General features: G+C 43.2%; 1 protein-coding gene across 2 annotated transcripts; it reads right to left on the reverse strand.

Annotated features, from left to right (window-relative positions):
• Positions 1–8,863: 8,863 nt before the first annotated feature.
• On the reverse strand, positions 8,864–73,980 carry GOLGA3 (golgin A3). Of its 2 annotated transcripts, none has more exons than XM_044275593.1 (24): positions 73,328–73,980; positions 59,265–59,563; positions 45,860–46,132; positions 39,816–39,928; positions 37,994–38,673; positions 33,753–33,864; positions 32,257–32,563; positions 31,696–31,898; positions 31,290–31,427; positions 30,949–31,110; positions 30,494–30,862; positions 30,263–30,340; positions 24,117–24,380; positions 22,430–22,524; positions 21,999–22,215; positions 20,421–20,564; positions 18,322–18,519; positions 17,689–17,805; positions 17,276–17,415; positions 16,951–17,083; positions 12,964–13,086; positions 11,967–12,131; positions 11,210–11,370; positions 8,864–9,150 (listed from the first exon to the last, which is right to left on the reverse strand). In XM_044275593.1, the coding sequence occupies exons 2-24, from the start codon at positions 59,383–59,385 to the stop codon at positions 8,955–8,957; spliced, it is 4,509 nt and encodes a 1,502-aa protein (XP_044131528.1). In that variant the 5' UTR covers positions 59,386–59,563; positions 73,328–73,980; the 3' UTR covers positions 8,864–8,954. The 2 variants fall into 2 exon arrangements, with proteins under 2 accessions (XP_044131528.1, XP_044131529.1); XM_044275594.1 differs by having other exon boundaries at positions 45,974–46,132; positions 73,328–73,979.
• Between the last annotated feature and the right edge of the window lie 70,199 nt (positions 73,981–144,179).

Consider the following 144,179-nt stretch of genomic DNA (forward strand, 5'->3'; position numbering starts at 1 on the left):
CAGGGGTTAGACTCCTAGGACGCTCATGCGAGTGCTGCCTTCCCTTTACCGCTTATCTGCTCGCCATATGAATGGGACAGAGCAGTTGTAAACTCGGTCCCATTCAAATGAATAGTATTTAGTCTGTTTGCCACTACAATGTCAACGATGTGCAGGTAAAGTGAAGAGAATGCAGCACTCGCACAAGAGCTTTGTTCTCTTCCATTAGATGATTGTCCGAGGTCCAATCTCTTAGCGACCATCTGTGAAAAACGCATTGCATCCTCACTTGCTTGTGGATGCTATTTTCACGCAGTCCCATTCACTTCTATAGGGCCAGCGTTGCATGGAAAACACAGACTATAGAACATTCTGCGATTTTCACGCAATGCACAAGTAATGCGTGATAAACAACGACCATGTACACAGACCCATTGAAATGAATGGGTCCGGATTCACGCATTGCACCTGCACGGAATACTTGCTTGTCTGCAAGGGTCCTTAGAGGGAGATTTATCTAGACCAGCGCTTTCTGCTATACCCTGTGCTGCACCTAATTTATGAATAATTATGAAAAGGTAAATTCTCCAGCAGTCTGTGAGCCTCAACAGAAATCTATGGCAACTCTGAGCTGCAGTAGATTTCTGGCTTCATTTAGGCCAGAAAACTGGGGTAAATGAAGATAAATTTGTCGCTGCGGCTGGTTACACCAATTCCCCCTTTTCTGGCGCAGGGAAATGATAAATCTCTCCCTTAGTGTGTCTACACACGTGGCAGAATACATTTGTGAAAAAATCTGCATCATAAATAGCTTAAAACCCAGAAATATAGTGGCAAATCTGGGGGAGCTGCTCAACCCCTAACACTGTAACGTGTTTTTCATTGGGGAGCAGCCCCACCGCATGTGGACCGCAGCAAAAAAATGCATACGGTGGAGGATGTCGGCACGGTCCACATGCACCACAAAGGCATCCTACACAAAACGGAGCATTGTGCGGATGAAAATATAATCATATAAATCACAGAAGAAATGCACCAAACGGATATGCCACTGACTATACTGGCTAGTCATAAATGCAGATATTAAAAGCTGAGACTTTTGCCAATATATTCCTGTCAGGAAAATATTGGAGCCCATCATGCACCACGTCACAGTCACTCAGCATGGCAAGGGGTCCTACCACTAAGCTACCTATGGTGTGAACAAGGTCTGAAGGTGATGTAATCCAGCTCACAGCCAAGCTTCCACACAACCGCCTAGCAGGACAACTAATGCAATGTGAACAAAGCAAGACTGTGAGCCACACCCATATCAGGTCTGATATGGGTGTGGCTTACAGTCTTGCTTTGTTCACATTGCCTAAAAATCAGCACATGCGGATTTCGGTGCATATTTTTTATCCACGTGTGAAGGCACCTTTAGACACAAGTTACATCTAGACTTTGCTGGAGCAATTTAAATCACTAGAGATAAATTACTACATTGGCAAGAAATTCGAGTAGTGATTTGCATGTTATTTTATGGAGGAAAATGTACCTACTTTTTTTTTTTTTAACTAGGGCTATAACTATTAATTGTACTTTGCTGGAGAGATTAATGACTGTGGTATTGCTGTCCATAGGAATGTATTAGGCTACATTCACACGAACAATAGTAGTCTATGGGGTTATATGGCTGTTTTTTATTTTTTTTGATGGGCTGTGAATAATGGCTGTCAAAAAATAGGACATGCCCTATTTAGACCATTTTCTCAGACCGACAGCCCCCATACGATTGAACGGAAAAATTTTTTTTTTGTGTGTGAATGTAGCCTTTCAAGTTTCTTAAAAATTGCTGCAGTGAAGTGATTAGCCACTGTTGTTTACCACTATAAGCTGGTATTTATAAGCGATTTCACTTGACTGCAGTGATTGTGAAGAGATTTGAAAGCTACTTTATGCATTCCTGTGGACAGAAATATTACAGTAGTTTCTCTCTCCAAAGTCTGGTTATAACTAGCGATGAGTGAATCGACTTTGGATGAAAAACGTTTCGGTTCCAAATGGTACATTGGAACCGAACCAGAGTTCGGTAAAAGGTTTTTAACAGTAGAAATACATTTTTGAAGTTATTACCCAAAGTCTTGCTAGACTTTGCAAAGTAATGACTTTGGCTCATCAGAGCCAATACACATTCCGATACTTACGAAGCGCTCGCTCCGTACAGTATTCCAACGAAGTTTCATGCTGGCCATGTGCATCCTGCATTTTGCCATTCCGAAGGTCCTGCACTATGTAACAAATGCCTATTCTTGTCCGCAAAACAGCTGCGGAATGGACATATGGGGCAGCACCGTGGCTCAGTGGTGAGCATTCGTACCTTGCAGCGCTGGGGTCCTAGGTTCGAATCTGGACAAGAACAACATCTGCATCGAGTGTCAATGGGTTTCCTCCGGTTACACCAGTATCCTCCCACACTCCAAAGACATACCGATAGGGAACTTAGCATCAAGCTGTCCCTAATGGAGCTCACAATCTAATGTCTGTAAAGCACTGCAGAATATGTTAGCACTGTATAAGCGAGTATAGTAAATAAATGCAGACAGCACACAATATGCTATTTGCATCTTTTATGGCCCCATTGAAATGAATGAGTCCGCATCCCATCCGCAAAAAATGCGTATCGGACGAGGAACAAAAATACGGTCATGTAAATGCCCCCCTTTTCACCTTTAGCCAAGAACACTAGAGCTGCTGATTTTGGTGGTAAAACTGAATATTTTTCCCATGTGCTAGTCTGAATACAAGTTTAGAAACCAGGAGTAAAAATATGGTAATATATGGGTTATATACAGACAATACTAAAGCATTTTAACAAAAATAGTTTATTGCACAAAAAAAAAAAAACTTCGAAAGGAATCTTATGCACATAATGTATCCACATGCTTTACACAGCATTGTATTATGTACAGTTTTAACAGTTTAAAAGTTGTAACTTTATATTATATAGATATTTCACCTTTTATAATAAATCTGCTTAAGATACTGTTTCTTTCTATAAATAAAAGCACAAAAAACATTACAATAGGTATTAATGGATCCACTCAATAGTACTCAATATATACCACATACTTCCATAACATCACAAACCATTCAGGTTCAACTACAAAAAGCCATTCTGTGTCATTACACACGTCTGATGGATATAGTGCATCCTTCGACTTGCAGTAGATGTTTCCAAAGTTTTCTTCCCTTGTGGTAGGGTTACAGAAATCACCTTTGGAAATTACTGTCTAGTTTCACAAGTGCAAATGCTTAAAGGGCATCTGTCAGCAGATTTGTACCTATAAAACTGGCTGGCCTCTTGTTATGTTGCATGTATACTTGGCAGCTGAAGGCATCTGTGTTGGTCCCATGTTCATATGTACCTGTATTGCTGAGAAAAATATATGCAAATTAGCCTCTAGAACCAATGGGGGCATTACTCCTAGAGGCTTCATTATCTCTGCAACATTTGCGCCCTTTGCACTTTGATTGAGAGCTCCAGGCACTGTAAACGTGATCATGTCTGGCCCTATCTTCACCTAAAGTCTCACAATGCTTCAGTATTCGGCGATCTTGCACTACAAAATTCTTTCCTGTACTGCACCTATGCTGGATACTGAAGCGCACGGTACAGCGCAACACTTTAGGAGAAGTCAGAGCCAGGCGTGATCATGTTTATACTGCTTGTCCCTGTCAAAGTGGAGAGGGTGTGGTAGTTGCAGAGAGAGCAGAGTCTCTAGGTGTAACGGCAAAGCCCCCGTTGCTCGAACAGGCTTATTTGCATATCATCTTTCTCTGCAATGTGGGTACATGTGAACATGGGACTAACACAGATGCCTTCAGAAGGACAAGCGCACATGCCACAGGTCAGCGAGTTTCATAGGTACAAATCTGCTGACAGATGCCTTTTGACTAACAAAACCAATCTTCTGTTGAAAGTATTCCTCAGCAACCGCAGTACCCTTTTTCTCAGGAAATAATGCTATGTTATCGAAGGGATGGTCCAGGAAGATAAGATTGTTATGTTGAATTAGAGAAAAAGCTTGGTATAACAGATCACCCACATTCAGCCCCTTTTCACATATCCTGGACAAACCCTTTAAATGGACCATACCATGATCCTGAAAATCTGGGTGGAATAATACGCGTAATAAGTATAACTGTGACCCACAAACAGTTTAGACAGCCATTTATTTCCTTAGAATGCTGTCAGATGTGCATTTTACCACATATTCCTAAGGGCTCTTTTACATGAGCCAATGATTGGGAACGGAGAACACCCATACCCAATCACTGGTCCATAAGACTTGCTGCTGATCTGCCGACAAACGCTTGTTTGTTTGTCTAGTGATCTTTTATGTGGCACAGAAATAATTATTGAACTGTCCTGTGTAAATAGGGGCATGCTGCTGACAAACGAAAACTATGTGGGGAGGAACGATTCTATTAGCAATCATTCATCCCCATACTCAAGATGATTGCCACATGTAAATCACCTCTAAGAAGACCATGTAAAAGGATCCCAAGGCATCCACTCCAGAAAAGAGCTGCCTCCTCTGCACATGGGCGACAGCTACACTATAACCCTATTTTACTTTGATTGCTGGACCTATAGAGGAAATACATTATTATTAACCCTTGTAACTTTACAACTGTGAACGTACATGTCATGTACAGGTTAAACATACAGAAGACGATGACGTCGGTTTACAGCAAACACAGATGTCCTGCAAAGCACGTCTGTAGGGGTTTGTACTGTTGTTTTGCCCCTTCCAAACATAATCAGAGAAATAGTCAGTACATTTCTCGACAATTTTAGCCGACATGAATAAAACATTAACCATTTGTTGTGAAAATAATAGTTATGTAAAGCCAAGGTGATCCAAGATGCTTCATAAAATTAAAATGTCTTTCATGCTTGTCACTTTGACTGGCTTACCTTGGTGTAAAGAATATACAACCACTAATAACTTACACCACACCAAAGATACAACCATAGGAGCACAGGATAGACAAACTCCTATATTGGGGAACAGCATACACAGCAATACACTAATGCACTTCTATTGTAATAAGGGGCAACGACTGGAATATCATGCTGTCCTCAACCATTACTGGGCCAATCTCGCTTCAGAGAGTATGTCATGGTAACAGGTATAAGAAATAATTGCTGTATGCAATGACCTAATATACAAGTATAAGTCACTATAGGTGAACATATGCAGACATGCAAGAAGAGCTATTGGGTCCCTGATAAAGTATACTGAATATACATGTAAGAATATATTGGAGAATTGTGCAATTTAGTTCCCCCGAGTCTACCAAATTCTGAAATCTGAAGTCCAGAGTTAAAGGGTTATTCTGGTTGGCAAAAGTTATCCCTCATCCATAGAATAGGGGATAACTATTAGATCTGTGGGGGTCCTGCCGCTGGGACCCCCACTGATCATGAGAATGGAGGCCCCATAACCCATGTACCCACTCTGTTATTTTCAGGGGGGCTGCAGGGGGTAGGGGGCCCCCGTTCTGGTGATCGGTGGTGGTCCCAGCTAATAACATAAACCAGCCTCCAGTAAACAGAGCCCCAGCTAGGGTATATGGGTGCAGCTACTTTGTGAGTATGGGGATGAACTCTGCAGACTTTCTGCACAGACTTTCGGACCCACGGACATAGCTAAGCAGGCTGTGCAACACTTTCTGCATATCTCCTATTCACTTCTCAGAGCCCACTTGGGTGCAGCTACTTTGTGAGTATGGGGATGAACTCTGCAGACTTTCTGCACCATAATTGTGTACGAAAAAGTGACAAAATTGATGATATTTAAAGGGGTTTTCTAGGCTCCTGATTTTGAGAAACTTATCCTTAGGATAGGTCATTCATATTCAATCAGTGAGTGTCAATCAGTTACCTATAAAAAGGTCCACATCTGTAAGGAAGAGGGACAGCACAATTTCATTAGGTTGTAGCTCCAAATACAGCTTTCTTAAAGGGGTATTTCCAGCTCAAACCTTTATTGCATGCTTACAAGATATGTCCTACATGCCTGATGGATAAGAGTACCACCTCAGGGACCTGCATCCATCTCTTGAAACAGGTCCCCCCAATTTCGTTCCCCCTGTATATAAGAGCCAAGGGGGGTCGGACCCATGGACATAGCTAAGCAGGCTGTGCAACACTTTCTGCATATCTCCTATTCACTTCTCAGAGCCCACTTGGGTGCAGCTACTTTGTGAGTATGGGGATGAACTCTGCAGACTTTCTGCACCATAATTGTGTACGAAAAAGTGACAAAATTGATGATATTTAAAGGGGTTTTCTAGGCTCCTGATTTTGAGAAACTTATCCTTAGGATAGGTCATTCATATTCAATCAGTGAGTGTCTGATACCCCACACTCCTACTGATCAGCTGTTCCCTGCAGCTTCAGGCACAGGAACCAACACTTTGAATGGAGAAAGAAGCACAGCTCTCTACTAAATACTATGGGGGTCATTTATTAAGACAGACATTTTAGACGCCGGTCTTAGAAACCCCTATAGCTGGCAGCGGATACATCGAATTTATGAAGAGGAGCAGGCCTCTAAATAACCTCGGTGGATCCAGCGCCAGTCTAAATGTAAGCCAGCTTCCTTGCTGGCTTACATTTAGACCATTTTCTATGCCTAAAACAGACATAGAAAATTATGCAGACGTACCAGCTGGCCCATACCCTTTCCCCGCCATGCCCATTTTCTTTAGGTCTGGCGTGAGCGAGGAAAAGTCACAGAAATAAGCCTAATATAGGCAGATTTCTGGATAGTAAATGACCCCCAATGTACTCAGTCTGTATTTCTAATGCCTATTTTATTATACTTTGTTTCTATGTGCTGCCTATCATAGATAGTTTGTATATGGAGATAAGGAGTATAATAAAATTAATTTAATCACATCAGACTTAAAATCCTAGGACTCAACAGTCTGCAAATGAATAATCTAGAAATCATAATCATAGAAAATGAACCAGTTACCTATAAAAAGGTCCACATCTGTAAGGAAGAGGGACAGCACAATTTCATTAGGTTGTAGCTCCAAATACAGCTTTCTTAAAGGGGTATTTCCAGCTCAAACCTTTATTGCATGCTTACAAGATATGTCCTACGTGCCTGATGGATAAGAGTACCACCTCAGGGACCTGCATCCATCTCTTGAAACAGGTCCCCCCAATTTCGTTCCCCCTGTATACAAGAGCCAAGGGGGGTCGGACCCACGGACATAGCTAAGCAGGCTGTGCAACACTTTCTGCATGTCTCCTATTCACTTCTCAGAGCCCGCTTGGCTGTTTCTGTATTCCCATCTACCTCCGACCACCACATCCAAGCATTTTAAGTAGTAACTCTGGTGCAGTGTCTAGAGCCAGACTAAAGAAATTCTGCTGCATTTGGAGAACAGAAGACATACTGTACAAGACAGAACAACTGTAAATGAACAGTGAATAGAAGAACTCTTCTATTATTGCACACCTTGGGAGCGGGGGTAGTGGTGTTATAATTTCTAACCTGAGAGGTAAAAGGTATAAGTAAAACTCAGAACAAAATACTTTGACCACTAAACTGTGAGCCATTTCCATGGATCATCCTGGTGGAAAGTAGAAGACAAATCATTTCCGGGGAAGCTAACACAGAGAACAATAAAATAAACCATGCAGAATCAAGAAAGAGCAACAACATAAAAGAAGGAAAACAAAAGACATGGTGTGAAAGTAAACCATGTACATATATGTAATATTAATTGAGCGGTTCTCTCAAATACTTACAGTCTATGACACCTTCTCCCCAAGGATTAGTATGAAAAGGCATATCAGTTAAAAGGACAACTACATTCTCTATGCCCTGTTACAGGCATTCTCAAACTGCGGCCCTCCAGCTGTTGTAAAACTACAACTCCCACAATGCCCTGCTGTAGGCCGATACCTGTAGGATGTTCGGGCATGCTGGGAGTTGTAGTTTTGCAACAGCTGGGGGGCTGCAGTTTGAGGATGCCTGCCCTATTAGGTCTGGATGTCATAGAGGTGGACCCCTCGTTCAGGACCATCCTCTATCATTCCAGAGTGGAGATATGCTGCTTTGTAGTGGCCGCAGTTGGAGAAATGTACAGTCTCCCCCAACTTCATCCACGGCTTATCATTGGATTTTCAGCTACTAAACCATCAGCAGGTCCTCGGCTACAACAGGGGTTGTCCAGACCAGTCAACCTCATTTAATCAAGGAGCATTTTAAAAGACAAATGTTACCAATGGCTATCACATATACTACCACTTGTCAGCTACATGAACATCTTAACAAATGACACATTTACACAATTCTTATTCACAATGCGTAAGTACTTCCCAAACATCTTACCAAGACAGCTCAGATTTGTTTCTTCTACAAAGAACCAGCAACATGTCCTTCAGTCATGTGTATAGCCCCAATTAGCAGATAAAACATTTACTGAAATGTGAACGTATTACGCCACCACTCCTTCATAGGGAACTTAGCCTTGTGCTATACAGTTTTTCTACATATAGTAGAGATGATTAGAATGATGATGGGAGGGGGCTAGAGGATGTAAGGTACCTGTGGCAGACCATAAATAAGAACACTTTAGATGGTGAAATGTACAACTAGAGTAGGTAGATCCTGCTCATCGCTATTCTTACACATGTTCCTTAGCATGTTTTTATAATGCCTATGCATCTTATAATATTTCATTTTTTTCTGTGTTTTTTCAACCTTGGAAATAAGACTGCAATCCATTCTTTCAATCTTGTTATAAAAGGCACATAACCTATGTGTGACACAATATACATCCCTATATGTCAAATGATGGTTCTTGTTGTTAGACATTGCATTAGGAAAAAAAAAAAAAAAAGTGCTGTTGCTGCCAGTCTGTAATACAGATAGAAAGGGTTCCTTCCAGAAATAAAAAGCAGACTATAAAGCCTGCACTTTTCCTTCGGTGTCATTAGTGTGGAGGTTCGGATCCTGTAGTGGAAGCCTTGCGCTGCTCACAACAGGTGTGTCAGGTAATGTGAAGTCCTGTAGCGGTTCCTCAGTCCATGAAGTCATAGATTCATGCACAGTGATAGTGTGCTCTTCCATCTGCTTTTGGAGACTGTCCATTTCCTGCCTGGAAAGCAAACATTACAATATTAACCCAATGAAAACATTTAATGGATATTTTCAGATCCTTATATATACATTTTACACTATTCATTGCTATATAATAGATTTGCAAATTAAAACATAACTGAAATCCATACCCATTTCATCCCCATCACCTCCAGAATCATCTTGTTGGCTGAAGCAGTGATTTACATGTTTACACCAGACACCACTGCAGCCAATCACTTACCTCAGGGGTATACAACCCAAGACCAATGAGGCCAATGATTGGCTGCAGCCAAACAAAGTCCAGTGGTAGAGATCGGAGCAGGAACGCTGGAAGAACTGAAGGATGAAATAGCTGCCCGAGTGCCGAGACCTAATTGCTAGATGGAGAGAAATGCTCACACACCGCTCTCTCGTCTCACTACGGGAGACAGAATTAAGATGGACCCACAGACTTTCTATTGAGCCCATCTCCTGCAGTGAGGAGAGAGAAAATGTGATAGGTGATCGCTTCTCTCCCTGATCTAGTGATTAGGTCTCAGCACTCAGACCCCATCTATCAAAACTGTTAATACGTCGCAATGACATATCAAATATTTTTGAAGGCTCAGTGGCACTAAGACCAATTTGCTTTCCTCTACAGATAAGTGCAACCAGGGATTCTCCCCCCCCCCCCCTCTCTAACAGTGAATGCCAATGCTAAAACAAAGCTAACCTCAAGTTTCAGACCTCACCACTAATTTAACGTTTGCCTTTAATTATTACCATATTTTTCACTTTATAAGACGCACCTAGGTTTTAAAGAAGGAAAATCAGAAAACGTGTTTTTTTTTCATCAGACCTCCAATCTTAAATCGTACTAACTAATTTTCTTCAGACCCGCAAACTTTATCAGACCTCAGATCAGACCCCAAATCTGCATCCGACCCCCAAACCTTATCAGACTTCATATTAGCTCCCCAATATTTATTAGACTTCAGATCAGATCACCCAGACAGTAAAATGAATAAAACAACTTACATCTCCAGCTCTGGATGGCACACTCTTTTTGCACTCTCTGCTCCCTGGTTTTCTTCTCGGCCCCACACTGCACCAAAACCTGACAACACACAGCGTCAGGTCATAATGCACACCCACGTGCATTACGTCCTATACACTGTCAGGACACAGTGCAGTGCGTGGCCTGGAAGAAGACATGAGAGTGGGGAGTACAGCCAGTGCTGGAAGCGCTGCACCTCCTGCATAACTAAAGCGCTCATTAGTATTTGCTTTATAAAAGTCGCACTGCCATTTGGGGGAAAAAAGTGTGTCTTATAAAGCAAAAAAATAAATAAACGGCAGAGAATTCCTTCCTGAGAAGCCAGGTAAGGTCTGTTTCACATTGTATTCATTTTGTAGCATCCATCTGCTACACACCTTTTTTGTTGTATGGAATAGCACATGCTGCTGCACTATTCCATACAAAAAAAATTATCTACGTGATACAACGGTATCTATCATGTATTTCAACAGGTAAATTACGCTGTCCCCCCCCATATTAATTGTTATAATTGAACCTTTATTATTTATCATTAATATCAATATTAATGATAAATAATAAAGGTTAAATTTGAACAATTATTGTGGTGGGGGGGGGGGGGGGAACAGCGTAATTTAGCTGTTGAAATACAGCCTAAGCTACAATTGTTATCTCAAACGCTGCTCCTCCACAATAGGGTTCTTGTGAATATATGGTATCTATCATGGGTATAGGTCTAGAAATCTTACCAAAGTACACTGCTGATGTACAATGCAAAACACAGTGTTGAAAGCACACCAACACTCTCATATGTCTGACAAGTGTATTTCTTATACTGAAGTGTAAAAGGTACTCATGTTTGATCGATACTAGTGAAAGTGCTAATTTTTTATTTATTTTTTTACCAGAAATCCTTGCACCACCAAGAAAACAACAAGCAGGAGAACACAAATAGGCAACTGACACTATGGGCTGACATAGCTGAAAGGAACCTTTCCCTGACAATTCCATGACCTTAGTTATCATAATGAGAATGCCATTACAAATACAGTGGTATTACTTTAGTTGGCGAAGACAGCTGTTCAGGTTTTTCAGAGGCTCTCTGCTGATCGTTGTAGGCTTCAGGAGCTCTTCTAGTAAGGAAGCTGGTACAGGACAGTCAGGTATCTTAACTGGAGTCGCAGGATTGGACGACGTAATGTCTCCTTTAAACTCTTTCCTCTGTAGACAAAAGCAAGAAAAAAAGGGTAAATAAATCAAAAAGCAGTAAGGTGTCCTGGTTAGGAAACTTATTTCTAACATTGAGAACCCAAAGTTACAGTATTTTATTAATAATGTGAGGTTTGAGCTACATATACACAGCTTAGTAACAGTGCTTAAAGTATTTAAAAGTATACATACAGAACCATGTATTGTGGATTTCCAATCTAAAACAGATTTGAAAGGACTAATTTTAATATGTTAATTATTTTCCACAACTAGTATTTCACTTATTACTCAGGAATACTACAGCTAATCAGACATGGTGTCATGCATGGTCCATTAATTGGACCAGGTAGTCAGCTATCAAGCCCATCTGAACGTTTACAACATTTTGGAAGACAATCTTGTGACAAAGAGGGTCATTCTTATAAAAGATATGTTTATAAGATGTGAAACTCAAATTATATTACGATTCAACTATGACCGAGATATACCGGAGGAATAATAAGGCCTATATAGGAGAAATACATGTATTGTTAGCAATGTATCCCTAAGCAAACCCCGAGTCCTGTGAACATGTGGCTGCCAGTAACTTTTATTTTTTCACTTCCAACCTTCTTAGTCCGGCTTTGACGAAGATCCAGTTTTAACTGCTGGTTCTGTTGTAGCAAGGTCTTCATGCTGCTTTTCAGTTCAGTCACTTTTTTCTGCAGCATCAACTTGTCACTCTGAGTCATAGTTAGATCTTCTCGTACAACCTCAAGTTCAGCTTTGAGATTCTGTGGTGTAACAAAAGGACAGTGTAACAAATCAGCAAACAAAAATGTATTATATACAAAGGACATCAGCTCATACACATAAAAACTAACTTGCATAAACAATTTAAAAAAATTTATCCCCATCTGACAGCCAGGACTCAGAAGGGAAACATTCCTTCCTGACAATTGGCTGCTCGTCAGTGAAGGAGATCCCTCCATTTAAATGCAAGTGATCTCCTCCACAGTATGGGAAGGAGTGATTGCTAATGCAATCATTCGTCCCCATACAGAATCATTGTTTGCCAGCAACAAAGTGCTGTTTAGACGGTACAATTTGCTGCCACAAAGGATGATTTAGGTGTCCGCATAAAAAGATCCATTTACCAGATGAACTACTATTTCGCTCTTGCATCGGCAATCGGCAGCACCTTTACATTATTGTAAATTATTGCTAGCAAGCGTTCTTACAAACACTTGTTAGTGATGATACCCGATGTTCAGGAAGTGTAAAGGCCCCTTTAGTGTTTCCCACTGTTGAATGGGTCCAAGTTGTAATATTCTGCATAAAGGGTATCAAAGGAGTGAAGTCAAAGAGATCTAAGTCTCCTCATTCTTGGGATTGACGCAGGTCCCAGAGGTCAGACATCCATTGCCAAGAATGTTATGGCATATTTATGTGATATATAATAATTTTCTAAGATGGGAAAATCGGTTTGTTGGGATACTGTGACCTAGCAGGCAGCCATAACTTAATCCTATTTAAATCAAAATTCACTCGAATTAGGGATGATACTTGTATTGTGTTAAAGATTCAATAAAAATAAATGACTGCTTACAAACAAAATGTACATACCTGAAGCAAGGTTTGAACATTTTCCAGTTCTCTTTGGTTGCGCTGCTCGGTCATGTCCAGCTGTTGCTTCAGGGACTGAATCTCACGCTCCTTCTGTTCCACCTCCCACTTTAGATCTTCTACCTGGAGAAAAGACACACAAGACATACTGAATGTACTAAATGCTTTTTGCAGAAAACAAAGCCCTAAAAACAAAAAGACATACATTTTTATATTTTTTTATTTGCTAAACAACCGATACTAGTTACTTGTGCTATTGATAGACTCTCCCTGCTGCTTCCCAGAATATTTCATTTTTTGGCAAACTTATCGTGAACTAAAAAGAAGCAGACCTGCTTAAAAAAGATTAAGCAAGCAAAATCATTTAATTAAAGGGGTTCTTTGCTTCCTTGACAACCAGTGATCACAAAGTTTCCACTTGCTGGGAACCCCAGTAATCAGTTGTTATCTGTGGGAAAAGATGGCAATAATGCAGACTATACACATTAGATGTATATGGCTAAACCCACAGATTTTGGTGGCATCAGTTGACCATTTAATGTATATAGGTGGCTCTTGACTCTTCCCTGATGTCATATGTTGGAAGACAGAAAGGTCAGGCGTATTGGATCTCAACATGCCCAATCCTTTTGTTTTCAGGGAGATAACCAGTTTGCCAGAGGTTTCTGGAAGCAGACACATGCATGCACGGGCAAAACATAGCTGTCAGCCAAACAAGCATTTGGCCAACGTTTATCTCATATGTACGGCCAGCTTAAGTGTTCAGTTTTCCTGAAGCACCAGAGGAGGAATTAAACATTACACAGGGCCAATTCAAATCAACAGGCCCTTCTTTGTAATGCAAAACAGGACATGCCCCCCAGAGACACTTACCACTAGCCAATCACTGACAAAGAGATTAGGATCCTGCCCAGGAGACCTCTGGCCTCAACTATTAGCTCAGAATTCCGTAACACGGTATATGAAAAAGGGTATTCTAAATGGAACAAGCCCTTAAAGAGGAAGACAAATGGCTCAAATAGCCTTGTGGAGATAAATCCCATCCATATATGTCCTACTAGGGGATATGGAGGTCTTAAAACAAGGACCCCTCTCTAGGTGCAAGAATCCCCCCAGCAAATCTGCCACATAAATGTATCAAATAAATGCAAGGAACAGCAGTGGGGTTTTGTACGCAACTTAAATAATTGGTGCAAATCCACTTCAATATTGTCTGAAAGAGAAAGACTATAAAGAAGATATACAAAATATCTTCTTTAACTTCTATAGTCTCTCTTTCAGAATGCTCATTATGAACTAGTATCTTCTGCATCCACAAAAAAACTGCAACCTTATAATTACAGAGACATTGGCCCCGATTTATCTTGCCTCAACTTTTTGAATTCTGGCTACAAAAAGTAGCAAAATAGGGCTTTTGTGACTTTTTGGATGTACTTTCGCCAAAATGTTACGACTTTTTGAATTTTTACATCACTAACTCTAGTTTTGAAATATAGGTGGGAAAGTGGGTGATGTTAGCTAGGTTAATGAGTTTTACGCCAGATTTATCACTGACACTTTTTAAAAGTCGCAATCTCACTCCAGTAGGAGAGGATAGGTAGGAAAACTGGAGTAGCTTTTGTAGACAAAAGTGTTTGGTTTAAGGATAAGACAAATTTATCAAACAACATTAGACATTTAAAGGAGTTGTCCAGGTTCAGAGCTGAACCCGGACGACACACCTTCTTCCCTCATTCAGCATGAATGAGTGGAGCATTAGAGCATTTCATGCTCCGATGCTCCGCCTTGCCCTATGCTGTATCATGCAAGGCAAGGGTTTTTTCTTTAGATCGGGTGACATACCGGGTCTCTGTATGGGAATGCTAGGCGGAGACTTCCACCTAGCAGTGAGCCCGGTGATGTCACAGCACTAAAGGGTGGTCTTTAGCTCTGTAAAACGGCCTAGGTCAGCGCTATAGACCACCAGTTAGTGCTGGTGACTACAATAGAATCAGCCCTTGAAATAATCCGAGCTGAATGGGTGAAGAATAGTGTTGAGCAAACTTCTGCTTTCAAGATCGGTGTACAAGGTTCGGGATATCTAAGAATTCCGTTATGGATTCCGCTACCACAGACCATAACTTATGATAAATTGTCTCCATTGGCGCTGATTTATCATGCCTTCACTCCAGAATTTTGGCTTCAAAAAGTCATAACATTTTTGCTCAAGTTAGAATTCTGGAGTGAAGGTATGATTAAGGCTATTGTCTTAAAGGGGTTGTCCGGGTTCAGAGCTGAACCCGGACATACCTCCATTTTTACCCTGGCAGCCCCCCTGACGCGCAGGGCAAAGGCATTTTTGCTGGCATGGGGCTCTCAATGGGGCTGCCAAGAAGCCCAGTGAAGTCACCGGCACTGATGGGCGAGATTTAGCGCTGCCCTAGCCAGTAAAACGGCTAGGGCAGTGCTAAAGCCCGCCCATCAGAGCTGGTGACATCTCCGAACACACAGCCGGGCGGAGGCTTCCGCCTGGCAGTGTGTTATGATAAACAAAAAGAGCCCTTGCCCTGTGCGATTTAGCGCAGGGCAAGGGAGTGCTGAAAATGAGGGTATGTCCGGGTTCAGCTCTGAACCCGGACAACCCCTTTAATTCCACCCTGGCACGCAGATAGTTCAGTCAATGTATCAACCTATGTTACCTGCACTTATGAAGAATGTGGGTTTAGATGAACGTACACATGCAGATTTCCACAAATTTGTAGACCTAACTCATTCACAGATCTCAGCCTTCATTGGTGTACAACAATCTGAACAGACTAAAGGGGTTGTCTCACTTCAGCAAATGGCATTTATCATGGAGACAAGGCACTTACTAATATATTGTGATTGTCCATATTGCCTCCTTTGCTGGCTTAATTCATTATTCCATTGCATTATCCACTGCTCTTTCCAGGGGTTATAGCCACTACTACAGTGCAGATACGAGGTGGCTGGTACAGGAGCTGTTGCTCATGCGTGCCTACACGCGCTCCTACAGTCCCTGACACTAGAGTCCAGCGTGTTTTCCTATAGTGTGCAAGCACGGCCACTGCTGCTCGATTGCAGGGGGTTGTAACCCCTGGAAAAAAGCCGTGTACAATGCAAAGGAAAAACAACTCAAGCCAGCAAAGGAGGCAATAAGGACAATCACAATACATTACTAAGTGCCTTGTATTAACTTTGTCTACATGATAAATGCCATTTGCTTAAAGGGAGTCTTTCACCTAATCTGAGCGTTTTAGAACGCTCAGATCAGGTTATAGACTCTTTAACCCTCATTACGATCATACCTTTCTCTTATGTGTCCCTCGCCCAGATAATGAAAATAACACTTTTTAAACTTATGCAAATTACCTTCTGAAGGTGCCCAGGGGCGGCGTTACTGGGCGATGTGCCCAGAAAAACACACCTCCAGCCGGCGGACGTCACGAGCGGCACCAGAGGACGGCGGGCTGGGAACTGGCCCGCACCTGCGCACTGCTCTGCCCATTATGGGCAGAGGAACATCCTTTCATATTGCGCATGCGCCGGCCGGCTGTCTTTAGTTGGCCGGCGCATGCGCAATATGAAAAGCTGTTCATCTGCCCATAATGGGCAGAGCAGTGCGCAGGTGCGGGCCAGTTCCCAGCCCGCCGTCCTCTGGTGCCGCTCGTGACGTCCGCCGGCTGGAGGTGTGTTTTTCTGGGCACATCGCCCAGTAACGCCGCCCATGGGCACCTTCAGAAGGTAATTTGCATAAGTTTAAAAAGTGTTATTTTCATTATCTGGGCGAGGGACACATAAGAGAAAGGTATGATCGTAATGAGGGTTAAAGAGTCTATAACCTGATCTGAGCGGTCTAAAACGCTCAGATTAGGTGAAAGACTCCCTTTAAGTGAAAGATCCCCTTTAAGGCTGCAGGAACTTCAGTCCTCTCTGGAATTTCCATTTAAGACCAAAACGCTTTGACATTTTCCAACTTCTTATTACCTCTTGATTAATGTGTGGCTTCTTAGCAAGTTGATCATCTAGTTCCTTCTGAAGAAGTACCAACTGGGACCGTGCTTCAGCCAATTCCTGCTGAAACTGTGACAGCTCCTGAGAATGCTTCTCATCCTGAGACCTGCAAGATGAAACAGACAATATCATAATGAAGTTCAGGATGTAAAGATTTCCAATAGCCAGTTGTAGAACAAGGAGTACTACACACAGCCCAGGTACTCTACCCTGCCTTAGACTTCACAGCAGAAAGCCTTTTTTTTGCATTTGGAAAAGGGATAATCTTCAAGGTGTAATTTTCCTTCTCAGTACTTACTGCAGTTTTTCAGCTTCGGATTGAAGTGCTTGAATCAACTGTTCTTTTGACTGAAGTTCTTTCTTAATCTCACTTAATTCCAGTGCTGCAGCCCTATAGTGCCGTCTGTTGTGCGCTGCTTCGGCCTTAGCGGCAGCAACCTGTTAGTGGATCATAGTGAGAAGCTCTAGAACTCTCTGCTATCACAATCAATTCCTGCATTTAGCTACATAAGAATCAAATATTTTATAAATGTATCAATTAAATAAATACCAATGTTCACAGGTACTTAACAAGGAAACAATGGGATGTCTCCATCCTAACAAGACATTTTGTACACCTTACTTGAACCGTCAAATATGAAGACAGCTCCCCAACTAATATGTTCATGTAAATACTTGCTTTGCCTTTGTCACTAAGGGCATACTCTTTACCTGCTCTGCCAGATTGGTGACCTTTGCCTTCTCTTTTTCCAAAGCGTATTGCAGATTCTGTACTAGCTCTCTCATTTGCCCATCTTCTTCTTCTTTACGTTTAAGGACTGCTTGAACCTGTTCCAACATATTTGAACAATCAAACATCAAGAGCAAAGCTAGATCAGCAATTATCATATGATATTGACACATACGGACCCTGCACAAATTTCAGTACCAGCACCTTGAGGCAAAAGCTCCATCATGGCACTGTTTACTATATAATTAAATATATAGTCATTTTTTAATACCCCTTTCGCTGGGACATGATGCACCTAAGTTATGTAGAGGCGCCGGCTTCTACATATCCATCCCCAGCCTAAATCTACGCCAGCTCCTTTGCTAACGTAGATTTAGATAATTTTCTACAACTAAAACAGGTGTAGAAAATGATAAATGAGACAGGTCTTCATTTCAGGTACAGCTGAAACAGCTTGGAGTTGCATTGATTTTGGTTGTTTAACCAGTGGTTTATATTTCACATATATAAACATTTCACCATAATGTTAAAAGCATCTCCAAACTGAAAGTTGACCGTCACATCATATTTGTTGCCCCAAATAAGTAACTTTGGGTCCATTTGAATGTACATACCTGTAAGTTCAATTGTACCAAATCGGCCTCCCTCTTTGCCAGAGCAGCCTCAAGTATACTGTTGTGTTCACGTAGAGCAGCATTGGATTGTCCAAGTCCAGTCAGCTTTCCTCGTTCATGTTCTAATTCTAATGTCAGTTTCTTGTTGAGGTCTTCCAATTTCTTAATTTTTCTTTTAAAGCCCCGCGATTCCTGCAGCTGCAGTGTGGAATAAATATTAACAAGTTGGTCATGGAGATATATGAAATATAATACATATTAAAGGGAATGTGTCATCAGAAAATGACCTAGGGGGTGATTCATCAAACTGGTGTAAAGTAGAACTGACCAGATCAGATTCCACCTTTCATTTCAAGGAACTGTGAAAATGTTTGATAAATTCAGTTTAATAAACCCCCCCCCTAATGTTTAAATCATGTTTTATGTTAGGCTAGTTTCACACTAGCGTTGTGAGATCCGGTAGGAACAACGCAGCTTTTTTTTTTTTTTTTCGTCCGGCCAAATCTTGGCATGTTTGCCAGGTTGCAGCTGGATCTTCCCTGCTCCCAATTATAGTTTAATTGGGCCAGACAGAAACAGTATTTCCCAGCAATTCCACATCCAGAGAGACCCAGCAGCCTGTTCCCTGACGGATCTCCCTTAAACATATTTTATATAATTTTTGGTGGTTTTATTTCTGCATGTCACCATCTGTTTGTTTGTTTTTAAATCCTAAAATCTTGCAATTTTTGCTAACCCTAATAATAAGTATAATTTCCTAGTCTGGACAGATAAAAAAAAAAAAAAAAAGGGCACACAGGATGCCTAGGAAACTACCATAGAAGTCAATGAGTCCCCTCCAGATTATTGTGTCAATGCCCATGGTGGCTGCCGTCAAGCCTCTCTCTAAATGCTGCTAAAACAGCTCAGGCAAGATGTCAGCCCCCATAATTATGTTCAGGAAATAGGGTTATGTGTCATTATATGGTTTTAACTGGCAGGAAAAATTATAGGCGATACTTTCCCTGCAATAGGTACCAGAAACGTTAAAGAGGACCTGTCACCACAAAACGAAATGCAATCTGCAGACAGCATGTTATAGAGCAGGATGAGCTGAGCAGATTGATATATAGTTTTGTGGGAAAAGTTTCAGTGTTGGCATTGGCGATCGCTCCTTCCCATACTGTGGAGTAGATCACTGCATGTAAATATCGTCTGTTCCATCGAGCAGTACTAAGTGGCCTTAAGTACTTGAACACTTGGCACTGGAGCTCCTTATACAGCCTATCTTAGTTATTTTAGGTATTGTAACGGATGGAGCACCAGTATTACTTTTGTAGGAGGGTATACATTTATTGTTGTTTGGGAGGACCAAAGTCTTTTTTGCTGAGAGTTACTAATTCTTTCCTAAAGTAAGACAAGATAAAACTAGACCAGACAGGTAGAAATTGTGGCAAAGTTATCACAGTGGCTCACACTGTATGATATATTTGGTGCTAGACATGCTAGATATTTTTCACTTCTTTACAGCACCTCATGGCTGTCTTATTTTACCCCAATATTTTGGGCCAAAATAATGGTTCAAGGCAATAATAAATCTGGCACATAATCTGACTTAGTCATACTCCTTTTCCGGCTAGTTTTCGAAACTTAAAGGGTTTCCCGAGGCTTTTAATATTGATGACCAGGTCAGAAAAGGTAATCAATATCAGATCGGTGTGCAATTGCCATCTCTCTTCCTGCTGCTATGTCTATGGCAAAGCAGCAGCGAGCAGGAAGAGAGAAGGGAGACGGCACGTACGCACTGTATGCGCCATCTCCTCATACAGCTGATCGGCGGAGGTGCTGGGTGTCAGACCCCCGGCAGAACTGATATTGATGAACTATCCTGAGGATAGGTCATCAATATTAAAATCCCAGAGAAGCCCTTTAAGTAGTGAAGCCTAGTTAATAGGCACATAATAAACTTGCTGCACGTCATCTATGCAATTTCTGCTAGCATCTGTTGAATTTCCACTACAGTTCTTTTAAAGGGTTCCTACAGTAATTATAGTGTTAATTAGGGCAGACCACAATAAATAATTCCCTTACTGTAAAATGTAATATTCAGTTTTGCTCACCTCATCTTCTAGCTCAAGTACTTTCTCTCTATATTCTTCAAGTTCCTGGCTGGTGAGTGATATGACCTCTTGTAGTTCACGTTCCAGCATGGCCTTACTATGGTTTACAGCTTTTAATTCACCTTTCAAAACATTTATTTTTTCCTGTGTACAAACATTAAAAAGCATACTTGTTATAAAAAAAAAAAATATATATATATATATATATATATATATATATATATATAATGAAGAAAATCCGCAGCACTCCTTGAAGTGTAGAAAAAATGTGTAGTTTTATTCACACATGTCAAATAAGACAACGTTTCGGTTCTCTCACAGAACCTTTTTCAAGTCAACACTTGACTTGAAAAAGGTTCTGTGAGAGAACCGAAACGTTGTCTTATTTGACATGTGTGAATAAAACTACACATTTTTTCTACACTTCAAGGAGTGCTGCGGATTTTCTTCATTGTTTTACGTCTCGAATCGAGGGACCACCGCCGGCACCACACAGCTACGGCTGAGTAAAACGACAGGAGTGCTGCCTGAAACTTCTTTTATATATATATATATATATATATATATATATATATATATATATATATATATATATATATCTATATATATATATATATATATATAACAAAATAAAGGATGTATATATGTGTGTATGTATGTTCTGCAATTACTCAAAAACTCAACCATCGATTTCAACGAATCTTGGTATACACATCCCTCGCTACCTGGAAAGAAATCTTGTGGGGTCTCAGCTCTCTAGGACGCACCGTTCCTGAGATATTCCTAAAAAATTACCTGCATTAGCCAATAAAAGCCTCTCTTCATATCCCAACTGCCATACACATGGTCATATGTCCCTTATCAGTCAATAGAAGCTCGCAGACCCTTAGGTCTCCACATACACACAGTTTTACTCCAGGTTTCCATAACAACCCAGCCATTTCTCTTCACTGCTGTAGGTCAGCTGTAGGCTAGGGCTACACGGTGACAATAAGTCGCACGACACATAGGACACAACTACACTGCTACATATGTCGCACGACAATTTTTATACTAATAGTCTATGGTGTTGCACTGCGACATGCTGCGACTGCCGTGTCGCAGTATGTCACATGTCACAGTGCGACACCCTAGCCTATAATTTAAAAAATTGTTGCGACACATGTCGTCGTGTAGCACTAGCATTAAAGAGGCAGGGCACTGTGGAGGTCAGTTAAAGGGGGGGGGGGGGGGGGCTGTGGAGGTCACTATTAAAGAGGCTGTTCACTGTGGATGTGATTGTTAAGGGAGCAGACCGCTGTGGAGGTCACTGTTAAAGGGGCAGACACTGTGGATGGAGGTCACTGTTAACAGGGCAGGGGCAACTGCTGTGGAGGTCACTGTTAAGGCAGAAAGGTACTGTGAGGTCACTGTTAAAGCAGCGGGCCCCTGAGGAGGTCACTGTCAAGGGAGTGGGATGCTGTGAAACTCACTGTTAAAGTGGCGTGCTGCTGTTAAGGTCCCATTTTGAAGTGGCGGGTCTCTGTGGGGGGGGGGGTAACCATTCTTACAACAGTTCCATGATTTTTCTCAAAATACCTGAAAAGCTTGACTATCGCCTCCTTCTGATATTTGTGCCTTGAGCTTATTGAGCTCAGATTCCATTGTTTCTTTTGCAGTCAGTGCTTCCTGAAGACGTCGGCTCAGGATCCCAACTGCATTCTCATATGCTTTGTGTTTGACTTTCATCTCTTTCTGAGCGCTCGTCAAGTCTGAGCCCAGTCTCTTCATTCTATGCTTCTGTTCTGTAATTGCTCTAAAAGTGTAGCAAGAAGAGGCCAGGTTAGAATATCAGCTTCACCCGCCTTCTAGGCTAATAAGCCAATAGTCTTTAAATTAAGTTACATTTTCTAATAATTTGCAATATATTTTCGTGAGGCCAACTTGAACCATGTTTTCCAATGACTTATGTTTAGAATGGATGGTTATAAAATGAAGAATTTCAATCCTAAAAAACTATTTGCACTTACTTCTTAGCCTCATTTTGTAACAGTTCTATTTGTTCTTTCAGTGCAGCATTGTCCTGGGTCAGAGATATTAGCTGCTCTTTATCAAACTGTATGGACTACAAGAAAAATAAACTTGGAATAAATACACAATTTATAATATAAAACATTTGTAATATAATCTGCAAACTAAAGCAATAATGCAATAACAAAAATATAATACCCGGGACATGTACATCAGATAAGATACTTAAATAAGTTACTATTGTCATCTCTATTGCATGCCATATACTGCACCTTATTAAATCTGATAAATTGCATCCAATGAAGCATGCTATATGTTATATTATCGCAGAATTCACCCCAAATAAATGTGCTGTAGCATATAAAATAGGATTCTGTCATACCTTTAGCAGAATCTATTCACACCATACCCAGGATTTAAGCATGTGCTCCAACTATAAGGAAACTGCTGCCCCTCTGTGTGGTCACCACTTTTCTCCTGCTTTGTGTCACTGTGACTATTTCTCACTGAATAGTAGTTTTTTAGTGCATAGGATAAAATCTCTATACCTGTACATTGTTGTGAAAAATTAATTTTCCCCTCAGAAATTTATTCTACTTCTGCAAATGTGTCACATTTAATTGTTTTAGATCATCCATCTAACTTTAATATCCGATAAGGACAACACAAGGAACACAAAATGCACCTTTTCAACGAATTACTCCATTTAATGACAACTACTATTTATTCAAAACCTATATTACCCATGTGCAAAAGTAACTGCTCCCTACACCTAAGAATTGCTTGCAGCTCCCTTCGCAGTGGCAACGGCAATCAAATGCTTGCAACAACTTATGATGAGCCTTTTAGATCACGTGGAGGAATTTTGTCCCACTTTTCCCTGCAGAATTGTTTTAATTGGGCTGTTTTAACTGAACTGCACATTTAAAGGTCTTGCCACAGTATCTCTATGGGTTTCAAGTCAGGACTTTGACACTCCAAAACCTTCATTCTGAATCTCGAGCCATTCTAAGGTGGATTTGCTTGGGTGCTTCGGATAACTGTCCTGATGCATAACTTAACTGTGCTTGAGTTTTAGGTCACAAACTGACGGGGAGACATTCAGCCTTAGGATTATGTGACATAATGCAGAATTCATGGTTCCATCAATTATGACAAGTTGTCCAGGTTCTGCTCCAGACCATCACGCTACCACCACTATCTTTGACTGTTGTGCTAGCTTACACCAGATGAAATGGGGCCAATGTCTTCTAAAAAGCTTCACCTTTTATTCATTAGTCCCCATATTATTATCCCAAAATTCCTGCGGGTCATCTAGTTGCTATTTTTGACCAGTGTCTTTCTTATTGTGGAATCGTGGATGTTGACCTTAACTGAGGCAAGTGAGGCCTGCAGTTTATAGGTTGATTTGTGACCTCCTGGATGCTGCATTTCAACAGGTTATATCCTGCTTCACACAAAGCGATGTCTAGATTCAACAGGTCTGGCAGTAATCGCACATGTATCATAATTGAAATCTTAGCAACACAGGACTAATGGCTGGCATCAATATTTAAACGTAATCACGTTGTTCTCTCTAATGTTACAAATGTTCAGGATCTGCAAACAGCAAGTATCCTGGCTCAAGCATTAATCCATCCCACAGGCACACAAACCTAATCTACAAAAGGGCTCATGCCTCTTTACCTGTAAACGGCTTTCCATTTCATCTCTGTCATTTTGTGCAGCTTGGAGATGGGATTCAAGTTCTTCCATCTGCTGCTGCAACTTAGACATTTCCTTCATAACCCGTGCTTTTTCCACTTCTGCTGACGACTTCTCACCCCGAGTCTTCAGGAGCTCTCTTTTCAGTTCTTTCAACTCTGAATCTAACTTTTTCTTGGTAGCTTTTAGTTCACTGATGAGTTGGTCTTTGGAGCCAGCATCCCTGCGATAGGCTTCTACCATCACCTACCATAGCACACAGAAAAAAAAAGTCGCCAATGTATGATAAATGCATTAATGCATGCTTTTTTTTAATGTGGTTTTTCTTCACCATTTTTATTTTTGCTCTAATTATTCAAAACTTTACCTTAATAAATACAGCTTTTAAAATAATGAAATCTATGTTACGAGAGCATGTCTGCCTAAACCACCTCCACAGAGCATGTTCAGCATCCTTATACACACTTAACGCAAACCACAGAACATCTTCTCTCTTAAGAGTCCTCAGCATTAGGCCTCATTCACACATACGTGAAAACCCGTCCTGCCGAGTACACTGCGTCATTGGTTGCTACGACGCCGTGCGCTTCGTGCCACTGCCGCTGTACAGTAATACACTAGTATGAGCTATACTAGTGTATTACTGTACAGCTGCGGCGGCGGCACGAAGCGCACGGCGCCATAGCAACCAATGACGCCTGTACGCTTGTGCACTCAGCAGGACGGGTTTTCTCACCGTGGTCCGTGAAAATCCATGTATGTGTGAATGAGGCCTTACTCTGAACATACCTTAAGGGTACATGCACATGCGGCAGATTTGTCTCAGAAATTTCTGCAACTGAAAATCAGATCTATTTAACTGAATAAGAAATGTTTTGACAACCACATGGATTTTTGCAAGCCTCATTTAGAATAAACAATCAGAAAATTCCTAAGAAACTTAAAGGGGTTGGCCACCATAAGTATAGAACTAAAGCCAAGAGGAATTTGCATCATGACAGATATACTGTATATATATCATTTTTCTACCGCATTTAGCATAGCAAGCTTCCATTAATGTGAGGCTGTGTGGGCGGAGCTGCTTCAAAGTGAAAGTAAAAATCCCAGCATGCATCACAGCAAAGCGTCTCCAGGGGAGAAGTCACATGACATCTCTGCCTACTTGTGATGCCATAGTGACAACAGCACATTAGGTGTCATTTCATCACTGCTTTAACATACCTCCCAACTTTAGAATAGAAGGAAGAGGGACACTACGTGCCAAAGGCTACTTTCACACTTGTGTTTTTTGCGGATCCGTCATGGATCTGCAAAAACGGTTCTGTTACAATAATATAACCGCATGCATCCATCATAAACGGATCCATTTGTATTAGGTCTTCTATAACCATAACGGATCCATCTTGAACACCACTGCAAGTGAATGGAGGACGGATATGTTTTCTATTGTGCTAGAGAAAACGGATCCGTCCCCATTGACTTACATTGTGTGCCAGGACGGATCCGTTTGGCTCAGTTTCATCAGGCGGATGGCGGCAGAGTTTTGGTGTCCGCCTCCAGAGCGGAATGGAGACTGAACGGAGGCAAACTAATGCATTCTGAGTGGATCCTTTTCCATTCAGAATGCATTAGGGCAAAACTGATCCATTTTCAACATACCTCCCCGTACCGGGACCGCCACTGAATTCCGGGACTGTCGTGCCGGATACTGGAAGGAGGTATGGCTTTAGGCCTCATGCACATGACCATAGCCTGCCTGTGCCTGTATTGTGGTCAGCGAACAGGGGGTCTGCAATATACAGGCACCAGCCGTGTGCGCACCGTATCAAGTAATGGGTCTGAAATCCGAAAGATACGGTGTGGTCTGGAATGGAAGCACAGATCGGAAACCTATGGAGTGCATCCATGGGTTTTCTGTCCATGATTCCGCACTGCGAAAAAGTACTGTCGGATGCAGATTGCAGACCCTATTTAAATGAATGGGTTCATGTCACACAGTATGTATATATATATATATTTGTACACATACTTAGACATAAATACATACACATACATATAGATACATACACACATACGGTCAGTGTCCATGCATTGTGTACATACACATAAAAATATTAAACGCGTGTGTTATATTTTGTATATAAATATGTATGTGTATATATATATATATATATATATATATATATATATATATATATATAGCAAAACAACAGCACTCTCACTAGATGAAAATAGAAAAAAGATTATTCACCCATGTGGACGCGATGATATATATCAGGGGTGTGGAAATCCTATCGCCCGACGCCCGGAACATGCAGTTCCGGGCGCCGGGCAGGTAGTTTGTGCAGGCAGCTTAGCCCTGCGGGCAAGTAGCAGGGCTAGGGTTGCGCTGTGTTTTCCTCTAATACACAGCCCAGTGCAGCAGGTCCGGGCTGCTTACCGCAGTGTTCACAGACAATGCAGACAGAGACGCTCACCTCACGCTGGCAGCAGGGAGCCTGAGGGAGGGACGGGGAGCGTAATACGATCTTAGAGTGGAAGCTGGCTTCTGCCAGCCCCGCCCCTCCCCGCCCACCAACCAATCACCGACCAGAGCTGAGGGGGCAAGGCAAGCACACAGACGACTCGATTCAGAGAGCTGCCAGAGTCACACAAGTAAGTGCAGGGGAGTCTAAGAATAGAAAGGAATCGAATGAGTCACAAGTTAAAAGAATCTAAAGATCCGACTTAGTTTGTGACTCATTCGATTCATTGAGTTAAAAGAGCAGTGAGTCAGAGTGTAGAACAGTTTACACTGAGGCTGTCTGGCTGCTTTTGTTGCAGCAGTGATAAGATTAAGGGACAGGAGCAGAGAGATAAGAGAAGGGACAGATGACAGAGTTTAGATTACAGGTTGAATTAAATTAACCCTTTAGAATCAAATTGGCTTCTCAGGAGATATACATGTTAAAGGCATCTCATTCAGTAGCTATATAACCAAGGGTGGGTTCACATCACCTTTATGGATTCCGTTATGGCTTTCCGTTATAAAAGGGTTATAACAGAAAATAACGTAATCCATAAAATGGAATGCAAAACGGAAACCTTTAAGAGGCATTCCGTTTTGCTTTCCGTCATCGTAAAAGTCTATGAAAATAATAACAGATCCGTCTGGGTCCGGTCGTGTCGACAGGACTTAGTTTTCCGTCTTGCATAACTGGACCCAGACGGATCCATTTTGATTTGCATATACTTCTATTAGGACGGAAAGCAAATGGAATGCCTTTTAAAGCCTTCCATTTTGCTTTACGCCATAAGTCTATTGTCCTCCTGTCCGGCGTCAGCCTCAGCTTCCCTTTACTATAATAAATCACTCTTCCTGACTCACTCAATACTAATCAGAGTTCAGAGAGCTGAAGAGCCGACTGCACTAAGTCAGCAGCAGCAAGTGAATCGAATGTATAGCATCTGCGCATGCGCACCGGCACCTAGAGTCTTCGGTTCACTTGCGAGTCAGCTCAGCAGTCTGACTCACCAAGTGAACCGAAGATCCGATTCATGAATCGGTTCATTTGAATGAGCTGATTCAAATGAACCGATTCACCTAAAAGATCCGAACTTCCCATCACTAGTTATCAGCGCTCCTGTGCAGGCCGGAAGTCTGGCGCCACGGGCCGGAAGTCAGCTCCCAGCGGAGGCACACGTTAGTCAGGCTGCCGCTCTGCTTCTTCTCCCTGGCATTGAAGTGTCAATAGGAGTGCTGCCAGGTTCCAACTTCCAGCCACTCACCCTCCATGAATAGGGGGGGGGGGGGACTTCCCCATACTGGCATGTACATCAAGGGGATTCACTGCCCCAGTATGGCATGTACATCAAGGGGATTCACTGCCCCAGTATGGCATGTACATCAAGGGGATTCACTGCCCCAGTATGGCATGAACATTAAAGGGATTCACTTAAATATGGTTTTGATCTAAAATTACTTTTTGTATCAGGACAAGTAGATTGTCATGAGGGACAAGTAGATTGAGACCCCGCTTTAGTCCTTCGACAAGTAGTTTTTTTTTAAATTTCCACACCCCTGTATATTATATATATATACATATACACACACACACACACACTCTATCTATCTATCAAAATAATCCAAAAAGCAGGCAGCACTCCAAGGTAAAAGGTATATATATATATATATATATATATATATATATATATATATATATATATATATATATATATGTGTATACACACACACACACACACACACAAAATCATAGTTCCTGTCTAGATGTCCTGCTTTCCCTGTTGGTTGCAGGGGGCGTGGCCTAACGGATCCGGTGGGTGTGGCTTAGCAGGTCGGCTGTGTGGTGATAGTGCAGGGGGGATGGGGATTGACTAAGTATCTACTGTAGTAGGGACTCTGAAGGTTTTTATTACAGCCAGCTTCTGACAGGAATCAGCTGTTTGTAGAGAGGGAACAAGCAGCTGATTCCTGTCACAGTTGGAGCGGGCAGCAGGGAGCCGACCACTGACAGGAGCAGACTGCACATGCGCATGGACGAGCTTCCTCTCAAGCTCCTCCATGTCGCGTGCAGCCATGGACGAACTCAGCTGCACGGTAGAGCAGGACTAAGTGGGAGTGGCTTAGAACTGAAAGAGAAGAAGGCAGACGTGTTTAATGAAGTCTATTAGGAACTTCATTTTTTCCCTGCCTGCCACACAGTAGTGGAGAGTATTTAAAGAGTAGCTAACCCCTTTAAAGGGGTTCTCCGATACTTTTATACTGATGACCTATCCTCTGGATAGGACGTCAGTGTCTGATCGGTGAATGGGCTTAGCTGCTATACCAAGCATAGCCGCTGTACAATGTACGGCACTTTGTCTGGTGAGCTGAGAGAAAGCCACAGCACTACTGTGAGTGCCTAAAACAGCTGATAGGCAGAGGTCCCTGGTATTGGACCCTCACCGATCAGATACTGGACAAGTCATCAGTATAAAAGTCTCAGAGAACCCCATTAATGTTTCCATAGGACCATTACCCTATCTACCAGGGTCAAAAAAGCAATAAGAAACAAACAGTGTCCATAGACTCCCACGCACCCATCGCATGCCAAAAAATTCCCTTTTTGGCATACAAATTTTTATCTTACAGTACAGGAACACAAACTCCTGTACTATCTTAAATGGAGGGACACTGTACAATGTAGTCAATTACCAACAAATGCCACTGTATGCCTAAAACAGTAGCATATGTCAGTGGCTTCAGTCAAATATATACATCAGGGAATACTCCAAATGTATACCTCTGATGGAAGTATAAATTAACAGAGACTAAGGGGCACATTTATTAAACCCGGCATTTTAGACGCCGGTCTTAATAAGGCCCTGTGCTGGCGGTAGTTCCGCCGAAGTTATGAAGAGGAGCTGGCCTCTCCATAACTTCGGCGGATCCTCCGCCAGTTCTAAATGTAAGCCAGCTTCAAGCGGTCTTACATTTAGAAAATTTTCTACTCCTAAAACAGGTGTACAAAATGGTAAATGAGATGGGTCAGCCCACGTAACACCCACTTTTTTAGACCTGGTGTGAGCAGGCAGAAGTTGCAGATTACTGCGCAAATAGCTGTCGCACTGCAATCTGCACCTGAAATACGCCTAATGTAGGCGTATTTTAGCTTAATAAGTGACCCCCTAAGAATGCAAAACTTGTCTCATCAATTATTTTGCAATGAAGCTAGCCCAACAACCAACTGATTACTCTGAGATTGGCTTCTGCAACTTCCAGCAAATTATATCATAAGGGAAATTTTGGCCGGCCATAATGGAACCAGTGAAATTGTAGTTTTACACTATGGTCACTCAGAGGAAAGGTGGACCATGTAATAGATGGCTATGCCACATTTGAGAACATTTCTTCACTCTGGCTAGTAGAGGGTGATACAGAACAGATAATCGCTTCTTATTACTTCCACAACCCCTTTAACTCTACAGATATATGACATCATTTTTATTTATGATTTACCGCAAGCCTGCATAGAAAAAACACATCTGTTCAAAGTGTGCTTAAGAATTGGCAGAAATATACACACAAAAACATCAGTACAACCGAGTTATATGCAATAAAGTAGTAAGAAAGGGTGTTTATGACTTACTTTCTGTTGGACAAACTGCTCCTTCACTTTCTGGCTTTGTTTTTTGAGACTGATGTTCTCTTGCTGCAGGGTTTCCACCTACAATGCATACGAAAACTGTAAACCAAGTCTTCTTCTATTCTTCGGTTTAAAACAACTCATACACATTGAATGTATTACTAAACTGAGCACGGCTCAGTTGGTTAACATAAGGCATGGCATCAACAATGAAAATTCATCTTATTCTGTTACCTGTCCAGATTTGACAGCAATATCTTGCCGCAGTTTTTCCAAGATTTCTGCTACAGCTTCAGTTCCCTCTTCTAGTTTTTTAGCTCCCTGATCCAGCTCACTTTGTTCCATCTTAGCGGCCTGTAATGCAACCTCTAGAACAATCTTTTGGTTTTGAAGATACTGTATAGAATCATCTTTTGATGACAGATCATTTTGTAGCTCCTCAAGCCTTGCTTCCAGTTCATCATATCTCATTTGGAGATCATTTAGTGACTGATCTTTGGTGTGAAGTGTTTCTTGGGTTGAAGTAAGCTGTCTCAAGATGTCAAGATGTTCCTGTTGGAGGGCTTCAAGTTGCAGGTCTTTCTGGTTCAAATTCAGCTTCAACTAATGAAAACAATATAAATCTAAATTAGATTTATCAGTTTCCTACATTATTATCCACAAGCAGAACCAATAAATTAGATCCAAACCTGCTCTACTTCTTGTTCCAAAGCAGTAGCAGAATCTGCGAGTTTTTGGAGCTGCTCTCTCTCCATCTCAAACTCATCTAATTTTCTCTGGAGATCTTCTTCCACCATGTGTTTTGCTTCTTGTATCTGATGGAATGCAGTCTCTTGGTCCAACATGTCAGCCTGTGAGGCATAAAAAAGAAAAAAAAAAAAAAAAAAAAAGAAAAAGTTTGAAGGAAAATGTCCTATTACCACCTAATGTAAGGATACTGGGTTTGTTCCAGTAAACCTTTCTTAACCTTCTAAAACAAGTGGACAGCATGCATATAATACAATGTTGGGAAGGTTCAGCTTTAAATTACCTCGATATTTTGCAGTTGTGCAGCAATGCGTTCCTTTTCTTTGATCGTCCTGTGCTGTGTTTCAGTCAGCTGATGTGAAAGGGTCACATTCTCCAATTTAAGATGCTCTAGAACACCAGCTTGGCTCATCTGCCCAGCCTATGAAAAAATGTAATAAGATCAACTATTGGATGTGCCAGATGCTTTACAGCTCATGAATTATAGGCCTGCTCATCTATTGATGCTGTAATTTGGCTCCTCTTATTTCCTATTCCTTCTATACCCTTTACCCTTTTCTCGCTCTCTCTTTTCAAGGCATTGGTTGCCTTGAAATTCCCATTGTGTAACTTTTTATTTGGAAAAAACTCATATTCCAAAAAATATTAACATGAATGCCCATTAGCAAAGACATACTGTAGGAATTTACCTGTATGTTTGCCATCTCACTTTGGAGTCGGACCCGTGCTTCTTGAGCCAGTGTGAGTTGCTGCTGGTACCACTCACGTGTCTGCTGCAGAGAAGTTATTTCCGCCTTTGAAGCTTTAAGTTTGTTTGTTAGTGTAGTGCGGTCCAGTTGCACCTGCTGCAGCTGGTATTGAAGAGATACAGTCTGTTGTCGCAGATCATGAACTATGATGGATACAAAATACCGGTAGATATTTTAATATGATGGCAATACTTTTCCATAGCTCTATGCCAGGATTTTTTTTTTATTAGCTATAGAGTAATTTAATTAATTTAGTAATACTTATATAAAGAACATTTTTAAATATAGTCAAGACTACAATACAATAGAAAAATATGCCTCTTATATTTATTTCCTCCCAGAGGTTGTACCGCACCGATCAGGTACTTATCCCCATGGTGAAATGAGGACAATACCTTTAATCACAGGCAAGTGATTGATCAGAAGTCAATGAACATGGCCAAACAAAAGTATTATTTCAAACTGTTACAAAGTATATAAATGCCATATCAATGATCTCACCAACATTATCTTTCTGAATGATTGCCCTTTGTAACTCTTCTACTTTGCTCATCAGACGTTGATATTGTTCTTCTGCAACCTGCAAGTCATTGCCCAATGAAACCAAGCTGCTACTTTTAGCTTCTAAGCTGTTCTGAAGATCTGCCATTGCTCTCTCCAGATCTGTGCATGATTTTTTCAGGGTGACAACTTCCAAACCTAGAGATTCTTGCTTCTGCTGGCTGGCCAAGCTGTGCTCAACCTCTGCTTGAAATTTGGTGCTTACTGCTGCCAGTTGGGCCTGAAGCTCAGTCTTTTCTTTAAGTGCCTATTAAAAACATTGACAATTAAAATAGTACAAATCCGTATTCTTCCATTACAACTTATCATGGGTGGAAAACTGATGATCATCTAAAAGAGAAGTCTTTATGTGTATAACCATTATTTCCATTTTATTATTTTCGAATTTTAAAATTATGGGATTTCTTTCCAGTAGAAACCAAAGAATAATAGTTCTTTATAGTGAAAGCGGTAATATCAAATGTTATAAACCCAACAGAACAATTACACTTCTTTGTATTTATTGTACATGTGTGCACAGAGGTCAAGAGATAAAGCATACATAATTTTCATTGGACATCTTTCATTTTGATTGAAATTGTTTATTTCTCAGTAAGATCTCATTATTTTGAGATGTGTTTTGGTCTCAATGCTACTGTTTGTCTAGCATAATTTGCTTTGAGCTAATGACACTATGTATGTGAAGATTTTGCTTTAATGTATGCAATGTACATTTTGTGGTATCTCCTGTATGGTCTTCTGTTTTTTTAATAAAAAATATCAATAAAAAGAAAAAGGGACACTACTTAAAGGCTATGTACACATTCAGGGGAATTTTTTTAGGATTGCATTTTACTCAGTTTGAGCTAAAAATATTTTTTTCAGTTGGTGTTTATTTAAAAATATTCAGCTGTTCTTTCACAAAAGGTTATGTTTTTGTCTAGCTGTATGAATCGTACTTTCACTTTATGCCAGTCATCTAATAAACCTTCTCTCTAAATGACTAAAAGGTCATAAACACATATTTAAGCCACATTCTTATCAGTAAGATGATAATTGAGCTATGATGAGTGTTTATAAAAGGTCAGAGATCAAAGATAAGGAACTGTCAGCTGAGCTGCCTGACCGTAAACAGTAAAAATACAGAGCCTGCTACTAGAGAATCTCAAAGCTGTATAGAGAAAGAGGCTCGACATTTTTAATAAAGACCAATCGAAAAAAAATATTATTTTAGCTCAAAATGAGTGCAATGCATAACCTTTAAAGGGGTGTTCTAGCTTAAAAACCTACATGGAGAGGGGCAACTGTGAGCTGGCAGGGACATGCTAAGCAAATACACTACACCATTCTCTCTGGGCATCTCTCCATGTCAGAATGGGCAGCAAATTATGCCCGGACACCAGGCATTTGTAATTGTAACCATATGTGAAGACAATAAGATAAAATACTGTTTTCACCTGACTGGCTTCTGCTGTCAGAGACTCCAGCTGACCTTCTAGTCGCATCCTTTCCTTGAGAACCTGAAGGAGTTCATCATGGGTGCCAGCAATAGAGCTTTCCATAGAAATACTGCACATCAAAAGACAAATAGACAACAAATCACTGTAAAATCATAAGGGCTCAATCGCAATAATAATATTATTAAATTATTAATGAGTGAGCCTGGAAATTGCAAGCAGCATACAATTACCCTGCTCACAGCATGGGGGGGGGGACTGAAAAAAAAAAAAAAAAAAAAAGGAAGATCAAACTTAAAACTATTTAGTCAGTTTATGTGTGCACACAAGTAACACTGTCCTTCCCAGTGGCATGATAACCATATGACCATATTCCAATAACCATGTCAAACAGTCAAATTTCAGAGCTAAAAAACTTATTTTTACAGAAATAAAGGTTCACATTTGAGATTTTTTTTTATTTTTTTTATTTAATATCTCTTTATTTCCATCATCTCCAAATTCATCATCAATAGATTGGATAAAAGTTACATTCTTGAGCCATCGAAAAAACATTCCAATCCTATTCCATACATATACAAATATTTTTTATTCCCCAATTACCCACCCTCCCACCTCCCTTTGGGAGTGGGAGAGGGAGACGTGTAAAAAAAAAAAAAAAAAAAAAAAAAAAAAAAAATTATCTATCCAGCCCTAAAGTAACCAGCTCTTCCATATTTCATCCATAGTTTTTTCTTTTCTACTATGGCCCTCCATCACCCGTTCTTCTTTAATCAACTCGTCCACTGCTTTTCTCCACTGCCAAACTGTTGGAGGGTCAGCACCTACCCATTTCTTAAGTATTAAGAGTCTAGCTTGGAATAAGACCTTACTCAGGACCATACTTATGTCTCTATTTAGACCCAGATGTTCGGTTGCCCCCAGAATACAAGTCATGGGATCTTCTGATATTTGAACCTTCAAAATTCGGTATATAGTATCTGTTATTTCTGTCCAATATCTAAACAATCTGGGGCATCTCCAAAAACAATGCATTAAGTCAGCATTCTCTCCCCCACATTTTACGCAATCATCCGAGGCTCTAACACCCATTTTTTTCAATATCCATGGGGATCTATGTAACCTATGGACTACAAAAAATTGTGAAATCTTATGTGAACCCCTGTTTGAGACTCGAGAATAGTTCTTTAATGCATCGTTCCATTTTTCTTCCGTATAAAATTGAAGTTCGTTCTCCCATTTTTTTCTAGCTAATATTGTGACCCGTTTCTTTTTTCCGTCCGTCAATATCTTATATCTTTTTGCCGTTATTCCTCCTCTTTCCCCCACATTAGTAAATTTGTGCAATAACTCAGATCTTTCCATCTTATATTTATCCTCTTGCATAACTGACCTCAATGCATTCCTAAGCTGAAAATATTTGTATAAGTCCTTATGCGGTATACCAAACTCTCTAACCATTGTATTAAAATCTTTCAATTTACCCTGTTCAAATATCTGGTTTAAATATTTTATCCCATTTTTTTCCCAGTTTATATACATCTTAATCCCCTGCAGTTCTTTAAGGTTAATATTTTTCCATATAGGTGTGTATTGCAGAAACCCTTTAATCTCTAGTATTTTTTTAATCTCCACCCATATGTATTCCGTTAAGTTTAAGACTCTATTTCCAATACTATTTCTCCCCAATGTACCTGATTCCAGCACCTCTAAAAAGTTCCATTCTTCTTTCCATCCCAATCTGTTTACTACCTGCCTACCCACCAAACCATCTAAGCTACTCTTTATTTGACCATATTGTGCGATTATATAATAAAAAAAAACAGTTCGGAACTGCTAGTCCACCTTCTTTCACTGGGAGCTGAAGTATCTCTCTCTTTATTCTGGGAATCTTACCTTTCCAAAGAAAATCTCCCATTAAACTATCAAGTAATCTAAAAGTATCCTGCGACAACCTGACTGGGGCATTTTGAAGGACATATAATATTTTAGGGAGGAAGACCATTTTTATTAAATTTACACGACCCTGTATTGAAATTGGTAATCTACGCCAGACATGTATTTTGGCCCTAAGTTCTTTTATTAGGGGAAGTACATTTAATTTTTCATATTCTCCTATGTTTCCGGAGATTTGTATCCCTAAATATTTAAAGTTTTCTTGTTTTTGCAACACCTGAACCTTCAAAAACCCCTGTGGTTGTGCATCTCCCAACATCAACATATGTGATCCAATTAATATTTAATCCAGAAAAGCAACCAAACTTATCTATTATATCTATAACTCTATTAAACTGGTCTCCAGTATTGTGCATAAATAGCAAAATATCATCCGTGTACATTAACAATTTTTCTTCCCCCCCCCTCATAGTAAAAACCTTTAATTTCCCCATCATTTCTTATTATACATGCCATAGGTTCGATCGCAATAGCGAATAATAGTGGAGAGAGAGGGCATCCCTGCCTAGTGCCCCGGGATAGGGCAAGGGGCAGGGACAAGCTCCCATCCACCATCACTCTAGCCCGCGGATCCTGATATATTAACTGTATCCATCTTATAAATCCTTCCCCTATACCGACCCTTTTTAGTACTGCCCATAAATATTCCCATTCAATACAGTCAAATGCCTTTTGGGCATCCAATGATAGTACAGCTTTCTCTCCCGCTTCTGTTTTATTAGCTTCAATATTTAAATACAGCCTTCTTATATTTGAGTATATCGTTCTACCAGGTATAAAACCTGTTTGATCTAGGTTTATTACACCTTTAACCACCTTTGAGAGCCTATCGGCCAAAACTTTTGCCAAGATTTTAACATCAGTATTTAAAAGTGATATTGGCCTATATGATCCCGGGTCTAGTTGTTCTTTGCCTTTTTTTGGAATAAGTGTTATAATTGCCTCTTTCATAGAGTCTGGTAGGTCCCCAATTATTTTAGCCTCGTCCAATGTTGTTTTTAATTCAGGTACTAACACCTGGAAGAAGGATTTATAGATTTCAAAAGGGAGCCCATCACATCCTGGTGCTTTTTCAGATTTTACCTGCCCCAAGACCTTATTTATTTCTGCAATTGATATTTCTTTTTCTAAAAATATATTTTGGGCCTGGGATATCTCCCTAAGAGGAATCTGATCTAAATACAAATCTAGTTCTTGTTTTGAGTATTGTGCCTTAGACTTATATACCTCCTGGAAATATTTTAGGAACACCTCTTTAACTCCTTCTGATGTATTAATTGTCTTACCCGTTTTATCTTTAATCGCCCCTATCCAGGATTTCTCTCTTGGATTTCTTGCTATATTTGCCAGGATTTTACCAACTTTTTCTCCCTCTGTGGCCAGCCGGATCCCTTGAAAATTTAATTCTTTCCTACCTCTCTCCATATGATATAACTTTAACTTTTCCTGTTCTTCCTCCCATATTTTCTTATTATCGTCAGTGGGATATCTCATACATGTTATTGCCAATTCTTGAACTTTTTTTTCCAAAACAATCCCCTTTTCCCTGGTGTTTTTTTTCCAGTGGTTCACTTTTTTACAAAGCAGTCCTCTTAGATATGCTTTAGCCGTATCCCAAACAATTAACCTACTCGCGGAATAATTATTCTCCCTAAAAAAGTTTTTTAATTCTTCCATTATACTTTCTTTATCTGGGATCATTGGTAACCAATGGGAATTAAACTTGAACGGTAGTGAAGCCTTCTTTTTGTTCAAATCTAATTCCACTACCACAGCATTATGGTCTGATAGAGCCATGGGAAAGTACTTTATTTTAATCCTGTTATAGGACATCAGATTTTTATTTCCCAGGGCCAAATCTATTCTAGACCAGGTTTGATGTGTTTTGGAGTAACAGGAATACATGTTTTCATCCGGGTTCTGGAGGCGCCAAACGTCGATCCAGTTAAATTCCTGGGCTAGTTTATAAAAGTCTACTTTTTGTATTCTTCCCCCTCTGCTAGATGTTCTATCCCTGAGTGGGTCCATTACTGCATTATAGTCTCCAATCGCAATCATTATAGATTCCTGTCTGTCCAGCATGAATCCATACAGTTGGTATAAAATCTCTGACTTATACGGTGGAGGGATATAGATGTTTGCAATTACCATTTTAACCCCCTCTATATTACAATATAGAAAGAGGTTTGAGATTTTAAACAGCAAAGAGAACAAAAGTGTTATTAGACTGCAGGCCACTATCGCTGTACAAGCTTTGTGTGAATGGGAAAATGAACAATTCTCACCTGCTTGATATACTATCTCTCCGGCTTCTAGGTTCCCCATTTCCATCAGGCTCTTGAGCCTGCTGCTCTGCGGCAGCTGCTTGTAGTACATCTCTGAGTGACGGGAACTGTCCTACATCCTCTACAGGTATGCTCTGACCATTTACAATGTATTCTTCATGCCTCCTCGGAGACACAGCACTCAAGTAAAGGCCCTGTCCAGCAGATACACTGCTATGAGTGGAGCTGTCACTCTCATTGCCATCATGTCGTATGCTCAAATCACTGCCATCAAACTCAGAGCTGTTGTCACCAATGTAACTGACACTCTCGGGTCGTTGTACTCCTTCCACACTGATCTCAGACACTACAGATGTAAGACTTCCCCTGTTGGACTTTAGGGAGCCAGGAGAAGAATCTGAATAACCTATACTGGCACTATTTGTTTCTGATTCTTTGCGGTAATCTGCCAATGAACGAATCTTGCTGGAAGACTTTGAAGATTTGGATGACTTCTTCTCTTTGGAAGACGAAGGGAGGCCAAGACTTCCCAGTTTGGGACCTCGTGGCACACTTGTGCGCAAAAAGGAATACTCCTTAGTCATTGCAACAGTGCTAGCCCGCGGAAGATTGTCTGGATTAAACATAAGCTCAGGATCCAAAGTGCTTGAGGGACGATTTTTAGGTGTTGATTGGATAGACTAGAAGGTAAGCAAAATAAAAGGAAGTTAATGATATGGCATTTGCATATCTAATAAGTGGAAAAAGTGGAAAACTGCACTCATTCCTCCAAATGGGAACAGACAAAAGAGAAATAAGACAGGTGGGTATAAGGGCACAGACTACTGTAAGTATTACATTTGCAGTTTTCCTCAAAAAAAATAAATAAATAAATAAATAAATAATACCCCCACCTGTCCAACTATACTCATGTGATACACACATCAGAGAGTAGTTGTTCCCTGAATAGCAAAGTACTAATTTTAACTATGATAAAGGATTGAATGCATTAATATAAAAAAATATGTAATTTTAGTAGAATTTAGTGAGCTTTTCCAATTTTATTTTGTTAACATTTTGCAGCCTTCCAGATAGTTTGCTGCGAGTCTACAGAAAAATATAAAAAATGTATATACACAGTACTATGGTGTGTGGCATTTAAAGAAGACCCGTCACCCCTCCTGACATTTTTGTTTCAGTCAATACATTTATTTACCATGTGATAAATATGAATAATATTTTTATATGATTCTATAATTTGCCATTTCTTTATTATCCTACTTGAAGTTACGAATGAATTGCCAACAGTCTGCAATAGGTTCAACAGGGTGCTCAGTTTGACACAATCCAATCAGTGCTACCAGTATCAGACTTTGCAAGGACGCACCCCCACCTGGTAACCATTCATTAACTTCCAGTAGAAATAAGCGGAACAGCACAGCATCAAGATGATCCCCAATTGTTATTTCACAATGAATGCAAGTATTTAAAGGCCTTCTTTGTGTCGGTGGCATTTTGCAACATGCAAAAGGATTTTCAACAAATTTTCTTGGACTTTTTTTTTTAAATCTCTATTTATATCTGAAAGGGTAAAAAAAAAAAAAAAAAACATAATATATATATGCACATAGCACTATTTTTATAACAATTTATCAAATATGAGTCCAGTTTTCCACAATTAGGGTCATGTTTTTATGTGAATTTAAAAACGGCAAACACAAAAAAAGGATGTAAGGACATTGCCGTTTTCACTGCCTATGTGAACCCTGTTAATTAACATTCCAGTTATCTCATGTCTGTTCAGTATTCAAATTGAAGTTCCAGTTCTGATCTTTGTGCTCACCCTCTCCTGTTGGCGCTTGACTCTGTACTGTTTTAGCTGTTCCTCCAAGCGACGCCTGGCTTGCAAACGTATTTGCTCTTCTCGCTCAAGTGGAAGAGGAGCATCGCTGGAGGCTAACGATAAGACAGAAAATTAGGAGGAGAACTTGGGTAAACATTTTTTATATATAGACATAGTCAAAATGCACAATGAAAAAATATACTTAAATAGGCAATGCAACAAGCAAAGAGCAAGAGTACAAGGATGCAAGCAAACAGGCAAAGAATAAGAAGACTGTTATACTCACATGCTAATAGCCAAATGTGAAATGTTGGTTGTTTAGATCTATTTAGCGGTTTTATATTGTATAACTGGATAAAAGAGACAGCTACAAAGCTGGTAAGCTTAAAGTAATTTATTCAAATCCCATATTGCCACTGGGGCAAGCTGTTACATTAGTATGCAGCAACATGAAATTTAAGATTACACTCACCGGTAATCACTTTTCCATGAGCCCATGACAGCACCCTTGAGAGACCGTCTCATTCAGGACAGGAAACAGGAACTTTCGTGGAAAGCTCGTAAAGGGAACCTGTCACCGGGATTTTGTGTATAGAGCTGAGGACATGGATTGCTAGATGGCCGTTAGCACATCCGCAATACCCAGTCCCCATAGCTCTGTGTGCTTTTATTGTGTATAAAAAAAAACGATTTGATCCATATGCAAATTAACCTGAGATGAGTCCTGTACATGAGATGAGTCCTGTACATGAGATGAGTCAGGGACAGGACTCATCTCAGGTTAATTTGAATATGGATCAAATCATTTTTTTTTTACACAATAAAAAGCACACAGAGCTATGGGGATTGGTTATTGCGGATGTGCTAACGGCACAAAATCCCGGTGACAGGTTCCCTTTAAGGCGGGGCTCTGCCCCTATACCACCAGTTAATTGCAAGAACTTCTAACACATCTAACACAAATATATATATATTTTTTTATTTATATTTATACGCAGGCTGGAATAAATCCAGGCTGCTGTCATGGGGTCATGGAAAAGTGATTACCGGTGAGTTTAATCTTAAATTTCCCTTACGCCCATGACAGCACCCTTGAGACTAGACTAGTCTAGAATAGTAACTAGCTTAAGGAAGGGGGCTACTGCCTGTAGGACTTTTCTGCCGAAAGATAGCCGGTCCTTAGAGTCTAAATCTAATCTATAGTGACGAAAAAAAGTACATGGAGACTTTCAGGTAGCAGCCCTACAATTTTTTTCTAGAGATGCATTAGCCCTCTCTGCCCAAGAGTTAGAAATGGATATGGATGAGTGAGCACCAAATCCCAAAGGGGGAGTTTCCTCTGCTGAGGAATAGGCTAAGTTGATAGCCCCCACTATTCATCTAGATAGAGTTCTAGAAGAAATGTTATAACCTCTGTTTCTTCCTCCAAATTGTACAAAAAGTCCAGATGATTTTCTCCATTGATTAATGACTTGCAAGTATTCAGACAGGCATCTTTTAACGTCTAGACAATGGAGCCTCCTCTCTTCCTCGTTCTTTGAGGACTGACACAAGGATGGAAGAACAATTTTTTGGGTCCTATGAAACACGGAGACCACTTTAGGTAGAAAAGAAGGATCTGGTTTAATGAGCACTCTGTCCTCCAGGATGTTAGTATAAGGAGAGGCAGAAAGGCAGAAATCTCACCCACGCGCCTGGCAGAGGTAATCACCACCAGAAATGCGTTTTTAAAAGACAAAGTTTTAATAGATAAATCCTACAGTAGTTCGAAAGGAGGCTCCATCATTCTAGACAAAACTAGATTAAGATCCCACAGGGGAACTAAAGGTTCTGATCACAGGTTTAATCCTACTAATTGCTTTAAAGAATCACGTAATCTATGGATGATTGGCAATAGGAAATTCAAAAAAAGCACTAAGGGCAAAAACTTGTACCTTAAGAGTGCTACGTCTTAGGTTCTTATCGAGACCTTTTTTGTAAAAAATCTAATATTTCAGACATACAAGGAGAACCCAAGCTATCTACCGGGTTTTTAGAGAAGTTCAAGAATGTCTTCCATATTCTGAGGTAAACGGTAGAGGTTACTTTATTCCACTCATTTCTATGGGGCAGACGGAAATAGCCGAGCACTCGGCTATTTTCGGCTGCTCCATAGATATTTTTGGAAATCTGCATTAAATTGGGATGCGATAATAGGCATCTTTTATGTCTATGGCGGCCATGACACAGTCTTTAAATAGATGTTTTATTGCAGACTGTACAGATTCCATTCAGAATTTTTTGTATTTTAAGAATCGATTTAAGGTTTATATTCGTTCTGAATGATCCGGCTTGGGTACAAGGAAAAGGGACGAATAAAACCCCCTCCCCTTCTCTGAGTCCGGAACAGGAACCAGAACCTTTTTCTTTAGAAGGGAAACAATTTCTTGTCTTGGTGCTAGGTTTCTTGTAGAATTTTGAATAAGATTTGTAATTTTTTATGTTTCCGGTGGGGGCGAGAACCCCTCTTTTATAATACCAATAATCCACAGGGATTTTTTTTCCCAAGCCTGAGAAAAAAATAAAAAAAATATGAGAAAGTCTTCCCCCACGGGACAGAAACAGTCATTGTCGACCAGCATTGGGCCCTGAAGTGGACTGAGAATTAAAGAGGAATCCCTTATACTTCCTATTTGTTTTCTTGTCGAAAATTCAGTCTTTTGTCTCTATTGAAATTTCTGTGAAAAAACTGTTGTCTTTTGGGAGGTCTGGAGACAGGAAACCCCTTTTTGTTATCAGAGGCCTTCTCTAAAAGGTCATCCAAAACCGGTCCATAGAGAATCTCCCTGGCATGGAATAGAGCAAAGTATATTTTTTAAACCCATGTCACCAGGCGATCCCTTAATCCAAATAGCTGTTCTTGCAGAAATAGACAGAGCTGCTGACCTCGCATTTAATTTTAATGCATCCGCAAAAGCATCCGAGATGAGGTCCACTGCTTTAAGGATGGTAGGAAACACTGCTAGTAATTGGTCGCTGGAGGTTTTATTCTGGATATGGGACTCCAGTTCATGTAGCCATAACTTTAATGACCTGGCAGTAGAGGTAGTGGCAATATTCGGTTGAAATGCCTGGGTAGAGGCTTCCCATGCTTGTTAAAGGTAAACTTCTGCTCGTCTATCCACCGAGATCCTCAAATGGCAAAGCAGATTTTTTAGACATCTTGGCAATTGGGGCGTCCAATTTAGGAGGCCTATCCCAGCAGGAGTACTCAGCCTCATTAAAAGGGTATTTATTGAAAGAATTTGGGCAACACAAAATTTCTTATCAGGTTGTTTCCATTCTTTTCGAATTAAAAATGTTATGTTTTCATTTAATGAAAAAACTCTTGATCTTTTGTGCCCCAGATCACCAAACATTATATCTGGGACCGACTTTTGTTCTTTAGATTTATCCATTTTCATAGTGGCTCTAATAGCCTTCATCAGAGATTCCGTATCCTAAGGGGGAAAACAAAAGGTCTACCTGTGGTTTCTTCATCCGAAGAAGAGTTTGAAACTTCTAGGATTTCTCCTTGCTCATTCTCTGAAGAATCTGAATCAGATACCATGCTAGAGTGACCCTGTTTGCCCGAGGCTAAGGAAGGGAGGCACTTCTTATCCATTTTCATTGAATTAGAAACTTCAGATTTGACAATATCCATAATGCTCTGAAGCAGAGTTGGGGATTCCTCCTTTACCACCTTGTTCACACAATGCTGACATAATAACTTAGACCAGGAAGGGGCGAGCACACAGGACAAACTCTAACCCTGCCCCCCACCTCAGTAAGCTGCCCAGACAGGGGGGCAGGCAGAGAAAGACCCCGGACCTCCTGAACACCGCCAGCAGGTGATGCTGGGACTGTCCAGGAACACCGGCCCGATGAAGCATCCAGGACCCAGAGGGAAAAGGCCTCAGAATTTGCAGATGGGTCCTAGTGGAGACTTACGTCACACCAGGTAACCCCTATCATGATGTGTCTCGGGGGCTCCTGCAGCCTAAATCTAGCTCTACACAAAAGTTCCTGTTTCCTGTCCTGGATGGAAGCAGTCTCTCAAGGGTGCGGTCATGCTATTCCCTCCAACTCCAGTAAACACTTTGCCCTAGCCTGAAGTAATCCCAGGTGTAGCTGCTGGGTTCATTACTGTGGGAATAAATACAGGGCTGAAATGCTCATTTAGGGTCAGTGCCTGGAAGCTGCATGATTTGTGGTGGCTGTGCTTAGTCTGATCCCCATACATTGTATTTGGAGTACTTTGGCGAGACAGACCCAGGCGGACAAGGTGAATTATTCTGTTTATGTCATCTACATACATGGGGATACATAAAAGTGACTAATGACCTTGGATGTCCTATGTTGTTTGGAAAAATAACCACCCCAGAAATCTGTCAGTCTGTCATTGCCGACCCTACCACAAGCACCACAGTAATCACCTCTTTAATCCCTCACCGATACACTGCAGATGGTCTGACTGCCCTATCCACTCCCCCACACCACTATTTTTGTTTACAGACTGCCAGTACTGCAGCATCTGCGGTGATCAGTGGGGAGCTGAACAGACTACTGTTTTATTAGAAGACTGCAGCCACTCTTCTGTTTTTAAACTATAGGACAACACCTTTAGGGTCCATTCACACGTCCGTTGTTTCTTTCCTGATCTGTTCTGTTTTTTGCGGAACAGATCTGGACCAGTTCTGTACCCATTTATTTTCAATGGGTCCTGAAAAAAATCGGACAGCTCAATGTCTGATTTTTTTCCAGGACCCATTGAAAATGAATGGGTACAGAACTGGTTCAGATCTGTTCCGCAAAAAACAGAACAGATCAGGAAAGAAACAACGGACGTGTGAATGGACCCTTAAAGTCAATTCACATTTATCTTATCTATATTTACATAATAAGAAATTGGTTTCCCAAAATGGTTAGTGAAATGACTCAATTTAGGGCAAAGTGAGGGCAAAAGAAAAATTAAGCTTGCAGAACTTTGGGAGAGGATTCAAAAAAGTATATCTGCCGTAGACACAGCTTGTGCCTTCTGACTGACATGTAGAAGGGGTGAAGAATCAGAATCCACAGCAGCTTTTCTGTTCTATTAGATTTCTCCCTGTTTTTATGGAATCGCGTTACATATTAATTCAGTTCACATTATTGATTCATTTTTCCATCACATTATACACTGCTCATGTCCAGGGGTTACGACCATCCTGCAATCCAGCAGCAGTGGCCTTGCTCGCACACTATAGAAAAAGTCGCCGACCTCTCTGGTGGCCGAGACCATGGAAGAGCACATAGGCATGCACTTTTTCCTATAGTTTTCAAGTACGGCCACTGCTGATGGATTGCAGGGTGGTCGTAACCCCTGGATATGAGCAGTGTATAATGTGATGGAAAAATGTACCAAGCCAGCAATGGCTAGAAGCAATATGGACAATTACAATACATTAGTAAGTGCCTTATATTAACGTTCTCTACATGATAAATGCCATTTGCTGAAGTGAGGCATTCTGAATGTGAGAAGTTATCACTTATCCACAGGGTAGGAAATAACTATTAGATTGGGGGGGGGGGGGCTCCTACTAAACGGGGACGCTGTATCCCTTGTGGCTGCCCCAAAATGAATGGAACGGCATGTTGAGCATGTGCACTGCCTCTCCATTCATCTCTACAGGGGTTCTGGAAACAGACGAGTACAGCTCTCTGCTACTTCTGGAAATTCTATAGAGATGAATGGCCCAGCACTGTGCGTACCCGACCTGCCATTCCGTTCATGTCGGGGGGCCCTGATTTAATATTTATCCCCTATCCTATGGATAGGGATAACTTCTCACAAACAGAATATGCCTTTAATGCAGGTCTACTTCTTTCTATATGTTTGGGTAATTACATTACATAATAATATGTCAGATAGAGAGAGAGATTATTTTGTAGGTTATTGAGAGCTTTAGAATCATCACATGCAGAATATGCAAGAAATTTAAAGTGCAAGGCGATAGATAGAATTGCTCTCCAGAAAAAGTGCTTACACAGATCAGTTTCCTGCATATGAAGGCTTAGCTTCAGCGACTGCAAAGCTTCCTTTCTAAGAACTAGGCCCTCAGCACTAGACTCCGATATGAGGTCATTGAAACCAGCCACACCTGGGGGTGCTGCTGTATTACAGGAGCCGATGGCAGAGTCTGTGGATGACTGATGATCTGAATACGGAGGCTGAGGACCGTTCTGACATATGTCTTCAGATATGTTTGTCTCCATGCTCCCTCTTAGCTTTGGAAAGGTTTCTGAATGCATCCCTCTCACTAGAAAAAAAAAAAGGTACCGTTACATTAAATATCTCAGTAAAAAATAGCACAATAAACAATAAAAATCTAACCATGGCCTTGAATCCTCCTAGCTTCTAATACAGTATATACCTGTCCAGCAAAGAAAACTGCTTAGTGCGGTCTATGATAAAATTATTGTGTGCCTATATACTACAAAAATCCACAGATACCTTAATAAATAGGGTGTCCATAAATGGTGCAGCCAATCCAAAGGAACCACAGACAGATTACAGCTTAAATGCCGGGCTGGATCCGTAAGCCTGGCCGCACAGTGTATAGGCATCCTGAAGAATATGAACACCTTCCCAGAAATATCCTAACCCCTATGCAGACCTGTCTGTCTTCTGGGTAAGACTACAAACAAACCCTGTGTAGTCATATTGCTATCCATTTGTTCCCCACTTCTCGCTAACCTATCAAATGTTAGAACCAAGAACCAAGTAGAAGACAGGTGGACCACAGTACAGAACGAATATATTTTTTATTAAAGGGAACCTGTCGCCAGGATTTTGGGTATAGAGCTGAGGACATGGGTTGCTAGATGGCCGCTAGCACATCCGCAATACCCAGTCCCCATAGCACTGTGTGCTTTTATTGTGTAAAAAAAAGATTTGATACATATGCAAATTAACCTGAGATGAGTCAGAGCTTGAAAATATGACTCTTCTCTGGTCACACAAGTAAGATATGACTCTTATGTTAATTTGCATATGTATCAAATCGGTTTTTTTTTTACACAATAAAAGCACACAGAGCTATGGGGACTGGATATTGCGGATGTGCTAGCGGCGATCTAGCAACCCATGTCCTCAGCTCTATACCTCAAATCCAGGTGACAGGTTCCCTTTAAGGCTAGTTTTCTTCAGGCTGACTCTTCGGGGTAGTTTTCCCAGCGGATTCTCTGCATATTTGTCTGGTTGGGGCTGGACCTTCACCGGTCTCCATTATAGTTAATGGGGTTGGACAGAGACTTTCAAGCTTCCTGCAATGCCAGAATGCAGAGAGATTCAGGAGGCTGTTCCCTGCCAGAACAGCCAGCCGGATCCCAAGCGCTAGTGAAACTAGTCCAAAAGTATTTGCAATGTTCTTTAATTTTTAGATGTGGTGGTAAAAAAAAAAAAAAAAAAAAAAAAAAGGGTGCAATGGTTGGCATTGCCTTTACAAAGCACAACTAGGAAAATATTACCTTTGACAGGTTTGCGATAGCTCATTTGTGAAATGGTACTGGGAATAAGTTCTAATATTACTCTTCACAGATTACTACACATTACAGAAGCCCCAATGCTATAGTTGGTGACACAGATTTTCATACAGAAGTATGTACATCACCAAGTTCTAACAACGATTTAGCCTCATGGCCACATTCCATGGAGTACATAATAATATTATTATTATTATTAATAATAATAATAATAATAATAATAATAATAATAGGCATACGCTCAACCTGTTAAGCAATATTAGAAGATTTTGTTTTTTGAGGAGGAAAGTTCTGTGCCCATCCTAGTGGACGTTAAGCATATAAATACCCAGCCCTTGTTGTAGAGAGTAATCTCTGAAGGAGTCTTCAGAACTTGAGACCTTCTGTTACCCACCATCTCAGGCATTGGCATGCAGAAAGAGAGCTTGCCAAGAGCTGATCTGAAGCTAAGTGACTGCTTATTTACTCTGTATTCTTGCTATCTTATATACGTGCTGTTTGTTATCTGTAGAAGTTTATTATTTACTGTATATATAATCTATATACACACTATATGGGCGAAAGTATTGGGACAAACCTCAATCATTAAAGGCAGTCTGTCCCCACAGTATGCCATTATACACGGCTTACATAGCACTGTAGCATAGCTATACATGAGTCAAATGGTACCTTTGTCCTTTTGTTTTGATGCTCACCAAAGTGAAAAAAAAAACACAGTTCACAGTTATTCATATGTAAATGAGGGCTAGCAAGTGCCCAGTTGTGGGGTTCGGGCTGTAAGTGCCCAGGCCGCTTTGCCGCCTTCTCACATAACCCCTCCCCAGCCTGTTGCTTGGCCCGCCCTGTAAGCCTCTTGCGTCATTCAGTTTACTGTACGAGATCCCGCATGCGCACTGTGATAACCATTGTGGGCAGTAAACTGGATGACGCAAGAGGCTTACAGGGCGAGCCAAGCAACAGGCTGGGGAGGGGTTATGTGAGAAGGCGGCAAAGTGGCCTGGGCACTTACAGCCCGAACCCTGCCCCTGGGCACTTGCTAGCCCTCATTTACATATGAATAAAACTGCATTTATTTCTTTAGTGAACATGAAAACTAAAGGAGCCAGGTACCATTTGACTCATGTATAGTTATGCTACAGTGCTATGTAAGCAGTGTATGATGTCATACTGTGGGGACAGACTGCCTTTAAATTCAGGTATTTTATTTACTCCCGTTGCACAGGTGTATAAAATCCAGCACCTAACCATCCAGTCTGCCTTTACAAACCTTTGTGACAGAATGGGTCTCTCTAAAGAGCTCAATGAATTCCAGGATGCCACTGTTTTAACACTTCAGTTCATGAAATTGCTTCCCTCCTAGATATTCCGCCATCTAATGTGAGTGGCATTATAAAGTGGAAGCGTTTAGGAACCACAGCAACTCGCCATCAAGTGGAAGACCACATAATGTTAGAGCGGGGTCACCCGGAGCTGAGGTGCATAGTACATAAAAGTCGCCAACAATCTGCTGACTGAGTAAATGCAGACCTCCAAACCTCCTCTGATATTAAAATCAGCAAAAAGAAACTGAGCCAGGAGCTTCATGGCATGAGTTTCCATGGCCAAGCAGCTGTAGTCTTACATCACCAAGCACAATACCAAGTGTCGGACTGATTGGTGTAAAGTGTGCTGCTACTGGACTCTGGAGCAGTCGTTACTGTTGTGTGGAGTGAGGAATCGCTCTTCTCTGTCTGATAGATGAGTCTCGGTTTGGTGAATGAAAAGAGAACATTACCAGCCCAACCGCACTGTGCTGACTGTAAAGTTTGGCTGTGGATGGATAATGCCTAGGGGTTGTTTTCAGGGGATGGTCCAGGCCTCCAACTTTGTGGGAACAGTTTGGGGAAGCCCCTTTTCTATTCCAGTATGATTGTGCCCCAGTGCACAACGCCAGCTCCATAAGGCCATGGTCAAGTGAGTTTGGTGTGGAAGAACTTGACTGACAACAAAGAGTCCTGACCTCTAACCCATCAAACACATTAGGGATGAACTAGTACAGAGACTGCGAGCCAGGCCCTATCGTCTAACATCAGTGTCTGAGCTCACTGTGAATGACCGGTCAAATATTCCCACCGACAAACTCCAAAATCTTTTAGGGTACATTCATACCTGTGGCAGAGGATCTGGCTAATAGAACGTACCCTAATAGATTTTGGAACCTGTGGTAATTTTTGCCCATTCATCCAGAATGGTGTCCAGTGGTGATTCGGCCGCTTTCTTGCATAAATGCAGGTATGGGCCAGACTAAAACTATGCCTTGTAACAGTTTTTGTCCAGTCGATAACCGGCATTTGTGCCGGATCAGGCAGCCGGACATGTGAATGTAGCCATAGAAAGCCTTCTCAGAAGAGTGGAAGCTGTTTTAGCTGCAAAGGGGGGGACCAACTATGGATCTTTATTTTTCATATTATTCAGTAAAGAGATTGATCATGAATTCCCATATCCCGACACTGACTGTAAAATAAGTGATTATGGGAAACGTAGTCCACAGACAGAACCCTCTAATATAGGCTACTCTGTAAACACAACACATACTTATATGTAGCTCATCATAGAAGTCTACTGGTCCTTCTCCAGCCAATGAGGAGAATGTTGGTAAATATTCCCCAGCATCTTTATACTGTAGCACAGTAATGACCAACCTGCGGCTCACCAGCTGTTGCAAAACTACAAATCCCAGCATGCCTGGACAGCCTACAGCTATCAGGGCATGTTAAGAGTCCCTGCTCTAGCACTGATTGCCTGGGTGATGAAATGGAAATATTGGGATAAGTATAATCAGGGCTCATAATAGCCACTTGTATCAATTTAAGACATCTATTAAAGGAATGTCTGAATTCAACTGCAAGTCAGCATGTCAGATATAAACCCTGACTGCTTAAAGGGTTTGTTATAGGAATAGAAAAATCTGACTTTTTCTTCCAAAAATAGCACCACAACTGTCCACCAGTTACTGTATTGCAGCTCAGCCCCATTGACTTGCTGAGCAGGGGTACCAGACACAACCCATTGACCCAAATCCTGTATCACCCTTTTTCAAAAGCACTTTTGTAGAATGCATTCACATTCATCTTTTGTGTCCGCGGGTTCTGTCTTTTATTTTTTATTTCTGTGTCTGAGCTTAACATATCTTTGAATCATCAAAGCAGGCAATTAGTACAAACAGTAAAACACAAAGAACATATAAATCCATAGTAAATCTGTGGGGCACACAGTTCTCCATAAATTAGAAAAGCGACCTTTATACCCAAAATGTAAAGCAGCTACATATACTGCAATCATAGGGCTAGAAAACATAAATTACATTTTCCTTCTACGATTCACCTGACACCATAAATATGAGTTACTTATATAATATTACCTAGTTTTCTTAACGTCTTAGGGTACTTTCACACTAGCGTTTTTCTTTTCCGGCATAGAGTTCCGTCACAGGGGCTCAATACCAGAAAAGAACTGATCAGGTATATCCCCATGCATTCTGAATGGAGAGTAATCCGTTCAGGATGCATCAGGATGTCTTCAATTCAGTCTTTTTGACTGATCAGGCAAAAGATAAAACCATAGCATGCTACGGTTTTATCTCCGGCGAAAAAAACAGATGATGACTTGCCTGAATGCTGGATCCGGCATTTTTTCCCATAGGAATGTATTAGTGCCGGATCCGACATTCAAAATACCGGAATGCCGGATCCGTCCTTCTGGTATGCGCAGACCAAAAAAAAGGTGAACAAAAAAAAGTAAATGCCGGATTTGTTTTGCCGGATGATACCGGAAAGACAGATCCGGCATTCCAATGCATTTTTTTTTGACTGATCAGGAATTAAAGGGAACCTGTCACCGGGATTTTGTGTATAGAGCTGAGGACATAGGTTGCTAGATGGCCGCTAGCACAACCACAATACCCAGTCCCCATAGCTCTGTGTGCTTTTATTGCTTTAAAAAACCGATTTGATACATATGCAAATTAACCTGAGATGAGTCCTGTATGTGAGAGGAGTCAGGGACAGGACTCATCTCAGGTTAATTTGCATATGTATCAAATCGTTTTTTTTCCACAATAAAAGTACACAGAGCTATGGTGACTGGGTATTGTGGATGTGCTAGCGGCCATCTAGCAACCCATGTCCTCAGCTCTATACACAAAATCCCGGTGACAGGTTCCCTTTAAGACTGATCATGATCCTGATCAGTCTTACTAATGCCATCAGTTGGCATACGTTTTGCCGGATCCGGCAGGCAGTTCCAGCAACGGAACTGCTTGTTGGATCACTCTGCCGCAAGTGTGAAAGTAGCCTTAAATGCCATCACGATATTGGATTATTCTCTGCAGTACTACATGAATATATAGGACTGCCGAGCTTGCAGTGATAAGTCCATTCCATTCAATGCGGCAGCTCACCAGTCTAGACTGTGTATTCCAGCATGGCTTTGAGCACCGACAGCAGTCTGGAGTCTTCCTCTGCAGTACTGCTCATGTAGTACGCAGAACTACAAATCCCAGCACAGCAATGAGATGCAATAAAATCCAATTTGTTGTCCAAGATTTATAAAATGCTAGTATGACTAGCAGCAATGTAGTATTGCAGACAATACTTAAAAATCATTGTGAAATATCATGCACACAAATGTATTTTTTGGTCCGCTTCCAATTCGCATTTTTGTGGGTCAGATGTGGACCCATTCACTTTAATGGGGCCGCAAAAGATACGAACAGCATACCCATTGTGCTGTCCGCATCAGTATGTCCATTCCACGGCCCTGCAAAAAAATAGAACATGTCCTATTATTGTCCGCATTACAGGCAAGGATACGACTGTTCTATTAGGGGCCAGCCGTTTCGGAAAATGTGGAATGCACACACCCGATATCCGTGTTTTGCGGATCAGCAATTTGCAGACTGCAAAACTTCTAACGGTCGTATGCATGAGCCCTTAAAAAGGTATAGTATATCAATAGGATGGGTCCCATCTCTAAGACTTGCGTGTATCAAGAATATAGCCCTGGTGTGACTAGACAGAAAGCTGCGCATGTGTGGCTTTTTTTCCCCATTCACTGCTATGGGACTTAGCTGGCTCAGATATTTTCGGAAGTCCCAAAGTGGTGAATGGAGGGATGGCTGCACATGTGTGGTCTCCTTTCCATTTTACTGCTATGGGAAATAGCAAAGCAGGCTTGCTAGGCAAATTTTTGGAAGTCCTATACCAGTGAATGAAGAGGACACTGCACATGCACAGCATGCTTTCCACTGATGACAGGCATCATTCTTAACCCCTTAGAGACCATTCACATTTTTTGCATTCCAAGAGCTATAACTTTAGTTTTTTCATCAATATACCTATATGAGGGCTTATTTTTTTTGCTGGACAAGTTATAGTTTTTAATGCACCATTTTGGGTACATATATTGATTAACACCAGCTTTCTAGATTAAACCCCCTTTGTTTAGGTCAGTAAAAAGGCGTATTGGTTGTCACTAAGAGGTTAAGACCTATCAGACATTTATGGCATTTATTATTGACATGCCATGAATGTCCAGATAAGAATACCCCTTTAATGTTGATACAGCCTCACTGTTTGGCCTCTTACACGTGGTATTTCTTTATAAAAATGTTTTACCATGTCCTTTAGGGAACTTATTTAGTGTCCTGCAAGACAAATGTAATCATACTTTTCAAAATCACAAACTGTACTCTTTATTAACCATCTTAAAGGGGTTCTCCACTTTTTCTATACTGATGACCTATCCTCAGGATATATAATATTAATTATCAAAAACAATAACAAAAAGGGCAACACTTTATTTAAATGTAAGTTTGCTAAAACTAAAAAACTACATATAAAATGAAAAACTAGATTTTTGTAAAATCCGTTTCTCTTCCGCTCATTGGGGGACACAGGCTTGACCATGGGTATAGCTGTTGCCACTAGGAGGCGGACACTAAACACAAAGGTGTGAGCTCCTCCCCTTCAGCTATACCCTTCCTACAGGGACTAAGCTAAATCAGTTAGTGCAAAAGCAGTAGGAGAATCCAGACACAAGAAAATCACACCTATGTACAAACCCAGAACCACACCGTCCCGAAAAGGGCCTTAAACAAAATAATGGGTGGGAGCTTTGTCCCCCAAGGAACAGAAGAGAAACAGATTTTACAGTAAGTACAAAAATGTAGTTCTCTCATCGGTCTCATTGGGGGACACATGCTTGACCATGGGACATTAAAGAGCAGTCCCAAGGGTGGGGGTAACAAGAAACCCTCCTGCCAATCAGAGAACCACCGTCTGCAAAACTCTATGCCCCAGAGAAGCGTCAGAAGACACAAAAGGTGTGTACTCTGTAAAACTTGGCAAAAGCGTGCAAAGACTACCATGTAGCCGCCTTGCATACCTGAAGGACCGAAGCCCCGTGATACACTGCCCAAGAGGCCCCCACTGCCTGAGCAAAAGGAGCAGTAACCCGGAAGGGCGGAGCCCAGTCATTGACACAGTATACTTCCACAATGGCCAAACGAATCCATGGGGAAATTGACATTTTATACGCAGCCAGCCCTCGTCTCTGCCCCTTTGGGATGACGAACAGGGAATCTGTCCGCCGGAAGGATGACGTCTGGGACAGATAGATGCGAACGGCTCGTACCAAATCCAGAGTGTGGAGTGACTGCTCCCGAGGTTGAGACCTGTCAGGACAAAATGAAGGGAGAATAATCTCTTCATTTAGATGGAATGCCGACACAACCGTCGGAAGGAAGGACTGAACAGGGTGAAGGACTACTTTGTCCTGATGGAGGATCAGGAAAGGCGACCAAAATCAAAGAGCCGCAAGCTCCGACACCCTATGGATGCAAAGGCTCAAACTGTGAAAACTGGAGAGCGTTGAACACTAGATTAAGATCCCAAGGATTCAACGGAGGATGGAAAGGGGGCGCAGCATGTGCAACCCCCTGCAGAAAAGTCCGAACAGCAGATAAAGAATGGAGAGGGCTGAAACTTTCCCTTTGAGGGAGCTGAGAGCCAGCACCAAGACCATGCCAGACTGCAGGAAAGACAAGAGTCGCGGCAACGAGAAACGAACGGGAGACAGCTGATTACGCTCGCACCAACTAAAGTAGGACTTCCAGGACCGGTGGCAGATTCGGGAAGACGCAGGCTTTCTGGCACGAATCATGGTCTGGATAACCGCATCCAAGAAACCCCGAGCCCTTAGTACGGCAGCTTAAACAGCCATGCCGTTAAATGTTGCGACTCTAAATTCGGGTGGAAGATCGGTCCCTGTGACAAGAAGTCCTCACGAAGAGGAAGACACCAGGGTTCGTTGGCGAGGAGGGCGACTAGAGATGCTTGCCACACTTGGCGTGGCCAATCGGGGGCCACGAGAATGACTGGCAGACCTTCAGACCTGATCTTCGGGAGGAGACGCGGAATGAGAGGAAGAGGAGGGAACACGTAAGGAAACGTGGACTGACTCCAGTGATACATGGACCGCGCAACGAAGTCCTTGACCTTGTGGTTGAAGCGGGAGGCCATGAGATCCACGTCCAGACGACCCCATCGCTCGCAGATGGCTAGAAAAACCTGCGGGTGAAGAGCCCATTCGCTGGGATCAAGACGCTCCTGGATGAGGAAGTTGGCGATCCAGTTGTCGACACCGGGGATGTGGACTGCCGACAGCGCCAGAACATGGTTCTCCACCCAGCTGAGGATCAGAGCCGTCTCCTCCATGGCTGCCGGGCTCTGGGTGCCGCCCTGGTGATTGAGGTACGCCACAGCCGTGGAGTTGTCAGACTGAACTCAAACCGGACGTCCCTGGTTAATGGTCGGTCCAATGCCGCAGAAAAAAACAAAATCACTCTCAATTCCAGAATGTGGATTGAAAGGGAGAGCTCCTCGCGTGACCACACGCCTTGAACAGATAGATTTCCCAACAACCCCAACCCCGGAGGCTTGCGTCTTGTCAACACCGTCCAACAGAGAGGAAGGAAGCACATCGGGGAAACCATCCACCACCTGAGGGCCCGGCGGATCAGGGCAGAGAGACATATGGGCTGATCCAGGGAGGCTGGGGAACGGTCCCAATTGGTCAGAATGGCTCGCTGAAGAGTCCTGGTATGGAACTGAGCATAGGAAACTGCTTTGAAGGCAGAGACCATGCAGTGACGAACAGGAAGAGTACAGGGTCGCAACAAGAGGAGAATCTGAGAGTGGATAGCTTCTCCAGGGGCAAAAGTACCTTGACCTGAAAGGTGTCAAGTAACATGCCCAGAAAGGTTAGCCGCTGAGATGGATAAAGACAAGACTTCTGCCGGTTCAGGATCCATCCAAAGTGTTCCAGAGTGTCCAAGACTATGCGCAGGCTGTCCGCTGTTGCCTGGAATGACGGACCCTTTATCAGAATATCTCCTAAGTAAGGGATAGCCACTATACCCCTGGCATGGAGCAGGGCCACAACTGCCACCAGAAACTTCATAAAGACTCTAGGAGCTGTGGCCAGGCCGAACAGAAGGGCCACAAACTGGTAGTGAAAGGGACCCAATGCGAACAGGAGAAACTTTTGATGACTGACGCAGATGAGAAATGAAGATAAGAGTCCTTGATGTCTATCGAGGACAGGTACTCCCCCGGTTCCATGGACGCAACAGCCGATCTCAGGGACTCCATCCAGAAGCCGCGGATACAAAAGGAAGCGGTTGAGCACCTTGAGGTCCAGAATGTGACGGAAAGTCCCCTCCTTTTTGGGGACCACAAAGAGATTGGAGTAGAACCCGCGAAAACTGTCTGGCGCAGGAACTGGGACAATCACTCCCTGCCGCAGAAGTGTGTGAATATACTGAAAAAATGAATTTGCAGCAGAGGGAGAGGCCGGAGGAGACGAGCGGGAGAAAAAAAAAAAAACGGGAAGGAGGGGCGGACATGAACTCCAGCTTGTAACTCTCTGTGATGACCTCTCTCACCCAAGCATCCGAGACGTGAGCCAGCCAAACATGTCGAAACAGATTAGGCCGGATGCCTACTCGATCGGAGGGCGCCGGAAGCTGCACGTCATGCAGAGGAAGTCTTGGGGTTATAGGACTTGGAGTCCTGTTGACGGGGACGCCAGAAGGGTCCAGGCTTGAAGGAAGGCTTGCGCTTCTGATTCTGGGCAGACTTGTCGGTTGGCCGCATGGGGCTGTAAAAACTCTGAAAGGGGCGAAAAAGAGGCTTATGCTTTTTTGACTTGTTGAAGCGTACCCTGCTTTGTGGTAAATGAGTGCTCTTACCACCAGTAGCATCAGAAATGATCTCATCCAGGCGCTTACCAAAAAGTCTGCTGCCGATAAAGGGGAGGGCCGTCTGGGTCCGCTTTGAAGCATTATGTACGGCCCAGTAGGAGAGTCATAGGGTACGGCGAATAGCCACCAAAAGGGATGACGAGCGAGCCATAAGCCTGGGCACATCCAGAGAGGCTTCACAAACATACGCACTGGCATGGGAGAGCTGCAAGGCAATATCGGCCAGTTATCCAGAGGGGACCCCCAAGGAGAGACCACTGACCCATAGCTTAGCTCACCCATGTAGCGGTAAACACTGGTTGCAGTGCTGTGCCCACTGCTTCAAAAAGAAGAGATTGCTAAAGCTTCCAATTTTTTATCCCTGATATCAGAGAAAGAAGCCCCATCCGCCATTGTCAAGGTAGTATGTTTAGCCAGGCGGAAAACTGGCAGGTCAACTATAGGTGAGGACGACCACTTCTTAGTCAAATCCTCCAGAAATGGATAAAGGACGTTTAAGCGTTTTGGCAAAACATCTATCAGGATAATTCCACTTCTTGGAAAGAGAGGAATTAAAATCCTAGTGGTTGGGGAAACATTTGGGCGAGCAATGAGACCTCCTAAAGGAAAAACCCAATGCCAGCCGATAAGGGTATGGGTACGGGGTCTTCAACCTGTAAAGTCTCTATAACTGTTGTAATAAGATTGTCCACCATGGAGGACAGTTTAGATGACTGACCCTCAGGAGAGACAAAATCCTCATCTGTAAACCTCTCCTCGGAACATGCCTCTTCCACGTCGGAGTGAGACTTTCTGGTAGATGGCGGAGAAGCAGAGGAAATGGCAGACGCAGACCCCCTTTTGGGGGAGGATGGTCTGGCCCGTTTAGCGGGATGGCCGTGATGGGGATGAGCCCCAGGATCCCCAGAGTCAAACTCGTCAGAGGACGTCCTTGCTGACAAATGCCCCAATATTTCCACAATAGCCTTGGTATGGGAGACGTTCTGTACTATCCTTGACAGGGAGCGCTGCCCGCTCCGGCTCTACCCTAGGCTGGGCAGTAGGGGCGATTGGGTCAGGGGCATAGCCACTTGACGGTGGAGCAGAGCAGAGGGCATCTGACTGACCGGATGGAAATTTTGAGCGACATGACGCACAAGCAAAATGGCGCACCGAAGTGACCACCTGCTTTGGGGCCTGGGTTCGGACATAATGAGGATGGGGGGTGGGGTTAAACCCTGTAGGAAGGGGAAACAAATCTTACCCAACTTGTGTCCCTCAAAGCAGCTTGTCCAGAGGAGCTTCTCCAGAGTCCTACAGAGGTTTATTTCCAACAGGATGTGGGTGGAGGCAGAAAAAGGCACCAAGATTCGCCCCAGGGATGCAGCTGAAGGAGGGGGGCGGGGAGAACTTAATTCCCTGCCCCCAAAATGGAGTCGGCTCCCCTCCCGCACTTAATGCTAAAGCCCTGGCCGAGCGTAAACGCCGGCTGGGAGAGAAGAGCCCGTGGGGAGCAGATGCGGGAGTAGGCCACAAAAAAGTCGGGGAATCAATTAGTCGCGGCCCCGGTGAAATGTATTTTTTTTCAACTTTTTGCACAATTTACCACTAAAAAATAAAAAAAAGTAAGCTATATGTGTGACAAAATGTTCTGGTAGTCCAACAAATAAATACAATTATTTATTGACATGTCAACAAATCATTTGTAACGAGATGTATTATTTACACATAATATTTGCAAGTTTCTATTTTAGCCATTTGTGACAGAATAAAAAGTCTCCCTATCTCTGGGTTTGGTTTCACTAAGTACAAAATGTGTTTGCGGTAAAGAATTGGCAAATTCCACACTTCCACAAATCTGACACTTGGAGGTTCTTGTCCATCAACATTCAGTGCCATATAGGCATCCACTATTTAAAGAGGCTTTGTCACTTCAGCAAATGGCATTTATCATGTAGAGAAAGTTAATACAAAGCACTTACTAATGCATTGTGATTGTCTATATTGCCTCCTTTGCTGGCTGTATTCATTTTTCCATCACATTATACACTGCTCATATCCAGGGGTTACGACCACCCTGTAATCTAGCAGTGGTGGCTGAGCTTGTACAATATATGAAAAAGAGACAACCTTTCTGGTGGCCACCTTATATCTGCGCTGCAGGGGTTGCTGTAACCCCTGGATATGAGCAGTGCATTATGAGATTGAAAAATAAATCAAGCCAGCAATATGGACAATCACAATAGTAAGTGCCTTGTATTCAGTTTGTGTACATGGTAAATGTCATTTGTTGACGCGAGACAAAACCTTTAAATAGGTTATCCATTGGATACAGGGTCCCCGTTCTCATCATCGGTGGGAGGTCAGCGGTAAAACCCCAACCGATCTAACATGTATCCCGTTATTGATAACATAACTGAAATACCCCTTATTATTCTTTAGATCTAACAACGATAAATGGTGCTTGGACATTTCTAATGGAAACTGCATAACATAAAATAAAATGTTATGAAATCTAATAAGCCATTTTATACATTAAATATAACAAAATAAAAATCCTAAATAAACGTCATGAAATATTTCCACAACAAAATAACAATGCAGCCATGTATACAATTAGCACTTACCATCCTCTCCATTCATCCTGCTAATTTCTACACTGGCATCGGCCAGTTCAAGTTTATCAGAAAGGCCATTTCCAGACACTGTGCCAAATGAGACACCAGTTGAGTCGGGCACCGGCTGCATGAACGCACTTCTCTTATCTTGCTATATGTTATGAGGAAATGCTTGGAGTTGCTTTGTTTCTACAATGTTCAATCAAACCCATCTGAGGAACTGGATAAACATGTTGGGTTGGTTGCCATAAAAAGATTGACAGAGAGCAGTTGACAGACCCCACATTAGTATGGCACTTCTGTGTTTCCTGGAAAGTAAAAGCATTGTATCCATGAGCACACCATAGCAGATCCTTACGTCACATGACCCTACACAAACTAAATATAGACTGCAAATGTATGTCTAGAATTAGAACAATGCCATTCATAACGGCGAAGTAAAAGCCCCATAGTGGTGCAGATTTACATTTACTACTTTATAACATCAAGAGCTTTATTTAGACATGTATTATATAGTCAATTGCATATTTAATTCTCTCTAAAGCCAGTGGATTTTTATTATGCTAGACGTTGATCACATCTCTATGCAGCCAAATAGTCACAGCAGGAGTCTTCTGAATTAAACAATCAGCCCAAATGTCAAATGTAATAGAAAGCCTAATTATACATAGACTATACAGCGGTGGAATTATCAGGAACTGAAGTAACACAAAGAAACGCTTAGTATAGTGGAGGGTAATTCTGGGAAGGTCTCACTGATCATGGAAGTGGTGTGGAAAAAATGCTGCAAAGTAAGAATGCTTTCAAAAATAAGTGCTAATAATTTATTTTTATCAGTAAAAAATATAGGATTACACTTACCGGTAATCATTTTTCCTTGAGCCTATGACAGCACCCATGGATAGCATCCGCCCCCTTCCTCAGGACAGGAAACAGGAAGCACAGCCTCTTCAAAAGGGAGGTACAACCCCCATCATGCCAGTCCTATTCCAAGAACTAAGGAGACAAAAACACTACACCACAAATCCACAACAGAACAAATGCTCATCTCTGTGTGCAAACACACGTATACATCTCTCTATATATTCTAAAATTCTCTCTTTTTTTTTTTATTATATATTTTTATTTATTTATTATTATTATTATTATTATTTTTTTTTTTTTTTTATTGTAAGGGAGGGAATTAGGCGGGTGCTGTCATAGGCTCAAGGAAAAATGATTACCGGTAAGTGTAATCCTATATTTCCCCCCTCGCCTATGACAGCACCCATGGATATCTAGGCGAGATCAACCTAGGGTGGGACAACTGCTTGGAGGACTTTACGCCCAAATCCCAAACCCTCCTGTGAAGGAAGCTGCAGCCTATAGTGCTTAAAGAAGGTATGAGCAGAACTCCAAGTAGCTGCTCTGCAAATCTGGTCAATAGAAGCGGAAGCTCTTTCTGCCCAGGATGTAGACACTGCTCTTGTTGAGTGTGCTCCAAACCCGGCAGGAGGAGGAACCCCTTTAGAGGAATATGCCAGATAGATGGCTTGTTTTATATACCTGGCTATGGACTGAGAGGAAGCAGGGGAGCCCTTCTTCTGTCCCTGAAAGGAAACTACCAGCTTAGAGGACAACCTCCATTCCTGAGTGGCCAAAAGGTATTGGATTAGACACCTTCTAACATCGAGGCAATGAAATTCCCTTTCCTTCTGATTCTTGGGTGAGGAACAGAAGGAAGGTAAAACTATATCCTGAGACCGATGAAAGGATGATGAAACCTTTGGAAGGAAGGCAGGGTCAGGAGATAGAATAACCCTATCTTCTAAGATATTGAGATACGGTTTTTCGATAGAGAGGGCCGAAATCTCACTCACTCTTCTAGCGGAAGTAATGGCTAGCAAGAAAACTAATTTAAAAGGTCAAGATTTTAATAGAGACGTCCTCAATGGGCTCAAAGGGATCTCCGGTTAAGGCAGACAGGACTAGGTTCAAATCCCAGGGGGGAACTCTGGATTTCTGGACGGGAGCGAGTCTAGAAATTGCAACTACAAATCTCTTAATCCAGGGGTGGTCTGCTAACTTATACTCAAAGAGAGCACTTAAGGCAGAGATATGGACCTTTAAAGTACTGGGCCTCAGCTTTTTATTCCAGCCTTCCTGGAGGAAGCTCAGGACTAGAGGTAACTCCGGGGGATCCAAGACATTAACTGGCCTGTTTGCAAATCGAAGGAAGGCCCTCCAAACTCTCAAATAGATTTTTGAGGTAACAGGTTTTCTGCTGGATAAAAGGGTGTCTATCACCTCCCCGGAAAGACCCTTCATCTCTAGGATCTGCCTCTCAACAGCCAGGCTGTCAAGTGCAGGCTCTCCAACTGTGGATGAAGTAATGGTCCCTGAACTAGTAGTCCCGGGAAGACGGGAAGTACCCAGGGGTCTGCTACCGACATCCTCCTTAGCCAGGAAAACCAGACCCTCCTGGGCCAAAAGGGGGCTATAGTAATTACTAGGGCCTTCTCCTCCCGAATCTTCTTCAGGACTCTTGGGAGTAGCTTTATAGGAGGGAAGGCGTACAGGAGGCCTACTCTCCATGACTGCGCCAAAGCGTCCACTGCCGTGGGCCGTTCTAGTGGGGATAGAGAGTAGAACCTTTTCACTTTTCTGTTTCCCCTTGTGGCAAAGAGATCCACCACCGGGAGACCCCAGAGAGCCACGATGTCGTTGAAGACCTGTTGATCTAGGGACCATTCCCCCTGCCGAACACAATGCCTGCTCAGAAAGTCTGCCTTCACATTCTCCTTTCCCTTTAAGTGTACCGCCCTGATCGATGGAAGGAAATCCTCTGCTATCTTGAAAATCTCCCTGGTGAGAGACATTAGATCTGGCGATCTCGTCCCCCCCTGACGATTGATATAGGCTACTGCCGTCATGTTGTCGGAGTAGATTAAGACGTTTCTGCCTTTTAAAAGGTGGAGGCATTTCTTTAAGGCCATGAGGATCGCCAGGAGTTCCTTGAAGTTGTGAGATCTGGGAACTATCTCCTGATCCCACTGTCCCTGCAGAAGTAGAGATTCTGTGTGAGCTCCCCACCCCCAGGGACTTGCGTCTGTAGTCAGAGAGAGGGGATCCTGCCTTGACCAAGGGACTCCTCTCTGAAGGTTGGAAGGTTCTGTCCACCACTCTAAATCTTTTATTGTACGAGTTGAAAGGTAGAAGAGGGAATCCAAGGATAGGGGATCTTTGTCCCAAACTCCCAGGATCTGCAGCTGAAGTGACCTCGAGTGGAAGTGGGCCCATTCCACCCCCGGGATTGCGGCCGTCATTAGGCCCAGAACTGACATAGCCTCTCTTAGAGAGATGGAACGGCGAGCCACAATGTCCTGAACCCTGGAGACTAGTAGAGAAACCTTCTGTGTCGGGAGAAAACACATCTGCTTCTGGGAGTCCAGGAGCAGCCCCAGAAAGGTGCATATCTGGCTTGGTACGAGATTGGATTTCTGGAGATTTAACTCCCAACCCAACTTTACCAGCACCTCCCTGACCCAGGCAATTCCCTCGGATAATTGTCCCGGTGTCTGAGAGAGAAGGAGGAAATCGTCTAGATAGGGAATGACAATCAGATCCCTCTCCCTCAGATGAGCCATCATCTCTGCTACAATCTTCGTGAAAAGCCTGGGTGCCTGAGACAACCCAAACGGCAGGGCCCGAAACTGTACGTGTAGGAGTCTGTCCGGGAACTGAACTGCTACTCTCAGGTACTTCTGGTGACTGGGATGGATTGGGACGTGGTAATAAGCGTCCCTGAGGTCCAGGGTCGCCATGTAGCAGCCCAGGAATAAATTCGGAATTATGGAACTGATAGTCTCCATACGAAACCTCTCGTACACCAGATATTTGTTGAGCAGCTTGAGATTTATTATGGTTCGGAAGGTGCCATTCGGCTTCTTTACAAGAAAAAGAGTCGAATAATAGCCCCTCTCCCTCTCTTGAGCTGGAACCTCCTGCAGGACCCTCTTCTTTAGTAAATCTGCAACCTCCAGACGCAATGCTTCTAGCTTCTCTGGGCTGGAGCGATAGTCCGTCAAAACGAACCTTTCTGGAGGAGTTCTCAGGAAGTTCAGGCAATAGCCCTGTGAAATGATTGAGAGGATCCAGGGGCTGTTTGAGATCTTCCGCCATTGATCTGCGAAGAGGGAGAGACGACCTCCAACCGGGCATCTGGCGTCATTGCGGAGGCTTCTTAGAGGCTTCTCCACCTGAAAAAAGAAACCCTTTGCTCCTTTTGGGCGCATTACCAGACTGCCTGGGAGTTTCTCTTCTCTTAAAGTTAAATCTGGCCGACTGAGAACGAAAGGGCTTCTTAGGAGGCTGCTGATGAATAGAAGGGAAACCCTTTTTTCTGTCAGAGGCCTTTTCCAGCAGATCATCCAACGTGGGCCCGAAGAGAAATTCACCCTGACAGGGAATAGCACATAATTTCGCCTTCGACCCTGCATCCCCCTTCCAGTCTTTTAGCCAAATCGCCCGACGGGCGGAATTTGAAAGAGCTGCGGCTCTTGCTGACAGCTTCAGGGAGTCCACTGAGGCATCCGCTAAGAAGTCAATGGCACTGTACAGAGTTGGGAATGACGAGAGGAGTTGTTCCATGGGCGCTCCTTTCTTCATCTGCTCCTCCATCTCCTTCTTCCAGACCTTTAAGGACCTGGCCACAGAAGTGGCGGCTATAGCGGGCCTAAAAGAACCAGCCGTCGCCTCCCAGTTCTTTTTTAAATAGACCTCTGCTCTTCTGTCCATAGCATCTTTTAGAGTTCCCGCGTCTTCAAACGGGAGGGCTGCTCTCTTAGAGATTTTTGCTACCGGAGCATCCAACTTTGGGGCTCTATCCCAATCAGCAGAGGCTTTGTCCTCAAAGGGATACTTCCTTTTTAGGGCAGAAGGCACGAAAAATTTTCTGTCCGGCCTGCTCCATTCATTCTTAATAACCGAAGTTATGTTCTCGTGCACATCAAAACATTTCAATCTTCTGGGACCTAGGCCCTCGAACATGGAATCCCTCATAGACTGGGGTTCTGCTTGATCATCAAGCCCCATAGTTGCCCTGACAATCCCGACTAGAGCATTAATGTTCTCTGGGAGGAACAAGGGTCTCCCCGCCAGCTGCTCGTCCTGTGAATGATCCGAGGATGGAAGTTCCCCCTCCTCCTCTAACCCGGATAACAGCTCCTGATCGCTCGAAGCGGGAATAGAGACCGCGGCGGAAGTACTAGGGCGATCTTCAAGCAGATTACTCAAGGATTCTTTAACTGTTTCTCTGACTTCATCCTTGATAATCTTCTTTAGGCTTGATAAGAGAGAGGGGGCCTCATCCTCCAATAATTTGCCTACGCAGACCTGACATGCAGGTTTGCCCCAACCGGACGGTAGCTTCCTCTTGCAAATAGCACAGCCCCGCTCCTTGGACCTTGACCCCCTTCTCTCTTTAGAAGTCTAAACACATAAAGCAAAGACAACCATCAGGTACTGAGATAAATGGAAAATGCAGGGCATTCGCCCCTCTTACCCCCACCGGTACCGAGGATTCGTTGGTGGTCTCAGTGGGTTCTGCGCGCTGTGTGGGCTCCATTTTCTGCCAGTGGCTGTCATCCATGGAGTTCACTGCAGGCCAAAACACCAGCCTGCAGTGAGAGCTGGCTGGTTTTTGAACTTGCCGGGCGCGCGCCAGCACCCTCCCCTTCCGGTCCAAGGCCCGCCTCCTCCCACTGCCAAAAGCCGGAGGCCAAGATCCGGCGCCGACTGATGACGTCAGCGCCGGCCTGACCTACCCGGAAGTATGCGCGCCGCGCTCGCGCGAACGCCAGCGGCAGCCGAACATACGGCACGGCCGCAGAGGTTCGCCAAGCCGGGGACACCGAAGCAGCCCCGACGGGGGAGTGACCGGACGAGAGGGAGTCCAAAGGGGGCCAGACTTCGGCAGCGGCTTCCGAGGAAGAATTACGCCGCTCGGGTAGGCCCTCCTCCCACGGGTATCAACCAAGGGGCTCCCGCAGCTCTGCTCTTCAACCGCTGTGCATCCACCCTGTCCCTTAGGACAGGAAACAGAACTGGCATGATGGGGGTTGTACCTCCCTTTTGAAGAGGCTGTGCTTCCTGTTTCCTGTCCTGAGGAAGGGGGCGGATGCTATCCATGGGTGCTGTCATAGGCGAGGGGGGAAAAGATGCTAAGTGAATGAACAAAAGAAACCTAAATCAAATCAATACTTAGTGTGACCACCATTTGCCTTCAAAAAAAGCTTTAATTCTAGGCACAATTGCGCACAATTTTTTAAAGGAACTTGGAAGGGAGGTTGTTCCAGACAACTTGGAGAACTAACCACAAGGCTTGCTCAAATTCTTCTGCATTGGGGGTCGTGGTCCTGCTGTAGATTAAATTTGAAGCCAAACAGATGCCTCCCTGATAGTATTGCACGATGGATACCTATATGCCTGCTTTTCTCAGCACTGAGGACAACATTCATCTTGACCAAATCTCCAACTCCAATGGATAAAATGTAGCCTAAAACTCGCAAGGAACCTCCAGCATGCTTCACTGTTGCCTGCAGACACTCATAGCCCTTCTGTTACAGATAAAAATTTCAAATTTTGACTCAGTCCAGAGAACCTGCTTTTCTGCACCCTAGTTCTTAAGTTTTTGTGCACAGTGGAGTTGCTTGGTCTTGTTTCCACATGAAAGGTATGGTTTTATGGCTGCAATTCTTCCATGAAGACCACTGCTGGCCAGACTTATCTGAACAGTAGATGGGCGACGTAACTGGGTCCCACTGTTTTATGCCAGTTCTCTGCTGATGACACTGCTGGACATCTTCCGATTTCAAAGGGAAGTAAACATGATGTGTCTTATCTGCTCCACTATGTTTCTGTTGTGCTTTTTAAAAAGATCAGATATTTATCCATCATGCAGTATCATCAGCGAGGAGTCTGATTGGCTTCAAATTTATTCTTCAGCAGGACAACAACTCCAAACACACAGCCAAGGTCATTAAGAAGTATCTTCAGTATAAAGAAGAACGAGGAGTCCTGGAAGTGATGATATAGCCCAAACAGAGTTCTGGTCTCAACATTGAGTCTGCCTGGGTTTACATGAAGAGGCAGAAGGATTCGATCACGCTTATATCCACAGAAGATCTGTGGTTAGTTTTCCAAGATGTTTGCAACATACTCACTGCCGAGTTCCTTCAAAATCTGTGTACAAGTATACCTAGAAGAACTGATGCAGGTCCCACAAATATAAGCACGAATTATGGTAAAATGTATATCCCGAAGTTATAAATAAGGGGGCCAGCAGCAACATACTAGAGATAAGACAGGTTAGAAGAAACAAAATCATTCAGGAATATACTAGAGCTATACGATAGGTTATAGGGGATGTAACAGGCAGGGATATACTACACATATGACAGGTTAGAGGGGGATGTAACAGGCAGGGATATACTACACATATGACAGGTTAGAGGGGATGTAATATGCAGGGATATACTAGATATACAGTTGCAAGAAAAAGTATGTGATCCCTTTGGACTGATATGGATTTCTGCACAAATTGGTCATAAAATGTGATCTGATCTTCATCTAAGTCACAACAATAGACAATCACAGTCTGCTTAAACTAATAACACACACAGAATTAAATGTTACCATGTTTTTTTATTGAACACACCATGTAAACATTCACAGTGCAGGTGGAAAAAGTATGTGAACCCCTAGACCACGGGTGTCAAACACAAGGCCCGCGGGCCGAATCCGGCCCGCCAGACCTCGTCATGTGGCCCGCGTAACCGCCACCGGCCTTCACCTTTTATTATCACTTCCTGCAGGCGGCCCCTGCAGGAAGTGATAATAAATCGCATAATGAGCGGCAGGGCTTTTTTTTCTGGCGGAACGCACCGGAACGGCGTTCCGCCACCTTTTAAAATCGCAGCCTGCCATGCTCCAGCATCGCAGGCTGCGATGTATCAGCAGGGAGGGACTGGGAGGAGGAGCTGGGGGGTCGGTGCGTTCACTGTGCTCCGGCCCCCAGCTCCAGTAGTTATAAAATGTGTACAATTAATAAGGATTCTATTCATGAGGCCCCCTCTGCAGTAGAACATTCAATATAGCCACATCCTACTCACAGGGCTGTTATCTTAATGCTGGCCGGCCGGGCAAACGAGCGGCAGCGTCACGACTGACGTCATGTGCCTGGCCTACTTTCTGAATGAAGGAGGCGGCGCAGGCATGTGACGTCAGTCGTGACGCTGCCGCTCGTCTGCCCGTCCGGCCAGCATTAAGATAACAGCCCTGTGAGTAGGATGTGGCTATATTGAATGTTCTACTGCAGAGGGGGCCTCATGAATAGAGTCCTTATTAATTGTACACATTTTATAACTAGTCTGTACTGGAGCGGCAATGGGGGGGGTCTGTGGATGGCACTGTTATGGGGTGGGGGGTCTGTGGATGGCACTGTTATGGGGTGGGGGGGTCTGTGGATGGCACTGTTATGGGGTGGGGGGTCTGTGGATGGCACTGTTATGGGGTGGGGGGGGGTCTGTGGATGGCACTGTTATGGGGTGGGGGGGGTCTGTGGATGGCACTGTTATGGGGTGGGGGGGGTCTGTGGATGGCACTGTTATGGGGTGGGGGGGTCTGTGGATGGCACTGTTATGGGGTGGGGGGGTCTGTGGATGGCACTGTTATGGGGTGGGGGGGGTCTGTGGATGGCACTGTTATGGGGTGGGGGGTCTGTGGATGGCACTGTTATGGGGTGGGGGGGTCTGTGGATGGCACTGTTATGGGGTGGGGGGGTCTGTGGGTGGCACTGTTATGGGGTGGGGGGGTCTGTGGATGGCACTGTTATGGGGTGGGGGGGTCTGTGGATGGCACTGTTATGGGGTGGGGGGGTCTGTGGATGGCACTGTTATGGGGTGGGGGGGTCTGTGGATGGCACTGTTATGGGGTGGGGGGGTCTGTGGATGGCACTGTTATGGGGTGGGGGGGTCTGTGGATGGCACTGTTATGGGGTGGGGGGGTCTGTGGATGGCACTGTTATGGGGTGGGGGGGTCTGTGGATGGCACTGTTATGGGGTGGGGGGGTCTGTGGATGGCACTGTTATGGGGTGGGGGGGGTCTGTGGATGGCACTGTTATGGGGTGGGGGGGTCTGTGGATGGCACTGTTATGGGGTGGGGGGTCTGTGGATGGCACTGTTATGGGGTGGGGGGTCTGTGGATGGCACTGTTATGGGGTGGGGGGTCTGTGGATGGCACTGTTATGGGGTGGGGGGTCTGTGGATGGCACTGTTATGGGGTGGGGGGTCTGTGGATGGTACTGTTATGGGGTGGGGGGGTCTGTGGATGGCACTGTTATGGGGTGGGGGGTCTGTGGATGGCACTGTTATGAGGTGGGGGGTCTGTGGATGGCACTGTTATGGGGTGGGGGGGTCTGTGGATGGCACTGTTATGGGGTGGGGGGGGTCTGTGGATGGCACTGTTATGGGGTGGGGGGTCTGTGGATGGCACTGTTATGAGGTGGGGGGTCTGTGGGTGGCACTGTTTTGGGGTTGGGGGGGTCTGTGGATGGCACCGTTATGGGGTTTGGGGGGGGTCTGTGGATGGCACCGTTATAGGGTTGGGGGGGTCTGTGGATGGCACTGTTATAGGATGGGGGGGTCTGTGGATGGCACTGTTATGGGGTGGGGGGGGTCAGTGGATGGCACTGTTATAGGATGGGGGGGGGGGTCTGTGGATGGCACTGTTATAGGATGGGGGATCTGTGGATGCCATCCCCAGATCCCCCATTAACAGTGCCATCCCCATCTGGGGGGTTTCTTTGCTGGGCTGGACTTTTATAGCCCCCCAAATTTTACTTGCATCCCTGTTCTCCTAAAGGGGTGGTTTTAGGGGGCGGTCCTGGGCAGATCCCCCATAAGTGTCACCCACAGATCCCCCATAAGTCCGATACAACCGGCCCTTTGAGGATGACCAAACTGCTGATGCGGCCCCCGATGAATTTGAGTTTGACACCCCTGCCCTAGAATAACTACATCTCCAAGATCTAATTTGAGTGAGGTGTCAGCCAACTGGAGTCCAATCAATGAGATGAGATTGGAGGTGTTGGTTACAGCTACCCTGCCCTATAAAAAAAAACACCAGTTCTGGGTTTGCTTTTCACAAGAAGCATTGCCTGATGTGAATGATGCCTCGCACAAAAGAGCTCTCAGAAGACCTACAATTAAGAATTGTTGACTTGCATAAAGCTGGAAAGGGTTATAAAAGTATCTCCAAAAGCCTTGCTGTTCATCAGTCCATGGTAAGACAAATTGTCTGTAAATGGAGAAAGTTCAGTACTGCTGCTACTCTCCCTAGGAGTAGCCGTCCTGTAAAGATGACTGCAAGAGCACAGCACAGACTGCTCAATGAGGTGAAGAAGAATCCTAGAGTGTCAGCTAAAGACTTACAAAAGTCTCTGGCATATGCTAATATCAATGTTAGTGAATCTACGATACGTAAAACACTAAACAAGAATGGATTTCATGGGAGGATACCACAGAGGAAGCCACTGCTGTAAAAAAAAAAAAAACATTGCTGCACGTTTACAGTTTGCACAAGAGAACATGGATGTTCCACAGCAGTACTGGCAAAATATTCTGTGGACAGATGAAACCAAAGTTGAGTTGTTTGGAAGAAACACACAACACTATGTGTGGAAAAAAAGAGGCACAGCACACCAACATCAAAACCTCATCCCAACTGTGAAGTATAGTGGTGGAGGCATCATGGTTTGGGGCTGCTTTGCTGTGTCAGGGCCTGGACAGATTGCTATCATCAAAGTAAAAATGAATTCCCAAGTTTATCAAGACATTTTGCAGGAGAACTTAAGGCCATCTGTCCACCAGCTTAAGCTTAACAGAAGATGGGTGTTGCAACAGGACAACGACCCAAAGCATAGAAGTAAATCAACAACAGAATGGCTTAAACAGAAGACAATACGCCTTCTGGAGTGGCCCAGTCAGAGTCCTGGCCTCAACCCGACTGAGATGCTGTAGCATGACCTCAAGAAAGCGATTCACACCAGACATCCCAAAAATATTGCTGAACTGAAATAGTACTGTAAAGGGGAATGGTCAAGAATTACTCCTGACCGTTGTGCACATCTGATCTGCAACTATAGGAAACGTTTGGCTGAAGTTATTGCTGCCAAAGGAGGTTTAACCAGTTTTTAAATCCAAGGGTTCACATACTTTTTCCACCTGCACTGTGAATGTTTACACGGTGTGTTCAATAAAAACATGGTAACATTTAATTCTGTGTGTGTTATTAGTTTAAGCAGACTGTGATTGTCTATTGTTGTGACTTAGATGAAGATCAGATCACATTTTATGACCAATTTGTGCAGAAATCCATATAATTTCAAAGGGTTCACATACGTTTTCTTGCAACTGTATGACAGGTTAGAGGGGATGTAACGGGCAGGGATATACTGCACATATGACAGGTTAGAGGGGGTGTAACGGGCAGGGATATACTGCACATATGACAGGTTAGAGGGGATGTAACAGGCAGGGATATACTACACATATGACAGGTTAGAGGGGGATGTAACAGGCAGGGATATACTGCACATATGACAGGTTAGAGGGGATGTAACAGGCAGGGATATACTACACATATGACAGGTTAGAGGGGATGTAACAGGCAGGGATATACTACACATATGACAGGTTAGAGGGGATGTAACAGGCAGGGATATACTACACATATGACAGGTTAGAGGGGATGTAACAGGCAGGGATATACTACATATATGACAGGTTAGAGGGGGGTGTAACAGGCAGGGATATACTACACATATGACAGGTTAGAGGGGGATGTAACAGGCAGGTATATACTACACATATGACAGGTTAGAGGGGGATGTAACAGGCAGGGATATACTACACATATGACAGGTTAGAGGGGGATATAACAGGCAGGGATATACTACACATATGACAGGTTAGAGGGGGATATAACAGGCAGGGATATACTACACATATGACAGGTTAGAGGGGGATGTAACAGGCAGGGATATACTACACATATGACAGGTTAGAGGGGGATGTAACAGGCAGGGATATACTACACATATGACAAGTTAGAGGGGGATGTAACAGGCAGGGATATACTACACATATGACAGGTTAGAGGGGGATGTAACAGGCAGGGATATACTACACATATGACAGGTTAGAGGGGGATGTAACAGGCAGGGATATACTACACATATGACAGGTTAGAGGGGGATGTAACAGGCAGGGATATACTACACGTATGACAGGTTAGAGGGGGATGTAACAGGCAGGGATATACTACACGTATGACAGGTTAGAGGGGGATGTAACAGGCAGGGATATACTACACGTATGACAGGTTAGAGGGGGATGTAACAGGCAGGGATATACTACACATATGACAGGTTAGAGGGGGATGTAACAGGCAGGGATATACTACACATATGACAGGTTAGAGAGGATGTAACAGGCAGGGATATACTACACGTATGACAGGTTAGAGGGGGATGTAACAGGCAGGGATATACTACACATATGACAGGTTAGAGGGGGATGTAACAGGCAGGGATATACTACACATATGACAGGTTAGAGGGGGATGTAACAGGCAGGGATATACTACACGTATGACAGGTTAGAGGGGGATGTAACAGGCAGGGATATACTAGATATATGACAGGTTAGAGGGGATGTAACATGCAGGGATATACTAGATATATGACAGGTTAGAGGGGATGTAACATGCAGGGATATACTACACATATGACAGGTTAGAGGGGGATGTAACAGGCAGGGATATACTACACATATGACAGGTTAGAGGGGATGTAACAGGCAGGGATATACTACACATATGACAGGTTAGAGGGGGATGTAACAGGCAGGGATATACTACACGTATGACAGGTTAGAGGGGGATGTAACAGGCAGGGATATACTACACATATGACAGGTTAGAGGGGATGTAACAGGCAGGGATATACTGCACATATGACAGGTTAGAGGGGGATGTAACATGCAGGGATATACTAGATATATGACAGGTTAGAGGGGGATGTAACAGGCAGGGATATACTACACATATGACAGGTTAGAGGGGATGTAACAGGCAGGGATATACTACACATATGACAGGTTAGAGGGGGATGTAACATGCAGGGATATACTAGATATATGACAGGTTAGAGGGGATGTAACAGGCAGGGATATACTACACATATGACAGGTTAGAGGGGATGTAACAGGCAGGGATATACTACACATATGACAGGTTAGAGGGGATGTAACATGCAGGGATATACTAGATATATGACAGGTTAGAGGGGATGTAACATGCAGGGATATACTACACATATGACAGGTTAGAGGGGGATGTAACAGGCAGGGATATACTAGATATATGACAGGTTAGAGGGGATGTAACATGCAGGGATATACTACACATATGACAGGTTAGAGGGGGATGTAACAGGCAGGGATATACTACACGTATGACAGGTTAGAGGGGATGTAACAGGCAGGGATATACTACACATATGACAGGTTAGAGGGGGATGTAACAGGCAGGGATATACTAGATATATGACAGGTTAGAGGGGATGTAACATGCAGGGATATACTAGATATATGACAGGTTAGAGGGGATGTAACATGCAGGGATATACTACACGTATGACAGGTTAGAGGGGGATGTAACAGACAGGGATATACTACACGTATGACAGGTTAGAGGGGATGTAACAGGCAGGGATATACTACACATATGACAGGTTAGAGGGGGATGTAACAGGCAGGGATATACTAGATATATGACAGGTTAGAGGGGATGTAACATGCAGGGATATACTAGATATATGACAGGTTAGAGGGGATGTAACATGCAGGGATATACTAGATATATGACAGGTTAGAAGGAACATGGCAGCAGGGGCATGAAGCAGAGAACAGACACAGCAGAGGATATCCTGGCAGTGACATGGCAGCTCGATCTATCTGATGACCGTACTCACCGGGCATGTGCAGCCCCTCGTCACTACTGTCACTCGGCTCCTTGCTCCAGTTCTTCTCCCTTTCGGCCTCTCCCATTAGACGTGGCTCTTGGTGACCGGCCTGGTGTCTATACATTTTCCATTCCCCTAGGAAACAGGCGACACCGGAACCATTAGCCGTGGCCTGTGCTGTGGACGACGTGTGACCCCGCACACCGGACCCGGCACCTTCACAAGCCCAGTGATACGGAGGAACAAACAACAACAAGGACTCAGTAGCGGCCACGTCGCGTACCATGGAATATCAGCTGGGTAATGTTTCCGGGAGGAAGACAAAGCCAGCTACACCAAGGACTTCCGTTGCCACCTGAAACAAGAGGAGGTCATGTGTTATTAACCTGTTCGCTGACAGTACAAAACATACACTGTGTACACGTGCTGGACGTCTAATATTTACCACATGAAGTGGGTTATTACTGCAGACAGGGAGGCTGGACTTGTTCTCTGCTCACACAGTGACTTTCAGCCTAGCCGCAGCATGGCTACCGTGTCTATAATTTTCTATCTCACCCCTGACTATATAAGCTGCACCCCAAGACTCCTGCCAGGGGCTAATACAGAGCTCGTGCCAATCCTTAGTATGGCCCCTCTCCTGCACCCATGTGTCAATCACTCCCAGGCAAATTTTAACTCCTTAAGGACCGGGCTAATTTTAGAACCAGGCAATTTTTTGCAAATCTGACCAGTGTCACTTTAAGTGCTGTTAACTTTAAAACGTTTTGACTTATCCAGGCCATTCTGAGATTGTTTTTTTCGTCACATATTGTACTTTATGACACTTTATGAAAATGGAGTAAAAAAAATCAATCATTTTTATTTATAAAAAAATACCAAATTTACCAAAAATTTGCAAATTTTCAAGTTCTCTACTTCTATAATACATGGTAATACCTCCAAAAATAGTTATTACTTTACATTCCCCATATGTCTACTTCATGTTTGGATCATTTTGGGAATTATATTTTGGGGATGTTACAAGGCTTAGAAGTTTAGAAGCAAATCTTGAAATTTTTCAGAAATTTTCAAAAACCCACTTTTTAAGGACCAGTTCAGGTCTGAAGTCACTTTGCGAGGTTTACATAATAGAAACCACCCAAAAATGACCCAATTCTAGAAAGTTTTCGGGTACATATGATTTTTTTGTTTTGGCACCATTAGAATTTTTTGTTATTTACAACATTTATCTGACAGGTTAGATCATGTGGTATTTTTATAGACAAGGTTGTTATGGATGCGACAATACCAAATATGATTGTTTGGTTGTTTCAGTTTTACATAACAAAGCATTATTATTTTTTAAATGATTCTTTAGTGTCTCCACATTCTGAAAGCCATAGTTTTATTTATTTTTTGGGCGACTGTCTTGTGTAGGGGCTCATTTTTTTCGGAATGAGATGACGGTTTGATGGGCACTATTTTGGGGTGCGTATGACTTTTTAATCGCTTGCTATTACACTTTTTGTGATGTAAGGTGACAAAAAACAGCTTTTTTTTACACCGTTTTAAATTTTTCACGGTATTCACCTTAGGGGTTAGGTCATGTGATATTTTTATAGAGCAGGTTATTATGGATGCGGCGATACCTAATATGTATACTTTTTTTTGTTTATGTAAGTTTTACACAATGATTTCATGTTTGAAACAAAAAAAAATCATGTTTTAGTGTTTCCATAGTCTGAGAGCCATAGTTTTTTACATTTTTGGGCGATTATATTGGGTAGGGTATGATTTTTGCGGGATGAGATGACGGTTCGATTGGCACTATTTTGGAGTGCGTATGACTTTTAGATCGCTTAGTATTACACTTTTTGTGATGTAAGGTGACAAAAATTTGCTTTTTTTAAACTTTTTTTTTGTTTTTTATGGTGTTCACCTGAGGGGGTAGGTCATGTGATATTTTTTATAGAGCAGGTTATTACGGACGCGGCGATACCTAATATGTATACTTTTTTAAAATTTACTTAAAGAGACACTGACAGGCCCTATTAACATATGTAGTTATTCCTATGCAGTCATAGATCTATCAACGTGTATTCCAATGATATAAGAGTACCCCCTGTCCGCATTGTAAACCATGTAAAAACAACTTTATATTTATTTGTCAGTCACATTTCTTTATGCCCAAGGGGCGTTTTTTCTCATACCTTTGTGCCCAGCTGCGCCTCAACTGTCGATTCCTACCGCCTCATTATTATTCACTGCGCTGGGCGGCTCTTACATTCCCCAATCCTGTTAGTTCCAGGGCTTGCCCGATAGAGACTTCTGGGCATCGGCCTCAATCGGACCATCTGCGCATGCGCCGCACTGGTCATATTTAATACTGGGAATCCGCACTGGCCACAGATGAATATAGAGGGAGGGGGGCCGCACTGGTTACAATTAATACTGGGGAGGGAGGGGGGCCGCACTGGCCACCAATGAATATAGAGGGAGGGGGGCCGCACTGGTTACAATTAATACTGGGGAGGGAGGGGGGGCCGCACTGGCCACCAATAAGTTAAATACAGGAGGGGGGGGTCTGCCCCCTGCTGCCTGGCAGCATCTGCCAGGCAGCAGGGGGCAGTCATGTACACAGTTCTCAGTATATTCTAACTTGAAGCGTCCCCATCACCATGGGAACGCCTCTGTGTTAGAATATACTGTCGGATCTGAGATTCACAATGTAACTCAAATCCGATGGTATATTCTAACATAGAGGCGTTCCCATGGTGATGGGGACGCTTCAAGTTAAAATATACCATCGGATTGGAGAAAACTCCGATCTGATGGTATATTAATAGGGACTGAAATTGCACCATATTGTCTCAACGTCAAACGGATCCGTCCCCATTGACTTGCATTGCGTTCGGGTGTCCGCCTGCTGAGCGGAGCGGAGGCCAAACGGTGCCAAACTGATGCATTCTGAGCGGATCCGCATCCACTCAGAATGCATTGGGGCTGGACGGATCAGTTCGGGGCCGCTTGTGAGAGCCTTCAAACGGAACTCACAAGCGGAGCCCCGAACGCTAGTGTGAAAGTAGCCTAAGCCTGTAATTGAATGCGCCTGCGTCTGACCTCTCCTCACGTCATCCATGCGTGTGGGGCGCCCTGACGTCACTCTGAAGCGCCTCGGGAGCCGCACGGACGGTAAGTATACTGCTCCCCCGCTCCCCACTACACTTTACCATGGCAAACAGGACTTTAGCGTCCTGGCAGCCATGGTAACAATTCAGAAAAAGCTAAACATCGGATCCGGTAATGCGCCGAAACAATGTTTAGCTTAAAGGGGTTGTCCGGGTTCAGAGCTGAACCCGGACATCCCTCTATTTTCAGCCTGGCAGCCCCCCTGACTTGAGCATCGGAGCAGTTCATGCTCCGATGCTCTCCTTTGCCCTGCGCTAAATTGCACAGGGAAAAGGCATTTTTAGGAGTTCCGGTGACGTTTTGGGGCTCTCCATGGGGCTGACAGGAACCCCGGTGACGTCACCAGCACTGATGGGTGGGATTTAGCTCTGCCCTAGCCAGTAAAACGGCTAGGGCAGAGCTAAAGCCCGCCCCTCAGAGCACACTGCCGGGCGGAAGTTACCGCCCGGCAGTATGTTATTGAAAACGAAAGAGCCCGTGCCCTGCGCGGTTTAGCGCAGGGCTCGGGAGTGCATCGGAGCATGAGATGCTCCGATGTCAACATCAGGGGGGCTGCCGGGGTGAAAATAAGGGTATGTCCGGGTTCAGCTCTGAACCCGGACAACCCCTTTAAGGCCGGATCCGGATTAATGCCTTTCAATGGGCATTAATTCCGGATCCGGCCCTGCGGCAAGTGTTCAGGATTTTTGGCCGGAGCAAAAAGCGCAGCATGCTGCGGTATTTTCTCCAGCCAAAAAACGTTCCGGACCGGTCCGGAACTGAAGACATCCTGATGCATCCTGAACGGATTTCTCTCCATTCAGAATGCATGGGGATAATCCTGATCAGGATTTTTCCGGGATAGAGCCCCGACAACGGAACTCTATGCCGGAAAAGAACAACGCAAGTGTGAAAGAGCCCTTAGTGGTAGCTGTATGAAAATGCAGTGTTTTCTGGAGAAAGAGAAGCAGTCCAGTGCTGCTCCCCCACCCACCTCCCACCTGGCCCCGTAGCAGTTGGGTGCTCTGCCACTATTGGAGGTATGCCACTGACTCCTGCTAACATTTTTTTTTTTGCAGATCAGATGCAGATCCATTCAATTCAATGGGGCGGCAAAAAAGTCAGATAGCACTTGGTGGGCTTGTAGGGCTAGGCCAGCTGAATGTAATAATACCTTTCAGATACATTGCTTTATTCTGGAGAAAAAGTACTTTTAGTCCATATGCAAATGAGCAGGTAAGTGCACCGAGGGAGAGCCAAAGTCAATCTGTGCACTCTTGCATCTCTCTGCTTCTAACTATGCAGGAACCTGACACAAGAAGTAGCGAGAGGGGCTGGCAGAGGAAGCAGGAGGAGCAAGGGTGCACAGAGTGGCTTGGATCCGCCCTCAGTGCACTTAACTGCTCATTTGCTTATGAATTAAAAGTACTTTTCTTCAGAATGAGATTGCTAAGTGAAAGGTATCAGTACATTCAGTGGAGTTAGCCCTACAAGGCACTGTGCCTGGTTTATCAGTGCATTTCCTGGTGACAGATTCCCTTTAGTATAATCTGCTGTTCAGTTTGTCCATTGTAGGCAGGGGTGTTCAGCCATAAACCCTACCAGGATGATTTCCAGTGGTCAGGTGCCCAGAGGACCGCTTGAGGCCCCCACACGGCTAAGGCTACTTTCACACTAGCGTTCGGAGCGGGTCCGTCTGATGTTTCATCAGACGGATCCGCTCCTATAATGCAGACGTTTGCATCCGTTCAGAACGGATCCGTCTGCATTATAACTTAGAAAAATTTCTAAGTGTGAAAGTAGCCTGAGCGGATCCGTTCAGACTTTACATTGAAAGTCAATGGGGGACGGATCCGCTTGAAGATTGAGCCATATGGTGTCATCTTCAAGCGGATCCGTCCCCATTGACTTCCATTATAAGTCGGAACGGATCCGCTCGCCTCCGCACGGCCAGGCAGACACCCGAACGCTGCTTGCAGCGTTCAGGTGTCCGCTCACTGAGCGGAGCGGAGGCTGAGCGCTGGCAGACGGATGCATTCTCAGTGGATCCGCCTCCACTGAGAATGCATTAGGGCCAGACGGCTGCGTTCAGGGCCGCTTGTGAGCCCCTTCAAACGGAGCTCACGAGCGGACACCTGAACGCAGGTGTGAAAGGAGCCTAAACAGCCGGGTACATAAGCGTTAGTTAACCCAGTGGCCACAGGTGCGCTTCTGGATTCAACTGTAGCCTTATAGGCTTTAGTCATTAGGCCCGAACCCTATTTCCCAGTCAAGAGCAGCATGAAAGGCGAGTATTTAATATTTTTTTTTTACTTGGGAGCAATAAGGGGTGTCATGATCTCCCTCACTGGACTTCACGTAATGTGTGGGTTTAGGGCTCTTTCACACCTGCGTTCTTTTCTTCCGGCATAGAGTTCCGTCGTCGGGGCTCTATGCCGGAAGAATCCTGATTAGTTTTATCCTAATGCATTCTGAATGGAGTGAAATCCGTTCAGGATGCATCAGGATGTCTTCAGTTCCGGAACGGAACGTTTTTTGGCCGGAGAAAATACCGCAGCATGCTGCGCTTTTTGCTCCGGCCAAAAATCCTGAAGACTTGCCGCAAGGCCGGATCCGGAATTAATGCCCATTGAAAGGCATTGATCCGGATCCGGCCTTAAGCTAAACGTCGTTTCGGCGCATTGCCGGATCCGACGTTTAGCTTTTTCTGAATGGTTACCATGGCTGCCGGGACGCTAAAGTCCTGGCCATGGTAAAGTGTAGTAGGGGGCGGGGGAGCAGTATACTTACCGTCCGTGCGGCTCCCGGGGCGCATGGATTACGTGGGGCGCTCTGACGTCATTCTGGAGCGCCCCGGGAGCCGCGCGGACTGTAAGTATGCCGCTCCCCCGCTCCCACTATGGCAACCAGGACTTTAATAGCGTCCTGACTGCCATAGTAACACTGAAAGCATTTTGAAGACGGATCCGTCCTCAAATGCTTTCAGTACACTTGCGTTTTTCCGGATCCGGCGTGTAATTCCGGCAAGTGGAGTACACGCCGGATCCGGACAACGCAAGTGTGAAAGAGGCCTTAGCTCGGCAGGCCAATAGTGTAGGGATCACCATAGCAACCATAGATTATTATTTATTTATTTTTTTACACACAGGCCCGAGCCCAGTGGCGTAACTAACGGGGCCCCCTTGCTAATGTGATCTAATCTTACTGTCTCCTGAAGTGTCTGGGATTCGAACCCACAACCTCTAATGTATCAGTGGCAAAGCATTTACCCACACAGCCATAAAGGATGCATTGCAACTGATTGAAAAAATATGAGATTTACTGTTATAGCTGGCTAAGTGTACATCTATACACATGACAGCTGCCCCCAACACACCCAGCACTGCTATATCTCTATATGACAGCTGTCCCAGCACACTCAGCTCTACTATATCTATACACATGACAGCTGCCCAAACACAGCCAGCTCTGCTACATCTATACACATGACAGCTGCCCTAGCACACTCAGCTCTGCTATATCTCTATATATCTATCTACTGTATAGCAATACTTAGAGATATATAGATGTAGCAGACTGGGTGTGCTGGGGCAGCTGTCATAGATATAGCTAAAACAGAGCTGAGTGTGCTGGGACATCTGTCATATAGAGCTATAGCAGTGCTGGTTGTGTTTGGGCAGCTGTCATGTGTATTGATGTAGCAGAGCTGGGTTTGCTGGGGCAGCTGTCTATATATAGAGATATAGCAGAGCTGAGTGTGCTGGGACAGCTGTCATATAGAGATATAGCAGTGCTGGGTGTGTTAGGGCAGCTGTCATGTGTATAGATATACAGTTAGCCAGCTATAACAGTAGAATTTTTTCAGTCAGCAGCAAGGCAGCTCTTATGGTCTTCTGGTTAGGTGCTTTGCCCCTGATACAGAAGGTCGTGGGTTCGAATCCCAACAGAAATTTTTCTGAAATACAAGCACTGACTCCATATATGGACATACAAGGCAGGACACAGGAAGAGGCTGCATCGCATCGCTGACATGGAGGTAAGTAGAAGTGTTTTTTTTATTTTTATTTTAATACCCGACTGTTACTGCCATGGGGGAGCGGGAGGCACTTGATCAAGTGCCCAACATGGGGCACATGGGGGGAAGGAGAGAGGCACTTGATACTGGCACGTGAGAGGTGGGTTTGGCACTTGATACTGGCACATGGGTGGGTTTGGCACTATGATACTGGCACATGGGGGGAGAGAGGCACTTGATACTGGCACTTTTTTTTGGGGGGGGAGATGGCACTATGATACTGGGACATGGGGGGTAAGAGAGAAGCACTTGATACTGGCATGTGGGGGGGGGGTTGGCACTTGATACTGGGACATGGGTGGGTTTGGCACTATGATACTGGCACATGGGGGGGAGGAGAGAGGCACTTGATACTGGCATGTGGGGGGGGGGGGTTGGCACTTGATACTGGCACATGGGTGGGTTTGGCACTATGATACTGGCACATGGGGGGGAGGAGAGAGGCACTTGATACTGGCACATTATAGGGGGGTGTTATGGGGAACACTAGGCCGGCAGCCTATCAGAGGCCGGACACTGAGGGGCATCTACTGGGGCACTATATATGGGGCATTTTATACTGGTACATTATGGGGGGCACTAGCAGTAAGGGGGAGAGGAGCACTATGGGGGAATTTACTGGGGGCACTATATAGGGGTATTTTATACTGGGACATTATGGAGGCACTATGGGGACATTAGCTCAACTGGGGCCATTACAAGGGGGTATTTTTGCACTGTCACATTATAAGGAGAATTATTACTACTGGGGGGCGTTTTGGTGGGCTTTATTACTCCCCCATGGTATGACCCCCTAGTAGCAGCACCAGCCTCTCCCTGCTCTGCTATTCCTCTGCCCTTTCTCCAAATCCTTATTCCGAAATTTTTCTCATTAGGATAAAACACAACATCCTGAAGACTTGCCGCAAGGCCGGATCCGGAATGAATGCCCATTGAAAGGCATTGATCCGGATCCGGCCTTAAGCTAAACGTTGTTTCGGCGCATTGCCGGATTCGACGTTTAGCTTTTTCTCAATGGGTACCATGGCTGCCGGGACGCTAAAGTCCTGGCAGCCATGGTAAAGTGTAGCAGGGAGCGGGGGAGCAGCATACTTACCGTCCGTGCGGCTCCCGGGGCGCTCCAGAGTGACATCAGGGCGCCCCAGGCGCATGGATCACATGATCGCATGGCACGTCATCCATGCGCATGGGGCGCTCTGACGTCATTCTGGAGCGCCCCGGGAGCCGCACGGACTGTAAGTATGCCTCTCCCCGCTCCTACTATGGCAACCAGGACTTTAATAGCGTCCTGGGTGCCATAGTAACACTGAAAGCATTTTGAAGACGGATCCGTCTTCAAATGCTTTCAGTACACTTGCGTTTTTCCGGATCCGGCGTGTAATTCCGGCAAGTGGAGTACACGCCGGATCCGGACAACGCAAGTGTGAAAGAGGCCTAAGAAAGGAGACAATGGCAGATGTAATACTACACTATATACCAAGCCAACTGATCTAAATAATAATATATTATTATATTTTAGCTATCATGTCCCACACATATTCAAAATGACACCAAAGGGTCAATTTATTAGAGCAAAACGGACCACGAGTATGACTAGCATAAAAAAAATTAGCTAAAAAAAAATTCTCCGATCGTGGTTACCCAGGGAGACTGATTAAAACATTAGTAGTGAAGTAGATAAAATTTCACATGAAGATCTATTAGTTAGAAAAGAAAAAAAGGCCAAGGATAATCGCTGCATGTATATAGGGACCTATGTTACACTCTATTTCAAGAAAAACCTAGTTTTTCATATCGGAGAGGTAGAACTGTAGGAAATACACTTATCAGAGGTGACTTGAGAACAAAAAAGTAAAAGCTGCAAGAAAGGAACATTCCCATGTTTATCCTGTACTAACTGCAATTCCATTTTAAAAGGAGATTCGATATATCACCCAAGACAGGGATATAAAATCCAAATTTTCTACACATGTATGACAATCAAAATTGTTTACGGCATTCGCTGTCCATGTAGTTTATGGTACATCGGACAGACAAAAAGAGAAATATCGGTACAATTAAATAAACACAAATCTAATATTAGACAACTTATGGAAATGCAGGAGGTGCATGTAGGTGAAACAAAGGAAAGCAAGTATAGCGAAACTACATTGTTGCAACACTGTTATGAAATGAAACATAAATGGCATGATTTAAAATGGCTAGTGTTGGATTGCATTAAAGGGGTTTTCTCAACACGGCGTTTCATACTTACCTGGTCCCGGCGCGCCGTCCACTTCCTGGTTTCGGCAGGGGGCAGGCTCCATCTTCACTGATGACTTCTCCCGGCCGTGCCGCGCGCTGTACTGGACGCGCATGCCGAGTCCGCGCATGCGCCCTGGTGACTTCTTCCTGGCCAGTATAGTATACTTGCCAGGAAGAAGTCACCAGGGCGCATGAGCGGACTCGGCGTGCACGTTCAGTACAGCGCGCGGCCGGGAGAAGAAAAGAAAAGTCGTCTGCGCATGCGCGGCCACCGCAATTCATGAGAAGAGCGGTGGCCGTAACCAGGGGAGACGGAAGACAACAGTCAGGTAAGTATAGGTTTATTTTTTTCTAAGGGATGGGGATTTGTTAATAAAATATATTTAGAAAAATGATCACTGTTAAATCATTAGCAGATTTAACAGTGATCATTAAGATGATAATACCCCTTTAAAGAAGGTACTACTCTGGCAGAAAAGAAACAGAGATTGCTACAATACGAGACTAGATGGATAATGAAAATAGAGACACTATATCCTAAAGGGTTAAATAAAATCTGCAACTGTAAGGTATTTCTATGATCAGTATCTCAGTAACTGTATTTAACCTCCTTGGCGGTATTCCCGAGCGTGACTCGGGGTTAATTTTCGCTGCCAGGAGCGGTAACCCCGAGTCACGCTTGGGGTAACATTGCAGAGTCCCCCCTCACCTTCTGCCGGCGATCCGGCGATGTCCTCTGCTGTGTGCGCCGGCCGGCATCTGACTTCCTGGTTCCGTCCCCTGCGAGCTGCAGCTGCGCATGGGGGCGGAACTGGGCGGGAAATTCAAAAAAATATAAACACTAAAAGTGACACACACACATAAAATTGGTTATACATTGTAATCTGAGAGGATTACACTGTATAACCTCAGATCTGACATGTGATTACTGTACAGTGCCCCTTGCCTGCCATTTTACTGTAATTTGTGCCCATAAAATAAATTTATAACATGGCATCAAAAAAGCTCAACTTTACTTCAAAAGCGGTTTTGGACCAGTTGAGTGACAGCGACAGTGACACGGAGGTGCTTGCAGAACTGAGCGATAGTGAGTCGTGGGGAGACTTGTCGTCTGACACTGACACTGATCTGGCAAGTGACAACGGCGATGATCCTGCACCTGACCTCGGCCATGTGCGCACTTGGTGTCCTATTGACTGCGATACGGACCAGGTAGCACCCCCAAGATTCCTGTTCACTGGATCACCTGGGATGAAGGTAGATGTTGAGCGTGACAACCCTCTGGCATACCTGCAATTATTCCTCACTGAGGAGGTAATTGAAAAAATTGTCACAGAGACAAATCGCTACCAAGAGCAACAATCTGCTACGCAGCATGCCACCTTTTCCAGAAGTAAAAAGTGGGAACCGGTGACCAAAGAGGACATGTGGCAGTTTCTGGGACTCATCATTCTTCAGGGGGTGATGGGAAAACCACTCCAGAAATGGTACTGGACCACCAATAAGTTACTGGGCACTCCATTTTTTGGCACCGTGATGTCAGAATACCGGTTTTCCCTCATCATGAAGTATTTCCACTTCACGAACAATGAAGAATTTGATGAGGCCACGCATTCTGCGCCCAAAAAAAAATCTGGGAGGTATGGCAAATTATTGTGACCAATTTCCAGCGGACCTATGTGCCAGAAAGGGACGTCAGCGTAGATGAAAGTTTGATGGCCTACAAGGGACGCCTAAGCTGGATACAGTACATAGCATCCAAAAGAGCCCGGTTTGGCATCAAATCCTACATGCTGTGCGAGTCATCCACTGGGTACATCTGGAATTCGGTCATTTACACCGGTAAAGGCACGAAGTTCAACCCCAGGTACAGTGGCTATGGGATGGCCACATCATCTGTCCTTACACTGCTGGAGCCATTGCTGAACCAGGGATATTGTGTGACCACGGACAATTTCTACACGTTTCCGGAACTGTATGAAGTTTTGCTACAAAACAGGACTGATGCATATGGTACCGTTAGGCCTACCCGACGTGACATGCCATCTATGTTTGCCAAGAAAAAACTCAAAACCGGAGAATTGGTTGCCTGGCAGTAGGGTAAGATGATGGCAATGCGAAGGCGAGACAAGAAGGACGTGTGTCTCATGAGTACTGTGCACAATACCTCTACTGCCATGGTCCACACAAAAGGTGGGAAAGATGTGCTGAAGCCGCAAGTCGCGATAGACTATAATAATACCATGGGAGGTGTCGACAGAGCCGATCAGGCAATGACATTTTATCCGGCTATGCGCAAACAGCAAAAAAAATATTATAAGAAGATCTTCAGGCATCTTCTGGAACAATGCCTTTGGAATGCATATATCCTGCACAAAGCAAAGAGTGACAAGCCTCTTGTTCATTCTGACTTTATATGGAAGGTGGTTGAGTGGATTTCTGTCAACCACCAGACGCCATCAGTAGCTGTGAACAGACCTGGACGTCGTGCTGTTGACGTTGTCAACCCAGAACGCCTGACTGGTCGTCACTTTATAGACTTCATTCCGCCAACCGCAAAAAAGGCAGCACCTACCAGGATGTGCGTGGTTTGCTGCTCAAAGAGAGATGGCAATAGAAAGAAAGTCCGAAAAGAAACCAGGTTCCATTGTCCTGTGACGTCGGACTTTGTGCAGTCCCATGTTTCAAAATTTATCACACTCAGGATGTTTATTGAATTTTCTGTGTTTGACAAATTTCATTATTTTTATTACATTATTAAATAAAATTATATTTATATATATATTATTATAATTCATGATTTTGTGTTTGAAACTTTATTACATCTGGGATGTCTACTAAAGTCTTGTTTGGTCAGGTTTAAGTAAGTAATTACTAAGAATTGCAAGCCTACAATACATAACAACAAATTTCATGCAAAAAATTGTACCACTTTTGGTACAAAATTCCTGACATAATCATACCGCCAGGGAGGTTAAATGCAACATAAATGTTTTATGTACGTCTGTGAAAATTGAAGCTATTAATGAATATATGCAAATGTGAAATGATGATGATAGAAAGAGGCGGGGTTAGGGCAGGGGAGGTACAGCCTGAAGTGAGGGAAGGGCTACCCCCTTGACTTCTAGCGTGACTGTTGGAGCAGGAAATGATTACTTTATAAGACGTTTTTTTCAGGCATATACAGCGCATGAAAGCGGCACAAGGATGTATAAGAACACACTGAAGATGATCTGTAAGGTACTGTTGTTAGTTTAAAAAGTGAAATTGAGGTGAAAGGTACGGGAGTTTGATAGTAAGTACTAGTACACGGGATAGCGCTATTTTAACTAACGTTACCAAGAGGTTAAGGATGATTACAGTTTAGATATGAAGACTGCTGTGAGCGGCGGGGCCTGGTGTAAGAGTACTGTGACTGCACCGGGCCCTGCCACGATTCAAATAGCAGTTGCTGGCTTCCAGCCCCTCCTCGCTCCCTGCTGATACATCACCACGCTGTGCAGCGTAGTAAATATGGCAGCATTCACCCCATGCTGGAGGGGAAAAAGTGTGTCTTATGGGGCAAAAAATACATACAGTGTACTGTTGATCAATTTTTAGGTGTCGTCTTGGTCTCATGATGTCAAAATGTGAACAGCATGATGAGGAGGACTGTGTAAATACCAATTCTAATTGAACCAGGAAATTTATTGTGCGATTCATTTACCTGTTGTGAATTTTGCCTTTAAGCTCCTTGTTAGAGAACAGCAAGTTGTGCAAAATGTACTGAAAATTTTGAGAAGGTCACATTAAGTTCACCTGTACAGGTTAGAGTGCATTTTAGGTTCATCTTGAAATCTCACCCACAATATCCCTAACTTTTTGTGAGTAGTTTATATACGAAACAAATGGCACAAAAGACATACCGAAATATAATGCACAACAGTTTCTAAAACTAAAAGGAAATAAACCAGAAACCTAACATGTTCATTGCATAGACTCCGTTGCCAGGGCAGGCAGACAACCGGGACAAATCTTCATTACCCAAGAAATAACACCCAGCCCTGGTTTTTCATACCTTATAAACGTTCTCTTTCTATATCCATCCCTCCAACCTCTGATGTCACTGTGGAGGATATGGGTACATGGGCGTAGGAAGCAGGGGGGGACGGGGGAAACAGATTTCCCCCAGGAAATAATGCAGGGGGGGACAGGTTTGGTCAAATCCCCCCCAGCGGCAGCGGAGCAATGTGTGCAGCGGCGGGGCAGGCACTGAGATGAGCGCTTCCATTGTGGAAGCGAAGCGCTCTTCTCCATAGTGATCTGTTTGTATCGCCGTCCTCAGGACAGCGATATAAACAGAAGGCTGCGGAGGAAAAGGGCAGGGAGGTGCGTCCCTTTCCTGTTCCTCTGATAGGCTGCCGGCACTGAGCCGTACAGCGCTGGAGTTGGGACACAGGCCGGAAGAGGCCTGCATCGCATCGCTCCAAAGAGGTAAGTACTGTAAAGTGTTAATTTTTTTTGAACTATATATAATACTTAGTTTTTTTACTGGCACATAATGGGGGGGCCCTATTACTGGCACATAATGGGGGGAGGGGGGGCTGGTATTACTGGCACATGATTGGGGGGGCCCTGGTATTACTGGCACATGATTGGGGGGGCCCTGGTATTACTGGCACATGATTGGGAAGCCCTGGTATTACTGGCACATGATTGGGGGGCCCTGGTATTACTGGCACATGATTGGGGGGCCCTGATATTACTGGCACATGATTGGGGGGGCCCTGGTTTTACTGGCACATGATTGGGGGGGCCCTGGTATTACTGGCACATGATTGGGGGGGCCCTGGTATTATTGGCACATGATTGGGGGGGCTCTGGTATTACTGGCACATGATTGGGGGGGGCCCTGTTATTACTGGCTGATGAGAGGCGCTGGGGGGGCTGATTAGAGGCACTGGGGGCTGCTATGAGGCATGGGGCTCTTATCTGAGGTCTGTTTGGGGGTCATTCATATTGGGGTCTGAGCTGAGGTGTGATCTGAGGTCTTATTAACATTGGGGATCTTATTTGTGCTGTTAGCTGAGGTCTGATTAACATTGGGATTCTGATTGGTGATCTGACATGAGGTGTAATGAATTTTTTTTTCTTATTGTGCCCACTTCCAGCCCGGAGCCCAGCTGCCCAGAGCACTGATCCGGAGCAGCTTGGAGAAAAAGGCCTCACAGTGTCCCACACTGCTTCTGCCTGGCCAAGCCAGCCAGCACCCCTGAGGCCAAGCCAGCCAGCACCCCTGAGTCTTCAGAACTGTAAGTAAATTATATATAAGGGGAGAATATTGTTTCGGTGGGGGGTGGGGGTTGGTGCCAGGGAAAGTACCCGGAATAACTGAAATATATGCCAATATAATTTCTGTGACCTGATAAACAGAAGAACTGTTCCTTTTGCATTTTTTTTTTGTTGTAAGATTTTTCGCACACACACTTAAAATTTAACGATATAAACAACTCGCAGTTTACTGAATAAGAATATACCCGGCGAGCCAAAATGCTGTCCACCCCCCAGATTTATGGGGGTTCCTACACCCATGTATGGGTATAGCTAGATTCTTGAGTTTTATGACACCAGCCCTGTGTTATCTGGAGTTAGTTAGTGAGATGTGACTAGCTACAAGAATTCAAAAGCCCTAGATGACCAGAGACAGATGTGCACACACAAACATACAGTGATCCCTCAGGATACAAAGGCATCAGGATACAATATTTTCAACATACAATACTCTTTTCTGACCCATGGTCAGTTGAAACCCGACTCAACATACAATGTCTCAGACTCAGATCCAACCAATCAAGGCCACTTTTCTGGTAAAATAGCTGCATTAGTTGCTAAATCAGAGAGAATCCACGGCACTTCCTTTAGTAAAACGTTGCATTAGTTGCTAGTTAGCAGCTATTCCTGACTGTTATATATAAGGATATGTTTTATCTGTGTTAGTTATCTGCTTATTTTTCTTAAATCTTCAGTTTCTCTTATCTTGGATGACATTTTGGGGCTTTGGAACCGATTACTCAACTTACAATGGTTTCAACATACAATGGTCTTGGAACCAATTTATATTGTAACTTGAGGGACCACTGTATACAAAGGACTCATCAGGGAGGGGGAAGAGCAGGACTCAAATATCAATATTTATTTATTTTATGTACTGTGACACAGTGACGGGTTTTGTCTAGCAAGGCAGGTATTATCCTCCCAGCATGTGCCGCTGGGCTGGTTTCCAGCCAGGTGAGGTCAAATACCAGACCGGAGTTTAAGTATCGGTTCGGGTTTTGGCAGCATCTGGCTGTCCTTAAATAGGCAGCTGGGCTCAGCAGAGATGTCTCTGTTTTGCGGATTTGAGGCTTTGTGCCATGCTGGAGGGCTGAGAGCCGCATGCTGGGGAAACAGGCCCCCTAAAGCTTGCTGTGGACTACTGGAGGCAGAACTGCCAGCAAGGTGACTTGTGTTATATGAACTTTCCATTGTGTGTGAATTAATACCAAGACTTCAAAGTTACATGCTGTTTTCTGCAATTGCCTCAAGTGTGAATAAACACTGATGTTTTGAGTTAAGAACTTGTATTTTACCTCTGTACTACGTCCGCTTACCCTATCTATCAGACAGAAACCCCACAGTACTTATGTAGCGCTGCTATATTCCACAGCGCTTTACATTAGCATCAAGCTGTCCCTAATCACATATTTGCAACACAGGCATTATAGGAGCATTAACAGGAGTACCATTGAGGAATTTTTAATATAGAGTCATTATAGGGGGCATTATTAATACTGAGGGCACAATAGGGGCATTTTCATTACTAGGGGAATTTTAGAGGACATTATTAATATTGGGGCCACTATAGGGGGCATTATTGCTAGAGGTACTACAGAGTGTGGTTTTAATACTGGGAGGATTATTATTACTGGGGACACAATTTTTTCTGCATTATAATATTTGGAGGCATTAGGGAGCATAGCAGGCACAGTATTCAGGGTGGCAGCAGCAGAGATATTCAGAAGGTGGGGATGATGATAGGAAAGTGTGGACTGTTATGTCTGTATGGCAAAATCTGCTGCATTGGGGTATTTGGCTCTGCTGGAGCAATATATTGTTCTCTACTGTGGCATTTGGTTCTGCTGGGCAGAGATGCAGATAGGCTTTTCAGCACCCGGGGCAAAGATTTAGCAGGGCACCCCTAACCCTCCTCCCCACTTGCCACCCAAATATACATAAAGAGGAAAAACTTAAGCAGCACACATAGTGTGCCGCAACAACTTTTTTACACTAAGCCACGCCTCTAACTCCGCCCAGTGCATAACTGTACTCACTCAGTCCCACTCACATGATCAAATCTATCATAGGGTACACAGTGATACCAATACACATGTACAGCGCAGACTATTGTGCTGTGCTATGGTATCTGGCTCTGCTAGGGCAGTATTTTTGTCACGAGGGTATCGAGAACCACGCCTGACTCCGTTATACCCGGGGTCAGGAAGTCGCAGCGGTTGGCTGCACGCTCTATTTAAGATACGGCTGTTTTCCTTATGGTAGCTTTCTGGGTTTGCTTTGCAAACCCTTTTGGCTCACTTAACGATCCGTAGCTCCTTCTCCTCAGCTGTTCCTTGTCCAGCACTCCCAAACCTCCTTATATTCCTCTCTCACACTTCTCTGGTTGCCAGAGATAGAGCTTCCTGCCTGGACATCTATTCTGACCCACTGGAGCTGTGTTGCTGCGTTCTCGGATGGTTGTTTCAGAACGCTACCCTCCGGATCCCTGTTGGACCTTTGTGGACTGCTGTGGTCGCCCACCTGGGTGTTTGTGTTCGTTTGTATTTGTCTGTCCTCTCCCTGGTGTTTCCCTCTTAGTGCAGTGGTGCGGACTAGAGATCCCACCGGCCCGTTCACTATCTAGGGCTCATTTCAGGGAAAGCCGGTTTTAGGCACGTGATCGCCGCACGGGTGAGGAACCCGTCCAGGGCAGTCAGGTGCCAGCCGCAAGGTGAGTTAGGGGTCACCACCTTTCCCTCTCCCCTGGGCAGGGCTTTCCCTGTTTTCCTCCCTGTGTGTGACGCCGGTCATTACATTATCTCTGGCCCTTATTTTGTGTAGGTAAAAAAAAAAAAATATTTTTTTTTTTTTTTACCTACTTAGAATCCAGTATGGATCAAATTGCTGCTCTGTCCAAACAATTTTGTGGCCTGTCTTTGGAGGTGGTAGGATTGAAGGCGTCGGTCCTCCAGCAACAGCAGCAATTACAACTGACCGCAAGCCCAGCGGTTGCTACTGGTAACCAGGTTGTTGCGGAACCCAAGGTCCCTCTCCCTGACAGATTTTCTGGGGGAAGGGACAAGTTTTTGACATTCCGTGAGGCCTGTAAGTTATACTTTAAACTGCGCCCTTACTCCTCTGGTAATGAAGATCAGCAGGTGGGGGTTGTTATTTCCCTGCTGCAGGGGGACCCGCAGTCCTGGGCGTTCTCTTTACCTACTGATTCCCAGGCTCTTCGGTCAGTGGATGAGTTTTTCGGGGCCTTGGGTCTCATATATGAGGACCCTGACCGAGTAGCACTGGCTGAATCAAGATTACGGAGACTCTTACAAGGAGAGCGGCCGGTAGAGGATTATTGCTCTGAATTCCGTAGGTGGGCTACGGATACCCAATGGAACGACCCGGCTCTCAGGAGTCAGTTCTGCTCTGGGTTATCCGAAAGGGTTAAGGATGCGCTTGCATTATATGAGACCCCCGTTTCCCTTGATGCGGTTATATCCCTTTCTATCTGTATAGAGAGACGCCTTAGGGACAGGTTGAAAGAACCGGAGAAATTGGTAACCCCTCCCAAGCAGCAGTTAGTCTGTACGGACTTAGACGAGCCTATGCAGCTAGGAGGAACTACTCGTCAGGTCCGTCCTCCTGAGGCTCACCGTAGGCGTGGGGTTTGTTTTTTTTTTTTGTGGGGAGAGGGGTCATTTCATTAATGTCTGTCCTTCTTTCCTCAGAAACAAAAGACCGTCGGAAAAACTACTAACCCCAGGCTGTGTGGAGGATGTCAGCCGGGGGGTATACGTCTCCTCCATACGTACATCGCAATTTGTGTTGCCAGCGGTTATTATTTTTGGTGATAAGACGGAGACTATTTCTTTCTAGACAGTGGAGCAGGGGTAAATTTGATAGATGCCAACTTTGCCCGCTCTTTGGGTTTGTCTCTCTGTACGTTACAGAGACCCATTCCCATATTCGCGATTGATTCTGCTCCCCTGTCTCAAAGAAACCTCACCCACATCGTTCATAATTTACACCTTCGGGTAGGGGACCACCATAACGAGATGCTTTCAGGTTATGTTCTGGAGGGGCTTCCCACTCCGGTGGTGCTGGGCCTTCCCTGGTTGGTAGCGCACAATCCAGTGGTGGATTGGCAGGCCAGGGAGATATTGGAGTGGAGTGAGCAGTGCAGAGAAAATTGCTTAAATAGCAATTGCTTAGTCGCCTACATTTATTTTGGATTTTGAGGATGTTTTTTCTGAAAAAGGTTGTCAGAAGTTACCACCTCATCGTCCTTATGATTGCCCGGTTAACCTTATTCCCAGCGCAAAATTGCCCAAGACCAGGTTATATAATCTTTCGGGTCCAGAGAGGCAAGCCATGAAAAATTATATCTCCGAGAGCTTGGCTAAGGGACACATCAGACCCTCTTCTTCACCCGTGGCTGCAGGGTTTTTCTTCGTTAAAAAGAAAGATGGGGGCCTGCGTCCTTGCCTAGATTTTCGTGAATTAAATCGGATAACCATCCGAGACCCATACCCTCTTCCTCTCATTCCTGACCTGTTTAATCAGATTGCGGGTGCTAGGTGGTTCTCCAAACTTGATCTTAGGGGGGCCTACAATCTGATTCGTATTAAGGAGGGGGATGAGTGGAAGACAGCGTTTAACACCCCTGAGGGGCATTATGAAAATCTAGTTATGCCTTTCGGTCTGACCAATGCTCCTGCCGTCTTTCAACATTTCGTTAATGACATTTTTAGTCATCTAATCGGCAGGTTTGTGGTAATATACCTAGATGATATTTTAATTTATTCGTCTGATCTGAAAACACATGAGGTGCATGTCAGACAAGTACTGCAGGTCCTACGGACGAATGAATTATATGCTAAGATTGAAAAATGTGTCTTCGCCGTTCAGGAGATACAATTCCTGGGTTATTTTTTATCTGCGTCAGGTTTCCGTATGGATCCTAGGAAGGTCCAGGCAATTTTAGATTGGGATCTTCCTGAGAACCTCAAAGCACTACAACGGTTCTTGGGCTTCGTGAATTTCTATAGGAAATTCATTAAAGATTATTCACTTATTGTAAAACCGCTTACTGATATGACTAGGAAGGGGACTGATTTTTCTAAATGGTCTGACGCCGCTAAAGTTGCTTTTTCCTCTCTAAAAGAGAGGTTTACCTCAGCACCTGTACTAGTCCAACCTGATGTCTCTCAGCCTTTTATTGTTGAAGTCGATGCGTCAGAGGTGGGAGTGGGGGCTGTGCTGTCTCAGGGTCCGTCTCCTGGCAAATGGCGTCCTTGTGCTTTCTTTTCTAAAAAACTATCTGCAGCAGAAAAGAACTACGACATTGGCAATAGGGAACTATTAGCTATTAAACTTGCGTTTGAGGAGTGGCGTCACTTCTTAGAGGGGGGCAGTCCACCCCGTCACTGTGATTACGGACCACAAAAATCTCCTGTACCTCAAATCAGCTAAGCGTCTCACCCCTAGACAGGCTAGGTGGTCGCTATTTTTTTACCAGGTTTAACTTTGTGATTACCTATCATCCTGGGGCAAAGAACACCAAGGCTGATGCACTATCTCGTTGTTTCCCTGGAGGGGGTACTGTGAGTGATCCGGTGCCCATTCTACAAAGAGGAGTGGTTGTCTCTGCGGTACACTCTGTTTTGGAGGGGAAGGTGCTAGAGGCCCAGGGGGACCCCTCAGAGAAATTGTTTGTACTGTTGAACCTACGTTTCGAATTATTAAAGGAACATCATAATTCGGCACTTGCTGGGCACCCGGGTAGTAAAGCAACCTTGGAGCTATTGTCTCGTCGTTTTTGGTGGCCAAGGTTGCGTCAGGATGTATTAGATTTTGTGTCTTCTTGTTCTACCTGTGCGCGCGCAAAAGTTTCACATACACGTCCTGCAGGGTCTCTATTACCACTCGTCATTCCCAATAGACCGTGGACACATCTGTCAATGGATTTTATCACTGACTTACCTTTGTCTGCGGGTAAAACAGTTATTTTGGTAGTAGTGGACAGGTTTAGCAAAATGGTACACTTCATTGCGTTACCCGCACTACCTAATGCTAAGACTCTTGCTCAGGTATTCGTCAGTGAAATCGTGAAGCTTCACGGGGTCCCCTCCGATGTTTCGGATCGGGGTACCCAGTTTATTTCTAAATTTTGGAAAGCTTTTTGTTCCCGTTTGGGGGTACACTTGTCCTTTTCCTCAGCTTTCCATCCTCAGTCGAATGGACAGACTGAGCGTACCAACCAAAACCTTGAGACATATCTAAGATGTTTTGTGTCTGAAAACCAAGAGTTGTGGTCATCATATTTACCGTTAGCTGAGTTTGCCATAAATAATCGTCGTCAGGAATCCACTGGCAAGTCACCATTTCTTGGTGCATATGGTTTTCATCCCCAATTCTGTACTTTCAAAGAGGGGGGGGTCTTCTGGGGTTCCCGAAGAGGAACGTTTTTCGTCATCTTTCATCGGTATGGCAGAAGGTGCAAGCTAACTTGAAAAATATGGGAGGTAAATACAAATGCATGGCTGATAAGAGACGGTCGCCAGGTCCGGACCTAGGAGTGAATGACTATGTGTGGTTGTCTACTAGGAATATTAAATTGAAGGTTCCCTCTTGGAAACTGGGTCCTAGGTTTATTGGCCCTTACAAAATTGTAGCTATCATCAACCCCGTGGCTTTTCGCCTGGAGTTACCTCAGACTTTTAAAATTCATAATGTTTTTCATAAGTCGTTACTCAAAAAATATGTTCCACCTCTAGAACCATCACCGCTGCCACCCCCTCGTTGTCGTGGATGGTAATCTAGAATTTCAGATATCCAAAATTGTTAATTCTCGTCGGGTCCGCCGCTCTCTTCAATATCTGGTGCATTGGAGAGGTTACGGTCCCGAGGAAAGAATGTGGGTTCCTGTGCCTGAGGTAAACGCCGACAGGTTAGTTCGGGTTTTTCATGCCTCTCATCCTGAGAGACCTGGTCCTGAGTGTCCGGAGGCCCCTCGTAGAGAGGGGGGTACTGTTACGAGGGTATCGAGAACCACGCCTGACTCCGTTATACCCGGGGTCAGGAAGTCGCAGCGGTTGGCTGCACGCTCTATTTAAGATACGGCTGTTTTCCTTATGGTAGCTTTCTGGGTTTGCTTTGCAAACCCTTTTGGCTCACTCAGGGATCTGTAGCTCCTTCTCCTCAGCTGTTCCTTGTCTAGCACTCCCCAACCTCCTTATATTCCTCTCTCACACTTCTCTGGTTGCCAGAGATAGAGCTTCCTGCCTGGACATCTATTCTGACCCACTGGAGCTGTGTTGCTGCGTTCTCGGATGGTTGTTTCAGAACGCTACCCTCCGGATCCCTGTTGGACCTTTGTGGACTGCTGTGGTCGCCCACCTGGGTGTTTGTGTTCGTTTGTATTTGTCTGTCCTCTCCCTGGTGTTTCCCTCTTAGTGCAGTGGTGCGGACTAGCGATCCCACCGGCCCGTTCACTATCTAGGGCTCATTTCAGGGAAAGCCAGGGTTTAGGCACGTGATCGCCGCACGGGTGAGGAACCCGTCTAGGGACGTCAGGGCAGTCAGGTGCCAGCCGCAAGGTGAGTTAGGGGTCACCACCTTTCCCTCTCCCTTGGGCAGGCTTTCCCTGTTTTCCTCCCTGTGTGTGACGCCGGTCATTACAATTTTGTGCTGCACTGTGGTATTTGGTTCTGCTGGCAGAATATATTGTGTAGCTCTATGGTATTTGGTTCTGCTGGGGCAGTATATTGTGCTGCACTATGGTATTTGGTTCTGCTGCGGTGGTATATTGTGCTGAACTGTGGTATTTGGTTCTGCTGGGGCGGTATATTGTGCATGCCGCCCCAGAAGAATCAAATACCACAGTGCAGCACAATATACTGCTGACATTATGGGATAGATGGCCCCACCTCATTGTTTTGGCCCCACCTTCTGTTAATTTGCACCAATTTACAACATGGGACAACTTTTAGTGTTTTCCAGGGCCAATTTGAGCTTGTAGTCTGCCACTGATTGTGAGGCAGCAAATGAAAGGTAAGTGTAACAATCCCATAGAACTCACATACATTACCCACAGGGCATTTAAAACTAAAGGCTACTTTCACACCTGCGTTTAGGTGCGGATCCGTCTGGTATCTGCACAGACGGATCCGTACCTATAATGCAAACGCTGGTATCTGTTCAGAATGGATCCGTCTGCATAACTCTGTCAAAAAAAAAGTCTAAGTCTAAGTGTAAGTCAAACGGATCTGTTTGGCTCCGCATCACCAGGCGGACACCAAAACGCTGCAAGCAGCGTTTTGGTGTCTGCCTCCAGAGCGGAATGGAGGCGGAACGGAGCCAAACTGGTGCATTCTGAACGGATCCTTATCCATTCAGAATGCATTGGGGCTGAACTGATCCATTTTGGGTCCGCTTGTGAAAGCCTTGAAACGGATCTCACAGGCGGACCCAGAAACGCCAGTGTGAAAGTAGCCTTATTTGTTAGCCCTAACACTGTACAAAAAAATAGAATGGTGGTGTGTGCCTAGCTAATATGTGCATATTAAACCAATACTGGATAATGTGTCTTTGGCCTCATGCACACAACAGTATTTTTTCACGGTCCGCAAAACGGGGTTCCGTTGTTCCGTGTTTGTTTTTCCTTCCGTTGTGCTTCTGTGTGTCCGTTTTTTTTTTTTGCGGCCCGTCAGAAAACAAGGAATGGTGAAAAAATTTAATATTAATAACTCCACCCAGGATACTGGTATAAATGAAGGTCACCTGAGTATGGTGAACGCTATAAAAATTAAAAAAAATAAAAACTATCAGGAAATTGAAATTTTGCCCACCTTACTTCCCAAAAAAGGTAATAAAAGTGATCAAAAGAGTCGCATGTACGCCAAAATAGTACCAATCAAACCGTCACCTCATCCCGCAAAAATTGAGCCCCTACATGAGACAATAGGCCAAAAAATTTAAAAACTATGGGGACACTATAACATGATTATTTTTTTTTTGTTTCAAAAATGATATTATTGTGTAAAACTTACATAAATAAAAAATATTATACATATTAGGTATCGCCGCGTCCGTATCGACCAGCTCTATAATAATATCACATGAGCTAACCCCTCAGATGAACACCGTAAAAAAGTAAAAATAAACGGTGTAAAAAAAGCCATTTTTTGTCATCTTATGTCACAAAAAGTGTAATAGCAAGCGATCAAAAAGTCATATGCACCCCAAAATAGTGCCAATAAAACCGTCATCTCATCCCACAAAAAATGAGACCCTACTTTAGATATTCGCCCAAAAACTGAAAAAACTATGGCTCTCGGACTATGGAGACACTAAAACACATTCCTTTCCTTCTGCGCCCTGCCGCGTGCCCGTACAGTGGTTTACAACCAGAATCAGGGCCATAAATGAGTTTTGTTTGGCTGTTAACCCTTGCTTTGTAACTGGAAAAAAATTGTAAAATGGAAAATTTGCCCAAAAATTTAAATTCTGAAATGTCATCTCTATTTGCCAATAACTCTTGTGGAACACCTAAAGGGTTAACAATGTTTGTAAAATCAGTTTTGAATACCTTGAGGGGTGTAGTTTCTTAGATGGAGTCACTTTTATGGAGTTTCTACTCTAGGGGTGCATCAGGGGGGCTTCAAATGGGACATGGTGTCCCAAAAAAACTGTCTGCCAAAATCTGCCTTTCCAAAACCGTATGACATTCCTTTCCTTCTGTGTCCTACCGTGTGCCCGTACAGTGGTTTACGACCACATATGGGGCGTTTCTGTAAACTACAGAATCGGGGCCATAAATAATGAGTTTTGTTTGGCTGTTAACCCTTGCTTTGTAACTGGAAAAAAAAAATATTAAAATGAAAAATATGCCAAAAAAGTGACATTTTTAAATTGTATCTGTATTTTCCATTAATTCTTGTGGAACACCTAAAGGGTTAAAAAAAGTTTGTAAAATCAGTTTTGAATACCTTGAGGGGTGTAGTTTCTAGAATGGTGTCATTTTTGGGTGGTTTCTATTATATAAGCCTCACAAAGTGACTTCAGACCTGAACTGGTCCCTAAAAATTGGTTTTTTGAAAAGTTCAGAACAATTTCAAGATTTGCTTCCAAACTTCTAAGCCTTGTAACATCCCCAAAATATAAAATATCATTCCCAAAATGATGCAAACATGAAGTAGACATATGGGGAATGTAAAGTAATAAATATGTTTGGAGGTATTACTATGTATTATAGAAGTAGAGACATTGAAACTTGGAAATTTGCTATTTTTTGTAAATTTGGTATTTTTTTATAAATAAAATATTTTTTTTTACTTCATTTTACCAGTGTCATGAAGTACAATATGTTCCAAAAAAACAATCTCAGAATGGCCTGGATAAGTTAAAGCGTTTTAAAGTTATCACCACTTAAAGTGACACTGGTCAGATTTGCAAAAAATGGCCTGGTCCTTAAGGTGAAAAATGTGAAAATGAGCCAGGTCCTTAAGGTGTTAATCCTTAAAACATAACATCCCAATCTTGAAGGTTGTGGTTTCTTTTGTGCAAGTCTCAAACTTGTGTGGAGCTAACGTCCTTGAGACACTTTGCATAAAAAACGTGGGTTTGGGATTGAAGTTTGGAAACTCAGTCTGTAAACAGCTCGCCATCACTGCCCTATGTCGTTTGTTGATTAAAGTAAAATTAAAAATTATAATTTAAGTCTATGAGCAAAACACTAACAACCACAACTAAGTTACAACAACTGTGTTTAGTCCCTTTGAAATGTTGAAAGTGATGGGCAAGTCCGAAATTATGTGAACATTATGCATGATGCGGACGTTTGCTGAAAATCGCAGGGGTTGGCAGCACCACAATCCCACAAAATAGGGTACAGACCGGTATATAGGCTTCAAGCCGGGAGGTGCACGCAGATAGGGATCCTGACCGAGGGTCCCAAATCTTCCAGACACTACAATAATCCGCAGCACTCGCCTGTAGTTTCTGAAAAATGGTCATTTATTCAGTCAGGTTACAGCAGGCTGTAACCTGCCTGTCTGAGTGATTAAATCACCATTTTTCGTTAACTACTGGCGAGTGCTGCGGATTATAGTAGTGTCTGGAAGATTTGGGACCCTCGTCAGGATCCCTATCTGCGTGCACCTCCCGGCTTGAAGCCTATATACCGGTCTGTACCCTATTTTGTGGGATTGTGCTGCTGTCAACCCCTGCAATTTTCAGCAAACGTCCGCATCATGCATAATGTTCACATAATTTCAGACTTGCCCATCACTTTCAACATTTCAAAGGGACTAAACACAGTTGTTGTAACTTAGTTGTGGTTGTTAGTGTTTTGCTCATAGACTTAAATTATAATTTTTAATTTTACTTTAATCAACAAACGACATAGGGCAGTGATGGCGAGCCGTTTACAGACTGAGTTTCCAAACTTCAATCCCAAACCCACGTTTTTTATGCAAAGTGCCAACACGGCAATTTCACCAGAATACCATAGTCCAATATAGTTTTAAACCCATTTATTTTAACATTTTGCTATAATAGCCTGCCTACATTCAGTGCTGCCTGTCCCTTTCATCGTGTGCCCTGTCCTGATGAATGTTTGGAAAAGTATAAGTTATATTGGTAAACCATAGACGTTTTCAAGGGTGTGGGTGCCCACAGAGAGGGCCCTGAGTGCTGTCTCTGGCACCCGTGCTATAGGTTCGCCACCACTGACATATTGTCACGGCCTATGGTTTGTTTTGTGACACTTTCCTTCACTTGGTTGCCCGTGGTGTTGTGTGCATGTGGTGGCAGTGTCTTTACCCTATGGCTGATCCCCAGGACATGGTTGCCACGCATGCCGTTGCCCGCGGCAACAGGTGAAGTGTGTGATTAAGTGTGTACTTCCCCTTTAAGTGGCCGTCTTCCCTTGCCTTGTGTTGGAAGGGTTAACTCCCTTCTGTGTGTGTGATCACTGGGTGTGTCTGAGTGTGGGTGTGGCTACTTTGGGCTATAAAGCCTCTGCTGTTTTCAGTTAGCTGAGGGGTTCTTCAGCCATGGTTGCTGGAGACATCCTCCTGTTATACCATCTGCCAGTGGGGGCCATCCTTGTGGTCATAAGCTTTATGTATGGTGTTAAGTAGATGTTTCTTTGGTCTTTATTTATTGCAGCATATGGTTTCCTGGTTTCCTGTGTGATGTGTGTTGTGTGCTGTGTCCCTTGTGTTGTTGTGGACAGCAGCACTTATACATGGGTTCCAGGCTCTGTGTCGGTGGCAGGTAGGTGTGGTAGTAGTCTCACTTACCTGCCATTGCCATATGTATGTTTCTGTTTCCCCTTTCATTATAGCTTGGCCAGTGAGACTCCTGTTTGTCCGTATCTAGGAGGAACAGGTAGTCTTACCCAGCTCCTAGTCCAGGGCCACCCTGAGGGCTAGCAGGAATATCAGGTTCCGGAGTATGAGCCCTCCTACCATCAGGGTCGGCTCATACAGGCTAGGAGACAGGGTCAGAATTAGGGATTGTTAGGAGGTGACCTGATTCCTGTCCTGGCCATGCTTTGACCATCCATCTGCTGATACCGCACGGCTGAGGGTTTTCCCCATCCTCAGCCGTGACACATATGGTTTTTAAAATCATGTCTTGTATACAACATTTTTAGTGATTCATGAATCTGTTGTTCCCTTTGATTTGCTGCTGACTGATTGTTTTTTTTTTTCTCGTTTTTCAACAGATTCCTTGCAACTGGGAACTCTTTTGCATCCCTGCATTTTGAGTTTCTTTTAGGAACCTCGATGATCTCGCGAATTGTATGTCACACTTGCCATGTCATCTGGCAGCAACTCTGAGAGACGGTGATGCCGCAGCCCAAGGTGGACGATTGGCTTCGGATTGCTGAGGGCTTCCAAATTTCTGCGCAGTTTCCAAACTGCATCGGGGTAATGGATACCAAGCACATCCGTGTGAAGAAGCCTCCTCACTCAGGGTCCCGATTCTTCAATTATAAACAATATTTTTTGGTAGTGCTGATGGCTGTTGCTGACAGTAACTACCGGTTTATAATGGTTGATATGGGGCCTATGGAAGCACTGCGGATGCTCGCATCTTTAGTGCTTCTAGAATGGGTGAGCGGCTTCGTGCCAACCAGCTTGCCTTGCCCGAGTCCAGAAGACTGCCCGGATGTGCAGGTCCGCCGGCTCCATTTGTCATCGTGGCGGATGAAGGGTTTGCATTGACTCCACATGTTATGCGGCCCTTTCCAAAGCGTGGTTTGGGTGTCAGGAGGCGTATATTCAACTACCGGTTGACTCGTCCCGTCGGTATGTTGAGTGCGCTTTCGGGATACTCTCTAGCAAGTGGAGGGTATTTTTGTCATCTATACAGATGGATCCGGAGAATGCTACCCTGGTGATTCAAGCTTGTGGTGTTCTACACAACTTCACCAGGATTCACGAGGCTTCCTCTTCTGTTGACCTGGAAGATCTTCCTACGTCATCAGATTTGGGTTTGGAAAGGACCCTGCATAGATGACCTGGGACTGCAGGCATTGCAGTTCGGGAACTCTATGCAGAATACTTTTACAGCCCAGAGGGGTCCTTGCCATGGCAGAGGGACGCTATTCGTGGCAGTTTGTGAAATCTTCTGGGCTCTTTAGTTGTTTATTATTTTGTAGATAGATTACTTAAATTTATTGTGGTAGTTGAGTGTAGTGACTCGTAAGAGAATGAGGACCCTTGACGTGGGCTTGTGGGCTGAGATTTTTGGGACATCACATATTTTAAACTGCATATAAAAAAATATTAAACATGTTTTCGTCTAAATGTAAATTGACTTAAACATCTATATTATTTGGCATATATGGTCCCAAAAATTTTCTAATACCTCATGATCACAGTATTCCAAAATAAAGATGTTGGTCTTCAAAATAAAGTGTTGCTTTGTGAGCTACAGTGCATGTGGAAGTGTTTTTACATTGTGTTGAATGTTTTTATGGATTGTGAAAAGAAAAACACCAGTCAAATTGTTTTCTCCCAAACAAGCTTTAAATTAAATATCTGGATTGCAAATCCAAAAGCAATGTTGATAAATTAAAAACATATACATAAAAAGTGCTGGCATATTTTAAATAAACAACATTTATAATTCAAATAGGTCCTGTGTAAACAACCCGGGAGGAAATGACGACCGTGACCGTACATGGCTCTGTTGAGTTGGGCCAGTTGGCAAAGTGGCCTGGTAATGAGGCTGACCCACATGATGTGTTGGGTCTTGGGTTGGCTGGTATTGTGGTTGGGGGGGGAGATGGCCCTTGGGATGTTTGGGGAGGCACATGATAGGTGGCTGTTTGCTGCTGCTGAGCAGCATTTACTATCTCATTTTTGAGACAATTAATTTTCCCAAGAATGTCTCCCTGGTAAGGGGTACTATACATCTTGATGACTAGGGCCAATGAAGCCAGACACTCATGATATTTGTCAGGAGTGACCTGCTTCATTACTGGCCCTAGTCCCCTAAGCATCTTCTCCTCCAAGCCATCACTCCTCCTCTGGGCAAGAAAATCTATGACGCGTGCATCAATCATTTCGCGATTATCTTGCCCAGAGGTAGAGGGAGGGACTTGGCGGCAACGCCTGGGCCGCAGCTGGTGAACTCTTGGTGGACTGGCCAGTGGTAGGGGGTCCTGGCCCACTGTTGAATCTTCTGGGTCCTCTGCCGGCATTGGTGCGGGGCTTGTGGCCGGGGAAAAAACTGCCGGGGTTTAACTCCCCGCCGTCTCCGAATCATCAGAGGCTTCCAGACTGTCCTCAGTACTGTATTTTAAAGAAACAAAAGAAAAAATATTATATCATTTGATTTCATCATTGCAAAAGTACATCATTTATATTAAGTGTAAACAGCCGCATGTGTACAATATACATATACGGTGTGGCGATATTGGCCCCCTCTCTAGTCTCCACTACCCTACTCCCTTTTTCAGGTTACCATTCCCACCTGAAATGGGTATAGGTTTACCGATTGGCTCGCTTCAATTGCATTTTATTACTCTGACTCTTGTCTCTCTACATCTATGGTCAGGATCTATCTCCCCCTTCCCCCCCCCCCCCCCACCATGTTCTTTTGTGTTTGTCCTGTCTATGTCATTGGTCTTTCTGTGATTGTATGCTACAGAGCTCTTACTTTACAGCGTCCGTCAACCAGACTGTGTTGCGCCACTTGACTGTAAAGAATGACCACTGGTTGTACCCTTATATGCTCCCTGAAGTTCTCTGCATCTTTAAACATTGGAGTGTATATTTCTATTTGTACACAGCTTCGACTTGTCATCGAGCTGTTAATGTCTCTTGATGTGATGTTCTTTCATAACTCTTTTGAATAAAAGAAATTGAACAACATATACGGTGTGGCAGCATACATCAGATATTTTATTTAACACAATGAATAACAGCTTCTATGAGAATATTTACATCAAAAAATGGTGTTAAATTTACAATAAACAGTGGGACATGTCATGTAAAGGCCTAATGTAACACTATTTGGAACCCATTGTTTTTCGTTTGGAGCTGTCCAGCCTCAGAAGAGGATTACTCATTGAAGGACTAAAACCAGTGCTGATATTCAGTCCATCTCGTCTTTATGTGGCCTGCTTCCACCACCCAAACATACAGGTTGTACTGTTAACCTAGTAGAACATCATTTACAGAGAAACAACATGTTCCAGGCAACACTTGATCATGGTGGGAGTAGTAGTTTTAATTCTGCGGGTCAAACCTAGTTGGAACATCATTCTAATCCATTAGCATAGGATTATGTTTTTGTCATTTAATATGAGAAATTTTAGGAATACATGTTGTGGGTTTGTAGTATAATATTTGACCTAGATAAGGACAATGACAATACCTAATGGGTATCAAATTTTAAAACATACAAAAGTAAGATAACAGGTATCTATGGAAAAAAATATAACCACAACCCAAACAAACACAAATGGCTACACTATTCAGGGCTCCCCCCAAAAAGGAGGGTTTATCCTACCTTTTGAGATTTGACACCTATCCATAGGCTAGGTACACAAGAATATATTGGTGTGTGAACGGCAGCCGTCAAACACGATGATCAACTGTATGAGGAGATAATCCGTGCAGTGCGCACGTGCCATCTCCCTTCTCTATTCTTGATCAGATTGCAAACATTTATGTTCCTTGACCGTGAAAATATTGCTTCACAGGAACAAAAGAGATAGGGGAGGCGCCATGTGCGCTCTGCACGTGTCATCTCATCATACAGCTCATCAGTGGTGGTGCCTGGTGTGACTCCAACACAAATATGATGGAGAGAACCTACACCAGGCATGTACAAACTGTTGGCCGCCAGCTGTTGCACAACTAAAACTCCCAGCAGGACTGGATAGCTTTCAGCTATTATTGCATGCTGGGAGTTGCAGTTTGGAAAGAGCTGGATGGTCTCAGTTTTGACATGCCTGACCTACTCAAAGGATAGGTCATCAATAGTACAACACTATACAACCCATTACATTCTTTTACACTATTGCTCACCAAGATTCTAACCTAAGTTTAAAAAACATTTATAATGTCCAAAAAACATTAAAAATACTTACAGCCTCAAATCCATAACTGGCCTCAAAAACTGCAACTGCGCAGTATAAATATATGGCCTTTTCCTTGAGGTTCCCTCCCCACTCCGGCCTTTGCCGGTGACATCCCTCCGAATTTGGTTACGGCAACTTGCCCATCGTGTTTAAGTCTGTTTGAATGTTAAGAAATGACATAATATACCAATTAGTTCAAAATAAATTAAATCCCAAAATACATATATATAGTAAAAAATAAATAAATGAAAATGTTAACCTAGTTCAAGAAGCCAAATTAACAGAATTGGCCAGATTAAACAGCACATGGTACAGTACTGCAGGTGTGTGGATACTAATGAACAAGTTCAAGAAGGAGACTAGTCGTGCAAGCCATTTGGACTAGAATACTTTAGAATATGTGAGGATGACAACTCAAAGATGCACAATTACAACAGGGACACATGTGTCACCAAATAAAAAGTGTCCATACATGTGATTAGACGTGAGTACTGTATGCTGTAGCAAAGGGAGGGACAGCCATTTAAAGTAAGAAATGGTGGGGTATGGTATTTAGTGCACGACACGACAAAAAACCATGTACAGGCCTTTATGCTAAATGAAGCTGGACCACAAAATATACAGTGCTGTGACCTCAGGGAATTTTAAACTACATCATTTTGGCACACACAGGGCAAGGACAGTACAACTACATTGCTATCACTTACCTAAATCTGCCCAGCCTTGGCTATCTGCTTTGGCCCATTCGGCCCTCCTCATGCTACGGGCCACTTACTCCCATGCAGCATCCTTTCTCACTCGGTCCAGATAGGAATTGGATCTGGAATCCCAGAGCTCGGGCCTCTCCTGGACCAGATTTATGAGCTTTTCAACATTCCACCGTGGCATGTTTGAAGTAAATAAAGCTGCAATGGCTGCCTCACCACACACCAGCTTTTAGGCACAGTTGGCTAGCAATTTGCATAACCTGTGACATTAAACTTCCTGTATATATATATATATATATTTATTTTATTGGCACAAGTTTTGGCAGACAGTTTGGCCATGGCAAAAGATAGAAATAAAACGGACGCGGATGTCAATCGGGTGTGCCACCGCGTTTTTTCACGGTCCCATTGACTTGAATGGGTCCGCGAACCGTTTTCCGTGAAAAAAATAGGACAGGTTATATTTTTTTGACGGACTGGAAACACGGATCACGGACGCGGTTGACAAATGGTGCATTAGCCGAGTTTTCCACGGACCCATTGAAAGTCAATGGGGCTGCAGAAAATCACGGAAAACAGAACAACGGCCACGGGTGCACACAACAATCGTGTGCATGAGGCCTTTGTTACAAGGAAATAATATGATTTATTCACATAATAAAATGCAAATACACACCAACCAGACCACTGTGTCATGTCTGTGTAGTTACCGTAAATCAGGCTGACAGCATAGGAAGTATAACAAATCCCTGCAAACCCCCCAATCTCCCCCCTCCGAGAATAAAAAATCACCTACCCAAAAAAACTGTTCTTTAATTTTTATTTTTTTATTGAGCTCCTGGTTTGCGAGTATCTTTTTTTATAGCAGCTTTAATTGCTGTGTTACTTTACCAGATGCATCTAGACACCAAGACCTACGTCTGTAGTGTCCCACTAGGTAGGAGTGGGCACTACACAAGGGTCAATTGGGTAACGTGTTACTTCTGCTCGCAAGGGACAGTGATATTATATTTATCTATGCATTGTAATGCATTTCTTGTGTGTTTTTACATTGGTCTGTTTCCCCAGTTAATGCTTAGCAGGCCTAGTTGGGTGTAATTAGACATCCCAGACACTAGAGGGAGATAGGCAGCCCCTAGTATAAATGTCCAGGCCCAGACAGGGAGGAGCTAGGTCATAGTCAGGAGTCTGTGGAGACAGAAGTGAGAAGGCACCAGCCAGAGATATGCTGAGGGCCTCCTCCTGACATGCAGCTGCACAGTCCTGGTTTCGAGTTGCACCAGGAGGCTAGAAGGAGTACAGCCTGCCTGGAGACCAGTAATCCAGATAACACAGATGAAACGCCCCAGTAGTAGGAGAGCACCTCCTGGGAGAAACCTGCAGCCACCTTGCAACCCAGCAGAGAAGTAAGCTGAGAGGCAGAGGTACTGTGATATATAGAGCAAGTGTCAATACTGGAGGAGGATTTTGTATACCAAGGATTCAAGCCAGCAATTAGGCATCCGGGCCTTGGGATCCAGCCAACTAGTAAAGCTGAGGGGATAGCGCAGCATTGTCCTGCAAAGCATTTACTGTTTACCCTCCAAGTATCTTGCAAGATTTAAACCTGCTGTGCTGTAAAGTGAACCTGCTGTGCATTTATACTGTAAAGGACTGCATTATCAACTACTGCTTGTATAAAGTTGGACTGTTTCCTAAAGTAAAGCAACGTTTGGTTTACCATCTGTGTACTCCATTAATCCTCCTGCAAACCGGTGTGCCACCGTTACAGGCACTGGCGTCACGATTCTTAAAGGGACCTTACCTAAGGCACTCAAAACACCTGCAACATCCAGGGCACCTCACACACCATCAGGCCTGGTCCCTACATCCAGAGTGTGCCCCAGAGGAACTAGTGTCTACCTCTCCTTCACTGCCGCATGCCTGCCCAGGGTTCTCCTCAGAAAGTGAGTAACCCTCGATTGCCCATAACCGTGACCTCACTATCGATATATCCTGCAGGTCTGGCGTGCTGCATGTCATATTTGATTGCACTTGTCCTTTCATCCAATTTATCAACATTTACACATTATCTGACTTAAAGGGAACCTGTCACCTGGATTTGGGGTATAGAGCTGAGGATATGGGTTGCTAGATAGCCGCTAGCACATCCGCAATATCCAGTCCCTATAACTCTGTGTGCTTTTATTATGTAAAATAAAGATTTGATACATATGCAAATTAACCTGAGATGAGTCCTGTCTCTGAATCTCACCGTACAGGACTCATCTCAGGTTAATTTGCATATGTATCAAATCATTTTTATTACACAATAAAAGCACACAGAGCTATGGGGACTGGATATTGGGGATGTGCTAGCTGCCATCTAGAAACCCATGTCCTCAGCTCTATACCCAAAATCCAGGTGACAGGTTCCCTTTAACCACTTCAACCCCGCTAGCTAAAACCCCCTTCATGACCAGGCCACTTTTTACACTTCGGCACTACACTACTTTCACCGTTTATCGCTCGGTCATGCAACTTACCACCCAAATGAATTTTACCTCCTTTTCTTCTCACTAATAGAGCTTTCATTTGGTGGTATTTCATTCCTGCTGACATTTTTACTTTTTTTTGTTATTAATCGAAATTTAACGATTTTTTTGCAAAAAAATGACATTTTTCACTTTCAGCTGTAAAATTTTGCAAAAAAAAGACATCCATATATAAATTTTTGGATAAATTTATTGTTCTACATGTCTTTGATAAAAAAAAATGTTTGGGCAAAAAAAAAATGGTTTGGGTAAAAGTTATAGCGTTTACAAACTATGGTACAAAAATGTGAATTTCCGCTTTTTGAAGCAGCTCTGACTTTCTGAGCACCTGTCATGTTTCCTGAGGTTCTACAATGCCCAGACAGTAGAAACACCCCACAAATTACCCCATTTCGGAAAGTAGACACCCTAAGGTATTCGCTGATGGGCATAGTGAGTTCATAGAACTTTTTATTTTTTGTCACAAGTTAGCGGAAAATGATGATTTTTATTTTAATTTTTTTCTTACAAAGTCTCATATTCCACTAACTTGCGACAAAAAATAAAAAATTCTAGGAACTCGCCATGCCCCTCACGGAATACCTTGGGGTGTCTTCTTTCCAAAATGGGGTCACTTGTGGGGTAGTTATACTGCCCTGGCAATTTAGGGGCCCAAATGTGTGAGAAGAACTTTGCAATCAAAATGTGTAAAAAAATGGCCTGCGAAATCCGAAAGGTGCACTTTGGAATATGTGCCCCTTTGCCCACCTAGGCTGCAATAAAGTGTCACACATCTGGTATCGCCGTACTCAGGAGAAGTTGGGGAATGTGTTTTGGGGTGTCATTTTACATATACCCATGCTGGGTGAGAGAAATATCTTGGCAAAAGACAACTTTTCCCATTTTTTTTATACAAAGTTGGCATTTGACCAAGATATTTCTCTCACCCAGCATGGGTATATGTAAAATGACACCCCAAAACACATTCCCCAACTTCTCCTGAGTACGGCGATACCAGATGTGTGACACCTTTTTGCAGCCTAGATGCGCAAAGGTGCCCAAATTCCTTTTAGGAGGGCATTTTTTGACATTTGGATCCCAGACTTCTTCTCACACTTTCGGGCCCCTAAAAAGCCAGGGCAGAAAGCCAGGGCAGTATAAATACCCCACATGTGACCCCACTTTGGAAAGAAGACACCCCAAGGTATTCAATGAGGGGCCTGGCGAGTTCATAGAATTTTTTTTTTTTGCATAAGTTAGCGGAAATTGATTTTTTTTTGGTTTTTTTCTCACAAAGTCTCAATTTCCGCTAACTTAGGACAAAAATTTCAATCTTTCATGGACTCAATATGCCCCTCACGGAATACCATGGGGTGTCTTCTTTCCGAAATGGGGTCACATGTGGGGTATTTATACTGCCCTGGCTTTTTAGGGGCCCTAAAGCGTGAGAAGAAGTCTGAAATATAAATGTCTAAAAATGTTTACGCATTTGGATTCCGTGAGGGGTATGGTGAGTTAATGTGAGATTTTATTTTTTGACACAAGTTAGTGGAATATGAGACTTAGTAAGAAAAAACAAACAAAAAAAAATATATATTTCCGCTAACTTGGGCCAAAAAAATGTCTGAATAGAGCCTTACAGGGGGGGTGATCAATGACAGGGGGGTGATCACCCATATAGACTCCCTGATCACCCCCCTGTCATTGATCACCCCCCTGGTAAGGCTCCATTCAGACGTCCGTATGATTTTTACGGATCCATGGATACATGGATCGGATCCGCAAAACACATGCGGACGTCTGAATGGAGCCTTACAGGGGGGTGATCAATGACAGGGGGTGATCAGGGAGTGTATATGGGTGATCACCCCTCTGTCATTGATCACCCCCCTGTAAGGCTCCATTCAGACGTCCAAATGATTTTTACGGATCCATGGATACATTGATCGGATCCGCAAAACACATGCGGACGTCTGAATGGAGCCTTACAGGGGGGTGATCAATGACAGGGGGGTGATCAATGACAGGGGGTGATCAGGGAGTGTATATGGGTGATCACCCGCCTGTCATTGATCACCCCTCTGTAAGGCTCCATTCAGACGTCCGCATGTGTTTTGCGGATCCGATCCATGTATCCATGGATCCGTAAAAATCATACGGACGTCTGAATGGAGCCTTACAGGGGGGTAATCAATGACAGGGGGGGGGTGATCAATGACAGGGGGTGATCAGGGAATCTATATGGGTGATCACCCGCCTGTCATTGATCACCCCCCTGTAAGGCTCCATTCAGACGTCCGCATGTGTTTTGCGGATCCGATCCATGTATCCGTGGATCCGTAAAAATCATACGGACGTCTGAACGGAGCCTGACAGGGGGGTGATCAATGACAGGGGGGTGATCAGGGAGTTTATATGGGGTGATCATGGGTGATCAGGGGTTCATAAGGGGTTAATAAGTGACGGGGGGGGGGGTAGTGTAGTGTGGTGTTTGGTGCGACTTTACTGAGCTGCCTGTGTCCTCTGGTGGTGGATCCTAACAAAAGGGACCACCAGAGGACCAGGTAGCAGGTATATTAGACGCTGTTATCAAAACAGCGTCTAATATACCTGTTAGGGGTTAAAAAAAATCACATCTCCAGCCTGCCAGCGAGCGATCGCCGCTGGCAGGCTGGAGATCCACTCGCTTACCTTCTGTTCCTGTGAGCGCACGCGCCTGTGTGCGCGCGTTCACAGGAAATCTCGGGTATCGAGAGATGACGCGCCGATGCGTCCAGGAGGAGTAAATCAACCACCTCCCGGACGCATCGGTGCGTTAGGCGGTCGGGAGGTGGTTAAGCGAGTTCAGGCCACAGATATTGAGGCGGATAGGTCATCAGTATCCGATTGGTGGGGGTCTGATACTTGGCACCCCTTACAATCAGCTGTTTTGAGCTGCTGCAGCATCAGAGGCTATACAGTATGTGGAATGGAAGCAGAAGGCTCTGCAAGCAGTGTAGTTTCTGCCCCAGTGTACTAAAACTCAGCTCCCTTTCACTATAAGGGGATTGTATCATCAGAAAACGACCTATTGTTTAAATCACATATTTTGTTTAACATATTTGTAAATAATTTTTATTGATGTTATTTTTAATTTTCCATGTCAATATCTTTATGTTAACAAAACCATAAAATCCTGCAGTTTTCACAATGGCTACTAAGCCTAATAATAGGCGCCATTTATTCATCTGTGCAAATCACTTTACTGTAGTTATCTTCTTATCTGTCATTCTAATCCTGCGTGTAATGCTATCACCTCTGTGTATAGATAAGACAGGATCCTCCATTCACAGTAGTAGTAGTGTCAATTCTTATCTATTCTTTCCTTGTACAATGACCTCTGCGCAGGCCACAAAGCATGCTTAGAAAAGTCTCCCATAGAAGTCAATAGGGTCCCTTCCTGACCATTGTGTCTATGACCCATGGGGCTTTCGTAAAGCTATTTTCTTAATACTTTCTGAAGCCTCCATAATCATGTACAGGAAATGGAATTTAAAAAATCTGCACAGTCAGAAAATAAAAGCAGATTAGAAAAAAGGATGTGTGCTATCTGGTTTTAACTGGTAGATACAATTTTAGGTGACACATTTTATTAATGTGAGCTCAGTCATCTGTAGCCTGGTCAACTCTTTTAATTTGCTAGCACATTTTCACCGTTTGCATTTCTTTTTTTTTTTTTTTGTAAACTTCTGTTTATTGAAAAGCACGGAATTATACAATCTTCCAGAATAAGAGAAATATCTCTCAACATACAGTTAGGACAACATGCATAGTTTTCACAGTACATAGTTATCAAAATCAAATGATATTCCAATACATGTGAAAAAAAAGGAAGTTGGTGGTGGCTGCTCTCCTTTATAGCCTATGATAAGGTGCTACAAATCCAGGGAGAGGACACCCTACCTCTCAAAAATAAATGGATTTGATAGGAATATAAGGATGAGCACTCTAACAATTGGCATATATTTATAAATTATTTATTAATTAATGCAATTTGATAACGGTGTACTCAAGTTACAATAAAACAATGATCAATACGATAAAATGGAATGGAATAAAATGATATGGAATAAAATAAAGTAAAGTAAAATACAATTGCACTGGTATCAAGTGATTCTAAGGTATCCTAATTGAAATGATCGGGTCCTGATAGTCTAATGTCCGACAGACCAAAAAAGGATCCCAAAGGTGGAATCGATACGAACGTAAGTCCACACTTTCCAAAGTCTATTGGAGTGAATAATGTAGTTGGTAGTCTCGTCGCATCTGTTAGTATTGCCCAGTGGGACTGTATATCACAACGGTATAATAACTGACAGCTTTCAGCTTTGCAGCTGCTTACCTCTCCTTCATATACCTCCTTAGTCCTGCCGGATGCTTCAGACTGGGTCGGAAGGGTTCGTCGGGTGCAGCTTTTTTTTTCGGCGATTTGATGACCGAATTGCCGAACGCTTACCTCTAAACACTTTTGATCTTGCGGTGCAGAGGCAGCGTGTAAAGTCCTTGTTTGGTGTAAAGGGCTGGCGTCGCACGTTGCTTTGCCTAGTATCCGCGTTGGATGTTAGCGGGATACTGCCGACGTCACTTCCTGCAGTGACGTATTACTTCTTGTTAAGTCCAATGATTCCGGACTGTGGTTTTCCGTTCGTAGAGAATTTTGATTCCCAGCTTTGTTAAAAACCTGTTTGCATGGCCATGCAATTTAAAGAGATACTGACAGGTGTATGGCGCAGAAACCCAGACGCGTTTCGGGAGTTGTCGCTCTCCCTTCCTCAGTGGTTATGCCATACCTGTCTTAATACACCTTATATACTCTCTCAAATTCTCTTCAAACTCTGGGTCGGACTTTGGATCGGACTTCTGGATATAGTACTTCCGTTTCTATGTGATATGATGTGTGGACTTCTAATTTTCACCGTTTATTTATCAAGATCTGTTTCTTTTTTAAGAAATCCCTGATTCAGTATTCATGGATTTCTTTTAGTTAGTTTTTGTTGTTTTTTTGCGTCCTTTCAGTCTTTTATATTTTGATCGATTTCCCAATATTAGGTAGATACCACATCACTATAGACAGTCTGTTTAAAACCGTGAATGATTATATATGCCATTCTAATTTTGGGTTACATACTATTCATTAATATATCAAACATAGAGATATATACGAATAATAAAATGAACATATGTAATATGATTAATAATAACATATATGTGATAATAAAAATGATAATGATAAACATAATATTATTAAAAATGAGATAACAAATAAAACAACAAATGATAGATGCTGGCACAATATCCATAATTGAAAATGGATATCCAAACGCAATGGTGTCAACATTGAGGTTTGTATTTGCACCATTAGTGAAGGACCTCCATTTCCAATTAGTCCATAACTGGTTGGTCCATAGTTTTCGACACAAAAAATATATAAAAATTATATAAAAATATGTGAATAAAACATACCCTTACAAGAAACCAAAAAGTTCCAATTCTGAATTGAGTCCCGATGGTAATAAGCTACCGAATTCATATATCTTTCTCGACTCTCTCCTGGACATTTGTTTGATATAGTTGCCTCCTCTCCAGTGCTGGTCCACCTTCTCCAGTGCCGTAAAGACGAGACTGGCTGGATCACTATTGTGGACCTCCCTGTAATGTTTAGAGAGGGAATGTTTGTCGTAGCCTTTCTTGATATTGGCTATGTGTTCAGCCAGTCTCGTCTTTAATAACCGTTTGGTTCTGCCAATATATTGTCTATTGCATGGGCACTGGATCAGGTAGACCACACCGGTAGAGTTGCATGTGAGGCAATCCTTAATGTCCCAAACAAATGTATTTTGTGTAGACGGGACTGTAGTGGTCTTACGGGGTTTATTGTTGATTCTACACGCAATACATTTGCCGCATTTAAAAAATCCTTTTAAGTCCATCCAGGTTCCCATCATTGTTCTTTTTTTCTCTCTAGATTTCACCGAGGGAGCTATTGTGATACCCAGATTAGGGTGCCCTGGTGAATATGACTTTTGGGGATGTAGGCAAGAGATGGCCTATTGTCCTGTCATTTAATATATGGTGCCAGTTGGACTTCACTATTTTCTGTATTTTCCTATGGTCGTCATTAAAGGGAAGAATGATTCTATTACTAATCAGATCACTTGTCTCGGAAGTTTGCGATATTTTACTGCTGGTTTCCATTTTATTCTCAAAGAAAGGTCTGTCTGTCTAGTCTCCTAACTTTTTCCAATGCCTTTTTGTACCACTTCCTCCGGATAGTCTTTCTCCCGAAATAGTTGACACATTCCAGCTGCCTCCTCCTCAAAACGTGAGTCTTCTGTACAATTCCTCCTGACCCTACGGAATTGGCCAGTCGGGATGTTATCAAGCCATCTTGGGAGGTGGCAGCTGGAATATTGGATGAAACTATTTCTGTTTGTAGGTTTAAAGAAAGTGTGGCAGACAAATCGATTAAGTTGTTTTCTGATCACAAGATCAAGGAATTCAGTCTCCTCCTTGATCATAGCATTGAAGACCAAGTTGAGTTGATTCTCGTTGATCTCCTTCAAAAAGAGATCAAGACCATCCTTTCCACTTTTCCAAATAAACACCACATCATCGATGTAGCGACGCCATAGGGCCAGGTCCGCCCCCAGCCTGGGTGTGATGTGATGATATTCCCATTCTGCCAAGAACAGATTGGCGTAGCTGGGGGCGAACCTGGTCCCCATGGCCGTCCCACACTTCTGCAGATAATATACACCCTCAAAACAGAAGTAATTGTGATTGAGGATGTATCTGATACCATCGATGATGAACTGGATATGGGTTTCCTCTAGCTCTCCCTCTCTTTCTATTTGTTTTCGTACTGCGATCATTCCCTGTTGATGGTCAATAGAGGTATAGAGGGATTGTATATCTAGGGTCCCCATGATCCACTCTGGTTGAACGTCCAGATGTTCTAATGTCTGGATGATGTTAGTAGTGTCTCTAATGTAGGATCTTGTTTTTTTCACTATAGGCTGTAATTGTGTGTCTATGTATCTGGACAAGTTTGAGGTAATGGACTCAATGCCCGAAACTATAGGTCGGCCAGGAGGGTTTTCGAGATCTTTGTGTATCTTGGGCAGACAGTAGAAGACCGGAAGTCTTCCCTGTGTGCCCAAGATAAACTCAAATTCCTGCTGTGATATCAATTTCTGCTCAAGACCCTGCATGCAGTAATCCTTTAATTCACTGTCAAATTCTTTGAAGGGGTCATTTTTTAGTCTCTTATATGTTTTCTCATCTCCAAGTTGTCTAAGACACTCACTGTTGTATTTCATAGTATCCAGTATAACTACAGCTCCCCCCTTATCCGCTGGGCGTATGGTGATTGATTCCTTCTTCTGGAGAGATTTCAGTGCTGCGACTTCTTGTTTTGTTAAATTGTCTCGATAAGTGGGTCTGATTTTGAGTTTTCTTATTTCGTCCTTCCACATTCTTTTGGAATACTGCCATTTCTCGGCTTATTTCGTTCCTTGGGAACATGGTAGGATCTCTTTTTGAGGCCTGAATCCGCCCTCCCAAGATCTTTTTGTTTGGGATTTGTTTGGTCCTTATTTTGAATATCATTTCTTATTATCGGGTTCTTCAGAAAATGTTTTTTAAGGCAGATGTTTCTAATGTATTTTTGTATGCCTATATAGTTGAGAACTTGTCGATTTTCTGGGTAGGGGCAAATTTCAAACCCTTTTCTAATAACTTAGTTTGTGCTGTAGTGAGTGTGACCGAGCTCAAATTGATAATTGATGTTGAACTATCTATCTGTGTCTCGTGTGTGGTGACTCTTTTCCTCTTACTCCTTCTCGTCTTTCGGGTTCGTCTGTGTATCTGTGATACTTGTGTCTTGAATTTTCCCCGTGATTTGTTGTGGACTGTGATTGATATTTCCTTCTCTGTGTATTGTGATACTGGTTGGTGTTTTGCTGTGTGTATTGATGTCTCTGTCTCAATTGTATTGATGTTTGTACGACTCCTGATTGTGAGGAGGTGTTTGTTCTCTGTGTCTTATTCTTGTCCTGTGGTGAGCAGGAGTGTGGTCTAAAAAAGGCTGGTCAGAAAGTAGTTCATATCTGTTACTCACTGCTCCAGCATAATTATTCTGTATACTATCCCTCGTATCTACTTCTCTCGGGGGAATTGCCCTCTGTGATACAAGTTGGAATGATCCCCAAATTCTTCTATTTGTGGGTTCTTATATGTGTTCAAGTGTTTTTTTGTTTTTTTATTTATAATCTCGTTCTCTATTTTATCTAATCCCCTACATATTCTTTCTTGCCAGATGTCAAACTCCTCATTTCTCGGTAATTTATCTATTTGTTCTTTCAGTTCTTCAATCTTTTTATTTACATCTCCTAATATCTCTGTTCTCCTTTTAATAATTAGTTTGACCAGTGAGATAGAATGGTTGAGTAGGAGTGTATTCCACTCCTCCTCAAATGTCTCACATACCAAATCTTGGGCTGGGGTTTTATATAACATAAGTCCTTTGGGAACTCTTTGGTGTTCTATATAAAATTGAAGTGATCTTATTTCCCAATGTTGTCTAAGTTGCTTATGTAGTAAACCTTCAAGATCTCTAAATAAATCCACCATATTCTTATCGCTTGTTATTGTGCCATAATCCACATCATTAAATTTAAAAGTATCCGCTTTAGTTTTTTTACTTTGAATATGATGCCAAATGTCCATAGTGCTAAATGGAGGAGCTCACTCACTAGGGTGGGAAAAACCTATGTGAAAAAAAAAGGAAGTTGGTGGTGGCTGCTCTCCTTTATAGCCTATGATAAGGTGCTACAAATCCAGGGAGAGGACACCCTACCTCTCAAAATAAATGGATTTGATAGGAATATAAGGATGAGCACTCTAACAATTGGCATATATTTATAAATTATTTATTAATTAATGCAATTTGATAACGGTGTACTCAAGTTACAATAAAACAATGATCAATACGATAAAATGGAATGGAATAAAATGATATGGAATAAAATAAAGTAAAGTAAAATACAATTGCACTGGTATCAAGTGATTCTAAGGTATCCTAATTGAAATGATCGGGTCCTGATAGTCTAATGTCCGACAGACCAAAAAAGGATCCCAAAGGTGGAATCGATACGAACGTAAGTCCACTCTTTCCAAAGTCTATTGGAGTGAATAATGTAGTTGGTAGTCTCGTCGCATCTGTTAGTATTGCCCAGTGGGACTGTATATCACAACGGTATAATAACTGACAGCTTTCAGCTTTGCAGCTGCTTACCTCTCCTTCATATACCTCCTTAGTCCTGCCGGATGCTTCAGACTGGGTCGGAAGGGTTCGTCGGGTGCAGCTTTTTTTTCGGCGATTTGATGACCGAATTGCCGAACGCTTACCTCTAAACACTTTTGATCTTGCGGTGCAGAGGCAGCGTGTAAAGTCCTTGTTTGGTGTAAAGGGCTGGCGTCGCACGTTGCTTTGCCTAGTATCCGCGTTGGATGTTAGCGGGATACTGCCGACGTCACTTCCTGCAGTGACGTATTACTTCTTGTTAAGTCCAATGATTCCGGACTGTGGTTTTCCGTTCGTAGAGAATTTTGATTCCCAGCTTTGTTAAAAACCTGTTTGCATGGCCATGCAATTTAAAGAGATACTGACAGGTGTATGGCGCAGAAACCCAGACGCGTTTCGGGAGTTGTCGCTCTCCCTTCCTCAGTGGTTATGCCATACCTGTCGTAATGCACCTTATATACTCTCTCAAGTTCTCTTCAAACTCTGGGTCGGACTTTGGATCGGACTTCTGGATATGGTGTTTCCGTTTCTATGGTGTGTGGACTTCTAATATTCACCATTTGTTTAACGTATCTGTTTCTTTTTTAAGGAATCCCTGATTCAGTATTCATGGATTTCTTTTTAGTTGGTTTTTGTTGCGTCTTTTTAGTCTTTTATCTTTTGATCAATTTCCCATTATCAGGTAGATACCACATCACTATAGACACTCTGTTTAAAACCATGAATGATTATATGCCATTCTAATTATGGGTTACATACAATTCAGACATAAAGGTATATACGGATGATACGATGATCATATATAATATAATTAATAATGTATATATGATTATAAAAAGTGATAATCATAATGTTAAAATATCAAAACTAAAACAACAAATGATAGATGCTGGCACAATATCCATAATTGAAAATGGATATCCAAACGCAATGGTGTCAACATTGAGGTTTGTATTTGCACCATTAGTGAAGGACCTCCATTTCCAATTAGTCCATAACTGGTTGGTCCATAGTTTTCGACACAAAAAATATATAAAAATTATATAAAAATATGTGAATAAAACATACCCTTACAAGAAACCAAAAAGTTCCAATTCTGAATTGAGTCCCGATGGTAATAAGCTACCGAATTCATATATCTTTCTCGACTCTCTCCTGGACATTTGTTTGATATAGTTGCCTCCTCTCCAGTGCTGGTCCACCTTCTCCAGTGCCGTAAAGACGAGACTGGCTGGATCACTATTGTGGACCTCCCTGTAATGTTTAGAGAGGGAATGTTTGTCGTAGCCTTTCTTGATATTGGCTATGTGTTCAGCCAGTCTCGTCTTTAATAACCGTTTGGTTCTGCCAATATATTGTCTATTGCATGGGCACTGGATCAGGTAGACCACACCGGTAGAGTTACATGTGAGGCAATCCTTAATGTCCCAAACAAATGTGTTTTGTGTAGACGGAACTGTAGTGGTCTTACGGGGTTTATTGTTAATTCTACACGCAATACATTTGCCGCATTTAAAAAATCCTTTTAAGTCCATCCAGGTTCCCATCATTGTTCTTTTTTTCTCTCTGTGTAACTATGGACCAACCAGTTATGGACTAATTGGAAATGGAGGTCCTTCACTAATGGTGCAAATACAAACCTCAATGTTGACACCATTGCGTTTGGATATCCATTTTCAATTATGGATATTGTGCCAGCATCTATCATTTGTTGTTTTAGTTTTGATATTTTAACATTATGATTATCACTTTTTATAATCATATATACATTATTAATTATATTATATATGATCATCGTATCATCCGTATATACCTTTATGTCTGAATTGTATGTAACCCATAATTAGAATGGCATATAATCATTCATGGTTTTAAACAGAGTGTCTATAGTGATGTGGTATCTACCTGATAATGGGAAATTGATCAAAAGATAAAAGACTAAAAAGACGCAACAAAAACCAACTAAAAAGAAATCCATGAATACTGAATCAGGGATTCCTTAAAAAAGAAACAGATACGTTAAACAAATGGTGAATATTAGAAGTCCACACACCATAGAAACGGAAACACCATATCCAGAAGTCCGATCCAAAGTCCGACCCAGAGTTTGAAGAGAACTTGAGAGAGTATATAAGGTGCATTACGACAGGTATGGCATAACCACTGAGGAAGGGAGAGCGACAACTCCCGAAACGCGTCTGGGTTTCTGCGCCATACACCTGTCAGTATCTCTTTAAATTGCATGGCCATGCAAACAGGTTTTTAACAAAGCTGGGAATCAAAATTCTCTACGAACGGAAAACCACAGTCCGGAATCATTGGACTTAACAAGAAGTAATACGTCACTGCAGGAAGTGACGTCGGCAGTATCCCGCTAACATCCAACGCGGATACTAGGCAAAGCAACGTGCGACGCCAGCCCTTTACACCAAACAAGGACTTTACACGCTGCCTCTGCACCGCAAGATCAAAAGTGTTTAGAGGTAAGCGTTCGGCAATTCGGTCATCAAATCGCCGAAAAAAAAGCTGCACCCGACGAACCCTTCCGACCCAGTCTGAAGCATCCGGCAGGACTAAGGAGGTATATGAAGGAGAGGTAAGCAGCTGCAAAGCTGAAAGCTGTCAGTTATTATACCGTTGTGATATACAGTCCCACTGGGCAATACTAACAGATGCGACGAGACTACCAACTACATTATTCACTCCAATAGACTTTGGAAAGTGTGGACTTACGTTCGTATCGATTCCACCTTTTGGGATCCTTTTTTGGTCTGTCGGACATTAGACTATCAGGACCCGATCATTTCAATTAGGATACCTTAGAATCACTTGATACCAGTGCAATTGTATTTTACTTTACTTTATTTTATTCCATATCATTTTATTCCATTCCATTTTATCGTATTGATCATTGTTTTATTGTAACTTGAGTACACCGTTATCAAATTGCATTAATTAATAAATAATTTATAAATATATGCCAATTGTTAGAGTGCTCATCCTTATATTCCTATCAAATCCATTTATTTTTGAGAGGTAGGGTGTCCTCTCCCTGGATTTGTAGCACCTTATCATAGGCTATAAAGGAGAGCAGCCACCACCAACTTCCTTTTTTTTCACATAGGTTTTCCCACCCTAGTGAGTGAGCTCCTCCATTTAGCACTATGGACATTTGGCATCATATTCAAAGTAAAAAAACTAAAGCGGATACCTTTAAATTTAATGATGTGGATTATGGCACAATAACAAGCGATAAGAATATGGTGGATTTATTTAGAGATCTTGAAGGTTTACTACATAAGCAACTTAGACAACATTGGGAAATAAGATCACTTCAATTTTATATAGAACACCAAAGAGTTCCCAAAGGACTTATGTTATACAAAACCCCAGCCCAAGATTTGGTATGTGAGACATTTGAGGAGGAGTGGAATACACTCCTACTCAACCATTCTATCTCACTGGTCAAACTAATTATTAAAAGGAGAACAGAGATATTAGGAGATGTAAATAAAAAGATTGAAGAACTGAAAGAACAAATAGATAAATTACCGAGAAATGAGGAGTTTGACATCTGGCAAGAAAGAATATGTAGGGGATTAGATAAAATAGAGAACGAGATTATAAACAAAAAAACAAAAAAACACTTGAACACATATAAGAACCCACAAATAGAAGAATTTGGGGATCATCCAACTTTGTTACCGAGGGCAATTCCCCCGAGAGAAGTAGATACGAGGGATAGTATACAGAATAATTATGCTGGAGCAGTGAGTAACAGATATGAACTACTTTCTGACCAGCCTTTTTTAGACCACACTCCTGCTCACCACAGGACAAGAATAAGACACAGAGAACAAACACCTCCTCACAATCAGGAGTCGTACAAACATCAATACAATTTGAGACAGAGACATCAATACACACAGCAAAACACCAACCAGTATCACAATACACAGAGAAGGAAATATCAATCACAGTCCACAACAAATCACGGGGAAAATTTAAGACACAAGTATCACAGATACACAGACGAACCCGAAAGACGAGAAGGAGTAAGAGGAAAAGAGTCACCACACACGAGACACAGATAGATAGTTCAACATCAATTATCAATTTGAGCTCGGTCACACTCACTACAGCACAAACTAAGTTATTAGAAAAGGGTTTGAAATTTGCCCCTACCCAGAAAATCGACAAGTTCTCAACTTATATAGGCATACAAAAATACATTAGAAACATCTGCCTTAAAAAACATTTTCTGAAGAACCCGATAATAAGAAATGATATTCAAAATAAGGACCAAACAAATCCCAAACAAAAAAAAAATCTTGGGAGGGCGGATTCAGGCCTCAAAAAGAGATCCACCATGTTCCCAAGGAACGAAATAAGCCGAGAAATGGCAGTTTTCCAAAGGAATGTGGAAGACGAAATAAGAAAACTCAAAATCAGACCCACTTATCGAGATAATTTAACAAAACAAGAAGTCGCAGCACTGAAATCTCTCCAGAAGAAGGAATCAATCACTATACGCCCAGCGGATAAGGGGGGAGCTGTAGTTATACTGGATACTATGAAATACAATAGTGAGTGTCTTAGACAACTTGGAGATGAAAAAACATATAAGAGACTTAAAAATGACCCCTTCAAAAAATTTGACAGTGAATTAAAGGATTACTGCATACAGGGTCTTGAGCAGAAATTGATATCACAGCAGGAATTTGAGTTTATCTTGGGCACACAGGGAAGACTTCCGGTCTTCTACTGTCTGCCCAAGATACACAAAGATCTTGAAAACCCTCCTGGCCGGCCTATAGTTTCGGGCATTGAGTCCATTACCTCAAACTTGTCCAGATACATAGACACACAATTACAGCCTATAGTGAAAAAAACAAGATCCTACATTAGAGACACTACTAACATCATCCAGACATTAGAACATCTGGACGTTCAACCAGAGTGGATCATGGGGACCCTAGATATACAATCCCTCTATACCTCTATTGACCATCAACAGGGAATGATCGCAGTACGAAAACAAATAGAAAGAGAGGGAGAGCTAGAGGAAACCCATATCCAGTTCATCATCGATGGTATCAGATACATCCTCAATCACAATTACTTCTGTTTTGAGGGTGTATATTATCTGCAGAAGTGTGGGACGGCCATGGGGACCAGGTTCGCCCCCAGCTACGCCAATCTGTTCTTGGCAGAATGGGAATATCATCACATCACACCCAGGCTGGGGGCGGACCTGGCCCTATGGCGTCGCTACATCGATGATGTGGTGTTTATTTGGAAAAGTGGAAAGGATGGTCTTGATCTCTTTTTGAAGGAGATCAACGAGAATCAACTCAACTTGGTCTTCAATGCTATGATCAAGGAGGAGACTGAATTCCTTGATCTTGTGATCAGAAAACAACTTAATCGATTTGTCTGCCACACTTTCTTTAAACCTACAAACAGAAATAGTTTCATCCAATATTCCAGCTGCCACCTCCCAAGATGGCTTGATAACATCCCGACTGGCCAATTCCGTAGGGTCAGGAGGAATTGTACAGAAGACTCACGTTTTGAGGAGGAGGCAGCTGGAATGTGTCAACTATTTCGGGAGAAAGACTATCCGGAGGAAGTGGTACAAAAGGCATTGGAAAAAGTTAGGAGACTAGACAGACAGACTTTCTTTGAAATAAAATGGAAACCAGCAGTAAAATATCGCAAACTTCCGAGACAAGTGATCTGATTAGTAATAGAATCATTCTTCCTTTTAATGACGACCATAGGAAAATACAGAAAATAGTGAAGTCCAACTGGCACCATATATTAAATGACAGGACAATAGGCCATCTCTTGCCTACATCCCCAAAAGTCATATTCACCAGGGCACCCAATCTGGGTATCACAATAGCTCCCTCGGTGAAATCTAGAGAGAAAAAAAGAACAATGATGGGAACCTGGATGGACTTAAAAGGATTTTTTAAATGCGGCAAATGTATTGCGTGTAGAATTAACAATAAACCCCGTAAGACCACTACAGTTCCGTCTACACAAAACACATTTGTTTGGGACATTAAGGATTGCCTCACATGTAACTCTACCGGTGTGGTCTACCTGATCCAGTGCCCATGCAATAGACAATATATTGGCAGAACCAAACGGTTATTAAAGACGAGACTGGCTGAACACATAGCCAATATCAAGAAAGGCTACGACAAACATTCCCTCTCTAAACATTACAGGGAGGTCCACAATAGTGATCCAGCCAGTCTCGTCTTTACGGCACTGGAGAAGGTGGACCAGCACTGGAGAGGAGGCAACTATATCAAACAAATGTCCAGGAGAGAGTCGAGAAAGATATATGAATTCGGTAGCTTATTACCATCGGGACTCAATTCAGAATTGGAACTTTTTGGTTTCTTGTAAGGGTATGTTTTATTCACATATTTTTATATAATTTTTATATATTTTTTGTGTCGAAAACTATGGACCAACCAGTTATGGACTAATTGGAAATGGAGGTCCTTCACTAATGGTGCAAATACAAACCTCAATGTTGACACCATTGCGTTTGGATATCCATTTTCAATTATGGATATTGTGCCAGCATCTATCATTTGTTGTTTTAGTTTTGATATTTTAACATTATGATTATCACTTTTTATAATCATATATACATTATTAATTATATTATATATGATCATCGTATCATCCGTATATACCTTTATGTCTGAATTGTATGTAACCCATAATTAGAATGGCATATAATCATTCATGGTTTTAAACAGAGTGTCTATAGTGATGTGGTATCTACCTGATAATGGGAAATTGATCAAAAGATAAAAGACTAAAAAGACGCAACAAAAACCAACTAAAAAGAAATCCATGAATACTGAATCAGGGATTCCTTAAAAAAGAAACAGATACGTTAAACAAATGGTGAATATTAGAAGTCCACACACCATAGAAACGGAAACACCATATCCAGAAGTCCGATCCAAAGTCCGACCCAGAGTTTGAAGAGAACTTGAGAGAGTATATAAGGTGCATTACGACAGGTATGGCATAACCACTGAGGAAGGGAGAGCGACAACTCCCGAAACGCGTCTGGGTTTCTGCGCCATACACCTGTCAGTATCTCTTTAAATTGCATGGCCATGCAAACAGGTTTTTAACAAAGCTGGGAATCAAAATTCTCTACGAACGGAAAACCACAGTCCGGAATCATTGGACTTAACAAGAAGTAATACGTCACTGCAGGAAGTGACGTCGGCAGTATCCCGCTAACATCCAACGCGGATACTAGGCAAAGCAACGTGCGACGCCAGCCCTTTACACCAAACAAGGACTTTACACGCTGCCTCTGCACCGCAAGATCAAAAGTGTTTAGAGGTAAGCGTTCGGCAATTCGGTCATCAAATCGCCGAAAAAAAAGCTGCACCCGACGAACCCTTCCGACCCAGTCTGAAGCATCCGGCAGGACTAAGGAGGTATATGAAGGAGAGGTAAGCAGCTGCAAAGCTGAAAGCTGTCAGTTATTATACCGTTGTGATATACAGTCCCACTGGGCAATACTAACAGATGCGACGAGACTACCAACTACATTATTCACTCCAATAGACTTTGGAAAGTGTGGACTTACGTTCGTATCGATTCCACCTTTTGGGATCCTTTTTTGGTCTGTCGGACATTAGACTATCAGGACCCGATCATTTCAATTAGGATACCTTAGAATCACTTGATACCAGTGCAATTGTATTTTACTTTACTTTATTTTATTCCATATCATTTTATTCCATTCCATTTTATCGTATTGATCATTGTTTTATTGTAACTTGAGTACACCGTTATCAAATTGCATTAATTAATAAATAATTTATAAATATATGCCAATTGTTAGAGTGCTCATCCTTATATTCCTATATTCCAATACACATTGAAGACATTTCTAATCATTCCATTCCTTTTCATTTTTTCTTTTTTTTTTTTATAACCACCCAACATGAACTCTCCCCCCCCCCCCTCCCCCCTTCATCTCAGACACTCACTTGTGTTTGCATTTCTTTACTAGTTATTTTACACACTTTTTTTTTCTCATTTATCTTCACTTGTCATTTGTTACACATTCCATCTGCTGATGTTGACAACCGATTTATTTCCATTGATATTGGTTACATCTTTGGGTTGCACACGCCAATGCACTTCTTGTTAATACAGGATTTCCTCCCTCTGTATTCACGTACTTTCATAACACGCCTTCACACATATACTCAGTCTTCATCCTTCACACACGTCACATCACTCCAAAATGCAACATTTGTTTCACTGTTACTTATGTTATACTTCATATGTAACTTTCACACATTTGTATTTGTAGTTATTATTTTTTATATATTTTTATGTAATATTTATACAATATTTCTTAGTTTTTTCAGTTATTCTGAGTTACTTTACCGCTGCTGGGTAATATTCCTATACCAAATCATGTTATCAGGGTCTCACTACCTTGTTATGCCATTGATTTCATTTCCAGTACTCCCTCTAGTGAATCAATGTGACATTGCAGCCTTAAAGTATTTATTTATTTTATGCACTTATATAGCGCTGCTGTATTCTGCGGTGCTTTACAGACATTAACATCACGCTGTCACCAATAGAGCTCACAATCTAAGTTCCCTATCCGTATGTCTTTGGAGTGTGGGAGGAAACTGGAGTACCTGGAGGAAACCCACGCAAACATGGGGAGAACATACAAATATTCAGAAAATATATGTCAAAAGATTTCAGAAAACTTTTGATATGTCAAAGAGACATATCAAAAAGTTTTGAACGGTGAATGTTAGAGTGCTCAGACACCCAACGATCACTAGAATGAGGCAATAGAAGTGCCTGCATATCATGTGAAGCAAGCAGAAGTGGTGCAGTTTTTGATGCAGTTTTTTTAGCCCAAACCAGAGTGGATCCAGCAGGACAAAGTCCTCCCTTTATATAATACTAGCAGAAGGACCCGGCTTCGCATAGGTATATTTCATCTATTTTATTTAATGTTTGTGTATGTCATTAAAATATATTGACAGTATCCACTATAACAGTGACATCTACAGTAACCCACCCCTTTAACAGTGACCTCCACAGCAACCGCCCCTTTATTAGTGACCTCCACAGTACCCTGTCTCGTTAACAGTGATTTCCACAAAAGCCCGCCCCCTTAACAGTGACCTCTACAGAGTTCTTTTCCCTTAAAATGTGATCTCCACAACACCCTGCCTCCTTAACAGTGACCTCTACAGCACCCCGCCCCTTAACACTGACCTCCATAGCAGACTGTCCCCTTAACTATGACCTCCACAGTTCCCTGTCCCCTTAACAGAGACTTCTACAGTGCTCGCCCTTTAACAGTGACCTCGACAGCATCCTGCCCCCTTATCATTGACCTCCACAGCATCCTGCCCCCTTAACAGTGACTTCCACAGCAGCCTGCCTCTTTAACAGTGACCTCCACAGCAGCCACCCCTTCATTAGTGACCTCCACAGTACCCTATCTCCTTAACGGTAATTTTTACAACACCCTGTCCCCTTAACAATGGCCTCTACAGCAATCTGCCCCTAGGGTAACCAGAGGTCTGGTTTCAGGCCGGATAGTCCGGCTTTCAGACTCCCTTTCCTCCGTCCGGCGCAGGGCCTGTACAGACACAGGGATGTTCTTTTGAAAAGCTCACTCTCAGACAGCAGCACTGTGCTGTCTGAACATGAGCTGCAGGGAGACAGTCACCCTCCCTCCCACCCCTGCAGCTGACAGAAGTAGTTTTTTACCTTCATTTTTTTAATCCCCATCGGCTGCAGAGTGGGAGGGGTGTGGCTTAGCAGGGTCTGGGGGCAGGGTTTTTAAGCCTTAATGGCCACCCTACCTGCACCCTGAACTGTCACCTCCACAGCACTCTGCTCCCTTAACAGTATCATCCACAGCGCCCTGCCCCTTTAAAGCTGACCTACAGCAGTGAAGAAAAATGGCTGGGTTGTTATGGAAACCTGGTGTAAAACTGTGTGTATGTGGAGACTAAGGACCTGCGAGCTTCTATTGGCTGATAAGGGACATGTGACCGTGTATGTATGGCATTTCGGATATGAAGAGAAAGCCCTGAAGGCTTCTATTGGCTAATGTAGGTCATGTGATGTGCCATATTTGCATTTTTTTTGGGAATATCTCAGGAACGGTGTGTCCTAGAGAGTTGTGACCCCCACAAGATTTATTTCCAGGTAGCAAGTGATGTGTATACCAAGTTTCATTGAAATTGATGGTTGCGTTTTTGAGTGATCGCAGAACATACATACATACATATATATATACAGTATACGTCCTTCTTTATATATATATATATAGATGTTCCTTTCAAATCCACTCCTGGTTTTGGCTAATAGAAACTGTACCAAAACTGCCACCAAATCTTAATGTGTAAATTGGCTGTGTTTATTCAAAGGTGATATATTGGATCAGCGTTTCACAGTTGAATGGAAGACACTCCATCTGCAGGTAAGAGACTGTCTACAACATGTACAGTAGGTTGGATTAGTTCTTTATCCGTCACCACCTGCTTTCTTGGCATCTGACATCCTCAATTAGTCCAATGATATGGTCTGATCACACTCCTCTGTCTCTGGAGTTATATTCATGGTTGTATGATGCTGGGGACTCAATGCTTTTTTGCTTGGTGATGCATTTTGTAAGTTGGAAGTAGCTAAAGCAATTCATGAATGTTTAGCTCATCATGCCACAGATGTCATGCCCTTATCCATGCAGTGGGAGGGACTTAAAGGGGTTGTTCAGGAGGATTTCATCCAGCAGGGCTCCCATCTCAAAAAAGAGACTCCTCCTCTCGAAGTGGCAGCTCGTCATTCTCCTCCTGCTCAGCAGATTTCCTTTGTGTGACCCAACAGCTATAGGTCGTACTGTATGATGCGTCAGATGATCTTCTTCCGCTGTGTTCCCCTGCTGCATGAGTGTCAGCATCTGTTCTAAGATAAATATGAGAAGGATGACATTGTTCATGCCGCAGTTGTCCCTGCTGGCAAATTTTGTGGCCTCTCCGAAGGGCTTCAGCACCCAACAGATGAGTTGCCACTGCCTGAGCCCGAAGCAACACTGCTGCTGCGGCAGGTGCATGATAAAATCATTCATGGTTTTCCACTGCACATACAGATGCTCAAGCATGTGCAATGTTGAATTCCAGTGAATTGGCACGTCACGGATTAATCGGTGAAGCAGCAGGCCGTTCTGCCACTGGAGGTTCAGGAGAGTGTTCCTCGCCATGTAAGAGTTGCTGAAGTGCTTGGAAAGTCTCCAGAACTTTGCCGACACCTTGCGCAAGCCAGTGTACTGATTTAGAAAGCGTTGCACCACCAAGTTGATAACGTGCGCCATGCAAGGAGCATGTGTTATTTCGGCCAGGTTCAGGGCAGCCAGGATGTTGCACCCATTGTCACTGACCACTTTGCCCAGTTGGAGTCGACAGTGACAGTGGGATGTTTACTGCTTGATGTACTTTAGCTACTGCTTGCCGGTGTGCAAATGCTGACTGCTCTCACACAAGTCCTCAACAGGGAGACTCTCTTGACTATCTGCTGTAGGGCATGGTGTGGTTTTCTTGCTACTTCTTAGTAAAAAGGAATGCACCCCACTAGGAAGCGGCAATGAAGACTGGGCGGAGTCCATTGAAAGTCTTCCCTAGGGCTGCAAGGAGCAGGAGGATTGCTGTGACTCTTGGCTCCACGGCACAGTGTCAGACTCCGAATTTACCTCCACGTCATCCTGCTGCAACTGAGAGGAGGAGTGAACCATCCTATTTACAATGTCATCCTCTTTGTCCTCAATGATAATGTTGCGCCATTCCGAAGCCAGCAGTGACAACTGTGGCCTACTACTACTACTACTTCTGGCCGGATAGCTGGTGCTGCTACTACCCACATTCTGGCTCTGGGTCTTTCGTTTGGAACACTTCTGTATTGGTGCAGTAAAAGAAACTATTAACAAACTGGTACAGCGGGGTAGAGGACCCTGCCAGCAAGAGCTTACAATCTATAAGGGAAGGGGAGAATACAGTAGGTGAGGGTGTAGGCTGCTCTTGTGGCTGTGTGGTGGTAGCATGCTCATTGCAGATGGCACAACTGCAAAAAAAGGGGGTCAGTCAGCACATCCCAATGTGCAGGTGCATGCTGCCATGGCTAGAAACACAAAGAAAAAAAGACAATGCACCAGCACTCTGCAAACCAAATAAAGTATAATAATGCCTTAGTAATAGAAAACATTCTGGTGCTAATGCTACGCTTATCTAGCAAATTTGAGATTCTGAATTTTATGGTGGCCATTAAGGCACATAACAGGTAGTATTTAGTGTAAGGGTGCCGTTTTATAGAGATCGCCTTGACGTTTAGACTGGCCCAAATAATTTTGTACAAAATGTATTTACCAAGAATCTCAAATCTGCAAAATAAGCGTAGTATTAGCACCAGAATGTTTTCTATATTAAATGCATTATTGTACTTTATGTGGTTTGCAGAGTGCTGTTGCATTGACTTTTTTTCAATGCAGATGGTAGGCTTTCCTTAAATGTGGGTTTTCAGGTTACTCTCGAAGCTTTGGATGTTGGGGAAGAGTCTGATGTGTTGGGCTAGTGAGTTTCAGAGTAGGGGAGAGGCATGTCAGAAATCTTGTAGTCAACTGTGTGAGGAACTAATGAGAGGAGAACTGAGGAGGAGGTCCTGTGAGGATCTGAGATTATGTGTGGGGATGTATCGAGAAAGCAGGGCTGAGATGTATGGAGGGGACAGGTTGTGGACGGCGTTATATGTAGTTGTAAGTATTTTAAACTGAATTCGCTGGGCAATGGGGAGCCAGTGAAGAGATTGGCAGAGGGGGAGGCAGAGGAGAAAGAGGGGAGAGGTGGATTAACCTGGCAGCAGAGTTGAGAATAGATTGGAGAGGAGTGAGAGTGCTCGATGGGAGGCCACACAGGAGGATGTTGCAGTAGTCTAAGCGGGAGATGACGAGAGCATGCACTAGTATTTTAGTTGACTCAGGGGTAAGGAAGGCGTGAATACGAGAGATGTTCTTAAGCTACATGCCGGTTTTAATAATTTCAAAACCCCCCAAAAAATTTACACCATGTGGAGATAGAAATTAAGGGAAACAGATTTAGGCCTAAATTCATCAACACTCACAGGTAAATTGTTGCTCTAGCCTGTGTATTGGTGTACTGATCACATATTTGCTGGTTTAATTAAATCCTGAAACGGATGGTTGAGGCCGGCCAGACTCGAAATTTCACGTTAACCGTAATGGATAAGGGAAATGGACGATTGAGGCCTGACAATTTCACGTTAACACTAACATACCTCCAGGTAATTCTTTCAAGATGGCAGAGCGCATGGATGCAGCAGCCTGGAGCTCTCCATTTAGATGCCAATTTCTTATTTTTTACATAGTTATTACCTTCATTTTAAGCACAGCGAGCAACTGTATTCAGTCTGCTACAGCACACACAGCGTATAGTGTGCAAGAGCTACTGGACATCAGAATGAAAGGTCCTGTTCCACCACCACCCCCTAATATCCCGGAAGAGATTCTAAGGACATCGGTGCCCGACTGGATGATTATACCGTCGAAGCGACGGCACAGGAGGAAACGGGAAAGGAAGCAGAAGCGGGCAAGAGGGGCGGCATCAATACTGGATTAAAGAAACCCCAAACAAGCAAGCACTACCCAGCCTGTTCGTCGCAAATACCCAGTCTATAGTGAACAAGATCGATGAGCTGAGACTGAGGATCTCATCTGATAGGATGAACACTTGTGCCTAATTTTTCACCGAAACCTGGCTAAATAATAACATCCCAGACAAGGCTATGGAACTTGCGGATCGGACTGCCTACCGAATGGATCGAACCACTGAGTACGGTAAGAATAAGGGAGGTGGAGTGTGTATTTATGTCAATAAGGCTTGGTGTACCTCCACAGTCATTGCTGAACAATATTGCTCTGCTGATTTAGAACTTATGACACTTAAATGCAGACCGTTCTACTTACCGAGGGAATTCACAGTCGTGTATCTCACCGTAGTCTATATTCCTCCACAAGCTAATGTTAAGCTGGCACTGTCCAAATTGCATGATATTACGAACAGTCTGCAAAATATCCATCCAGTTGGAGTGTTCATCTTAGCGGGTGATCTTAACCAAGCCAATCTCAAAACTGTGCTCCCCAAATTCTACCAGTTTGTTAAATTCCCAACTAGGGGGAGAAATACATTGGACCGTGTTTATTGCAGCATAGCAAATGCTTGTACAGCATCACCTGCCCCCCCATCTTGGCAGGTCGGATCACATTTCTTTGTTTTTAGCTCCAGCATAAAAACCTCTTATCACCAGGATTAAGCCTACTTTGCATACAATCAGAGTTTGGCCTGAAGGAGCCACAATGAGACTACAGGATTGTTTTGAGGACACAGATTGGGATTTGTTTAAATAGGCAGCTACAAAGGAAAATCACACAGACTTAAACATATATGCCTCCTCTGTCCTATCCTATATTCAATTTTGCATGGACAATGTCACTGATACCAAAATCATTCGGACCTTCCTGTTGTGCCTTTTCATAGGTAAATGCATTGATATCCAATTATTTTAGTCAAGATGGATGTTTATTGCCTTTAAGAGCCATGCTCGACTATAGTTACAATTTTGTATGTCTTGAGAAGGCCAAAGTAAGGTCACACAAAGGTTTCTACTTTTTAGTGTTATTCTTCTCATGAATGTACCAGTCTGAGAAGAGGCCTCCTTGTCTACTTTTAAATTTATGACGGGAGATAAAGATAAGCTCTATGCAGCTGGTGATAATTACCTATACAATTAGGCATTTATTAATTAAGCAAAATATCTAATATTCATGTATTCATTTAATGAGCCTTAGTCCTTAGCATAAGACAATCAGTCGGACATATATATTACTTTATATTATATTGTTATATGTTATGAAGACATGTATCCAGTATATTATATATATTTCTCATTAGGAGAATATTCGTCTCTAAGAGAGTGTCTGTGAAGATGTGTGTTTTGTAACCATGAATCACATCTTTTGGTGTGACAAGAGGAGGTACTGATATCTCTGAGAAAACAAAGCCATTGAAGTTATTTATGATGTATAAATAAACAGTGTGAGAAACATTCAGAGAGACGCCTAGAGGTCTGTCTCTAATTGCTGCAAGTTTTAGAATTAATCCCTATAGCTTTGAATTAAAGCTTTTAAGGTCAAAATGTATAGAATACATTTTATTCAGACTTCCATAAGTTAACCCTTTATACTATGATGTAAATAGCTTACACGGCAGTGCCACCTAGGTATGAGTAGGTGACATTACAACAGTAGCAAAAGTGCATTCTGGGTAAGGTTATGATGTCATATTTCGTATCAATAGTCACACCCATCCGACAGTGATTGGAAAGATATTTCATTTTATTAAGACTAATTTGATAGTGTGGGTGAAATTATACCATCTAGATTGGCGAATAAATAAATTATTAAATTAATTGATCATCTCCATATTGAGATGTAGTCTTAGGATATTGTGAGGCTTCATTCTACCTGCAGAAGAATCATGACTCATAATTTAGCAAAGCATTAAATAATTGCTTATATATATATATATATCTTGATAGAACATTCTTCGCCAAGCTAATTGATGGATTCCCACAGGAAAGACTTATTTCAAGTCCTTCCCATTTAAGATATGGTCTAGGAAAGATCCTAGATCCCTGTTATTTGTCTTAATGGTCTTACCAAAGTTATATGTGTGAAAATAGTCCAGGATGGGGCGGAAGAATACAGTTATCTCTTCTGAGTTATATCCTTGAATGGATTTTCCCATCTTGAAGTCATGTGATGTGTCGTTGGTTAGAAGGGGGCGGAATGTATTTAGCATTCCATATTGATGTCTAGGATTAAACATGCCCATCCTGATATCATGAGGTTTTCTCTGAACAGAAGTAATGTATATAATTTATGTTTATATTTTGATATCCTAACCTAATAATAGCTTGGTTATAATGTGACAAGTTATTTCCACTCACATATATTGTTAAGCTTGTAATGCTGTATATATTACGTATATAACGCTATATATATTAATTTGCATGTATCATTGTGTTTATTTACTTATATATGTTTATAACCTTGTAACCAATAAATCTGCATATTTTTTATAAAACCTGTGTATTATTGTATAATGCAGAACTACATGTTTTATCATTAACGTCATCTCACGTCAAAAGAACTCATTTATCTGAGGAAATAGTCGGACTCAGATGTGAATTGTATCAATTAGGTTGTCTACAATTTACCAGGTCATGATTTTAAGAATTTATGACAAATTTTATAAATTTTATTTTTTATGGTTAATTATTTTTATGACCATAATTAATAATTCTTAATTGAATTATTATAACCCGACATTCCCAAATAAGAAACCATTGATAAACAGAAATGTCCAAAACCTTTTGAAGGCACGTGACATTGCTTTCCGAAAGGGAGACCCAGAGGAGTACAAAACAGCCAGGTCCAATGTGAAGAGGGGCATTATGGAGGCAAAGCACTGCTACAAAACAAAAATACAACATCATTTTACAAGCTCTGATTCCCGACGCATGTGGCAGGGTATCAAGTCCATTACGAATTATAAGAGCAACACCTGTTCTATCAACACTGGAAATTCTTTCTCTCCTGATGACCTAAATAATTTTTTTGCACGATTTGACAAAGACAATGAGCTGCCTATCATCAAATTTGCCCAGCAAGAGGCTCCATTATGTTCCCTGATGCTGAGAGCACATGAGGTAGAATGGGCCTTAAACCACATTAATCCCTACAAAGCAGCTGGCCCTGATGAAGTTCCTGGAAAAGTCCTAAAAAACTGTGCTAAACAGCTGAAAACAGTGTTTACCAGTATATTTAACAGCTCACTAGAGCAGGCCATTGTCCCCACTTGCCTGAAGTCCTCCACAATTGTCCCAATTCCAAAACAGGCCAGGGTGAAGACCTTAAGTGATTATCGCCCGGTGGCTCTCACTCCTATTGCTATGAAGTGCTTTGAACAACTTGTCCTCAGGCACATGAAGAGCAAGATCTGCACCTCCATGGACCAATACCAGTTTGCTTACAGAGCACATAGGTCGGCTGAGGATGCTGTCTCGACTTACCCTTCACACTGCGCTGTCACACCTGGAGCAGAGAGACAGCTATGTGCGGATGCTGTTCATTGATTACAGCTCGGCCTTTAACACCATCCCTCCCAACAAGTTGGCAACGAAACTGAACAACTTGGGTCTCAGCTCACACCTGTGCAACTGGATTTTTCTTACAAAAAGACCACAAATCGTACGCATGGGCAAGCACTTCTCTTCATCCTTAACACTAAACACTGGGGTACCGCAAGGCTGTGTGTTGAGCCCTCTCCTTTACTCCCTCTTCACAAATGACTGTAAACCTATTCACAATACCAATACCATTATAAAATTTGCAGATGACACGACCGTGATAGGTCTAATCTCCAACAATGATGAAACAGCCTATAGGAAAGAGGTTGAGAACCTAGAGAGATGGAGTAAGAACAACAACCTCATACTCAATACCAAGAAAACAAAGGAGATAATTCTGGATTTTAGGAAGAAGAAACAAAATGGACACCATCCCATTCGCATTAATGGTGGAAACGTGGAGATAGTTAAAAGTTTCAGATTCTTGGGAGTTCATATTAGTCAGGACCTGTCATGGATAAAAAACACAACATAAATTACCAAAAAAGGCCTTCAGAGGCTTTATTTTCTGAGGAGTCTGAAGAAAGCACAACTGCCAAAACAGCTGCTAGTCAATTTTTACAGGTGCACCATAGAATCTGTTATCACATACTGCATTACAGTGTGGTACTCCGGCTGCTCTTCTGAGGACAAGAAGACCCACAAGCGCATCATCAGAATGGCTGGCAGAATCACTGGTACTCAGTTACCATCACTGGATGACATCTTCACTGCTTGCTGCAGCAACAGGGCAAAAATTATCTGCGGGAATCCAACTCACCCCGGCCACAGCCTTTTCATTCCCCTACCCTCTGGTAGGCGTCTTAGAGCCCTACATGCCCGCACCACTAGGCTGAAGAACAGCTTTTACCCCAAAACAATCAGTCTGCTAAATGCTTGGAGATTATTGCCCTTCCCTAGGATAGAAACTACCACAGACTGAAAGTGACTGCTGCATTCATGAACCCATGATGACCTCTTGTCTGCAGTGGTGTCTGAATCAGTGTGTATATATACTCACAAGCACTTCCTACTTTGCTCTTGCTATATATATGCTGTGAACTGTGAATAGTAATGCCTTCTAGTGCAATGTTTTTTTTTTTTCTAGTGTAATGCTTTAGTTTAAATGTCAGTTCTTGTTCCCCTGTCCATGGCATCTAGGATTGCTCCAAACAACATTTTATTGTATTGTACATTGTATTACATTGTATTGTACAGTGACAATAAAGGCATCTTATCTTATCTTTTCTTACAAGTAAATTGTTGCGCTGGCCTGTGTATTGGTGTACTGATCACCTATATGCTGGTTTTATTAAACTGAACAAGTCCCCCCAAAAATTTATGGGGTCATTTATCAAACTGGTGCAAAGTAGAAATGGCTCAGTTGCCCATAACAACCAATTAAAGTCTACCTTTATTTTCCAAAGGAGCTGTCAAAAACGATAGGTTCAATCTGATTGTTGTTATGGGCAACTAAGCCAGTTCTACTTTACACCAGTTTGATAAATGACCCCATAAATTCCAACCATGTGGAAATACAATAGACTGTAATGGACAATTGTGGCATTATGCTCAATTCAACGTTAACACTCACAGGTAAATTGCTGTCCTAGGCTGTGTATTAGTGTACTGATCAGTTGAATTGAACAAGTCCCCAAGTTTAATTCGCACGGTGTGAATATAGAACAAATGGAAATGGACAATTGAAGCCTGCTTAACGCTCAATTTCACGTTAATACTCACAGGTAATTTGTTGCCCTAGCCTGTGTACTGATGTAGTCATCAGATTTATGCTAGTTTAAAGGGGTTTTCTCACTTCATCAAGTGACATTTATTATGTAGATAAAGTTAATACAAGGGACTTACTAATGTATTGTGAGTGTCCATATTGCTTCCTTTGCTGACTTGATTCATTTTTCCATCACATTATACATGGCTCGTTTCCATGGTTACGACCACCCTGCAATTCATTAGCGGTGGCCATGCTTGCACACTTTAGGGAAAAGTGCACATAGGCTACTGCTTTTTCCTATAGTGTGCAAGCATGGCACCACTGCTGGATTGCAGGGTGGTTGTAACCATGGAAACAAACAGTGTATAATGAGATGGAAAAATGGATCCAGCCAGCAAAGGAAGCAATATGGACAATCACAATGCATTAGTAAGTGCCTTGTATTAACTTCCTCTACATAATAAATGCTATTTGCTGAAGTGAGAAAACCCCTTTAATTAAATTGAACAAGTCCCCCAAAAAATTTCATTCAAACCGTGGATATAGAGAATAAATGGAAGCGGACGGTTGAGGCCTGCCTGATGCTCAATTTCACGTTAACACTCAGGTAAATTGTTGCCCTAGCCTGTGTATTGGTGTACTGAATACCTATATGCTAGATTTAAAAAAATTGGAACTGTGTGTGTGGGGAGGTAATAAACGGATTTAGTCCTAACATTTCTTTCTGAATCACTGATTGATATGTTTTTTCAAACTAAAACAAAAAGAAATGTAAAGTAAATATGTGAGATGATATGACATAGAGTTCTCACTACTATTCTATACGCTATGCTAGATTGATGGTAGAACACATATTGTACAGCTTTCGCTTATTCCACCCCCACCCCACCAAAAAAAGGATTTCTGTGAAAATAGGGAAACAATGAAAGTAATGTCCATGCAGGTAGCTGCTTTTGAGGTTTGCAGCAGCTGTAGTTGTGCAAGCAGGCACAGCAAGACTCAGCATCTCACTTCTCACTCCCTGGCTGACAGCTTCCCTGCTTGTCCCTATTCTACACACACAATTCTTCTTTGTAATTCTAGCCTTGTCCTTCACTGTCCCTGGAAGTACTAGCTTCATTAATTTATGACTGTCCCTGACTCCCTAAGATCATTTTCTTGGCAGACACTGCTACACCCATCCACCCTCATTCCCAGCCCAGCACAGAAGGACGTTCTGCTTGTTCTGCTAGGGCACCTCCCTGCCTGTTGCAGCACGGATTGGCTCATGCAGGCAGTCTGTCAGCCTGAGAACCAATAAGGGCAAGCCCTAACCTCCCACTTCCTCTCAGGGTCGTGTGAGAACCCTTCTTCTTCCTTCCTAGTGATTTTTTCCCACAGACATGTGCACTAAAATGACTCTACATGCCGGTTTTAGTGGATTTGTCCAAAACAGACCTGAAAATATTTAGGTTTGTCTGCCTTGTGAAAAATAGCAAAGTTGTGGGTTTGGTCAGAACTGGTTTGCTTATCCTTAAGCACATCCTTTCTTTTCGATAACCCAGCTTTTCATCCTGCTGTTTGTCAAGAGCATTTCTTGATTTGGTCTGCGTCAGAGGTGGGTTAGTCAGGTGGTGACTGCAATTTATAGCTACAAATTTATTCTACCTTGGTGTATGCTCATCCAGCGAGATCCTTGTCCTGATTGGCATGCAGTCAGCTGTGGTCTTTTGTGGGATCTTTTCATCCACGCATTATATTAAAAATGGAACTCAAACCTGTGGAGAAACTTTGCAGAACTCACTACCTTCTCCTCAGGAGGCAATGACTGGCATTCCATTTTAAGAGGAGGAATGTCTGAAGATATTTCTTTTAACTGACAAAATGCCAGGCACAAAGAGTTTCAAAATTTTGACCAGATGGTAACGATGCCCAGATACTCTTCGCAAAATGTAACCATTGTTTTCTGAGAGATGCTGGTGTTGCAACACAGGAACAGGAACAATGCTCTACATATGGTGGGATTGCCCCAGTCTTTGGGTAGGTTATTTTTAGGCTGCATACACTTACGTCTGGCAGGCAGCTACTGTCACGGATGGTGTAACAGAAAACAAGAAGTTACAAATAAGGACCCGACTGACTTGATCTGAAACTAAGGAACAAAAGGGTGACCCCTATTAAAGCCCTGAAGCTCTCCCTGTCTTCTCAGCCCATGCAAATATCTCTATGATAGATAATTGCATGCCCTTGTGCCTCGACTGTATGACACCTGAACACCCTATAATAGTGAGGGACACGACCACCGGCTCCCTACGCTTAATACGGAGGGAGTCAGGGTCACCTAGGATCAAGGCAACAGGAAAACACAAATAAATGAACAGACTTATCTGTAGAAGCATCAGTTGCAGCTTGCAGCATGAGCAGACTCCAGGAAGTTGTATAAACCGCAAGGTGAGGCAGTATGGGGAGGAGATATATAGGGAGGCAATCACTGCTAATAGATGACAGCTGGGAGAGGGAGGAGAGATGTCAAAACGAAAGCAAAACAAAAAAAGATCACGCAGGAGGTACTGAAGAACATCTATTAGAACTTCTCAAAGATCTGGTGGTGACAGCTACAGGCTTTTCTGCAATTGACATTTCTATTACTTATTCCACGTTCTGTTGGGTCCAGTTACATGGAGATTCTCAGACATGATTTGGCTGCAGTCCTAGTGGTAATCCTGTGTCATTGGAAATCTCCAGAGCTACCAATGCTTTAGAAATGGGTTACAGAAATTGATTTTCACAACAGGATGGAATTGCTCATGGTTGAGTCACATGAGTACCAGTTATGAGTCCCTGGGTTGACAATAGGCACAGTCCACAATTCATTGCCTGGCTCTCTTGATGACTTCCTTTGACATTCAACTTATTTCTCCCAATTTTGTCCCCATTGTAAGATGACTATCATATGTATACAGTGTTTACAAAAATGTAATACATTTTAATGGGAGTCTGTCACCAGCGACCTCCCTATCCAACTGCCTGCTTAGGCATGTATATGTATATGTAGTTCAGCTACATATGTAATACACCTTTTGTTGATCTGAGGGTCCATGATACTTTTTACAAAATAGGAGTTTGGTGCAATGAGGGCATAACTACTGCTCTCATTGCACCCAAGCTCCGACATCTGTCTGGCCCTGTCAATCAAAGCAGCAATGGAGGGGCTGGCCACAGAAAGGAGCAGAGGTCTGGTGCAAAGAGAGCAATGGTTACACCCTCATTACACAAAGGGCCTAATTTGCATATTTTAAAAAAGTATCATAATCTGGGAATAGATCCTCAGGTCAACAAAAGAAAAACAGTGCTTTAATCAGGTGAACTACATCTAAGTACCTATCCACACAGTTGGATAGGGAGGTTGCTGCTGACAGATACCCTTTAATAACGAAAAATATGTGCACGTGTGATTCCAGTCTAAGGCTCCATTCACACATCCGCAATTCCATTCCGCATTTTGCAGAAACGGAATTGCGGACCCATCCATTGTGCGGCCCCGATCCGGAATTGCCGACCCGCACTTCCAGGTCCGCAATTCCGATCCTGAAAAAAATAGAACATGTCCTATTCATGTCTGCAATAGCGGACAAGAATAGGCATATTCTATTAGTGCCGGCAATGTGCGGTCCGCAAAATGCGGAAGGCACATTGCCGCTTTCGGTGTTTTGCGGATCCGTGGATCTGCAAAACACACACGGATGTGTGAAAGGACCCTAAGGCCAGGGCTACACAGCGATATGTGTTACAAAAAGTCTCATGATATTTTTTGTAATGATAGTCAATGGTGTCACAGTGCGACATGCGACATGCTGCAATGCGATAGTCGCCAAAAATTGAAGTTGGAGTTTTCAATTGAACTTCACCGTGCAGCTGTACCCTTTTTTGCTGCGTTACATGTCACCATGTAGTCCTAGCCTAAAGAAGGAAACTATTTACTTCTTTAGATAAGAGTAAGGCTACATGCACAGGAATGTTGTTTGTTTCCGTGTCCGTTCTGTGTTTTTTGCGGATAGGATGCAGACCCATTCATTTCAACACACCATGTGCTGTCCGCATCAGTATGTCCATTGTGTAGCCCCGCAAAAAAAATAGAACTTGTCCATTTTAGGCCCCCTGCACACAAACGTGTGCTTCCCGTTGCCGTATTGAGGACTGCATTTGCAGATCCGCAATACACGGGTGCCGTTCCGTGGGCATTCCGCATCACGGATGCGGACCCATTCACTTGAATACACTGACTGCACTACATATAGATAGGCAGTGCCTAACATCGTAACCAGCCTATGTTCATTCAAAAAACTGTCTAGATTATTTGTCAAACTACCCAGTTTATTATTATAGATGCTTTGAGTTGCTCAGGTGACTTGTAGGTACAGAGGCAGGTCAGTCAGTATACTGTTTCATCAGGGACAGACCTTCTCTTAAGGCTACATTCACATGACTGTATGAATGAGCCTAAGGGCTCTTTTACACGACCGTTGGTGCCCCGTGCCCGTGGTGTAAACCGCAAATTGCGGTCCGCAATGCACGGGCACCTTCCGTGGGGCAGGACACATGGGGATCGCAGACCCATCACTTGAATGGGTCCACGATCCCTCTGTTCCACAAAAAGATAGAGCAAGTTCTAACTTTTTGGGTGCGGAGGAACGGAATCCCAGAAAGCACTCCGTAGTGCTTCCGATCCGTGCTTCCGCTCCGCATCTCCGGATTTGCAGACCCATTTAAATGAATGGGTCCACATCCATGATGCGGAATGACAACGGAACGGTCCCTGTGTATTGCGGATCCGCAAATGCGGTCAGCAATACGGGAACGGGACACCAACAGTCATGTGAACGAGCACGAGTGATTTCCATCAATGATTGCAAGCCAAAACCAAGATTGAAGCCTCCACAGACATAAGGTATAATGCCTCATGCACGCAACCGTATGTATTTTGCGGTCTGCAAAAAACGGATCCGCTAAAAAATACGCATGACGTCCATGTGCGTTCTGTATTTTGTGGAACGGAACATATGGTCCCTAATAGAACAGTACTATCCTTGTCCATAATGTGGACAATAATAGGACATGTTCTATTTTTTTGCATGTAGCTATACAGCGGGCCCAGAAGTAATTTTTCTGGTGGGCCCAGGGCACCCAGTCCAACACTGCCTTTAAGATTTTACTGCAGTTATTATTTGCTGTTGGCAAAATCTCAGCGCAGTACAGCTATGGCACGCTGATCAGGCAGGCGCAGGCGCAGGAGCTGAGCCCACCCGATTAGCTGCAGGGGTCTGGCAGTCACTGAAAGCCAGACCCCTGCTGTATGCGCTGGCATCGGTGAAAACACTGATGCTGGCACATTAACCCTTTCACTTGAACGCAGCATTTGCGGTATCCTGACAGGTCCAGGGTGTCCATCGGGTCCCTGCACTGCTGGGACAGCAGCACGATGCCTTCATTAGGCCTCTTTCACGTGTGTGCTCCGTGGTCATATTGCAGACCGCATATGCGGATCCGCAATACACGGGCGCCGTTCCGTGGGCATTCCGCATCAAGGATTGGATCACTTGAATGGGTGAGCAAATCCGGAGATGCGGAACGGAAGCATGGAACGGAACCTTAAGGAAGCACCGTGGGGTTTCGTCCCGTGCTTCCGTTCCGCAAAAAGATAGAACATGTCCTATCTTTTTGCAGAAGGGACGGTTCGCGGACCTATTAAAGTGAATGGGTCCGCGATCCGCTGCGGCTGCCCCACGGTTGGTGTTCGTGCATTTGCGGGCCGCAGCACGGCCACAGGGCGAACATGTTCGTGTGCAAGAGGCCTTAGGCATTGTGCTGCCTTCCCTATCAGCCTGTGAGATCCAGGAAGCAGACTGTAAGTGTATTATGTCCGGATGCGTTGCGGATGCGTTCAGTGAAAACTGCGCGATTTCGCAAACAAAGTCATTCAGTTTTGTTTGCGATCACGTTAAGTTTTTCAGTTTTTATCGCGCAGGTGCAATGCGATTTACTGCGTTTTGCACGCGCGTGATAAAAAACTGAAAGTTTACAGGCAACATCTCTTAGCAACCATCCGTGAAAATTGCATCTGCACTTGCTTGCGGATGCGATGCGATTTTCACGCAGCCCCATTCACTTCTATGGGGCCAGCGTTGCGTGAAAATCGCTGAATATAGAACATGCTGCGATTTTCATGCAACGGAAAAGTGATGCGTGAAAACCACTGCTCATGTACACAGACCCATTTAAATCAATGGTTCATGATTCCGTGCGGGCGCAATGCGTTCGCATCACGCATTGCACCCGCGCGGAATTCTTGCTCGTGTAAAAAAAAATGTACGTTTTACAAAAAAAATTAAACGTTTCAAGTAAAAAAAAAAAAACTCCTTTTCCCAAAATAAAGTTACATTTATTTTTATTAAATATGGAAAAAAAGAAAAGTAGATATTGCCACATCCGTATCGACCGGCTGTATATACCACATGATCCACACCGTCAAGTGAACCCCATAAAAAAAAAACTGTGTCCAAAACAGCCATTTTCTGGCTTACTAAGTGCTCAAAAAGGCATATTTAGCCCAAAATAGTACCAATCAAACCGTCATCTCATCCCGCAAAAAATGAGACCCTACCTAAGACAATCGCCCAAAAAATAAAATAATAGGGCTCACAGAATATGGCAACACAAAAACAAGATTTTATTCTGTTGAAAAAGGCTTTTACTGTGTAAAACTTAACAAAAATAAAAATAATACACACATTGGGTATCTCCGCGTCGGTAACAACCTGCTCTATAAAAATATTACATGAGATGCCCCTTCAGGTGAATGCTGTAAAATAATAAAAATAAAAAAAACTATGCCAAAACAGCCCCTTTTTTTAACCTTGCCTCACAAAAAGTGTAATACCCAGCGATCAAAAAGGTACCAATGAAAATGTCACCTCATCCCGCAAAAAATGAGCCCCCACATAAGACAATCACTCAAAAAATAAAAACCAATGGCACCCGCAAACCAATCCATCAAAATCTGCACTGCAAAAGCCATATGGCGCTCCTTCCATTCTGAATTCTGCCATGTGCCCCCAGCAGTTTTTTTTTTAAAGATCTCTTTATTGAAGTGAGAAATCACATGCACAGCAATAAGCACATGAACAGTACATCGTACAAGAATTGCATCAAAGCATATTGTACAGGCAGTTGTGAAGGCTTGATTTCTCAAATCACAATTTTATGCCCCAACTCCCTCCCCACCCCTCTCCCCGTGTCCCCATCCCTACCCCACCCCCCTTTCCCCCCGCCCATGAACACCAATCTAAGACCCTGGAACTTGAAGTGGTTTCGGCACAAAACAGCACCCCTCACCTCCAGTGGTTTGCTCACCCAAGTGCCAAATTACAATCCCAGTTTCCCTAACCTATTTGCAAGCTGAGCCTCCAAATACCAGCCAGTCAGTTTAAATGGGGCTATAAGTTCCTGGATTTCAATATCGGACAGTCGTTTCTCTATGAACCTCCTCCCTTTTTTAATGAACCTCTTAATCAGACGCTCCTTATCCTGTTCCACCTCCAATCTTTCCAGATAGAGAACCTTTTTCATCGTCCCAATAACCTCCTCCCACACTGGTACTTCCCCTCCCAACCAGTGTCGTAAGAGAGACTTCTTTACCGACATCAGTAGAAGGTGTATGCCTGGCTTAGCGACCACCGACCCCATTTCCTCCTCCTGATTTTTAGGTATATAGTGAAATATACACTGCTGGGGTGTGGGACCCACCGTTTCTCCCCAAATGTCATCTATTGATTCTATAGCCTGCTTCCATAATGGTTGCACCTTTGGGCATTCCCATATGGCAT

This window comes from Bufo gargarizans, chromosome 1 (assembly GCF_014858855.1).
Source record: "Bufo gargarizans isolate SCDJY-AF-19 chromosome 1, ASM1485885v1, whole genome shotgun sequence".
NCBI lineage: Eukaryota > Metazoa > Chordata > Amphibia > Anura > Bufonidae > Bufo > Bufo gargarizans.

Excerpts from the sequence above, each read along its gene's own strand:
- GOLGA3 (XM_044275593.1), bottom strand. The coding sequence starts at position 59,385 with ATGCAGCCGGTGCCCGACTCAACTGGTGTCTCATTTGGCACAGTGTCT. Across the intron at positions 39,929-45,859 it reads TATGCAGGAAACTGATCTGT|CCTCCAGCGATGCTCCTCTT; the intron begins GTAAGCACTTTT and ends TCTTATCGTTAG. Across the intron at positions 13,087-16,950 it reads AGCCACACATTAATCAAGAG|GTAGAAGATCTAAAGTGGGA; the intron begins GTAATAAGAAGT and ends TCTTTTCTCCAG.